Genomic DNA, 144,179 nt, shown 5'->3' with positions numbered 1-144,179 from the left:
GATAACTTCAAGAGGTTTGCCTAAAATGGTGTTTCTCAATGACTTATTTAGTGTCTTCAGTAGCAGGAAGTATCACCTTAGGGATACAAATATCATAATTTTATGGTTGAAAAATCAAACACCAGGATTTCCCAAAAAGACCTAACTTGGTACAAATGACTCAACATTTCAAAGCTGTCTCTTTTCCATCATTTGCTGATTTTCTTTTCAGTTGTCAAGCAGTGACTCAGTGATGTGTTATTTAAAACCACATACAAAGGCTGCAACAAACGTTAACAAACATGGGGCACTGAGTCCAGTTGGAGTGTGGTTTAGGAACTCATTTGCCATCATTTGGGTTCAGGCACTCAACCTTTTAGTTTGGGTTCTGGTGTCTTGATGTCTAGCAGAATGTGGGAGGTAGTTTTCAGTGAGAAATCTTTCCGTAATTTCTCAGTACACCTTTGATCCAATTATTGCCAATTATCTTAAAAAGAAGCAAACATTTGCCACTTCCATTCCTGATGATCTATCACTGAGAACTAAAAATGTGATTTAGGAGAAAGCAAGTGCACAAGAACTGATAGAATAAAGAACTTGATTGAGTCATCATTGAGCTGCGTAACCCTGGCTAAGCACAAGATTGTAAACAATATTATCTCACTCTGTGATCCATATCAAATATATTTTCTCTTTTAATTGTGTGAAAAAAATTGTGGTAGTTAAAAAATTTTACTAAACATTATAAGTCCAAATTTTGACCAAACTTACCCATTAGAAAGTCTATGCTGACTGGTATTTAGTCAGTAGAAACATTTTTATCCTATCGGCCAGTGTCCTTTCTGATGCTCCCTGATGCCAAATCTCTGTTCTGATTAGTTTCTGGTTTGGAGCCCTTTGTTTTCCTTCATGTTGTTTCTTTCCATGGTAAATATAAACTTAGTTCCAATAGAGGGGATCCCACTAATAGGTCAGTTTATCAGCATCATCTGGCAATTTATATAGTTAAAATGACCTCCACACACCTCACACTTCTGCCAAGTGCCAGAGTTTACAGTGGTGACGTGGGAATAGAGATAGCAGTGGCTTCTTTCCTGCTTGGAAACTTTACATATTGTTACTCCCCCCTCCCTTTCTTCCCCACTTGGTAGCTGTATGAATTCTATGGGGAAATGAAAAGCCAGTTTTCTTTGAAAATCAGATTGAGAAAATGTGTTCTAATGCACTAACAGCTCTTGCCTCTCCTTCTGAATGACTTCAGACCCTCCAATTCCCTACTGAGGTTTTGAGAAAGAGGCGACAGAAAATTGTACATCTGGTTTATCCTTGGAAGACTTGGCCATCACAGGCTCCATATGCACTAGTTCTATATATGAAAATAGATGAGATTCTGGTTGGTCAAGCTCAGCTGAGCTGTGAAGTGGTGAGACTGAGAAGATGTAGGGCTTGGTGTGCTGAGGGCTCAGTTGCCTGGTAAAGTGACTGAGAGATCGTGGTAGGAAGGCAGATGCAGAGCTGTGAAGAGGAAGGAAGATATGGCAGAGAAATGGTAGAACGATCTGACAATGTTCAAGTATTTGGATACTTAGCATGTAGAGGGGGAGTGAAGCCTTCTTGTTCAGTGTGGCTCCAGAAGGCAGAAGCAGGTCTTACAGGTGAATCTATACTCAATGAGCAGCATAGTGTAGCTAAAAGCACGGTCTCTGGAGTCAGACAGCCTGGGGTTACTTAGCATCTGTTTCGGCTTACTAGTCATGTGACTTTGACATTGGACAAGTTACTTAAACTATCTGGACTCCAGTGTCCTCATCTATCAATTGGGGTAATATTAGCATTCATCTCACAAAAATTATTCTAAAGATGAAGTCAGTTAGCATATACAAAACATTTAGAACAGTGCTGGGCACATAATAGGCATTCCAGTTTTATGGGACTTACAAGTGATCTTCTCAGAGAGGCAGCATGTACCACAATGTATGGAAGATGATTCTGATATATACTGCACTCTGAAAAGTTTATTTTCATTGCAGACATCAAACAGATACTGGCTGACAGCTTCAAGGAGATGGGAGGATGAAAGGATTTGTGCAAAGTACAGGAGATAGGATTACAGAGCTTTTAGAGTCCTTTCCACTTACTTCCACATGAGATGCTCTAGTCTGAGCCATGTGATCTTAGCTGGGCTTGGAATGCTGGCTTTCAGTGTGTCGTATGCTCAGAGTCATTTATCAGAAAGTCACCTGGAACTACTTCTCGCATGCATGGTCATAGTGGGATCCAGTCCCTGGATGCTTTATTCAACTACATTATGGAATGCCGACACTGGAATGGAAAACGGGAATGGCATTTTCCTTCAGTGCACACTCAAAGCAGAGTTTACTGGTATCCACTGGGTAATGAGAAACTCCACATTTTGGAAAGAAATCCATATTTAGAACAATAAAAAACAAAAGCTTTGAGCAGTGGCACAGGAAGGAACTGTGTGTCTCTTGGTGTTTGCTAGGAGGTATAAAGATGTGAAGTACCATGTATTTTGACACAACCAACTCACAGGCACAAACCCACACTGTCTGTGGGGCTCAGTCTCTCACATGCTTCTGCTGCCTGCAGATGGGAAAATGTTCGCATGACAGAGCAACAGGCCAGCTGTAGGTGCTGGGCTCCCTTGCCTCCAACCAAAGCCCTGGAGCCATGCAGTGGCCATATTCAAATGCATTTCATTCACTGTCTCAATACACTAAAATAACCACGTTATACTGAGTGTTGGGAATGGTATTTTTTTTTTATTTTTAATGCAAAACCAATGTCACAACATTGGAGAAAGTTTTCGGAACAGAAGAGAACACATCACATGAAACATTATTGCTATTATACAATTTTGATAATTTGCCTTTATTTTTTAATCTTTTTTCCATGCTTATATATGTATTTTACACAGTTGTAACCAGCCTTTTTACTTAACATTATAACAAGAATTTTTCCAAGTTTGATCTTAATCTTATCACCTAAATTTTTTTAAAAGCTGCTTAATACTATTTTATATGTATTCACTGCATTTTAAATTACTAATCATATACCGTTGGACCTTAAATAGCTATCAGTTTTGTACTGTGGTGATAGTCATCGTTTTAGCTCTTCCTGTGTTTTGCTTTTTTTTTTTTTTTTGGTCTCTTACTTACATTAAGTGGAATTCCTGGATTAAAGACTATGACTATTTTTATTACTCTCGACTTGTTTTGTAACGTAAATAAAAAGCAATGGTCTTCCAACGAAATACTGCAGATTGATCCTGTGTGTGTAGCTCTTCTTTCTCCTGGGATCCCACTAAAGTGGCCAAAGAAAAGAGAATAATACATGTTTGGAAGGTGGATACTGAACTGAGTGGGGTAAGTTGCAGCCTGCTGGATAAAATGTGTGGTGAGGCCCTGAAAGTTCATGCAGACAGAGAGGGGTCAGCTGAGCCAGAAAAAGCCGAACATTGAAAAAGAGAAAGAGGTCATCCCAGAACATGACTCAGCTTCTTGTGAATGTACCATAGTCTACTTAACCTTTCCCCAACATTGAATGTTTCGATGGTTGATTTTACGTGTCAACTTGACTGGATCACCGGGTGTGCAGATATTTAGCTAAACATTATTTCTGGGTATGTCTGTGAGGATGTTCCTGAAAGAGATTTCCATCTGAATCAGTAGACTGAGTGTGAAATAATGGAAAATATAAATACCAGTCCCTGTCCTGACACAGGGCTCCTAAAACACTTGCAAATTCCTAAGTGATAAGAGCGCTGGGAGCATTTATTGTTCTATTGAGGTGACGCTGGGTGGGCCCTTGGATGGCTTCTGGACGAGGGCTGGTCACCAGAAAGACAAAGCCATGATTAGAAGCTTGGAATTGCAGCCCCATTCTCCTCCCTCTTCCAGAGAGGGGAGAGAGGAGAAGGGCTGGAAACAAACTTCATAATTGATCACACTTATATGAGGAAGCCTCCATAGAATCCCAATTGTAGGGGATTTGAGCAGTTTCCAGGTTGCTAAACACTGGGAGGGTGACGCAGCCCCGCTCCTGCCCAGACTTCACGTTATGTGTCTCTTCATCTGTCCGTTCATCTGTACCCTTTATCATATCCTTCACTAAACTGGTAAACATAAGTAGTATTTCCCTGAGTTCTCTGGACTGCTCTAGCAAATTATTGACCCCAAGGAGGGGGTTTGGGGAACCTTTGATTTGTAGCCAATCTGTCAGAAGCACAGGTGACAACCTGAACTTGCAGTTGTCATCTGATGTGGGGTGGGAGCAGTCTTGTAGGAGCCCTTAAGCGGTGAGACCTAATGCTATCTTCAAATAGATAGTGTCAGAACAGAGTTAAATTGTGCAGCACCCAGCTGGTGTTGTGAGGAATGGCGTGGTGTGGGGGAAAACCCACACAGATTTGGTGACCAGAAGTGTTGTAAGTGATCTGTACGAGGAGTAGAAAGGAGAGACACAGGAGGAAGACTGAAGTTTTTTTCTGACTCAGGAGGAGGACTGGGTAGTTTTTCTAACTCACTGAGTGAAGCAGATTACCCTGCCCACTGTGGGTGGGCATCATCAAATCTGCTGAGGGCCGGAATAGAACAGAAAGACGGAGGAAGGGGGGATCTGCTCTCTTTGCTCTCTTTGACAGCTTGAAGTGGGACATTGGTCTTCTGCCCTGGGAATGGCACTAATACATCTGCCCTTTGGTTCTCAGAACTATACCACTGGCTCTCCTGGGTCTCCAGCTTGCAGACGGCAGATTGTGGGACTTCTCAGCCTCCATACTTGTGTAAGCCAATTCCTTATAATAAATGTCTTTATATATCATAAAGAACATAAAATATATAGCAAGAATAAATATAATGTATAAGGAGATTTATAGATTCTTTCTATGTATTATCTATCTATCTATCTAGCTAGCTAGCTATTATCTATCTATTTAAGCATCTATGAATCTGTTTCTTTTTTGGTATTATAAATGATGTTTTACTGACTACCATGTACATGCCAACTCCCTAGGATGGATTCTTGAGAGTGGATTGCTGGGTCATGAGGTTCAAGGGGTTTCTCAAGGTTCTTGATATACACTATCAAGAGGTCTTCAGAAGAGCCACCCTGCTCCCATTCCGGCATACTGAGAGGCTGGTACTTGAGTGGGCAGTGTTTCCCAGGAGCACACAGGCATCATCCAAACCCTGTCATTTTCCTTTTCTCTCCACTTTGGAGCCCTCAGTTCTGCCTGCCTATGGCATTTTTCTAGTGCCTTTTGTTTTTATCAAATCTCAGATAACACACCCTCTCTTCCCCAAATGCATTTCATCAGGGTACAAACCCAGTTCTCAAATACCTTAGCTATACAATTCAGGGAAAATCACTTAAATTCCTTAGAAACCAATTCCCTCATTTGCAAAGGGAAAGAATTTTATCATAGAGCCTCTCAGGTCCTCTCAATTATGACTTTCATATATTGAATAATTAAAAATAACCTACATGTTCAACAACAGAATTTGGTTAAATAAATTACTTCATATCCAGGTGATGGAAGACCAAGCAGTAATTTTTTTAATGTACTTGTATTACGTTGCGTGGGAATGACTCATGTTATCATGCTAAGTGTAAGCAGCATGACACTGTATGATTGCAAATTTAGACGTACTAATCTTTACATATAAAATTAGAAAGAAACATACCACAAGGCTAACAGCGGTTCTCCATATGATTGTATTATTGGTAATATATAGTTAGAAAAATGCATGTTTTTGATTGTGAAAATTAGATACTCATGTAGGATCAGCTTAAGATTCTTGACCCCTGTGCCACTTTTCTTGACCCCTCGTCAGGATTAGGGCCCTTTATCACGGCTCCCACCACATATAGAACAAGCCTTCATCACAGCAAACATTAGCCTGCATTGTAATTACCAGCCAACATGTCTGCTTCCTGAATTCAGAGCCTCCCGACAGGAGAGTCTGTCTTGTTTATTGATGTAACATGACGCCTGGCACTTAGAAAATGCCAGATACGTGTTGTCTCAATGCTTAATAAATCTGTCAGTGAAACAATTTCTGTTAGAACTATAGACCAATATAATCAGATTTCATTCTGAGGCTTGATATTGCCTACTACTTTTCAATTTCTATGGTAAGTAATATGAGCATCTCAGATAATGTTGTTTCCTAAATGCTTTGTCTACAACTGGGGTAAATTGCCACCAGGAGACTGGTGCTGCCTGAGTGTATGGGTAGGAAAATTCCTTTGAGAATTTTTGGAGGCATACAACAACCACACCTAGTGGCATCAATTATTTCTGCATATATCTATCTCCCATTGCTGGGATTCCTTGCTCACCATGCAACTTTTAAGTTATAATTTGGCTTCTTGCAGAAATGTCAAAACTGGAGTAAATGTGTCAGCTGGGATAGAGGACACGAGTCTCTCTAGCAGTTATGTTTCTCGTGGTAAATTAATCAATTGGCAAAATTTTGTTAGCTCAGCCTTTCTGAACTCAATTAACTTTAAAACACTGAGGAAATTGGATTTGGGGATCTGCAAAACTGAAGGTGAGATTTTGGAATCTGGTAATTTAAATGGAGTACTGCCACCCTGTGAAGCCTCCCAACATGCTTTATACTTATGACACCATCTATCTCACTTCTACCAACAATAGAGAATCAGAGGGCTCATTGTCAGCATGGCTGTAGAGAGACTATCCAAGATGGAAGCTAGGTTGCCTAGTAGGACGTGAGACGCAATTGAAGAACTTTGAACAAACCTTCAGGTTTCAGTACAAGCAAGGTTTTCATATGGATTAATTCTACTCGTGCCTAGGAGAAGAAGAGGTTAAACTGTGCAATGATCTATTACAGTTACACATTAGTGGACAAGGTATTAAATTATACCTACCCATTTACTCTCTAAATTGTTTTCTGTTTGTATTGAAACCAATCTACTTAATATCCATATTTAGCTATTTTGAATACTTTTTTCATTTTTATAGAAAAGTCTTTTTAAGAAGGCAGTACAAGCATCCCACTTTCTTTTCATGGTTCACTGTTTCTTCCATCCCTCCTCTTACAGTTGACGTGTTCTCCCCACTGCCAGAGTAACCTCAATGTGTCAGAGTATTATGAGATCTGCGTTTTAAACTAGTCTCTGTCATCAGCTGCTTTTCCTCAATCCATTGGATCCTCAAGCCTCTCTATGCAGCCCTTCCTAGCACTCAAGCAGAGATAGACCAAAAGGTATCTTCTTAGAAGAAAAATAGGATCATACCATCCCCGTGTGTTACCCATCTTCGTTGACTCTGTGAGTATTGCATAAAGTCCAAGCGCTTGAGCTGGTACAAAAGGACCTTCATAACCTCATACCATTCTCCACCACATAGCCCATGTCCTAGACACACTGAGATGCTCCAGTTCCTCAAATATGGCTTCATGCCTCATCCTGCTTCTGTGTCTTTGCACTCCCTATTACTTCTCCCTGATTCTGTTGAAATTTTGTTTGCATCCTTCAAAACCAAGATGATCCATCATGTCAGCAAAGCATGGATTCTTGTTCCCTCCTTTGGATTTTCACAGTCCTTTAAGCAAACCTATTCTCCAGCAATTATCCCTGGTATTATAAATATCTATTTGCACACACTCATCTCTTACTAGACTACGAACTTTTTTGAGAGCTGAGACCTGCCATTCATCTCTGTGGAGCCAGAGCTTCGCACAGCTTCTGACTCATCATAGATCCTTAATTCATGTTTATTGAATTTATTAATTAAGCCATAACCAAAGCATCACCATTCATTTAATTGCAAATGAAGTCCCAAAGATGAAATTAACAGCCTCATTTCTATCAGCTTTGCTGATAAAGTGATGAAAACTATGCAGTGCTTCTCCCAATGCCAGCCAGTGTCAAGCAAAGAAAAGCTTCCAAGGGCATTGGCCCTGCCCTTGAATGGCTTACAGTACAGTGGGAAAGATCTTTCAATTTGTGCACAAAACAAATTGAGGACAACATTAAGAATGTTTGAAAGCCATGTTGGTTGTAGGAGGTATCTGAACTGTCTGGGGCTCGAGACCAGAAGAAATGAGAGCAGATCCCCTCCCTCACAGCCCCCCTCCCCTAGCAGTATGGTGGAAGGCGGATCACTGACAATCCAGCGTGGGAGTGGGGAGGGGACTTTGCACTCAGCATGTTCAGAAAAGCTTTCTACATGAAGCTAGATCAAGGCGACTATTGAGGAAAATGTGGGTTTGGGATTGGTAAAGAAGAAGATTGGGAAAAAAGCATTCTGGAAAGGTGAAGTGACATGGGGAAATGCTAGATACAGGGGTTAAGAGGCAGGAACCACAATCGTTTAAAGGACGCTGTTGTGTTACATAGCTGGAGAGTAAATAAAAATAATTCTGTTCTTCTCTTTTGCTTTCCTATTTACACAATGTTTATGCATCCTGGAAATTGCCATTGGGTCCTTATGGCAATCCTATCTGGTGTGGTAAGTTCTTAGCGGCTGAGTCATCTTTGACTCCTTTCTACTATGCCCCATCCTAAGCTAAGGCAGACACCTTCCTCCGTGCTCCCAAGGACCTCTGAGCTTCCCTCTGACATGGCATGTTCACACGCTACAGTGTTCATTGGTTTATTCCTGGGGAAAGTAGGTGCCATTCTTATCTGTGCCCAGCACCTGAAACAAAATGGAAGCTCAGTAAAAGTGTGCTGCATTAGTGATTGAATGCATGATGTCATAGAGTGGATAGCAATCTTACTTGCCATTATTTTTGTCTGTATCGAATGTCTCATTCTCCACCTGAGTTCACAGGCTATTCACCAAGTCTCCACCAGTCAACCCAAAGATTCCAATGCATTTCAGAATCTCCAGCCCAACAAACATCAAATGGACAGAGTTGTCTAACTCCTCCAGGATCCATTCCTCCTCCAGGGTTGGAGTTACTAAAGACCGGATAATAAAGATAACAAAGCTTTGAGCCTGGCATGCATGCCTGCTAGAACACAGAAACAGATATGACCCAGCAGCCCCAGGCTCTGCTGATAACAAAAGCTTTCTGAGCAATGGCCCTTCAAAGCAACAAATCAAGACAGACAGCCTGCCAAAAACATGCCGACCTAGCCAACTCAGAATCCCTTACCTGCCGAGAAAGAGTCCTCCCAGGCCATCCATCACTTAGACAAGTCAGATTAGATGGTGAGAACATCAAAGAGGCAGAGCCATCCTTTGTGGCTCTAGGAAAGCTCGATGCTCCCCAGGAAACCTTGCCCCAAATACTCCCCTCCCCACTTCTCAAGAAGCCTGAGGAATAAGTACCCTTAACTGCCTGTCAGATTTCTATTCATTCTTCAAGATGCTGCTCCAATGCCACCTTCTCTGTGATGCCTTCACCCACCTCTGCATAGCACATTGTTAGGTCAAGAGTAGGTTTTGATATTGTCCTGGCAAAGGGCCTCTGCACCACCCAAATTATGATCTGATCCATCACATCGTCCCCAAAAGAGGTATACACAAGGAGAAGTTTTATGGAGAACAATGAACCCCTTTGCACTCAATCCCAATGCAGAGCACTCTAAAAGAGCAGAATTGGATTATAAAACTTACCTTGAACCCCTAAATAGGCTTCTGTCTCCTCCTAAAGCCAGAATGTAAATCCTGGGGTCTTAGCGCTTCTCAACATGGCAAGGATGAGTGCATTCAGGTGTGTGGGAGTGACGAGAAGCTTTGTCAGTTCTGGCCTGATGAGGCAGGTTCCCAGGGCACTCATTAATCTTACCACATGGGCGGGTGGAAGGAAATGAGAGGATTGATTGTTAGATTACTGCCTATCCTTTTGAATTCGGTGACCCCACTCATGTATAAAAATGGCTTGGTTAATGGTTTGGACTCTGGCCCTTCATATTAGCAAAGGGCAGGAGGCCCACCTCCCTTTCAAATGTGATTTTAACCCTTTACCCACTGACCATACATCCATGGAAACAGATTTTTGAAGTGGCTCTTTCACACTCAACATCTGTGTTCTGATTTGGATCCCAAGAGGCTGGTGAGTTTCATTTTCAGGCACCACTTAACAAGGCTCTGCGTGCATTTTCACAGGTGGCCAAAATCAGCAAGAGAAAGGATGCAGATGCTCCATTTTGCAGAATCAGAAATATTTAAATCCTTCTTCTATGGTGGACCTATGTGCCCTATACTTCAGGACTGTATCAGGGGAAATGTTTAGGACTTGAGAGGCTTGTAGAATTTCTCCAGGATGGAGTAGGGGCATCAGCTGGAGAGAAGGGGGAAGGCAGAGATGTGGACAACATAGTGGGATCATGGAGGGAGGAAAGAAGATAGGGCTGGGGAGATCAGAAAGGAAAGGGACCTCTGACATCCTGCCAATGAAGACTCTAGGGACTGAAATGAGACTCAATAGATAAGTATGTTTTGAACCATCTCTAGGTTCTGTGTGAGCTCGTGCTCATCTGATGGTGAAATGACTTCTAGTTTTGTCATACCCTGCACCTACACATCTGTTGGAACATTGCAGAGGCAGCTGAGAACTCTGGTTCTCTAGTAGCATTCTCCAGCTTTCTCAAAAATGGACACTGGTTTCAACTGTGGCATTTCAGACCCAAGTTGCCCTCTAATGTGATATCTTTCCTGAGGTTTGGCCCAGATCATCAGATTTTATATCAGCTCTTTCAAGAGCAGGGAAATTATTAGAACAAACATGGTACATTCACATGTTGGAACACTCTGCGTGGCAGCCTGTTCATCAATAACAGGTCCCCCTTCCCTTCTAGGCATAAGGAAACGTTGTTTTTTCCTGCCAACCTCAATGCTAGGTCTGGCCATGTGACTAACTTTGGCCTGTGAAATGTGAGCCAATGTGACTTCCACAAAGGTGAAAGCATTTAATTGCGAGTAGTCAACTTTCCATTTCTTTCTTCCACTTTCAGAGAAAACATGAAGTGCTATGTTAAGACACAAGCATAATAAGATAGTATGAAGTGATTATGTGGAGCAGAGCCCTCCCCAAACTAGTGGGGCTTGCAGCATGAAAAATAAACAGATTTTTGTTGGGTTAAGTCATCAAGAATTTGGTGCTTTTTAAATATACATTTATATATAAATTATAAATGTATATATACATATAAAATATATATTTATATATAAACAATATATATAATTTTTGAATAGTAAGATTACTTCATTCATCATTGTACTATTTTTCCACAATGAATGTAAGTTAGTCTAATAGAGACCAAAGTGCTATTTTTAACAAATAGTTGCTCTTGCTCTGTTTCTTTCCCCTGTACCTGCCTGAGTGGCTGTTTGATGGATGGGCTGACAGTTAGTGAAGGCATGATGTTTGCTCTTAATATTTCTCAAGCAGAGTTGTCGCATGCAGATGGTGTTCAGTGTGTTAAATGAATGAGTGATTTAGACAGAGACTCTCTCCCCCTTCCTGGTCACAGAAACTTAGAAAAGTGTCAGCTTAGACCAGGATCAGAGAAAGACTGGGAAGCCAAGAAGGAATGAGAATGATCTGGACATAGAAAGTCGATGAAGAAGTCCAGAGTAAAGAGCTTTCCAAGGACCCATCTGACACGGGTCCCTTGGAAACTTCCTTGCCCACCTTCTATCTATCCTTCAAGGATTATTCAGATGCCACTTCTTCTATGAAGGCTTCCTTGACTTCTCCAGTCTTCAGAGATTTTTTTTTCCTCTTCCAACTCCTGTAGCACTTAAAGTCTAGATGAGAGTGTTTTCAAACATGATTTCTTGTGGGGTTTTGGAGCCTTTCTGCCCTCTAGAAATGCCTCATTGATCATTTCAGAGGATGCAGTTATGTGCAATCTCCCCATCTTATCCTTGACAAAGCAGCTAAGATAATTTATCCTATTTTATGTGCATCAACACACAAAGAATACGTTCTGCTGCTATAACAAAAATTCTTTTGACAAGCTGCAGTATCTCCACAGATACTTTAGTTCAGAAGGAGTGGAGACCAAGTATCCATTGGGATACCTGGGTCTTCCGGCCTCAGTGAGGGAGAGGTTGACTATGTCCATTTGTGATCTGGGGCAGCTCAGCCATGGGTTGCCATAGAGACCGTCACGGGATACTCAATAGTATAGAAAACTGGACTGGACTGCTCCCGGTCACTCAGCCTAAAGCAGATATGTTGCTGGAGACAGTGCATTCTGCTCTTTTCTCTTCCAGTTAAGAGACTTCAGAAACTGCTGCTCTGAGGATCCATTGAAGAAGAACTTCTAAAACTTCTAGTACATTGTCTTGCTCCTTTGCCCTTTTCCAGGAAACAAAACAAAGCAAAGCAAAACAAAACCAGACCTCCGTTTTAGAAACCAAAGTCAAAGCAGATCTGCAGTGGGTGAGCTGCACAGAAAAGCCTTGCCCAGACTGGGGTTAGACAGGGCCCCATCTCTCTCCTGAAATATTTCTTTCTGGTCAGCTGATCATTTACCCAAACCTTCCCAGTCTCGGAGGCTGACCCCTGACCTAGCTGCCTTGCCCATAGTCAGAGCACTCTGTTAAAATGCTCTTGCTAATCCTAATGGAACCAAAGATGAGATGGCCTAGACACAAAGCTGAACACGTTAAATACTTCATCCTCATTTTATAGATGAGAAAATTGAAGTACAGAGAGTCAAATTAGAGGCCTAAGGTCATACAGCTCCTTGACTCCAAAGCTCATGCACTTGGCTACTCTGCTGTTCTGTCTTTTACGCTAAGCTGAAACTAACCTCCCCTGTAACTTCTACTCATTGGTCCTCACTCATTCTCTGGAGCAGTAGAGAACAAATCCCCTTCTGTTGCACAACCCTGTACCTTGGAGAGAACATGCATGATGTCTTTTCATGAACTGGAAGCACCATGGGCCATTGAGGGGTATGGTGACGCTCAGAAGGCCTCCCCTTGGTTCCTCTCCACTCCAGACTACACATCAAGGTGTTCCCTTAAAATGTATAGTAAGAGTTCCAGATCATAATTCTTAACATGCAAATGCATTTATCTCAGATTTTTTTCCAGAAGAAGGCAGACCACCCTTGATTGTTGCTCCTCTAGCCACCCACTTTAATAACTCAGCATTAGGCCAGCAGAGATGAAATGCTCTTTCATCACTACACTATCAGGCTATGCATTGTCTGGTACCCACTGAATGAAGAAAAACTATGAAGCTGTGCTCCGTCCCTTGGGCCTGGGAGAGGTGGCAGCAACAACAGGTCATCTGTCTTCGAGCAGCCGTAGGGAAGAAAATTTGGTAACAGACAATTTGGTGACCAACAGGATATACCTGTAGGTATCGACTAATTGGCAGGCATGCTTCAAACTCCCCAAAACCACCTATTTTTCTGCACCCACATAACCCACAGTCATAGAATGTGGTATTGGAAGGAATGATGGTGCTTTTTCTAATCCAACTTGATCATTTTACAGGTGAGAAAACTGACACCCAGAAATACAAGACCATGTTGTCAGTCAGTGGCAACACCAGGAATCAAATCCAGGTCTGTCTGGATCCAGAGTCCACCTTCTTCACCACATTATGAGGGATGCTGGTCATACTAGTCTCTAACATTGATCAGCACCCTGACGTTGGGAAATCTGTCAAATGGACGTAATACAAGTTCCATAGTGTTGTTGTGAGTGTTAAATGGGATACAATTTGTTATATGCCTAGCACAGCCAAGCTTGGCATGGACTCTCAATCAAAGGGAGCCAGTGTCACCAGCAGGAAGTAGGACTCACCTGTCTGTTTCATGTTTCCCTGATGAGGCCCTTTGTACTTTGTACATCTGCCTCCGTGGTGCTCATTGTCACAACAAGGGCAGGGATGGCATAGCATGATGCAGTAGCAAAAGCTCGACCCTCGCTGAGCTTGCAGTTTGATGGGAGGCATAGGAACAACACCTGTCTTATGCATCTTTTCAGTAGAATTGGACACGGCTGTGTGATTCCTCCTCCCTGAAATCCTTTAATCTCATGGTTCCCGAGATAACACCATCTCTCTGTTTACTTACAACATAACCATGAACTTTTTTGCTGACTCCTCCTTCTTTCCTAGATCTCTAAATGTTAGTGGACCTCAGGGCTCTTTCCTCTCATCCCCAAAAAGACCTTCATCATCACCATTTGCTAGTTTGCTGAGGCCAAAATGCTTGATGTCACTCTTGGCTCCTCCTTTTCCCTCACCTTCTCTATGCAATCCATCAGCAAGTTCTGTCAACTCTACCTCCAAGATATATCTATTCTGAATAGAGTTGTTAGTGGTGGAAGTGTTGAGAATGGATGGGATCAGGAATGAGTGTAGTACATGCTAAATGTTATGTCTGGGGGGTAAAAAAGGGAATTAGATGAAAAAAATTTTCCTCCATTCTTCAGAGGGATACAGGGAGCAGGGATTAACTGTACTCACTTTTGTTACAAGGACAATTCATGCCATTGCTGCTCTTGGGCTTCGTATTTCTTTAGGACTCCATCCTCTTGGGTGAAGGTCTCTGATTCCTTCTCTCCCTGCAGTGAGGTGGTGGTTTTTGCCTTACCATGTATTTGCTCCAAGGAAGATCTCAAACTGTTCTATGAAATCTGACAGGCGCAGGTGCAGGAGCATTTCCATGCCCTGCCTACCACAGTGGGATGTCCATGCTCCATCTTTCTTTCTCTCTTTCTCTCTTTCTTTCTTTCTTTCTTTCTTTCTTTCTTTCTTTCTTTCTTTCTTTCTTTCTTTCTTTCTTTCTTTCTTTCTTTCTTTCTTTCTTTCCTTCTCTCTCTCTCTCTCTCTCTCTCTCTCTCTCTCTCTCTCTCTCTCTCTAGATTCAGGTGTACATAACAATGTAATAGTTAGACATTTCAGCCCTCACAAAATGATAACCTCCCTCCCCCAATCTATTGCTCCTCTGGCATCATATACAGCTGTTACAATTCCATTGATTCTATTCCCTATGCTGTACTTCCTATCCCGTGACTATATATATATATATATATATATATTAAATTATAGTTGACATAAAATATTATTCAGCTTCAGCTTCAGGTGTACAGTGCAGTGGTCAAGCATATACACCATCCATGAAGTGGTCTCCTTAATGAGACATGTGCCCATCTGACACCCTGCGAAATATTTACAACATTATTGATTATATTCCCCAAACTGTCTTTCATTTTCCCGTGGCAATATTGTAGTTACCAATTTGTGCTGTCTAATCCCTTCCCCTTCTCCTTCATCCCCAACCTCTTCCATCTAGCAACCTTCAGTTTTTCCTCAATATCTCTGAGACTATTTCTGTTTACTTTGCTCATTTATTTAGTTCTTTACATTCCATATATAAGTGAGATCATAAGGTATTTCTCCGTCTGACTTATTTCACTTAGCATAACGTTCTCTAGGTCCATCCATATTGTTGCAAATGGTAAGATTTCATTCTTTATAGCTGAGTAATACTCCACTGTATAAATGTACCACAGTTTCTTAATCCAGTTGTCTACCGAAGGGCATTTCAGTTGTTCCCAAGTCTTATCTGTTGTAAATAGCGCTGTAATAAACATAGGGGTTCTATGCCCCATCTTGAGTTGGGGGTCTTAGAAATGTCTTGTGATGTTCAAAGGAGGGCTTTTCACATGGATTAAGTTGGATGGCAACCAAAAGTATATGTATCAGGCATAACAGATGTCACTTCTACAGGATTGTCATCAAGTGATCTGTTGGACACTACTAGGCATCAAAACGGGGAGCAGCAATCGAGTTTCTCCCTAGTGCTCATGCAAATGGAGACTGGGTAATCTGCAGGGGCTCACCCGACTCCCAGCTTGTTCCCAAGTCCTGGCAATATTCAGAGCCTTCTCTATGACACAGGTGAAGGTCAGGTGGCTCCTTACATTGACTGCAAATCTTCCACCCATCCTTTTCCCTCTGGTCTCATCTAGACTCTATCTTCTCTCTTTCCTTTCTTAGTCTGGTGTTGGGGGCAAGGTAGAGAGAAGTGACTTGCTTTGACCCAGTCAGTAGAAAAATCTATCACTGGAACTCCCACATTGCTCCTCTTCCTCCTAAGACCTCACGTTTCAAATCTCAAAAACAAGACAACCATTTTGTCAGTCTTCTCCGGAGGCAACTACGTAGAATGTCTAGCTGACTGAATGGTGGAGTTAAGTATGAGAAAAGACACACATCCAAAATAACACATCAGAATCTCCCTACCAAGATTGCTTAGTCATTGAGGAAGGTCCAAAACTGTGAGGAATGCTATACCTATACATGGAAGACCATTGGGGTTTATAAAGAGCCTCTATGAATAATCTCATTTAATCTTCACATCAATGCTGTGAATTAGTTCATATCTATATATCTATATCTATATCTATAGATATATGTGTATATATATACATATATACACATATATACATACATATATGTGTGTGTGTGTGTGTGTGTGTGTGTGTGTGTGTATATATATATATATATATATATATATATATATAGAGAGAGAGAGAGAGAGAGAGAGAGAGAGAGAAACTGCACAGAGCTAGGACTTAAATGCAGGTTTCCTGTTTAAGTTCATGCATTATTCAATCCCAGGTGAAAACCCTGGCATTGATGACTGCCAATTCTACTGACAGACGTCTAGTCTGGACCTTTGACTCAAATGATTCTTATCCAGCTGAGTTTCCCTCAGCCAACTTAAGGTGATTTCTCCCTTCTTCCCAAATCTGGACAATTCATGATGGGGGTCGTAGGCTTACTGCCCTCACTTACTGCCTTGAGTGAGTCCTAACCTGTTGCTCTTCCCCATTTCCTGAAGATAAATGTGATTGAAGCCTAGGCATGAAATAGGTCTTTAGAAAGTGGTGGGGAATGGCAGGCAGACTCACAGGTGACTTTGACAGACATGAACAACATGAAGAGAATGGAGCTGATTTTTTTCTTCTGATTTGTTTTTAATTACACATTTTCCGAGGGAGTGGAGGGAACCTGCATTGCTTCTAGGAGAATCTGAATGCCAACCCATTTGCCAGGAGCCCTTGAAGGACACTGGTGGCTTCCATCCTTCTTATCACGACTGAGAAGAGAAGGTGCTTCAGAAAAAGCTCTTTTTTTTTTTTTTTTTTTTTTAAACAAAATGGAATGGAGGGGCAGCTGGAGCTGACCTTCTCAGCTTTTTGTGGAGTGAGGCCACTTTTTATTTTTCTTGATTGCAGCATGGTAGAGTGTAGATGTAGGATGTAGGGAAGGGGGTGGGATGGGGTTGAAGCTTATATAATTTGGGGGCCTCTTCAGAAAAAGAGAAAAAAATGGAAGAAGAACAAATATTTATTTAGAATGAGAAATCAGTCAAAATAGACTTCAGGAGCCTTGGGAACTTAGCTACCTTTCTTTTAAAATCTCTGCAGACAATTTACAAAAAACAAACAAACAAAAAAACCAAACAGCTTAAATAAATAGAAAAGCTTTCTGAATACAAGATGATGTTTCCAGTTCTCCTAGAACACAATGCAATCCCCAGTGACTCCCCGCAATGCAGGGTCTCTGCAAGGGAGGGGGCCTCTGAAACAAGCTTCAAGGGAAATCTGCTGGGGGAGGAGGTGGGGAGAGGCATTCCTGGGAGCGACTGCCAATGCATTGCAGGGAAGAAGGCAGGTCAGTGGGGATTAATTACACTTCCTCCCACCTTGGGAACATCTCTGGGCTGTGGGAAGGAAGCTGTGGTGGAGGCTCCACCCACACTGATAACACATTGAACAGGTTGGGCATCTCTACTCGGGAGTATGGTGACCCATCTGTCAGGCCTAACCTGACTGAGGGCAATTTTCAAGGCCCTGGTACCTCTTCCAGATCAGAGCACCTTAAGCTTTCTCCTGCATGGATCCCTTTGGGAATATAAACTCTTTCCCCATTTTCCCAATGGGAACTTCCCTCCTAGTATATATCTTTTTTTTCCAGCCCACAGGGAACGGAGACTTCTTCTCCCTCTGCCCATCTTGAGTAAGACTGGGTAAGGGAACTTCATCTCTCTACCAACTCCACGTACAGGCTTCTCACAAAGGCAAGAGTAGTTGCTAATCTGACTGCCTCCCCCCCATTCTCTGGGTGTGTTTGATGACTACAAAGACAGGAAGCAAGATCAAGGCAGATTCCCTCCCCCACCCCCAGTCTTCCAACCCCTGTCCCTGTGGGTCAAGCATGAGGCCCCACCTGCTTTTCTGGGCTGGCTGGCCAGGCCCTGCATGTGTTTGTTCCAGTGTCTCCAGCAGCACCTGGGAGGGTGAGGCAGACTGGCCATCCTTGTTCATGTGGCCAGTGGGACAGGAGAGCTTGTTTTACCCCACAGACCCAGGCATTTCTATAAGACGAGGACATCCTGCTGGGGTCCCTGGGCTTGTGTGCCAGCTCATGTTATGAGAGAAGCTCTGCTTTGGGAAGCATCAGGTGCTGGCTCAGAGCTTCTAGTGTAGAGCCTGTTTTTCTGTATCGAGTTCCCTATGTGACTATTTTTTCTCGATTGTCTCTCCTTCAGTTGAGAAGCCAGAAGGAAGACAAAATGAGTGGCAGGATTCAAGGAGTGAAATGCCCTCTGTTCCTTAAACACTCATAAATGCACACATGCAATTTGCATATCACTCCAGGGGTGTCACAGATATTTCTAAGGAGATCCTCTAAAGCAGCGCTTCTCAACCACGAACAAGTCTGTAGACTTGTCCAAATGCAGACCCTGATTCAGGAAGTCTGTTGTGGCTTTGAGATCTGCATTTCCACAAAGCTTCCAAGTGCCGCTGGGACCAGTTACATCAGCATCACCTGGGAGCTTTTAAAAATGCTGCACCTCAGGCCCCACCCCACATCTATGGAAACAGAAACCTTGGCTACATTAGGTAGCGAATCACCCTCTCATTTCTTTTTCCTGCTCGTTCTTCCAGGGGTAGAGTATAGAAACAGTTACAGCTGGTCTGGGCAGGACTTGGTTAACTTAGAGGCTGGTCAAGTAGGAAAATCACTAATTTCCCCGAGGAGCCTCAGAGATGCCTCTGGCAGCTGGTCCCCCTCAGAGTCGTTGGAGGCTGCCAACAGGACCTTGTGCAATGTTTGTGGAAGGTAATGTGGCTGAATTAATGATGATGCAGGAGCCTTCACAGAGGTGATTCTTGACTCTTTTAATTGCACCATTTCTCAACCTTAATGCTGCCTCACTGCCATTTCTGAATTATAGATCCACACACATCCAGAGACACACATATCATAGATTAATTTTCCCGCTCAGACTGATAAACTACCCAATACGTAATTTATACTCATTTATCTTTGTGCTAATCTAGCCAAATTCTTTTCCTCCTACTCTGTCAACCAGAGTGCTTTGAGAAAATTAATTTTAGACTGCCTCCCTATATACGCTGTCCACGTAAGTCCTTTCTAAATTTACATGAGGAAATCAGGACTGATAACGTTCTAGACCCTTTTCCAACTTAATTTCTAAGTTCATCTTGATGAGGCTCTTTAACCACCAGGGAGGTTGAGTTACTGAAAGTTATATTTTGTTCCATCACAAACAAAACATGTTTTCATCAGACTGTCCTCTTCCACACCCCTACAAGCCCAGACTCTACACCCTGAGTTTTAAAGTAGAAATGCTGCTTTCTTCAGTCAGGCTATCTAGCTGTCTTCCTGGCTTTCCTAGTCTCACTTTCTCACACACTTCCCTGACTCCTGGGCTATAGACCCTAAAAGACCTGGGCTGTGTTACTTAGCCAGAGATGACTTTCTTCTCCTGCCTTCCTCCAGCCCAAGGAGAAAAGATCCACAGCTTTGATTCTGCCTCTGGTCCTATCTATTGGTCTTAAAACTCACCTTCCGGCATTTAGAAGGCAGCCTCAATATTGGTTAGTGTTTTGGTCATCTGTACTTCCAGTCTTCATGCTATCCCTCCCAACAAGCCCTGTCCTACTCTGGTTCAGGGCCTGGCAGGACCCAGGCTTCCATCAGAATCTAGACATGAGCTTTCTTCTCCAGCTGAGCCCCTTCCAGGGTCTTGGGCCTAACTCCTTATGACCCTCCCCAAGTGGAGCCAAATGGAGCCAAGGGACTTGGGGAATGCAAGGAGCCCTGTTTATGACAATTCAGTGACTAGGCCCAAGAGACCTACTATGGTAAACCAGAAAACTCTCTTAGTTTGGGACTGAGCGTATGGATGTGGGAAAGAGAGTGAGGGACCACCTCTCTTCCATAGACATCTCCGTTGAAAACTTAGGAATCAGCACAATATTCCATACTAAAACAAAGTTAAGAAATGGCCCAAATATAGGGCCGAAAGAGTTTTTGTTCTTTTTTTGCTAGATACAATCAAACATGATGACTTCCAGAACTGTGGCAAATCATCGGAGAACATCAACTGTTCGCTTAGGACTGTATCGGGGGAGACATGGGAGCAGGGAGGGCCGGGAAGGGGGAATTTCCAGTTGTTGGCTATGGTTAGTTTGCTCCCCTACAGAGCCTCAAATTCACTTCATGGTCATTTCGACACTGATTGCAAAACTCCCATAGAATCCTTCACCTCCCTGGCCATTTGCTTTGCTGAGCCCCTGCTATGAATAAACTGCACTGTCCTATTCCTCCACTCCTTACCTGCAGGGTCTTTCTAGAGAGAGTTATGAAACAGTCCTGATAGCCCCGCCCCTCCATCATCCCAGTTCTATTGATTTTCAATGGAGGCTTCACTGACATTCATCAAGGTTCCCCTTGACCATGCAGTGTGGGGGGGGGGAGGGTCTCACTCCCCACACTCCTCAAGCTTCTGACTTCATTCCCACCTGCACATTCTCAGCTGATTACCTTGCCTCCAAATTTACAAAGATGAAGTCATCTTGAGTAGGGCAGAGGGGGAAGGAGGGAGAATGCAAGTGGGAAAGAGTCAAGAAAGAATGTAGTGAGAAAATGAGACAGGCTGGTGGTGGCGGGGAGAGTTTGGCAGGATGGAGGTGGATAAGAATGACCTTCCCCATTTTCGGGCATGGAAAATGCTAAGTGCTCACAGAGGCTCATCAGCTACCTGACTCAGCCCTTGGAGCTTTCACCAGCCCCCTGCTAAATCCCTCCCCCTGCCTACATGCCTTCTGTGGCCCAAGGTTTTGGTTGGAAATGGAGGAGACTCCTCCAGTGGAAGCTGGGACTTGTACACATTTTCTTCATTAGTTTTTATTTATAGAAGGAGAAAATGGTATAAACTGCAACAAGGCCAGGGAAGTCTCTGAGGAGTTGCTGGTAGCTCACATGACACAGAGTCAAGCATTAAAGGTCTGGCTTCAGAGCTGAGTAAGCTCAAGGTGGTTGCTGAGCGCTCCTTTCAAAGGAGAAGAACGGATGCAAAAGTTTGAGGTGGTGCCTGGGAAAATCCTTTGCTTGGCTGTGCGTGAGATAATAGGATCCTTGAGGACAGTTGGAGGGGTGGAGATGGATAGTCCAAACCCCGAAGCATCATTCAAAGAAGGGTGGTGTTATTTGATTCAAACAGTGCTCTGGGCACAGAGAGTTCTGTGATCGAATAGAGATGCCTCCTGAATTCATTCCCATTTTCCATCAGCACTGACCTTTGCTTTTGGTCACAGCACATCCATTTTCCTCTCTTTTCTATTTTTTTTTTAATCAGTCAAACTCCACCCAGAGAAAGAGAAATCATGCTAAATATTTCAAACATCATAGAACTACTAGATGAAACATATTACAAAAACATTTGAAGGGCTGAAAGAGCCATCAAGAGGAAGGTGAGCTATCCCAGAGATAAGAAATGGCAGGAAGCTATATCGCCCCTACGTCTCAAGGAACCAAAGTTGGGAGTTTCTGGAGCCCAGGAGCACAGGGGTGGTGGCACTGCTGGGGGCTGCTGCTGCAAGTCACAGAACGTGGTGCACTGCAGAATACAGCAAGAGTTTACTGGAGGCCACAGCTGCCTGCCGCTGCAGCTGCTGAAACTAGAGCTGTCTCGGCAATCCACAGATGTTGGCAGCTCTGGCTATCACCCACTGCTACCCCTGCTGCGACAGAGTGGAGTATGAGAGGCCAGGAATGGCACTGAAGCCAAACAGGCAATGACCAGCACACTCCCTCAGGCCTTCTACATCTCAGTTTTGCCTTCTCCTTAACTTTCTTTCCCTTTTCTCTTCTTCTTCCCTCAGTGCATTCATTTGATCGGCATTTATTGAGCACCCTCCATATGCCAGGAAATATGCTAGGATTGGGAGATGAGGGGTGTGGACTCAGAGATATAAAGATAACAGCCTGTCCCCAAGGTGCTTAGAGATCAGAAGTAACCCCTTCCCCCTGCCTTTGTTTGTTTGTTTTTTTAGCAGATCAAGAATTGCTTCCCTCACTTGGATAGTTTTTGTTTGAAAACTGTAACGTAACCTCTGACTTATTTGCTGTCAGTAGACACCTGCTGAGAATTTATAATATACGTTGGACTCTACTATCAGTAGAAGTGGTGAGAGGGGAAAAAGTTACAGTATTTACCCCCTGAGAACTTCACAATCTATTTGGGAGCTGCTTACGCTGCATGACGTAGTGAACAGAATGTTGCAACACGTTGGTGGGATGACTTCCTAAAGGCTACATGTAGGACCTCCAAGGGTGCCAGGTCGGTGCCAGGGCAGGCTTCATGGGAAAGATGCGTGGCTTGGCTATAAGCAGTAGGAACACATGCCAACAAAGGAAGAGGCTGCAGACTTAGAGAAGTGTGCTTACAAATCACCCTTCTGCCTCTTGTCCCAAGGCTGCCACCCTCATCAATCTCTGTGCCGTGGAAACATCCAACATTAAGAGGCAGAAATGCAAACAGAGGTCTAGTTCCCCCTTTTCCACGCAGTCTTGGTCCAATGACCTTAGGTGTGTCATTTGACCACTGGGGGCCTCGGTGGCCTCATCTGTGACAAGGGAATACTGATTCTATTCTATTCTAGGGATCTGGAACAGATCAAATTTGTGCTGGCATCCCACCCTCAGATCCGAGACCCGATGACTCACCGGGACATGGGGTGGGTGGGGGGTTTGATTTACCTCATTTACCTGGAGGAAAGTGGAATTGTCATGAGGACCAGCAGGAAAGCCTGATCTGTGCTGCCTAGTCCACACTCTCACTCTATTTTCTTTTCTTTCCAATAGCCCCTGTCCTGGAACTGCTGGACAGTCAGAAAGACCCCCAGGTTCATTTTCTGGTTGACCAGTGTGCCCAGCTGTGCCAGCCAGCAGTGTGCAGGAAGGAAGTCCCGTTACTGAGCAGCTTTCCTCACAGCCTCTGTGAGGCAAACCTGCCCAGCGGACCTGCAGGGCAAAGGCTGACCTAGGGATGGCTCTTCTTTGTCCTCTTTCCCCCTTCCTCTGGTCCTTTGTCCCGAGCATAGCACTCTCCCCTTTATGCTGCTCCCACAGGCTGGTTTGTGCCCATGGACACGTCTAGACCCATTGGCTGTCCCTGTAATGAGTAGTGACAGCTCATCACATTACCAGCTTGCTTCTCTGGCAGGGAGGTTAAGGGCTGGTGAGGCTTATTAGCATGAGCCTGGAAGGGGACCAGGCATTCCTGTTCTCCCGCCTCGCAGAGCCATCCTCTCCTCCCCTGCCCCACTCTAGCAGTTCTCAGCTGTGCATCTCCTTCCACGGGTGTGTCACGAGCAGTTGCGAAGAGAGTCACAGTAAATTGCTGTTTGATGGTAGTGATGGGAAGAAAGCATGTGCATGATTTGCTTGTAGAAATGTATAATAAATTGAAGCAGTTCTTTCCGCTTGTTAGAATTACGAGATGCTTTCTTGAGGAGGAGAGAAAAAGGTGAAGCCTCGGGGAGCTGGGCTGAGACCCTGTGGGCTTATCTCTGGAAATGTGAGTGTGAATATCATCCACGACATCCGTTGCCAGTGAACGAGGATTGAAACAAGCACTGCTGACTCTCCTCCTGCTTCCTGACTGTGGGCTGGGACAGGCAGAGATCAAACCGGAATGTCGTCCTTTTAAGGAAATAAGGGGCAGAACACTTAAACCCTCCGGAACAGCATGTCTGGAACACGAATGCCATATAAATCACACAGGATCTTGTTCAAATGCACATTGTGATTCAGTAGGTCTGGAGTGGGGGCGTTGGGGGTTTCCAGACACTGCTGTAAAAAATGGGGAAATTTGGTGAGGCCTCTGGAATAAAACCATCCATGCCTTCTTTAAGTCTGGAAGTTGGATGTTTTCTCACATAATCTCTTTTCCTGGGGCTACTAAGCGGCTTCTATATGCAAATCCCCCAGGAGAAAGTCTATGCTGGACCCCAGTGACCATGACGGGCGGGTGGGTGGTTATGTATATGAATTCATGCATGCTATTTTGGAATGGCTGGCCTACACATGGAACATAGTTACGTCATGCTTCTCCAGAGTTAACTAAAATCCTAGATGAATCAAAATTTAAAGCTAGAGGGAGATGAATCAAAATTTACAGCTTGAGGGAATTGTACAAGATCTCCAATTCGATTCTCTTATTTTAAAGATGATGAAATGAAGGCCCAAATGTTTAAATTTCTGGCCTCGCACCTAACACAGGGCTTGACCCATTAATATTGGTTGACCCAATGGATGGAATGCCCAGTGTCATATCTAATAAAGTCCATCAGAAGAGGGCCCTTTGTTGTTGTTTTTCGACACTGCATTGGCAGTTGCAACCCCACGTCCCCAGGGCTGAGAGTCTAATGTGACCGAGGAGAATGGGCTGGTGTGGGCCTCAGGGAGTCAGATGGCACTTGGCTTTTTTAAGAGAAGCCAGAAACCTAGAGTTTTATGGGGAACCTGATTTTTAAGTATTGGTAACTAATTCAAATTTAAAATAGAATGCCACGTGGCTGAATAAGTTGCCCAGGCAGACACACCTGCTTGTTTTCAGCCTCTGATCTTCATGGATGTGAAACGTGATTTTAGTTCCCATGTCTGTTTGGATGTCACCATGCAGAGCCAAGGCTTGGGAAATACTTTTCCCTGTTAGCCTAGTCAGAAAGAGAGTTTCTTCCCTAAAGAAAGCAGGGAAACTTGCTGACAGTCAGGATATAGGCGATGGATCAGACTGTAGAAGCCTCTCTCCATGTAACCAACGTAAGATAAGATGCTAGAGAGATTTAACCCACGTAGGAATATGCTTGGAAATCACCTTCAGAATGGACATCGTTGTTATTTCAAGGCGGGTGACTGGGGATTTTTTCCGAGCTTAACTGCTCACTCAACAAGAAATCCACAAGTGGGTTCCCTTATCTACATACACAACGGGTTAGGAAATCCAAGCACGTTGTGATCACAGGACAGTTGGATCAGGTACAAACTGTAGTGTATCTATATGTTCAATTGAGATATTTTATAAGTGTTTTATCGAGGTGCACACAGGAAATATGCACATAATCCACACACAGGAAAGTGCACATAAGGATATCACAAAATGAATTTTCATGGACAGAACGTACCCGTATAACTAGTGCCCACATCAAGAAAGAACGTGACCAGCATTCCAGGAGGCCCTTCAGCCCCCCTTCCAGTTATTGATTCCGCCTCCCTCAATCCTACCAGGATGACCACTATCTTGTAGTGTATTATTGTTATATAGTACTCCATCGTGTGTACGCAACACTGTTTTACAATCGATGTACATTTGGGTAGTTTCCGTTGGGTGATTACAAATGGTGCTGTCATGAGATTTCTGATACATTTCTTTGGTAAACATATATACGCATTTCTTTGGGATAGATGTACCTAGAAATAGAATCGCTGGGTCATAGGCGATGCCTGTGTTAAGCTCTAGCAGATGCTGCCGGTTGTCCAAAATGATTGTATCGATTTCCATTCCCTCCAGCAGGATATGAGTGTTCTGGTTGTTCCAAATCCTTGCCAATAGTTGGTTGTTGAAAGACAAAGCTTAGCTTTAGTATGTCACATCTTGGTTTTCATTTTCATTTTCCTGATCACCAATAAAATCAAGCACTATTTGTGTGTTTAATGGCCATCTAGATATCCTTTTGTTGGCCATTAAAAAAAAACAAACGGTTACTTTTCACTCTCTTAATGAGGTCTTTTTCTCTACATAGAAATTCTTAACTTTAATGTTGACCACTTGATCATTTTTTATGTGTCTCTGCGGTTAGCTCTCTTGTGTCCTGTTTAAGAAATCTTTGTCTACTCAAGGTCGCAAAGACGTTTTCCTTGAAAAGCTTTTATTACGTTCTACCTTTCACATTTCAAATAAAGCTCGGGGTAAGCTCCTTTTCATCTTCTAAAGATAACTTTTCCCAGGCCCAGTGAATCTAAAGTGAAGCATGGCTGAGGGCAATACCCCATAATGATAGGAATAAGGATCTAAATCTTAGTCATAAGATTCTGACAGCCAGAATCTTCCAATTGCCAGCTGCTTGACATTAGGCAGTTGCTTAACCTCTCTGTGCCTCAGTTTCTTAGGGGTAGTAATTCTGCCTTCCTCATGGTTTTCTTGTGAGGACGACTTGTGTTAATCCATATTGAAAACTGACAACAGTACCGGTCACAAAATAAACACTCACGAAGGGTTAATTATTATTATTAGGCTCAATTTAAAAAGCTAAGTGGGGGTGGGTGGAATATGAGTGAAGAGGAATATGAGTGAGGACGAGTGGGAGATCCCTGTGTAGCAAACGGAAAGGACGGACAGGAAAGGATAGAAAGAGCCACTTGTCTCTGTTCAGCTCTTCAGTTCATGGATCATAGACTGTCAGACTGTAAACCCAGAAGATTCCAACTAGTTCACTCTGGGAACACAGAGTGACAAAGCCCAGACAGCCAGGAGGCACCTTGGGCACATTTATCCCCTTCCCTGGAGTTCGGGAGAGCAAGCCACAATCACACTAATAATTTTAAGCAACTGGATGATGATCTGCTAAACTAGTTAATATGAAGAGCTACTGTGGTTTGGGAGAAATCGGTTCTGCTGATCATCCAGCCACGCAGTTCCCCATCCCAGCTTCCAAGAACTAAATCCTCACTTGAGGGCTGAGGTGGGGTGGTTTTCCCAGAGATGGTCTGTGGGAGAGTGGGCACTTTAGCATGAGCCCAGGAAGCACAGGCTTGAGGACCAGCTCATTTAGTGTGTCAAAGAATTTCTCCAAAGAATTTCTAGAAATCTCTCTCTCTCTCTCTCTCTCTCTCTCTCTCTCTATATATATATATATATATATATATATATATATATATATATATCTTCTCTTCAGATAAATCCCTGGCACATTTAGAATAATAACATAGCCCTTAGTCTAGAACAGGGGATGGCAACATTTATTTGTGAAAATCCAGACAGCAAATATTTCATGGGCCCTATGATGTCTGTTGTAACTTCTCAGTTCTTCCATTGTATCATAAAAGCAGCCATAGACAATATGTAAACCAATGAGCATGACTGTGTTCCAATAATACTTTATTTATGGACTCTGAAATTTGAATTTCATGTAACATTCACATCACAAAATATTACTATTTTGGTTTTATTCCCCCAACCATTTAAAAATGTGAAAACCACTCTTAGCTCATGGGCCATACATAAATAGGCAGCATGTCTGACTGGCCCAGGAGAAGTGGCCTAAATTAGTCAAGGTCAGTGGTTTTCAAAGCGTGGTCCATGGACAAGCAACATCAGCATCACCTGGGAACCTCTCAGAAATGAGACTTCTCAGGTCCCACCCAGATCCACTGCATCAGAAACTGGGGGAGCCCTCCAGGTGATTCTGATACACATCCAAGTTTGAGAACCACGTCTAGAATTCAAGTTCTTCAGTGCACTTATTCTCAGCCAATTTCTCTGCCTTTTGTCTTTCTGTATCTTTTTGCATTAGGCAAACCAATCAGTTTGACACCCTAGCCTCCTTCTGAGAAGTCCTGTCCCCTAGCTGCCTGTGGAGACAAATGGCTGCAGAAAATTAGTGGCAGGGGTCCATGTTCTGTCCTACATCTGTCTGATTTGGTTAGTACTGGACACATGATCAAACATCTGGCCAGTGACCGATTTATCTGTCATCAAGGCTAATCAGGTTCATCTTTGTGAGGATTTTAACTGGATATGTCAGTAGCAAATCATTTATTGCTATGGGGAGCCAAAGTATAAAACGAAAACTGCAGAAAAAGAGGGCAATACACAGCTCTCAGGAAGCAGAAGAAGATGTGAGCAGGGTAGCTGCTATGAGTAAGCAGAAGCCAGGGGACCGCTGAAACTGAGGGTGATGGGTAATCAGGGGCCAGAGGCAGACGTGAGCTGAGTTACATTAACTGCCAGGCACTAGGGTAGATGTCAGAAAACATCTCCACTGAGAGGCCAGCAAGGACCCTTGGTCACTAAGCTGCTTTGGACCCTGAAACACCACTCTGCCTCCTAAGCCCGGGGAGCCCTGGGTCTCTGTAAGGTTCCTCGTTGCAAGCGAGCCCTGCCCACAAACAGGGGTGGATGTCTGTTCCTTGGCACCAAGAATAGCAAACACTCTCAATGTGCAGAACACCCCGACCTCACTGGCATGCCGAGGTTTGCCTGAACACGTGTGACTCTCTGTTCAGGCCGGTCTGCCCTCCCCTCTCTGCATGCACCGAAACCTTCCTCTTCAAGGTCTCACTTAGGGGGAATCTGCCCAGCTGTCTTCCTTGCCTCTCTCACTCTTCCTCCCCGTCTGGTTAATGCACCTTTCCCTCGGAGCCAGCACCCTGTTACTGGTAGCCCTCTGCATTTCATTCTTCCCTCCTTAAAGTTACCTATGGCAGGTCTGCTCAAGCAACCTGAAGACCGAGGCATCTTGCTGTCTCTGCCATTCCTAGCATAGGAATGGTCAAAGTTTAATCAGAGATGGAGATCACAGAAGGTCTGATCATTGCACTCTGGCACGACCTCCCACCCTCACCACCCACAGCCACTTTGCAGACCAGAAAAGCAAGGTCCAGACAGGTGACAAGATTTGACATTGGTCAAACAGCACTCTGGGACAGGAAAGATCAAACATCCCTGGTGGGTCCCCTTTCCAAGTCCCTGTCTCCTTCACACTTCTAAATCCCTTCTCCACACTTCAGCTGAGGGGACCTGAGATAATTTCAAGGGCTTTCAATGACCATTTGCAATTAACTGTAGGGGAAATATCACCAGTCAATTAGTGTTGGCCTGTTTCCAGGGCTGTCACCAACCTGCTCTGGAGCAATCAGACTTAATTATCTTGTTGTCTTTTTTCTTTTTTTATGTTAATCTCATTTGTGAGGGTTTCTGTAAACAACTAGGTAAGCAGAGACTTTTAATTCGAATGAAGCAAATTTGGATGAAGCAACTGCATTTTAGAAACAATTTGAAGGCTTAGAAAACCTCAGTTGAATCCTGCAGTTAATATAGGACCTGCATCTCCTAAAATCATGAGAATCATACTCCGAGGGAACAGACACCTGGATAGCCCCAGAGGGAAACGCACTTCGTTTGTTTGTTTGTTTACCAGCACAGAGTACAAAAGAGGAGTTGGAGGGGGACAATCAGTGTTTCGTTGGGGTTCAACCTCTTCAGACCCAACAATAGACTCACTGAATTAAACTAAGTAGCCATTTAGTAGCGGTAACTAATGGCTGCTTAGGGAGAAAGTAGGAGGCAGAACAGGATTTCATAAACTAGTCCCATGGAAAGTTAGCAGGAGCGAATGGTTCTTGTTTCTGCCTGCTCACCCATCCATTCTCCCTCTGGGAACAGGCATCCTTATTTTCTTTAGGATTCAGTGCTCTGCTATTTTCAGTCCTTGCCATTCCAGGGAGGTTGAGTCCTCAACACCCAGCTCTGGATATGTGTGACTGGTCAACTATATACTGCATTGTCTGGTCACAGCTGTTGGCTTGGGATGGAAAAATGATTGAGGCCAGGCTAAAGAGAGGCAATCATGGGACGTTTTCTGGTCTACAAGGCAAAAACAACTCTCTTTCAGCTGCTGGTGGGGGGTTGCACAGATGAGTGTCTGGTTCTATCAGTAGTTATGTCACCACTTCACAGGAAGAGTCAGCTTCATGAGAATGAAGGGAAAACAAAGAAAGGAAAGCAGAGGGGAGAGAGAGAGAGAGAGAGAGAGAGAGAGAGAGAGAGATTCCTGATGCCAGCAGTCGTGTAGACATCCTTGACTTTTTAGCTATTTGGACAATAATTTACTTTTTTCCTTCTTAATCCAATTGAAGTTGTGTGTGTCACTTACAACTCAGAGTCTTTACAAATATAGTATTAAAGGAAAACATTTTCCAGGTCAAAATTTGTGACTTAACTGTTTATTGCCAACCATACGCGAGCAGTAAAAGCCCAATTTCAATTGAAACCCCCTTGAGGGACTGAAGATAAATCAAGGTCGGATTCATCTTATGGAAGGAATAACTCGCATTTCAGCTTTGTTCCTCCCTGACTCTGGGGTACCTGTAAACTTTTTCTTCAGAATACTCAAGACTTTGAGCAATTAGCCCTAAGCTGCTTGCCTCTCGGGCACGTCTCTGATTCCAACTCCAGAGATGACTTGGCTGCATCTTGGCTACTTGGAGTCTGTAGCACCACTGCACCCATTTGGCAACAGTGCAAAGGGCACTGGGCCAGGATCCCTGCCATCTTGCCCTTATTCTGCCCAATAACTGCTATTGGATCTTAGGCAAGACACACTGCTCCCGTCTCTCTCGGTCTCCTCAATGCAAGGTGGCTCGGCTGTCTATAGCATGGGTCCCAAAGGCTCAGTCTGCGATGTCAGCATATAGCTGTGTGAGCCCCTTCCAACATCTGCCTCTGAATCTTTGTGTTGTTCTTGCTCAGCCGCAGCCTCTTCTCCCAGGGGTCTCACAGACCGGGCTCAGATGAGATCTCTAGTAGTTCTTCCCATTGCAGCTGAGTTCTGCAGAAGTCCTGGTTTCTCCCTCCCGAAGCCAGCATGACTTCAGAACTCTATACTTCACTGGGCCTGTGTAGTCGTTGCATTCTTACTCCTGCTACCCTCAGTCTTGGACATTGCTGAAGAGAAAATTCCATTTAGAGCTTTTGCTAGGACTGAGATTCTGGGTCCCAGGAGGCTCTTGGGAGATGGGAGCAAGGAGGGAGATTGCAGCTGGCACGTGCTCCCAGGCTCTGGGAAAGTGTACTGGGGAGGGACTGGATAGAAGGCTTTGTACCTGGTACCGTTGCTATTCATCGCACAATTGAAAAGTGAGTAAGAAAAGAAAGCCTCACTGTTAACTGAAAAGAAAACAAGAGAAGAACGAGTGACAGGGCACCTCCTTCTGGGCTGAGGCAGCCTGTCCTTTGGGAGGGGGGAACTGAATTTTAGGGCTTCACATGTGTCCTGCAGGGTCAAGAAAGATGTTTTGCCTTAGTGGGCTGGATTGTCAGGCATCTGTCAGCCCTGCTTTATTCAGCACAGCTGGCCATCCTGGCTCTGTGCCTGGTTCTGAGCATCTCCTGGGTCCTGTCCAGCAAATGATGGGATCGATAAACATTTAAATGTCATGCTTCCAGGAGCCATCCATCATAGTATATGTTGTTGCTCAATAAATGTCACCAGAGGGTAATAAAATCTCTCCTGCAGAGGACCCTCGGGCCACCGTTTCCTCCCTTGACCCTCCCGTTGGGATCATCACAGGACCTTTCCAGGCTCCATATTTAATAGCAAAGGATGAGAGGCTGCTTCTGAGTCTGAAGCACAGTGTAGTCTTTTTCCTGGAAAGCCAGGCACACCGGAGCTGGCTTCCTAACCCAGGTACCTTGTGGTCATCATTAGTGCTATTTGCCAAACATTTCTGGTTCTCTGCACTTCTGGAGCATGGTAGTATCACACTTCCTGACCCCCTGGGATTGGATGCAGCTAAATGACTAGTTCTGACCAATGGACTGTGAACAGAAGTGACATGTGTCACTTTTAGACTGGAGCATTTAATTGCTGACACGAGACCCTCTCTATATCTCTTTTCCTTCTGATATGAGGACCCAGAATGCTTGATATAGTGTCTTCTCCATCCGTCTGAGTTCCTGAGGGTCTCCAGTGAGCTGATCCCTCTACTATCTTCGGTGGACATGCAGCATGAGCAAGAAATACACTTTTACTGTCTGAACCTAATGAAATTCGAGGGGTGTTTTGTTACTGCAGCATAACCTAATCTATTATGACTGATACAGCTTCCAAACTGCTGAGATATTTGAGAGAAAGAGGAAGATACCAACCTAATCTTTGCTCTCACCTGCCCTGGACATCTAAAAGAACTGTATACACTTTGCAGCAGGAACAAAAGCTGCCTCTTTAGTCTTAGAGGGGCTGTTTTGGCAGCACTGGAGCGATTTCTGGTAAATCTCTGGGAGCGTGCTAGCACACACAGAGAAAGGAGACATCTTCCTGGGTTCATCAGTGTTCTCTTCCCAAGCACAGCACACTTGGAAGATTTTGCTCTGGAGGTGGAATGCACAGAGAAAGTTGTCGATGTTGTTTCAGGACCCAAGTGGAGGTGTGACTTCTGTTTCATTTGCTCATCTTGGAAACGTGTCTAGAATAGGTGTCAGGCTGGGGAAAGTGACATATGGTGGGGCTGTGCCTGTAGCGTGGGCCCAGAGAGTTTGAATGAGGACACAAGGTCGTCCACTGTTCCTCCAGAGAGCAGCTTCAGTCTCCAAGTCCCAGCCTCTGCTGGCATTGGGAGGCTGGGTCTGCACAAGCCTCAGGAGGGAAAAGGACATATGTGTCTGGGATGAGGGAGAGGCGGGGTATCACCCCATGTCTGAGTGAGAGAGTCTGCCTGGGACACTGCCTCCAAAATACAAGGGGAAGGAGAGTGTTGGCACACAACAAAGGCTGGGCCCTCTCCGGTTATGCCAACCCTGGTCCCTGGCAGGTTTGTCCTTTGTTGGGTAGAAGGCTGGCTCCCTCCTTCCAGCCTGGAGAGCATCAGGTGCTCATGGCTCAGCCCTGCCTTCCGATTACTCTCAAGTTGCACAGGATGGAAGAGGGGGATGAGTCACTGACTTTGACACTGCAGGATTTCAGAGCTGGTCTCAAAGAACATCCCTGCAAAGTGCCTTCACCACTAGTGTGGCACTCTCAAGCTACATTTCCAGCAGGGCTGCAGGCTGTGACTTTCAGAGTTCAATGTCAAAACTTAGAAGCGAAGGCAAGAAAAACAGCTTTGTCCTATTAGGGGATGGCATTGAGGTCAAGGATGGCAGCCATTCTTCTGGCAGGAGTTGTCATTTGCTGGTTGTTCAGAAGCAGGGTATCCCTGTTTAGGCACTTTCTACCTGTCTGTATCTGCTCACCTGCATCGTTCACAATCGATTTTGCAAAAGGAGTGGCTTCTGGATAGATGAGATGGCAAAAAAAAAAAAAAAAAAATGTGTTCCATTTTAAGCTAGATTAGCTCTGAGCATCCTGAAGGGCCAAGTGTTCTCTAGGGTCTCTCTCTCTCTCTCTCTCTCTCTCTCTCTCTCTCTCTCTCTCTGTCCACCTCCCACTAGCAGCAGCTACATCAGCAAGTCATCACGGACTGCCTCACCTATGCAGCAATAGGAGGCCTGGGTTTGCTCATGGCCCTGGATTCTGGGCCACTTGGAATTCTGAGCAGGCTCCTGAAAGTTAACTCTCACATCCTAGCAGTGTAGCTTTTCATTCTTTTCATGACAATACCTTTCATTTGCAGAACTCTTTATACTTTTCACATCTATTATTGCATTCACTTCTCACAGGCTTTTGAAAAACTGCAAAATGAGTTTCCATAGTGTATACACAGTATTTGCAGTTCTTTTTCCACCACCAGGAAAACCAAAGCCATTCACACAAACATTCAGTTAAGGACATCACGGCTTTTTGCAAACACAATAGTCATATTTTAATTTTTTTTTCCATCTCTTATTTCTCCCTCTGCTTTTCCATAATGCATTTTACCCTTTTAAATGTCCTCCTGATTGTATTACATACATTCCGACTTCAGGAATTCTGTGGTCTTAGGAACTATTTAAGCTGTCCTTATTCTTTGTTTTTATTTTGCCCTATTTCCTTTCAGCAAGGTGCTGTGAAGTCTTTTTCTTTTCTTAATTGCACCTTGCAATTTTTCTTCCCATCCTTCCCTCCCTCTAATACTTCTTGATTTGCTCCAAAACTCATATAACACGTTCAGATGGCCAATGTCTTCCTGTATACTCTTTGGGTTCCACAGGTGTTTCTTCCCTTAACCTTCTTATGACAGAACTAGTCATTCACTCATTCATTCAACCATTCAACAAATGTTTATTGAGCACATACTATGTGCTAGACACCATACCAGGTCCTGGAGATACAGCAGCAAATGAGGTATAGTCACTGCCCTCATGACCTTATATTTTTATAGGAGAGACTAACAAAAATTTAAATAATTGAAACTCATTATGTCAAAGAGTGGATACATGCTCTGAAGAAAAATAAAGCAGAGTAAGGTGATAAAGAGTGATGGGGTTGGGCATTTTTAAAAGGTAGTGAAGGAGGAAGTCAGGTTGCAGCAGAGATCTGAATGAAGCAGTGGAGGCAGCCTTGCCATACGGAAGGGAGAAGCAGCACAAATGAAGGCCCTAATGTGGAGGGTGTTTGGTGAGTTCAAGGAAGACCAAGGAGGTCAGTGTGGCTGAGCCTGGTGAGGGAGGGGGTGAGGGGTCGGAGGTGAAGCTGGAGAGGTGGGCTGACGGCCTTCTAGGTCATGGTCAGACGTTGGCGTTGATCTAAGTAGGACGAGGCCCACTGGAGAGTGAAGAGCAAGGAGTGACATCATCTGGTTCGTTTTAGATGGATCACCGATTTCTGAGGGAAGAATTGAGAGCATACAGAGAGGAATGGAAACGGAGAGTCCATTTCGGAGGCCATTGCAGAAGTCCAAGAAAGATGGACTTAATGGTCCATTGGACAAAATAGTACTGGTGGATATCTGGAGAGAAGTGATTGGATTCAAGGTATACCTTGATATAGTAATTGCTTGATAGTAATTGCTTATAAACTCCACTTAGAGGATGAGGATGCTTTTGATATCAGTACAAATGGGTGAACGATGTTACCATGAACTGAAGTGGGGCGGCTAATGGAGAAACAATGGATGGAAGATGGCAAGACATCAAGGATTCAGGCTTAACATTTTAGGTTTTTAATATAAATGTTTCAGGTTTTATATTAGGCTTAAAATAAAAATGGAGATGTGGAGGGAAAGCAAGTAGGGAGATATTGAGGTTGGAGATATGAACCAGGGGATTATCAAGGAATGTTGAAAGTCATAGGACTGGGTGGGATCACCAGGAAGTAAGGGAGGAGGGAGATGAAAAGTGGTCCAAGGACTTAGCTGTAGGTAACTACAAATTACAAAGGTTAAGAAGAAAGGGAGGAGCTAGCACAGAAGATTTAGAAGAAGCAGCTAGTGATATAGGAGGAAAATCAGCAAAATAATGGCTCTCAGAAGCCAAGTGAGGAAAATATTAATATTTCAAGAAGGGCGTGATTGATGGGGCCAACATGTTTGCACATTGTAACAAATCTCATCTGCATCATCAAGTTGGGGAGAGTCCACAGTGGAAATATTAGGAAGGAGAGCCAGCACAATTCTGCTTTCCTCTGGTGGCCTGAATGAGGACTTCACTGCCCTTAAAAGTAAGACAGAGAGCCTTGCACTCTGGCTGCCCTTTCTTTGTCAGACCATCTTTCAGGGCGCAAGAGGACAATGATGTAGTTAACAGGCTCCAGGCTTTGTTCCATACAAAAGTATTTGTAGCTTTCCAGAGAATGTGGTGCTGGCCTTCAAATCATCACAGCCTAAGTTTTGGCTGAACAGAATAAGGGTCTCTCTCTTTGGTTAGCTAGAGATTCCCATTCCCTTATGTTAACTAATGACAGGAGTTGGGAGATGTATTTCAGGAGCTGTCTGAGGGGTAGGATGTGCAGAGAAAGGGCAAAAATGTGACTCCTGAGGGTTCACTTCCTCAATTTGACTTGCCTACTTTGAACCTCTAAATGAAGACAGTATCACAGGAGAGGTGAATCATCTGGTGTTAGGTTCACACATATGAACCAAACATTCTTGTTTACCTCTGACTTGCACAGCATCCATCCCATGAGGCTAGCCAGAAACTCAGGAAACCGCATTATCCTTCACCCCTTACACTGCATCTAGCCCTAAGTCCTACCAGTTTTACTTCCCAAGTATCCCAGTAACACCTTTTCATCTCCATTGTCATTGCTGGGATCCAAGCCATCAGCACTCCTGGCTGGATCATAATTAGTCTTGTCACATCTACTCTGAGCCTTCCAACCTCTTCCCCACACTGCAAAGTAATCTATGCACCCCCCAGAAATGTGCAATAGCTTCCTATTGGTCTTGTGACGAAGACCAAACTCCACAGCATGCCCCACACTTCACTCTGACCTCAACTCAAGCATCATTCTCTCATGCTGACATTCTCTGACCACCTTGTCCATCATGGACCCCTTTGTTATCTGCTCTCATGGAACCATACTCCTTCCTTTCCTAGCACTTGCCTCTATTTGTAGTTATAAACTTAACACTGTTATGGTTTGATTGATGTCTATCCTCAACACTTGACATTAAGCCCCATGACTCTTTCGGTTTTGCTTTCCCTGTATCCTCAGCCTCATTTCAGTGGCTGCCACACGAAAAAATGAATGACAATGTGAAAGGAGCTGTGTAGAGCCAAGATAAGCTTATTCAGAGAGGAAGTAAAATATAAGCAGTTGTCACTTAGGACCCATTGCCTTTGGAGATCTGGATGTAATTGCCATGGATGCCAGTTAGTTTTGTTCTCCTTGCAAAGTGCTTCTGCAGGTCCTGGTCTCCTCTGTGTCCAATAACTTCATCTACAAATATCTCCATTTTCTCTGCATCGCCATCATCATAAATTTCAGCCCTTTTTTAGGTCTCTACAAAAATCCACTCACACCAGCCATGTTATATATTTCAATAAATATGGGGCTCATCTAGAGGAGTCACTTCACATAGCCCTAGTCACCTCACTTTCCCCCATTTCTGTTGTTCCCTCCAACCCTTTCTGGATTCTTTCCATGCTCCTCACCTCCGAAGAACTCCAAATTCCTTTCTTATATGGGGCACCTTCCCCTGTACAACAGCTAGTTCTTAGCCTTTCTCGGAACATTGCCCTGGTTGTGACTTTAATGAAAACACAGACCCTTATTAGAACCATCCGGGGAGTTTGAACAATGAAAGTAGGTCAGGCCTAATCGCTGGAGATTCTGGTTCAATTGACTTGGAATGTGCCTTCAGTGTTTGTAAGACTACCCAGGAGATTCTATTGGGTGGCCAGGTCTGAGATCCTCTGACGGAAACTCTTCTTTCTTAAGAGATGAGGAAATTGAGGTTCAGAGAGCAAATCTGCAGCTCAACCAAGACATCCTGTTACTCATAATTCTATTTTCAATTGTGTGAATGCTCAGTTTGTCCTTTTAAATCTCAGCATCTCCACTCTTGGATTCATTGCGTATGGCATCTTTGTATGTCTTCTTTCAGGAAGGATAGATGAATTATACTTTTTAAATCCTAGCATAAAAATGTTTTTCCATAACATTCTTACTTGGATGGCCACTTGGTGGTATTAATGTTTGAGTGGATAATTTTGAACTTAATCTGTTTCAGGTTAGAAAGGTAGCTAACCTGTTAGCTAGGTTAGAAAGGTAGCTAACCTGTTAAATTTATCTCATTTTACTCTTAAGTTCAAGATACATCTGTATCTAGTAGGAACTCTAATATTCATTGAAGCCTTTGATTTGTTGCTCAGGTCTTCAGTTTAAAGAAATGTTTCTTTTATTAAATCATTGGTATTTGTTTCTGCTGTATTTGTCATATTCTTTCCGTCAAATACACCACTAATCTGTATTTTGGATTTCTCTTTTCTGTTATCTATTTGTAGCATTGCCCCTTTCGTGATTCTATTTTGTCTTTTTCTCTTGATTTTGGGTGAGTTCCTCAAAACTGCCCTCTACATTGCTAGTATGATTTTGTTTACACTATCGATTCTTTTCTTTATTTTTATGCATTTTAAAAAAATCTCTTTTTACATATTTAATAGTAACATTCTCTGCTTATTTCATCTAGTCCCCTTTTTATAACTCCCTCTTTGTGGCTGCCTTTTGATCTCACTGTGTTGTCTTTTCTTTCAATATTGTTGACAATACAGGACAAATGTCTAAAATTTATGCCTGTTTCCTGCAGCAAACCTCTTTAAAAACCATTCTTCTATTGCTTCATAAGTATTATGCTATCCGTCTGTGATCCGTGTTTAGGATCTTTTCATGGGTCCTGTATTATTTTTTTCTATTTTTTCATCTTTAACAATAAAGCTTCTGTCTGTGACTGGAATTTGTTCACCAAACTAGATGAGTAGATTTTTCTGAAATTATCTCATCAAGGCCTTAAGCTTGAGGGTAGCTTGAGGACTGAAGAGAGACCTCAGTTATGGACAATGTCAGAAGGGCCGTTTCATAAATGGGCAGTGTCTTTTCTGGATAAAGCCACTGACTTGGGTACTTGGTTGTCAAAGGGTCCTGTTCCTGGCCCACCACATGTGGATGAGCCATATTGTTCTGTAGGACAGTGGGACATTTGCTGCACTCTGCAGCTGCCCATGCCTTGTTTTACCGTGTTGAAGTTGACCTTCAAATTCCCCGTTGTTCTTTCTGGCACTATTACCTTCTACAATAAGATGAAACTCCTCACCTGCCAAAACTCCCACTACTAGTCCTATATTTGACATACAGAAATCCCCAGTGTTTGTCAAATTTTCCTTTGTTGTGATACATAACATATAACTCACATATAACCCTTCGTATTAACACAATGCTTCATATAACCCTTCATGTTAACCCAATGCTCTTTCCTACGCCTGGACTGTATCACTATATCGTCTTTATCCTCCCAATTTCCACTTCTCCTTGAGCATCTAACCCATTGTTCCTCTTCCATGCCGAGCACTTTTGGATTTCTCCACCGAAAGTTATTTCTCCTCTGTGCCTTCTATGTACCTCTATTTCAGCATTTGGTAAATTGTGTTTTAATTGCTCATTCTTGTGTCTCCGCAGTTAGAGTTCTAAGTTGTCAAGGATATGTTTTATTAATTTCTGTTGTCCCTTCTATGTTCTTGGCATCTAACAGTGCAGTAAATGTTTATAAGCGAACTAATTGAGTGAGTAGACTTACATACCAAACAACAGCATTTTCAAACTTAAGGTGCTTTCTTTTTTTTTTCCTTCACTAAAACAAGTTGTATTTATTTTGATTACATAGTTATAGGATGAAAACAGTGCTGATCTCTTTCTTGTGCTGAAGGAGAAAATGTATTCATAGTGCCTGTTTTAGTTTGCTAGGGTCGCCATAATAAAACACCAGAGGTGGGGTGGCTTGAACAACAGAAACTGATTTTCTAAAAATTCTGGAGGATCGAAGTCCAAGATCAAGGTGTGAGCTATGTGGTTTTTCCTAAGGCTTAAGGTGTTTTCTTTATCATTGGCTTGAGAAAGAGCATGATTGTCTGCTTGGATGCAGAGTTTTAACTGAATGTTGGAATTGCAGTTGTTTTATGCACTCTTCTCTGCTGTGTATCTTGTCTGTGACAGTCCTGGCTTGTAAAACTATGGAACAGCCACAACTTCCAACACATTGTCTTCTGCTCCTCACAGGTACATGGTGTTTGCAACCATCCCCTCTAGTTCCCAAGTCATTCAAACACAAGCCTTGTTCTCTGTTAATTGGAACAAGCCTTTAACTTTAAAAAGAAGACAACACACCTTCTCGTGTTGCTATAAATCACACTACTTAGCGACGTACTTGTCTTTCTTTCCTGACAGAAATGGAGAATTGAATATGCTAAGCCCTCTCTGCTAGGTACACTTTCTTTTCAATATTTCAACCAAATGTCAAAAAGATAGGAGAATTTCTTTGCTTTAAGAAAATCTTGTCTAATGGTTTTGAAGTGAAGATTAAGGTGAGGCTTGCTGCTAGTTATATTTCAGTTTTCCCTAGAATTGAATGGTACACTCGGGAGCTATCAAACGATAGGGACTGTATGCATTTATATGTTTAGATATAGAAAGTACCTCCAATACACAAAAGAAGTTACTTCCTTTGTTTAAACCCATGGCTTTTTTCCTTCTTCTTTGTGGCTATATTGAGGTATAATTGTTGCCTGAAAACTGCACATATTAATAGTGTACAATTTAACAATTTTATACATACACACGGGGGTGCCAAAAAATATATACACATTTTAAAAGATGTTAACACTTTGGTCAAAGTTACTCAAGCAGTAGTTTGCCGTAATCAAAAGTGTCTGCTCGCAGATGGTAACCACTCTGAGCACCTCTTGTAATTGCAGAAGTCAAATGTGATTTGTATTCATTTTTTGTTATTAGTATATATTGAGTATTACAATTTTCATACAGTTTTTTCCTTTCTTAAAATGTGTATACATTTTTTGAGTACCTGCTGTATTTGTATAACCACTACTATGATCAAAATAATGTGCATAGATACGAGTATGTAGAAACCCCGTGGGTTTGTATGCCATCAGGATCAAGGGTTCTACATCCATAAGAGATAATAAATTTTGTCAATTTTTACCTGTTGTAGACATTGTTTATTTTGCCACTTGGCCTTTAAGCTCTTCTCAGGTTTCATCAGAACTGACAATATCAGAGCGATTTATGTTTCTTCTTGAAACCGATGCTAGTTAGTCTGTAGCCACCGACATTGTATGTGTGTTGGGGGAGAAGGATCTCATCCACTGTGGTCCTGTGCATCTTCTCATGGCATCACAGTTCTCTGAGCAGCCAAGTGTTCTTCCAAAACCCTTGGGGATCCCCTCTCCCACATTCTGACCACAAGTCCAATCCTGGGAATGTGAGTGTTTCTACTTCTTCTTCTATCCCACTGAATCATTCCCATGGCTTCATGACCTTTGGCACTTGCTGATGATCAATTCTGCCTTCCTCTCAACCATAGTTTCTTCACTGACTAGCCAGTGGTAAGAGTAGGGACGTCAGGTTCCAGCTAGCATGCTAACAAGTTTCTAGAGGTGATAATGCTTTCACATAAGCTTTCTCATGCTCTGACGAACACTAAGGTTGGAAGTGTTGTATGCTTGGAAAGCAAAGGAAAACAATGGTAGTTTGGATGATATTAGCTAATCATATCCGTTTAATCTGAGTGCAGAATTAAAAGCATCCTAACTCCGTAGGAAGTTGTCATTCAGATTCCCCACCTCAAAGTAATAATTCATTCCAGTTTTCCCAAAGAGAATATTGGGAGTTAAGTAAGAATCATAGGGTCTCTAAATTATTTTGCTGTCATTTGTTTAATGAATACAACAGAGTAATTTCTCCAAGGATTGTAAAAACAGTTTTACAAAAACTGTTTGAAACAAGCAGGTCATCCACTGGGGCTTGGAAATCTTTTTGCCATGTGTAAACTCTAATAGTTGTGATAATTATAATGTGGTTTACTCTGTGTTTTGTTCCTGTGGCCTATTCACTGCCTGGGCTGGCAAAAGTTGGAAGAGACAACAGGATTTAACAAAGTTCGGGAAGATCTAGGTGTATTTGAATATGAGGGTAGATGGAGAGAGGGGGGAAGAAGGAAGGGAGGGAGGGAGGTAAGCATTGTTTGGTTGATTATAGGATAGCAGGTGAAATTATAAAAGGATTGGGGATAGAGATTTAGAAAAGATGTAGAAAAGCTCTAATTCTAGTTTACAAGGATGAGAATCAATGAAACCAGACATGGTTATGTGTTTTTGTTTTGGTTATTACTGCTACATAATAAACTATCCAAAACTTAGTGTCATAAACAACTTATGCTCACATATTCTGTGGGTCCAGCCCTTACAAGAATGACTTGTCTTTGTCTCAAGATATCTGGGGACTCAGCTGGGAAGACTCAATGGCCAGGGGCTAGAAGCATCTGGAGTTGTCTTCATGTACATGTCTGGCAGTTGATACTGGCTACAAACTAGGATCTCAGTTGGGGCTATCACAACTGGAATACCTGCACAGGTATTTTACATGTAGCCTAGAGTTCCTCACAATGTGGAAGCCTCAGGGTAGTTGGACTTCCTGTATGGAACTCAGTTTCCACATGACTATGCCAGTGAACAAGGTGGAAGTTGCATTGATTTTTATGACAAAGTTTTGGTGGACACGGGACAACTCTGCTGTACTCTTTTGGTCAAAGCTGTCACATGCGTGTCAAGATCCAAGGGGAGGTGACACAGATCACCACTTCTTGATGGGAGGAGTATCAAAGAATTTTGGGGACATGTGTTTAAAACATCATGCTTTTGTAGTTCACCTCACCTATCGCACTCTAAGTTCCTGAAGGATTCCTGCCATGATCTTCTATTTCACTGCACTCCTGAGTAAATCTCAATTCAATAAGTAGGTGCTAAATAAGTAAATGAGGGAGCTAACATTATATAGACTGAATCTTCCAGGTAAAATAATGCTAAAATGTTGAGAGGAATTGAATTTGAAGGTGGCAAAGGGTATAGAAAAATACAATACATTCAGCAAGAGAGAAATAAAAGATCAAGAAGGACAGTGTAAAACACATTTATTTTTTTCTCATGGGAATATGAAACCCATGGAAATTGAGGCAGAGCCTGTCTTTTTCTTTTCTTTATCTAAACCTTCCATAGTGCCTGACATGTAGGAAGTACTCAGTAAGTATTTTTGGATTGATAAAAAACTTAACTTTAGTTTGAGTTTATGATAGCTGCCTTTGGATATCGAAACAATTTCTAATCATAGATTAGATAAAGATTTGATAAAGAATTTATTTGTGATGCTCCAAAGGAGGAGAATCGGAACCAATGGAGAAGTGTGTTAGGGTTCATTTTGGGAAAAGCTACCCTACCATAGAATGGACGGTGGACTCTCCCTTGCTATTTAAACATGAAAGAATCAGAGTCAAACTTGGTCTGAATCAGATTCAAAAGACAAATAAGGTAGAAAAGGTGGTGCTTCAATCCTAGTGAAGCAGAGCTTTAAAATAAACAATTCAATGTTTGAAGAAATCTAGGAGCCTTATCAATTTTGTCTCAACTTAGAAAATTTAAGGACTCAAACTATGGAAAATAAATCCTTTGTGGAAAATGTGCTAATAAAAATTACTCTTAATTTTGGTATTCTAATGGGTGGTTTCTTGTAAACCTTCTAAGGGTTTCGGGCCAGATTATAAAAGCGCGAGTAGCCATATTAGATGTTCACAGTCTCCACTGGAGACCCATGGGCACAGGTAGGGAGCCTACTAGCCTGGTGGTTCTTAGGCTATGACCCCTGGACCAGCAGTGTCAGCACCACAGGGGGATTTGGTAGAAATGAAAATTCTTGCACTCCTCCCCAGACTTAATGAATCAGAAACTCAAGGGTAGGGACCAGAAGTCTGTCCAGGTGATTCTGATGCAAGCTAAAGTTTGAGAACCATGGAATTAGACCACTTCTAATGCCTCTTCTATCTCTAAGATCCTGATTCATCAATACAAATTCCACATGGTCACAAGTTCCTTAAAGATAGACAGTATAGCTCATATTTTTCTCTTTTTTTGGTAACTTACAAGGAACTACGGTTCTGGCACATGTTATATTAACAAGAAGAAACCATCAATGTAATTCCAGATGTTGAACCATCTCAGATGACTTGAAATCCCATTTTCAAATTACAGAAACAGACATCCATTTTATTTTCTGCCCTTCTTGGGCCTTTCTTTAGGTTCAAGAATTAATCAGATAGAATCTTATTCAGTCCTCCAGAAGGGGATCTAGCAAAGATGGTGAAGCTGCAGTCCTTAGGAGATTCAGGCCCACACGAAGAGTTAGTACTCTTATCATTTGGGGATTGGATTTACATGTGACCAAATTATCTTTATTCAATTTTTGCATGCAGTCATGAGTCACTTAATGATGCAATCTGAGAAATGTGTCATTAGGTGATTTTGTCATTGTGAGAACATTGTAGAATGTACTTACACAAAGCTAGATGGAATAGCCTACTACACACCTGGGCTCTATGGTATGGCCTGTTGCTCCTGGGCTGTAAGCCTGTACAGCATGTCACTGTACTGAATACTGTAGGCAGTTGTAACACAATGGTAAATATCTGTATATCTGAACATATGTAAACATAGAAAAGGTACAGTAAAATATGGTATAAAAGATAAAGTGCACGTATGTGCGCTTACCTGAGCAAGCACACACTCACATTGGGGCGGGGTGCAGGGGGAGGGCTGTGAAGGGAGTCTCCATTGGAGAAAGAATAGACATTGGAGGTGAGGGAGGGAGGAAATGAGAGTGGGAAGGAAGAGAAGAGGAGAGAAAGGGAGAGCAGAGATCGAAAAAGACCCAGCTTGAGATGAGAAATAATAAAAGGGAGTGGGAGAGAAGAGGAAAGGAGGGTGGGAGGGAGAAAGGGTGAGAGAGAAAAAGACAGATAGATAGATAGATAGATAGATAGATAGATAGATAGATAGATAGACAGAAATGGAAGTAGGAAAAAGGCAAGATAACAAGAAACCGAGGGAAGAGAAGTATGTGCATTTGCATGTGTGTGCAGGGGTGGGTGTGGGCAGGCTCCCGGGCTCCCCTCCTCCTTGCCCTCTCTCCTCACTTCCTCACCAGCTCAGGGCATCAGCCTCAAGTGGACACAAGGTGAGAAGACAGCATGCTGAGTCTCCTCGTGTATTTAAACCACCCAGAAATAGCAGTAAATTCAACATCTTAGTAGGATCCAGCCTTTTCTTTCAACGCTGCACAATACTTTTCACTTATAATCCATTGTAATTTTACGGGACCACCATCAAATACTCGTATGTGGTCCGTAGTTGACTGAAACATCATTACGCACATGACTGTACTTCGTGGAAGGAATACATGTTGTGAAACTTTAAGTTCTTATTTAATTGCCGTATACCTGGATGGCAAATGCCAAGTTGGAAGATGTTACAAAGAGTCAGAAAAGTCTGTGGAGGTTATTTAGAGATGCTTCCTTTCACAGATGTACCAACCAAGGTTCAGCGAAGCAAAGTGTTTTGCCTAGGGTGTCACAGCTATTTTTAGTGGTACATCCAAGATAAGACCCCAAGAAGATTTTGCAGATTTTCGGACTTACAGATCAGAGCATTTACCCTGACCTTAGAAATTCCCATAACAGGATGAGTGAGGTACACCTCCATTTAAAAATCCTAAATAAAAGTAAATGTCAAGTTGTTTTTTAGAGTTTAGCAACATTGGTATATGCAAATTGCATGCCGTTATTCAGAAGATATGGCATGTCTGGATTAATCTTCTCTATTGTTACTTCAAGTAGAAATGACTAGTCATGTATTTTACTAACTGAAGCATATTGAACTGAAAATAAAATCACTGCCCCAGAGCTCTTTCTGACACTAATGTATGCATGTTTATCTTTGCCTTCACATTCTGCTAGACAGTTGTGTCTGTGAAGATGCTTCTAAAAGTGTTTTCAAAGGAGGAGAAAGCTATGCTTATAGTACTAGCTAGATTTGACTGGTGATTATTTAGTCATAGGTGGGATGGAAAGGGCCCATGATGATAGCCCATGCACTAAATTCTAGAGTGGCTGACTTGCCCAGTTGTAAAAGCCAGATTATAAAAGTATGAGTAGCAGTATTTGAATGTTCAATACTTGAGAGATCACATGGCACAAGGTGGGCAGGATGTGTGGACCAGGTTCCCTGGCACCAAGCAGGTACTCAAGAAAATGAAATGATTCCCTGACTCTGAAGCTCCTACCATTTATTTGAATTCATTCATTTAGTGAATTTTTGTTAGAAAAACTATATGACCTAATGAGTAAGAATACAAGTACTGGAGTCAGATTGAGTTCTACACTTACTTCTTCACTTCCTTTGAGGTCTCAGACAAATTCCTGATCTTCCCTGAGCCTCACTTTCCTCATCTGTAAAATGGGGTTTATCAGTCAGTTAGGGTTCAATCAGAGAAGCAGAACCATACTAAGAAATTATATATATATTTCAAGGATTTGGCCTTATTCAATTGTAGGAACTTGTTAAACAGTCTCTGCAAGGCTGTTGTCTTCCTGACTGATGCTGGTACTTGAAATATGCATGGGAGATGGATGTAAGGTAGAGAAAAGCAAGGACAAGTGGGAACCCATGCACACAAACAGGAGCCTGCCAGGACAAACCTGAACTCATGTCACTGCCTCTGACTTCAAAGAAGTGGGTGTCCTGCAAGAGAAGATGGTGCCCTTAATTATACAGCTAAACATACAGCAGACCCAGGAGATGGTGACATTGAAGGAGGATCCAGGGGATGGTGGAGCCGTTGCAGGTCCAATGGCTGTTCTGGGCCAACAAGGTGAATCTGCAGGGTGGTGACAGGTGTAGAAATGAAAAAACAAAATGGCAGCTGCATCACTTCTGCCCTCAGAGTTTAAAATGAAAACTATCCTAACCAGAAACACCACAAAGGGGGCTGGGGAATATAGTTCAGCCTGGCCAGATGGGCCCATCACAAAGTCACAACATGGGGCTAACAACAGGACCACTCCGTAGACTTGTTATGAGGATGTAATAAGTGTGAAGCCTGGGACAATACACTGATCATGACGATGGTGACAAGTGGTTTCCACTAAGAACAATAGTCTATTTTAGGTATCACAGATGCCAGAAATATATCCTCCACGCCTGTTCTTAAATTCCTTATATTCTAACAGAAGAAAGAACACATGCAGATGAGGTAGTATTATTTTAACAATTCTCCACTATTACAATGTCCCAGGAATTGGTGTCTTCTGAACGAGCCATTGTGGGGGGGCCTGCCCTTTAGGCATCGAAACCCTTTCTTACTTTAATGATTGTCAATGAACATCTTTGATAAATGCATTTTACATTTTCTGACACCTTATATAGCATGAAGGAACGATTTAAGCTTTCCTTTATGACTCAGAGCCATCCCTGGGAGTGTCAATTATTATATTGTTCTATTAATGGGACCAGTTGTATTTGGGGCAATTCAGGCTGACGTTAAATGGCCCATGATTGATATTTTTCTCTCTTGCTCTCAGCTGGCATTTCTCACTATTTTCACTTTTCTTGCCTATGGCAGTATCTCTCCCTTTTTCTAATTTGCTGCTTCCAATCTGCTATAGATTGAGAAAACAGATAACTAAGCCTGTTAAAAATGTGTGCCAAGCCAAGCAAAAGAAGCCCTGATGAGAACCTGAGCAAAGCTCATTTTGCTGCATTTGTCTTCGCTTTCTTAGGAGCCATGTAATTTCACTGCCCCCGTAAGTAGTGTTTCTTTCATTGTATAGGCTACTAAGTAAAGAACAACAGTGTATGTGTATACAAAATGGGGGCACTCCCAGCAAGTGAGGCCATGTGGTGCCTTTGCTCTCTGCGTGAACACAGGGTTTCACCAAAGCCCTAGTGAGAGAACCGGTAGGAAGATGGAGAGATCACACGGCATAAGGCAGGCAAGATGTGTAGGCTCACAAGAACCGTTCTGTGGCAGTTGGGACCATTGCTCCCTAGGTATAACAATTTAGTTTCAGTACAGTGTCACCTGGTTTATGACATGTATGTTAATCATTTGAGATTAATTTTCTGTTTTGTTCTTATGTAATTTCTAAATTTTATCATGTAAAAGACCTACGAACATGGAAATGTCATACATAGGTTTATGTAGTGTGTATACTTGCGATAAGCATCCATGTGTGTGGGGAAACATTTTCTTTTGACAAATAGAAATAACTTCCCACTAAGCCCAGTGCTATCTGTCACATTATTCTAATTTTAGTGTTCTGCTTGCATTAAGGAGAAATCTTTCAGTTTTGCCTGGGGCTACTTTATCCTTCAGTCTTTCCATCGGCAGCATTTGCTTTTTGCTTTGTGATACTATGTAGCATAGTAGCCAGAAAATGGGCTCTGGGGCCAGACAGCGTGGGTTTGAATCTTGGCTTTACCAAATTTCTAGTTGCAGGACCTTAAGCAAGTTAAACTCTCTGTGCCTCAGTTTCCTCATCCATTAAATAGAGTAAACAGCATAAGGTGTAAGAATTCGATAAAATGATACATGGAAAGTGTTAAAAACAGTGCCTGGCAAAAAAAATAAGTGCTTCTTAAATGTTGGCTATTTATATTCTGGCTTTTCTGTCACTTCAGAACCAATAAAATGATGCTGAAATAAAAGGAAAGGAAGAAGAGCCAAACCATGAAAGTTAATACTGGCATTATAAAAAGTATACTATAAATCAAATTTATTTAATTTTACGTGTTTTTAATTCATTTCAGAGGAGGATAGCCATCCCCATCAGTGTTTGGCAGAATGCCTGTGTTTGGGGATAAAGAAAATATAGGGTTTGTGTGAGTACATGTGTGTGATGCTTTTATGATTAAAAAATGAGTTCAGTCATCAATTCAACATCTTGTTCAAAGTGAAAGCCCATTTGCATGACAAACTACATAGCATCTACCAATTAGAGTCATGTTTGCATGGCAGAAAGTGGAGCCAAACACCAATGTCCCAACCACGGAGAAGAATGCATCTTATTTGTCTTTTTAGTTCTAGCATGCATTCTGGAACATAAAAAAGAACTCAACTGGCATCTAAAGAATGAATGAATGAATGAATGAATCAATGAATCAATGAATCAATGAATTGCTGCCTGCAGAAGGTGAGAATAAGTTTCAAAAGGTATATTAAGAAAGGACAACAAAAAGAGAGAAGATTGGTGGAAATCTGGATTATTCTCAAGCTGTATGTGTCAATTGGTCCAGCACTGTGGTTTCACTGTGGCCCTCCATGGTAACTGTAGGATCTGCGGTGGTAAAAATGGTCCTGTGACTGTGCATAAGTGGTGTGTATGTGTGTGTGTACATGTGAATGTGTGCACCTTTAAAGTAATGTGTTCTGGCTGTCTGGACCTCTTCCATTTGAGTCTAAAATCACAAAAGCAAAGATAACAGTCCTTCTTTACCTGTCAATCATACGAGAAAGAATCTGCTAATTGCCCCCTTCAAGCTCAGTCCGACCTTTCTCTAACTAAGGCTATTCCCCGGTCCTTTCATTGTGAAGGGGTGACAGGAGGTTCTGATTTTGCTCTTCTATATAACTACTCACTTCTTATCCTCATTAGTGTTGAAACATAAAAGAAAAGAAAGATCGCAGCAACTAAACCTTAGGAGGCCCTCACAAACTGCCTTAATTTGCCCTCGCATCTCCCTTACAAGTAGGATGTCAGGGTTTGCGCATCAGAAGCTGCTGCAGATTTTTGGCAAGAGCCACTGGTACCTGGTTCTTCCCTTGGGGACCCTCAGCAGCTCCTGTAAGCCTGGCTTCTGCTCCACGAAAGCCACAGAATATCCCAGACACCGGGTAAAGAGAGTTCTGAATGGACACGGGTCCTGGATATTTCTCACCTTCAAGGTCTGCCACTCTTCTGCACCATCAGCCTCTTTGGAGATTTGCTTGGATGGACAAAGCACAGATCACTTCTCACGGCAGTTGTTGCTTGGGTGCCTCAAGTGATGTAGATTCCTGGCCACCTCCTACCTCCTGCTCTTCAGGCCGATGGGAGCGATTGCTAATTTGCTCAGCAAGTCAGCCCAGGGAGCCGGCTGTGAACCTCGGTGCTGGTGCTGACATGGGCAGTCTCCCGGCATAAAGAGGGTAAAGTGAGAAGACCTGGGTTGGAATCCCAGCTCCAACTCTGTCTAGCTTCATGGTGTATTAATCATTTAATTTTTTTTCCTGCATATTATGATGTTTTGACATCTTAAAAAAACTTTCTGGCTGGGGAGAAGACAGCTCGGCAACTTTTAGAAAGAACATGCCTTTGATATGCAAACTAACCAATCCTGAGCCATAACTCCTCCATCTGGCCCTTCCACCCCAGGAGGCAATATTCCTCTGCCATAATCACCCCAGGACCAGGTGCCAAAGGGACCAGCCCTACAGCCAAAACCCTACTAAAATTATTCAAATGAGCCAGTTCTAAAATGTTCATTTTGCCCTGCCTTGCTTCACCCGCAATAAAGACAGTGGCCTACACCATCCACTTCTGTGTCATCACTCAGTCACCTTTATTAATAAAGACCCAGACACAAAATTCACGGCGGTGGACAAGTTACTTAACCTCTCTGAGCCTAACATCCTTATTGCAAGATGGAGCCACTCGTCTCTCCCTCCCGGGATTATTAGGAAGATCAAAAGACAGAACACATGTGATCCTCCTAACACAGTGCTTGGCAGGTGCAACACCTGTCCCAGAGCAGATACCTAACAAGTTTAGTTCAGTCCCTGACTCCCCAGTAACAATGCTTGCCATACTTTTTTCACACCATGGATCCCAGAGAAACGATGATGGTATAGCACACTGGGTAAAAGCCACACTCTTTAAGCCAGACGTTCCAACTGCCCCAGACTTCAGCTTACACCATATACCTGCGACCACCTGAGGTCCTAATGTGTGCACGACACACCTGCTGGGAAAATGGCAATTGTGTATCTTAACCCTGGGTTACAGCATGATGTTTGAGGCTGGGATGCCTACAGAGGACCTCAGCAAGCCCCTGCGGTGTTCTCAACATGGCATCCACGTCTAAACTGGGGGACCATGTTTGTGCGTGGTGTAGCCCCAAGCACATAGTTAGCACACCATAGGTATTAACTGTCATTATCTTTATTGTTACTCTAATTTGAACCAAGTTTGAGCAAGTGGTAAGAAAAATACAAAGCGGTTTATCTGTCCAATCACTTCCTTCAAAATGCCAAATTTCCTCTTTGGGTCCCTGGTTAACGCCTCCGTCAGATCTCTTAGTAGTTTCCAGGTCACTTTCTGATATCAGAGTTCAGTGTGACTTCAGTCTCATTCCAGTTAATGTTCACCTCCTCTTCTCTCAGAAATGGCCAGTTCTTAGCATGGGAAAGTACGTAGGTACACGTCTCTTTTCACTCCCTCCTTCTCCTCTGGTGTGTTGGGATTTGCACGTGAGGTTGGAGGAGGAGGAAGCATATTCTTGTCTGGTTTGGTTTTTAAGGTAGTTGATGCTGCAGCAGCTCCTTCTCGGCTATCTTGGTGGCTCCTGGTGTTCTCTCCTGTCGGGGATAGGAGACGAGGGGGTGGGGAATGGATGTGTAAGTTCTTTAAAAGAAGCCGTGAAGGGCTTGAGGGGAAGATACGTTCTGGCTGACCTCTTTGGGCTTCCCTTAGGTTGTGTTCCTTTGGGGACAAAAGTTCTTGCTGATCAGGGATGCCTTATGTCAAGTAGCTTTCCCAGGCAGGGTAACAATAAGATGGCTTAGGCTGGGACCCTGGGATACCATCACATTCTTGCCATGACAGACAGGGAGTGCTGGCCACTGACTGCCCTTTCCCCTCTCCACCATCCCCCATTTCACTCCAATTGACTGTCCCATCCCACCCCCACACCTTTTTCGCAGCAACGAAGAACATAAGCAGATGTCCAACTATAATGAGAGCTCCATCATTATACTATTTTCAGACAACTTAATCTCTGCCAATAGTTCCCTTGGAGCAATCCCTCTGCTGACTTAGGGTGAGGTGAAGCATGGCAGGTAGGAAATGCATAGCGTCCTCCTCAGTGGGCCACGGGCATCCCCAAGCTGCACTTGAGATTCCCTCTGGCCTCTTCATGGATCGTGATAAATGGGACCCGGTCCAACGCTTAAAATGTTCTGAGCACTAGCCTACTGGGAGGTTATCTTTAGAATATAAGAACCTATCATTCCCAGTCTTGGAACGTTACTTATAACTTTTAGGCAATAACAGTTGTCCTACTCACTGAGATTCCTCGTACCCATTTCAAAAGCTACAAGCGGGTCACGTGATGCCTGTGAGTCACATGGGGAGCACGCACAGGTGTCTGTCTTCTCCCTCTCCTGCTCCAAATCCTCCCACCCCTGGGCTTCTCACCATCTGACTCTTCCTCACTTTTCTCTGAAAGAAGTAAAAAGTGACACTCATGAAAGCCTTAAGTAAATAAAGGTTATAACCCAGAGGAGGAAACAAAAATAAAAGCAAGGGCAGAGCAGAGAGTAAATGGAAGCCACAATGCAGCAGAGAGCATAAGAAAGGAGGAGAGAGACAGGAAAAGAGAGATAGTCATGCAGGGAAATCATCATGAATTGTTCCAGAAGTGAAACCAAAGCTGACTAACCCCAACTTTGTAACATCATACTCTCTCCTCTGATATTATCCACCCAGATGATATATTAGTCAGCTCAGGCTAGACATTTTAATAATATTAAGACTGCCACTCCATGGACACGGGCTGTCTTCCCATTTGTCTGTGTCTTCTTTAATTTCTTGCATCAATGTTTCATAGTTTTAGTGTACAAGTCTTTTGCCTCCTTGGTTAGGTTTATTCCTCAGCATTTTATTTTGATGCGGTTATAAATGAGACTGTTTTCTTAATTCCCTTTTTGGAATTATGAGTGTATAAAAATGCAACTGATTTTTGTATGTTGAGTTTGTATCCTGCAACTTTATGGAATTTGTTTATTAGTGCTAATAGTTTTGTGTGCGTGTGGAATCTTTAGGGTTTTCTCCTCATGTCTTCCTCTTTGGCAATCAGTTTTTCCATTCCCTGTACCCCCAAGGGAGGAAGAATTGCTGATTCAATTGCTCCGAGTCTGAAACCAACTGAACTTGTTCTTTAGCTTTCTAACCATGTGTCCTCTTTTTCCTTCCTACAGTCTAATATTCACATAAGAGCTAGAGTAATCCTCCTAAAAGATAAATGAAATCAGCTCCCTCTCTGTCTTGCTTAATATTCTCCAATGGCTTCCCCGTGCTCTTAGAATAAACTCCAAAGTCCTGTCCATATTCATAACTGCCCTCTCAGCCCCAATGACCTGGTTTTAATCCCTCCTCCAACATCACTCATCGAACCCTTCTTATCACTCTCTGTCTCCAGCTCCACTGGCTATTCTGAGAATACACTAAGTCTTCCTTGCCTCAGGACCTTGCACGTGATATTTCTACTCTAATGTGTCTCCCCTGGCTCCTTACACAATGACCCCTTCTCTTTCACCAGACCTAGATCAAATATCTCCTTTGAAAGGCTTTCAAGTACAATCTAAGCTACTCCAGCACCCTTATCAGTTACTGAGCAGCCTAGTGTCAAGTTAATTTAAAAAAAAATCAATTTCCCCATTTTAATTATTTTCTTTTAGCTCACTTGATTGTAGTCTGTTTTTTCCCATAATAATGTAAGCTTAGCGAGGATAGCAACTTTTTCTGTCCTATTGTATCCCCAATGCCTAGAACAGTGCCTGACGTATATTAGGTGCCTTAGATAATAATTGATAAATGAATAAAAATGTTGGGCCAGAGTTACTACCAGGAAGAATCGCTACGAGTTAAAGGCTGAACATCCATGAGCTGACTCTTCTGGAGGCAAGCACACAAGGCAAGCAGACGGATAAAATCGCTCTTTCTTTAGGGCCTGCTTTGAAAAGTTAATCGCATTAAATTCAGGGAGGAAGGAAGAAAGAGGCTTATGCTGCATTTCCTATTCAGTTTCACCAAAAAGCCCTACAGTGGGCATACCAGGTGCTTGCCACCTATTACTACTGATTACTTTAATTGTTATTCTCCTGTTGTTCCTAACGTATAGGAACAACATACTGTATCCTCAGTGATATCTGGGCATTTGTGGGCCTTGGAAATAATAATGTCATATTAACAAAACCCTATCACGAATCAATAATGTAGTAATGCCTGATCTGGAGCCAGGTTGGTAAGGGCACAAAGATGAGTATTTGGGGCCAAAGCACTACTTGGGGAGATCAAAGCTCAGACCCAGTTCTCGGAGCCAACTATGGCCAGGCTTGGGCTGTGGCAGCCGGCACCAATAATGGGATTTAGCAAGACAGAGAAATGTTCGGGGCCACATGAGGAGAGTCTTGGGCCTCACACTGGCTGCTGGTTTGGGCCCAGGATAGAGAGATGTTTCATGTTGCAAAAGGAGGAGGTTTCAATATTCCTCAACCTCAGAGTACATGCCCGGGAGGCAGGTCTCTTACTAGAGGGAAGGGCAGGGAAGGCTTATGTCAAACTACAAGTTTTAGTAACAGAGTATGTGCTTGCAACTCCCTGTCCTACAATTAATTATCTCCAGTGGCGATGAGGGACTCATGTTTCTAAAGAGGGCAAGACAAGAGATGAAAGAAAGGGATATGTGTCCTATCATTGGACTATTGAGTTAAGTAAGGCTGGAAGAATTAGCAATCTTAGAAAAGACCGTGTCAGGGAAGAGTTTTGACATGAGACCTGGTGCTGTGATGGCTGCTAGGTAAACAGTGACGGGGAAAAAGCTACATGACCACGGCCTTGGGGAAGTTATCATTTATAAAGGGAGGTAGACATTAATCAAATAATTAGAAAAGCAATTTTAATGTTGACGAATGCTATGAAGAAGGAAATCTATAATTTGGAGATTTAGCTGTCAAGGAACTCAGAGAAGGTATTATTGAGCTAAGCTATGAAGAATTAATTTGAGTAAATTTGGAATTGGGAAGAGCACGTTAGGCAGAAGGAATAGCATATGCAAAGGGACTGTGGTAGCAGAAACCGAGAAATAGGATGGACTGAGAGGTATTTCAGAATTCAAGTGGCTATTAGGAGGGTGATTCAAGATGGAGAGAGACATGATATATTAGTTATGTATTATTCCATAAGTAATTACCCCAAAACTGAATGGCTTAAACCAACAAACATTTATCATCTCATAGTTTCTGTGGGTCAAGAATCCGAGCATTGCTTCGTTGGGTGCCTCGAACTTAGAGTCTTCCACAAGGCTGTGACTAAGATGTTGGCTGGAGCTGCAGTCATCTCAAGGATCCACTGGGGGAGAATCCACTTCCAGGTTCACTCATCATGACTATTGGCAGGCCTGAGGTTCTCACTGGCCATTGGCCAGAGATACCAGTTCCTTGCCATATGGATCTTTCCATAGAGCTATTCACAATATGGCAGCTGGCTTCCCTCAGAGGAAGGGAGGCAGGGAGGAAGGAAGGGAAAGAGGGAGGGAGGGATGGAGGGAGGGAGAGAGTGAGAGAGGAAGAGAGAGGAGAGGAGAAGAGAAGAGAGGAGAGGAGAGGAGAGGAGAGGAGAGAAGAGGAGAGGAGAGGAGAGGAGAGGAGAGGAGAGGAGAAAAGAAGAGAAAAGAAAAGAAAAGAAGAGAAAAGAAAAGCCAGAGCCTTTTTAAAATCTAATCTCAAAAGTGACATCCATCACTTTTGCCTCAGTCTATGTGCCAGAAGGGATTCTCTAAGCCCAGTGCACATTCTACGGGAGCAGACTCACAACAATGTGAGGAGGTGGGATCATAGAGAGCCATCTTGGAGACTACCTACAACACACTTGAAACATGAAAGGCCTTACAGAGATTAGACTCATTCAAACAACAATGGACAGCTTAATGGTAGTCTTAAGTAATAGGATGGCAAGATCAGATACATTTTTGAAGAAACAGACTGTTTTTACTGATCAAGACCAATTTAATCTTTTAAAATTTTACAGATATTTTACAATTTTGGTTTAGCTTTTCTCTTTAGTATAAATGTTTAAGAGAGATAGTAGGGCTTTTTTTTTATTCTTTTACTTCATTGTTATTTTATATGTTTATTGCTTTGTGTTCAGGAAACATGCTCTTGTTATTTCTACTCTTTAAAGAGATTTTTCCCTTTTTACTGTGACATATTTTTATATTATAGTCATCTTGTTTATTTTGTTGTTTGAGGTATCTCTATCACTATATGGTTTTAGCTCTATGTCATCTATCAAGCACAGAGAAAGGTGTATTAAAATCTCCCATTTGCCATACAAATACTGATGCTTTGCTGTTTAATATATAACAATTCATGAGGGATGTTTATTATAATATAATCTATACCCTTGTTATTATGAAGAATATTTCCTTGCCCAATATATTTTTTCACATTTATGTATGTATGTATGTACGTATGTATATATTTATACACCTGTTTGTTATATCATTGATTGTCCTATTTTCTTTTTTTTTAAGATTTTCTTTTTCTTATTCTTTTTACATTCTGCACATACTGACACAGAGGTAAAAGAAAATGACTGAAACTTAAGTATAAAAGAATTCTTTACAATTAAATCCACAATTTTGTACATTTATCTTACATGTCAGTGAAAAATCACCAACTATTATGAAACAGGACAAATTATACCGAAAATAACCAAAAATGCCATAAAAAAAATATCCAAGAATGAAAAGTATTGTACTCTTGGTGTCTTCACATCCTTCTCTTCTGTGTGCTTATGTACAACACATTATTTCCGCGGATAAATGCGTCCCCGTACTTATTCTTCAGTTGTCCATTTACGTATTCTTCCGTCTGCTCCAAGGCTATGCATTCACGTAACCATCCAGGCAAGCAAAGACCCCTCGATAATCCACTCCAGAATTTCATTTTACCACAACTGGTCGGCCAATGATTTGCTTTAAGAAGTCACTGGGGGTTTGCTTCCGCAGACCCCTTTTAACAATGCTGATCAGAAAGCTGCCGGCCTGGATCGGGAACCCCCACTCTAGGAGCCCCACAAACCCCGCCTCCGCCGACTGATTGTCCTATTTTCAATTCTTCAGAGAGGTTTTAGATAACTCTCTTGAGTTTTGCTTTTTGGTACAGTCTGCTAATTTTTAATAAAATAAAAGATTTTAAAAGGTGAGTTTATTTTATTTAAATTTATTGTTGAAACAAATTACTTTATCATCTTGTTTTTGTTTTTTTCTATCCTTTCTATTACTAATGCTTCAAAAAAATATATTTTACTCTGTAGAATTTTTTTCTTTATTTTGACTATCCTTCCCTTCTGGTAATTTGGAAGGTTATAAACACTTACATTTTGTTTTGTAATGGCTATCTCTAATATTTTCTTGAATTTTCACCTTTAAATAGTATCAAATGGTCCCCACCAGGTAAGATAAGTGATTTAGTATACCTTTATATATATCCCACTTTTCTTGTATCTCCTTGTACCCTGATTCTCCCACTACCTGATTGGATTTGGTGTATTATTTTTCATTTTTATTGTGATAAACTTGATAAAATAATATGTGTACAACACTATTATTTTATGTATCACCTCTGTATGCTTTCTTTTGACATCTCTCTCTAGCCTGCTCTGAAAGACGAGGCAGTCAGCCCACATACATGACCCCTACTTTCTTTCTATATCCCAAGTCATGACTTTGGTTAATTATATTATTATGCATTTTCAAAGGAAGCCCATGTTCCTGTTTCCCACAGATATTTAGCTTTAGCTTCATTGTACACTGAGGCATAAAACCAATCCTTTTACTCTGACAGTGGTCATCTCACGGTGAGGTGGACTTGGTCTTTCAGTTTTGCTATTTCTTTTAGGAAGTGCTCCAAGAACTTTACACCCTGATTTTTTTTTTTTTTAAGATGTGCAAATATTTCTGCGGCCTTTGTACCTGAATTTCAGTTACTCCCCGCCTATACACAGCATCCCAAGAACTCTGTAGACATTTTTCACAATTCTGTGCCTTTGAATGTTGCTGTATATAATCTTAGCATGTGCTTAATTTTGATTTAATCCTTGTATGTGATTGGATTGTGTGTGTGTGTGTGTGTGTGTGTGTGTGTGTGTATTGGGGTGTATATTAGGTCACTTATAAGATGACCCAAATAATCTCTTCCTCTTCATATTCAGGCTCTTGTGAAATCCCCAACTCTTGGGTGTGAGCTGTACCTACTGATTTTCTTTTAATAAATAAGATAAGGCAAAAGTGTTGGGATATCAGTCCCAATATTAAGTTACAAGAAGACTGTGGCTTCTGCCTTCCTCATCGTTTCTCGCTCTCTTGGTTATCCTGAGTCGGGTTGCCAGATTTCGTAAGTAAAAATACAGGATTCTCAGGTAAATTTGTATTTCAGATAAGCAACAAATAATCTTTTAGTATAAGTATGTCTCAGTCAATATTTGGGACACACTTACATTAAAAGATTGTTCATTGTTTATCTGAAATAAACAATTGGGCATCCTGAATTTTACCCAGCACCTCTAGCTCAGAGGGAAGCTAGCTCTCATACCCTGAGCTGCTTAATGAAAACAGGACACGGCAAGGATCTGAGGACGGCCTGCAGCCAACAGCCAGAGAAGAACTGAAGTGCTCAGTTTAACAGCTCTTGAGGAACCGAATTCAGCCAAGAATCACATGAGTGAGCTTGGCAGTGAATCCTCCCCTATTCAAGCCTTGAGATGCCTGCAGCTCTGACTGACTCTATGGTTACCGCCTTGTCACAGACCCTAAGCCAAAGGCACCAGCTAAGCCACTCTTGGATACCTGACCTACAGAAATTATACAATAATAGATGTTTGGTTTTTTAAGTGACTGAATTTTGGGGTAATGTGTCGGTGCATCAATAGTATTAAAGAGAAAACCACGGGCTCAAAATGGCATCACTCATTCTAAAAGCCAATGATGCCACACTTAGACTTAATATCTGATCTCATTTCGGTTTCAACCTCTCCCAGAAATATAATCTTAATCAACTCGTCTAGAATTTTCTGATCAAGCACAGTAAGGTAATCTGTCTCATCAGCTGTTTCTATCTACCCCATTTCATAGAAAGAAGAGACAATCTGCATGATAAAAATCCTTCCCATTCTCTCCCCACTCCCCCCAAAATAAAATGCCCAGTCCAAAAATAACCTTTCTTTTGTTAATAGATCCCTGGCACCACCTTTCTTTCTACAAAAACCTTCCTTTTTGTGCAACCCTTCAGAGCGCTTTTCTAGCTAGATACGATGCTGCTTGATTCATGAATCACTTAATGAAGCGAATTAGTTCTTCAAATTTACTCGGTTAAATTTTATTTTATAACAATAGAATACATGTATATGTAATAAACATACTACATGTAACCACTATACAGGGTGTCTAGCTAGAATTCTTTCTTAACTAGAATTCTTCACTGAATTCCCGTAACTTTATTAGGGTATTATTTTGTTGCTAGTAGTTATTCGTCAATCTCTTAGTCTCCATGGGAGAAATCTATAAATGCACCAAAGTTTTTGCAACTTGTTTTTGAATAGGTTCTCTGCTCTGTTTTATCATTTTTTTCTATTTCTTTTCAATTCTTTATAAATTCATTTTGCTTCATTTTCTCAATCCCATTTTCCGTATTCCTGTCAATTTCTGCATTATCTAGTTTTCTCTTTTATGATTTTGGTGTTACCATCATTGCTGAAATAGTTTAATTTTTGTTTCCGTTTATTTCTTGAGCTTTGCAACACACTTTTCATCCTCTTCTTTTGTTCTACTATTTATTTCTTGAGTCCTTGTATCTCTTTGAGCTTTTGTTCCATCTAGAACATTACATCTTTCATATAGGACTCTGGTCAGAATTTTTACGTGCTTTGTTCTATATTTCCAAAGTGTGTCCTTTGTTAGGTTCCCCTCCCCTCCCCCTACAGACACATTGGGTATTTTTTTCCTTCATGATTGTGGCTCTTCCTGGGATGGAGTTCATTCTTCCTGAATGAGCTCAGTATGACAGATAGTGAGAGAAAGGGGCTGCAGGGTTGAGCTGTGGTAGTGAACAGCCTGGAGTTTGGTCTGCTGTCTCTAAGCACTTTGTCACCTACATTTTCTCCTGCCATAGACAGACAGAGTCTCCCTGGTCATGGGAAACTCTGATTTTCAAAATTGTTTTTGGTGGGGGTGGCTTAACTTTTAATTTTTCTCCAGCAGGTCACAGTGGCAGCTTTAAGTATGCTTCCCACCTTTTGGTTTCTCTTCTGTGATGGCCTACTTTTTACAAAGGTGGCAGGTCTACATAATTTCACAGTCAGCCCCACTTCTCCACTATTCCATGGTATCAATTTTCAGGAAAACTCCCTCAGCTTCCTGTGTACCCCAAACTTAAGTTTCTAAACTAAGGTCTAGGTGCTATCTACTAGAGAATTCTGTGCTCTGCCTACACCATCCAAAAACCTCCCAGACAAGAGTCCTCTCTCAGCATCTGCCTTACCCTGAGGGATTTTAACTGTGTGCGTTAGTCCTTACTCATAAATTGTAATTTGAAGTTACGAGCATGTCTTAGTTTTATCAAATATGTTGTTTTCTTTTCTGTTCCTCATCCTCTTTGTTGTTTTCAGGTAGCTTCAAGGAGAAAAGAGGAACAGAGATTCTTTTTTTCTGATTAGGAGAAAAATACATAATTATTATTAAAAATTTTATGCAAAAATAGAGAGAGGGGAAAGGTGACATGCACAATAAATTTATGCCCATAATATACTATTTCCTTATGTATAAAATAACAATTTTTTTAACAAAATTCATTGTTAGTAAATATACACACAGATTAAAATTTATCTTGTACCTCCTTCTGTGTCAGCAGATCACTCTCTGTATGAATGGACACACACATGTATACTCACTTTGTTTTTCTGGAAATGGGAGCTTTGACTCAGTCGTCATTACTTGGGATCACGATAGTATAGGTAGGCCCTCAGGAAATATGCTCCCGGTACTGCATCTATTGACAAAGCCGTGTCTTTCTCTGGCCCACTCCTAAAAGTCAGGACAAGGATCTAGCTGTAGATTCTTCCCGTAGACACTGATGTTTGCAATACCTTTGTAATATCAAAGGATGGCCTGGCGCCTCTAATTTCCTGCTGAATTTTACACCACTCTGTTTTTCCCCTGGACTTCTTTCAAGGTACCTGGAGCCACCTTGCTATTTGCATAAAACCTATATTATGATGCTCTTCCTAGCACTTTTGTAGCATTCTTGGCACGTGTCTTTGCATGTCTTGGTCGGCCACTATGGACTGAAGCTATTTACCCCAAAGTGAAACAGTGGCAGAAAGAGAGATCAAGTGGAGTGAACAGACTGGTAAGAAACATGCAAGCTGAGAAAAGCCAGCATCCCCTTTTAGCACTTACTGGCTAAAACCCATGATAGAGCCCAGTTTACTCTTCTGGTTGAGAGGCCGTGGGAAAAATAATTCTGCATTACTTAGCATTTTTAATGGATACATATCTATGCCTTAAATATTACATAATTGTGAGATGGACATCACTTTTATAAATCAATGCTTTCCAAGGCAGTGCTGCGTCTGAGTCTAAGGGCAGGTATTCTAAAAATCCAATCCTGAGACAGAAACTTGGAGACTGGATAAGGAGGAAGTAATGCAAGGTGCACAAATGAGCAGGTTATCACTGTGGGCAACCAGGACCAGTTCCATTGGGAGCGTCTGGAAAACAACATGGAACATGCCCCAGAATCACCCCATAGAGATGCTAGGAAGCCAGGGTATTCATCCTCCAAACCCCTCTGTCATTCGCTGGGTGCTACTCCTGAAGGTAGAAACTCCCCACATTCTAACCTGCCCTGAGTGGGTTAAGAGAAATCTCATAGGTGGAGAATTACCAGTGCTTGCTGTTGAAAGCCATCGAAACAGTAAGTGCCAAGAGGTATGAGCAGGGAACCAAAAGTACCTGCTGGTGTTGGCCCCTGACACTGCTCAGATCCCCATGTTTATTGTGTCCTGACACTGTCTCTTCAAGAAAGATGTGATCATGATTTTTAAAAAATTACAACAAGAAGATTGGTAATACAGACTACAATCTCTGCTGCTGTGGTTGGTCCTGATCAAGCATCTCCTTCCTCTGCCTTTTATTCCAGATAAAAGGTAGCACCCTCAGTCTTAGCCAGCTTTTCATCCTTGAGGAGTCTGAGCCTCTGATTTACTGAACCCTTGTGAAACCTTCATTGCTGCCATGGCCCAACTCATGATCATCACGAGACATAAAAGCGTCAAGAGGTGCCCCAGTCAATCCACTGAGACCCAAACAATTCTTGATGCCCTCTACCACCTCACGATAATCACGATCAATTACCCCCCTGCCAGTATAGTAAATCCTTTCTTGGCCGGATAATTTACTGAAGTGAGGAGCCCACAACAGTCAGGTATCATCCATAGCTTTCGGTTCAGTGGAAAACTTTCTGGTGGAGGTATCCCCGCCGCACTAGTAACCAGTACCCCTAGCTCAGAAGAGCCTACAGTTGTGGGGACAGGAAGCACAATTTCCCCATCTGGGTCCCTGAGGAAAACCATTTCTACTCTCACCCCTTGGCTTCTTGACACAGTATATGTCACCTCTTATAGGACAGCACCCCAACTCCTCAGAGTATCACTATTAGGCTGGTACATAAGCTCAAACTTTAAGAGGCCATTGTAATCTACAAGATGAGCCACTTCTGGATGAAGCAGTATATGATAAGACAACTGGATCCTGTGATCATGAGACTATCGTCACAACTCCTTTGCCTTAAGGTCGGTCCCTTGGTCTTAGGTGACGTTATTCAGGATCCCATATTGGAAAATCAGACTCCATGAACCCTTAAATAGTGATGCTGACTGACAACCCATACCCAGAATATATACCAATCCTTATAAGGATTAATTGTTGCCCTTTCCAGAAAAGAATGGTTCTGGTGTAATCAACTGTTCACATCTAGTGGTTATTGGTCTCCTGAAACCCCAGGTTCCGTGTTGGGCTATGCTGCTCTTAGACCAGGAGGGTCAGCAGCAGCAATAACCTGTTCAGCCTTGGTGATCAGGAGCTCATGCTGTTGTGTCCATGAATATCCTGCACTATGGATGACGGGCTCATTTTGTAGGTACTGGGTGGCTGAGGACTGAGGCTGGCTGAGATTTACAAGTCAGCCCATCTACCTGGTTTGTCAGTGATTTGTCAGTGGTAGGTGCTTTCCAGTTATCATTGACAGGAGACACAAGGACCTGCATCCTTTGTGCCCTTTCCTATATGTCTATCCATGTGCTCCTACCCTTCTCTAGATTCCTTGTGTATGTTTTTCCAGCCCTCTTCACCCCAGGCCCCTGACAATCAGCCAGACATTTGCTACCACCAAGGAATCTGTATATTTCTTTATCTCAGGCCACTTCTATTTCCACACACAAGGTTGACGGCCTGGTATACTGTTCTAAGCTCTGCCCCCTGAGAAGAGGTCCCCTACATTATTTTAGAGCCACCCCTGTGTTAGCTTGAAGTATGGCAGCACTCTAATTTTTGTCTACACCAACTTGTTGAGCAAATCCCTTGATACAATACAATAAATACAATACAATACAATACAGTACAGTACAGTATAATACAATACAATACCATACAGTACAATACAATAACTACATACCAAAAGCCTACATTTATGTAGATCTGTTCTAATAAAAATACTAAAATGCCTAACAAAGTAGCTGCAGTTGTGTCGACCATTGGTTATATTTATATTTATATTTACCATCATCTTTTATGATCCATCTGGTTCCTGCAAGAGCCATACTAGTGAAGTAAATGGAGATATGGGAACCAACACCTCTGCAAACTTCCAGTCTTATAGTGTAGCACGAGTTTCTGCCATTTCAGTTGGGAAGTGTTATTGCTTCTAATTGATTATCTTGACTGGAATGGTCAACAATTTCAGGAGTTTCCATTTGGCCCTTTTACTCTCACGGTTTTGACTCTGCTGGTCAGGAACAAATGTGAGAATTCTTCCAGCTGCTAAGTATATTCAACCCAATTAAGCACTTAGAAACCATGAAAATTATCACAGTGTAGGTTGGCAGACTTACTGGCGTTTAAGAAATGGGTTTGGGCCAAAACTCCATTTATCACCTGGTTTTCACACACCCACTCGAAGGTTTCTGTGGTAGCAGTGTCAGCTCAAACGTTGCATCCAGCAGCCCTTGAAATATCTGGGTAGTCCCCTTCCTGCAGTGCACAGTGCAGTATATATCATGTGAGTGTTTCTTTCTACCGTGGAGGTCCCTTTGGAGAGGGACTGGGGGAACTGGTACTATATATATTCTTTCTAAGGTTTTGTAGGATTTTCTGCAAGAGGATTAACATATCTCCCAATCACAGGATTCTGGATCTGAGAATTGGCTCAGATCTGCAAAGCAGATGAGGGATTATTATATTTCAATGGGCAGCCAACTTCAGCATTCCAGTCGTTTGTTCTTGGTTTCTTTTGGTTATCAGTCAAGCAATATCCTTGTTGGCTCCCCAACTAGCTGACTCCAGCAATGCCATTGTCTATTAGTCTTTGCCACAGAGCCCTGCAGTTCTGGGCCTGCTATTTGCTATTTCAGCATTGCTGTCCGTTATGATCACTAAATCTACCTCGCCCCCTGATGGGTACAAGCCACCACCTTGCATCTGGAATTCAAGACTCGGTCTCATTCACTAGTACATTCCTCATTCCTTTAATGAAGGTATTCTCCCTTGGGCCCTCCCAGGGAACATAGCCAGCTGATGAGGTGTCTGGTCTTCCTTAAAAATCCATTCTAACTTGCTGGCCTCTGAGCCTATTGACATCTTCTCCAAAATTCTGCCAAGGCAATTCCAACATCTCTGCTTCATTTTCTAGAAAACGTTGTTCCCAAGCTTCAAGAAGAAACCATTCCAACAACATATTTTGCCCAGCTCCCAGTATCCTCACCAGGATGTTAAATCTATGGTCATTGGAGGGTATGCCTGTACCTATTAACTTTCTACTTGCAGCTTTATATTTCAGCTTCTTTGGTCCAATACCCTCCAGAGCCCAGCTGTACGCTCTCAAATAATTCCAGTACACATTAGCCATGCCCTGCAGCTCTCTCTTATAGAAAGCAATCAGTTTCTTCTCATAGTAGGAATAGCACTTCCCTGCTTGCGTCATGCTGAATCTTGACCCTCATTGTTGATCCTGAAACAATGAGAGAAAGCAAAGACAGATCTTGAGATCTCGAGGCAGATCTTACTCTTCTAAGGCATGTTTCTTAGGAGTCTTCTTTGCTAATCTCCAGGCGATAAGGTTGATCTCTAGCAAGAGGGAGAAAGCTAATCTATTGACCCATAGAGTTCAGAGGAATCTAGTGGTTCAAAGTTCTCAATAATCAGTGTCGGAGACATTCTGCGTTGTGCATTCAGCCTCTTTTATAATCCTGCCACTCTTACAAGGAAGCGTTAGGCCTGAGTTTTCAGCACAGTCTGCCTTCTGCCTGCAAGAGGTGACCGTCTCTTTAAATACTACCATGGATACTTTTTGACACGCTCACCATACCTTACATTAATAATTAGTTGACCTAAGTTTGTTATTGTCTTCCTGTAGAGTTTCTGTGGCAGTAAACAACACCCAACGTTATAATCCTTATAATTATTACTGCACCCATATCTTTCAAACACCAGAGCTATTGAATAAGCATGTCCATCCTCTCCCACCTATTAGTTTATCCAAATAAACTATAGGTGAGAATCTTGGTACATACGATTCTACAGTGTGATGAAGATTTTGACCACACACCCTTCACATCAGAAGTGGAAATAGGGTTTTTACTGTCAGATGGTTGGAGAGGGACCCAATTTTAGAAACCCATCCTGAGAGTCTGCTTCTTCGTATCACTTCTTTTACCAACCATCTTAGGCTGGGTTTTCCCCAGGAACAGGTCTTGAGACAAAAATTTGAGTGCAAGTGGTTCATTGGGGAGGTGATCCCGGAAAGCCTGTGAGGAGAGTGAGGAAGGAGAAAAGAGAGAGGGGAAAAGCCAGTATAGGTTATGTTAACGAGCAAATTGCTGCTATAAACTCTCAGACTAACTCCTAAACTTGTTTTCCCTTCAAAGAGCAAGGAACCTGTAGTATTTATCCTCTAACTCCCTTCTATCTCTAGATAATGGGTATTCCTGGTACTTTGGCTTTCCGTAAATGGGGCTGAAAAATGGCCCTTAGATCAGGGGTCTGCAAACTTCAGCCTACAAGTTATCTCCAGTCCACCTCTTATTTTTGTAAATAAAGTTATATTACATATTGCCTATGGTTGCCTTCCCACTTCAAGGGAAGAGTACTCCTGAGAGAGACTGTCAGTCCTGCACAGCCCAAAATATCTACTACCTGGCCCTTTACAGAAAAGAAATTTTTGCTGACTCTTACTTTAGATAGTCACGTGCTTGCAGATATATACCCAAACCATGAGTCATGACATGGAATGGGTGGGCAGAGTAGACATGTTCTACAATTTCCTTAAGTCCCCATTTTTGGGAGTTACTTACACTACTTCCCAATTTTCACTTTTGTAGAAACTCCTGCAGAAAACAGTCTTATATGTATATCTTTGCACACTTTTGTGCATATTTTTTCCAGTTCTCTTTTTTACAACTTTATTAGGGTATACTTGATATACAAAAATACTGCAGCTGTTTAATGTATACAATTTAATTAATTTGGACATATGTATAGATCCATGATACTATCACCACGATCGTGGTAATAAACATATCCATTACCGCCAAAAGTTTTCTTGTCTTATGGTTTGGTTTTTGTGTATGTGTGTGTGTGGTAAAAACACTTAACATCAGATCTACCTTTTGAAGGTGACTGTAGTGATATTCAGCAATGAGGTATGTAGCACTTTTGCTAGGATGAGTTCGCAAACTTAATTGTCTGACCTTGTATAGTCTGGATCATCAGCCCATTGTCTCACCATACCTGGTTGTACATTCAGGGGCCTTGTGCTATCCGTGACTTCTTTCACATTACAAGGGCAGAAGAGAGTAGTCATTTCTCCCCTAGACCATCTGACATGTTTTAATAACTTTGACCCTCGAAAGGAAAGGTTTGAAGGAGGTTCAGGCTCTACCACTTCTCTCCCAGAAAAGACTCTGCGTCAGAAGCAAAATGTACCTAACGTAAAGCCAGATCTCAGGTCCTAATTCAGTCAAAATGCACATATACATCCTTCCCCGGTAGGATAGGTGGGTGTAGGTTTGAATTTTGTGCAAGTAAACCTCATTCTCATGTTTTTAGAAGAACAACAAAGTCATCTGAGTAAAAAGGTGTCTTTGCTGCTCCTGTTGGGAGACTGCTTCTCACTTTGTCCCTGCTGCTTATGCTGGGTCCAGCACGTCCATCAGGGAAGCTGAGTGTTAACTCCCTTTTGAATGGAGGGTGTGTCCCCATCTGACACATGTGTCACTTCCTTCACCTGATGGTTGTCCTGGATGCTGCGCCACCTCATTCCCTCCTGCACCTTCTTCCCGATGCCCCAGCACCTCCCTAGTGGATGTTTGCTGCCTACAAGACAAGGAAGCACCTGATCCCAATATCTCCAAGTGGCTCTTCTTGCAGCTAACTAGTATTTTCTACCTTATCCGGGCAATCATTGCCTTCTACATCAGCAGAGTTGTATGAGAGACCTGATTTAGACTTCAAGGAAACAGGCCTCTATCCCGTCTCAACAGCAAATAAGAGAGAGGGGTATGGTACGTCATTTTCCTAAGTCTTTACCGGTTTCCTCCCAAGCACTTACATTTTGAAATTGGGTAGTGTCTCTTCTAATTATAAGAGCCTTTTCAGTGTTCAAAGGAGCTAAGTTGTATCATCATTCAAAGCCTGTTCTGATCCTTTCCAAGTCCCTCCAGGAAGCCTTGCTCTGTACTCTCCCTCCTCTGGACTCCCAGAATTCCTTCTGCATGGCTTTATCAAATTGTATTACATATATTCATGAACTTTTCTCTCTTTCCTCTACTAAGTGTTTAATTCCTTAAGAATAGAACTTTTTCTTATAATAATAATTTATAACCTTGGGGCTTAGGATTTGTCTGCAAAGAACAGATAACTCAATAAAAACGTGTTGATTAAAGAATACTGAGAGGATCGGGGAATAGATGGATGGATGGAGAGACTAGAAATCTTTCAGAGAAATAAGCAGTGCCAGTGTCCTGTGGGGACGGCCCCCTGCCCACGTCCACGACTGTCTCAGTCATGGAATTAAGCCAAGCTCACACACATGCTATTGTGTTTTTAAATATAATTTTTTACCACACGTATATTGCGGTATAATTTTAAACTATAGAGGGAAAATGTATAATGAATAGCATGTCTCTTTTCTATCCCTGTCTCCAAGTCCTCCATTTTCTCTCCAGAGAAAGAACCCCCTTTAACTCCTTTCTTAGGGATTTTCCTGAGCTGTTGTATGCACGGAGCAGCGTGTGTTCATTCCATAACCCTGTGCTCCTCTGCAGGAGCTTTCCTCAGATCCCTGAGATTCCCAGCATGATCAGATCCCTAGGAGTCTCAGCTTGGCCTTTGGCCAACGGAAGCCTCCTGAGGTGAGCAAGAGTGGGGCACCATCCTCCTTGGGCACACTGGGAAACTGCTCCTGGAGTGGCACCATACCAGGAGATGGAAGACAAAATCACCTACTGCTTCGATCAGGTGAATACACGGTCTGGATAGACAGCTCTGGAAGATGGAGATTGACATGGATATTCTAGACTACCCATCTCACCCTGCCCCCAGTATTATATCCCTTATTTTACCAGCCTTTGCTTTTCCTGTCTGAGACTATTTCATCAATGCAGTTCTGAGGTGAACCAACTAGACCTTATGTATGATTCCATCCTCCTCTCCCTACAAACACCACCCTCTCTTCACCCCAGAAGCCCTTCTGGGCAGATCCAAGGAGACCCTCACCCACACCATTCTTCTTTGTCGATTCTGGCATGGGATAGATGCCTGTTTGTCTGAGCTCGGGTACAATTTGCAAAAGGCTGTGATTTTGTAGGAGTTGCGACTGTGAGGCAGCCATTGTTTACTGGATTAGAGCCTTGGCATTCCTAATCACACCCAGCCTCAGGCTTCGGGAGCTCGAAGAAACCCTATTTACTAGCATTCCATGGGCCTCTGGGTGTTATTTCAGATGCAGAATAATTAGCAATATGCCCAAGAAGCAACAAAGCTTTGAATGGGATTTAGTGACAATTATTCAGCCAAACCATTGCTTACTATTATAGGGGCTTATTAGCACCAAATTGTTTCCATAGGAAGTGGCTTCAGCAATAAAAATAATGGCTGCAGCTTGCTGTGCAATCCCAGAGTCAGCAGAAAGGGGCCGGAATGTGTGCACGTTTCTTTTACATCCCCCAGAAACTCAGGAGACCCGCGGGGGTGTGTTGGCAGCGACAGGAACTGACTCAGGTGGCTCAGGGTAGAGAGCAGGCGGGGCTGCTCATGGCCAAATCACTCACTCCTTCCTCTCAATTCTTATTTATTCATGGAGGAGAGGATGTGAGAAGTAGGCTCCTCCATATACCTTTGCCCCACTCCCCTTTGGGGCAAACTGTAGGACACCAGGAACGAGCTGGCATCCCTTACCCCATCTCTCTTATACACCATCTCATTTACACACCAGAAATCTAAAACCTGAGGGCTGGAAGGCATTTCAGAGCAAAGGCCTGCATTTTATAGATCAACATGATCCATGCTCAGACGTGTTGTTTACCTTATACAAGGTCACACAGCAAGAGTGAGAAAATCTGGGTAGGCTAGTTATGTCCCTTTTCTGTACCTTTCCTGCAGCCTGCATCACATTTTATACTCGTGTCTACTACAGTTAGAATGCATAGTCAGGTTGGAAAGTCAGCTCTCAGGCTGTAAATGACACGAGTACTTCGTGATGGAATTCAGTGGAAGTACATGCAGAACAAGAGACTTAGAGGTATACACATTCCTCAATGAATTTGGCTCAGTTTCAACTATTTCCATCTTCTCCAATCTAGATATGATCATTTCTTATTTGAGCTGTTAGGCAGACTTTTGTTTTCATGTTCAATCCAAAACTATACATCTCTCAGTCTATGGACTTAGTCGGGAAACTGGGCCCTCGCTCAGCTTTCTAACTTACGAGACTCACCTTGGGAACAATGAAAAAGTGTTAAAATAAAAAGATTTATATAAATAAGAAGATTGAATAAGAAGATCAGATGTAATAGGGATAAATATAAATGTTCACATTGTGGTCTTTAAAAAATAATCAGTGCATGTGTAAGAAAGAATGCTATGTGACTGAATATTTGGGAGTTCTGGTGATAAGTACTATGCGAGTCAGTGTCTTAGTTTGCTTGGGCTGCTATAATAAAATACCATAGACTTGGTGGTTAAAAACAACAGGTATTTATTTTCTTCTCGCAGTTCTAGAGGCTGGAAGTCCAAGGTTAGGGTGTCAGCCTGGTCGGGTTCTGGTGAGGGCCCCCTCCTGGCTTGCCGATGGCTGCCTTCTCATTGTGTGTTACATGGCCTTTCCTCAGTGCTTTCACATGAGTCCAGGGAGAGGGTGAGGGAAAAAGAGAGGGAGAAGGAGAGGGAGAAAAAGGGAGAGGGAGAAGAGAAGGGAGAGGGAGAGAAGAAGGGAGAAGGAGAGGGGGAAAGAAAGGGAGGGAGAGGGAAAGAAGGAGGCAGGGAGAGAGCTCTTCCTATTCTTACAGGGGCGCTAATCCCATCATGAGGGTCCCACCTTCAGGACCTCATCGAAACCTAATTACCTCCCAAAGGCCCACCTTCTGATACCATTATGTTCTGGGTTAAGGCTTCCACATAGGAATTTTGGGAAGACTCAAATATTTAGTTTGTACCAGTCGGCATTGCCAAACAAAATATTTTTAAAAGACCAAATCTAAGCTTTTGTTAAATTCAAATAATATGGTATAGAAAAGAAAGGAAGTGATAGGCCACTCGAACTTTTATTTGGATTGTAGTAAATGGGTCCCTTACTTTACGAAAGTTTTGCTGAACTGATATTTGTGGTGAGGATCAGGCCCCAGAAAATGAGTTACCCAGATAAACTTATGAGGGCTATAAAGAATTTTAGAAGAAAAATAAAATCATTGTCTTGAGGAGGGAAAATTATAAATGAAAAAGTGAGTACTAAAGGAGAATTGAAATTGTATCCCATACTAGATTTTTATCTCCAGAGGAGCAGTAGTTTTAACTCTGGAATCTGTACCACACTAAACATCTGTTAGCATAAGCTCCAGGAGACTGATGCTGGAGGTTATCCATATAAAGCTACGGTGACTGACCTTGGATTTCAGATGTCATGGTCAGGCCAGGCCCTAAACCTCGATCAAGGAAAACCTAGATTGTCTCCCTGAAGCCAACAGGCAGGTTTCAATCAAGCAATGGTTTTAAAATATTGAGAGTCCTGAGACAGTTGCCATCTTGAATCAGGTCAAGTTCTATTTTTATTCATTTTGCGTTTGTCTTAACTTTCTTGGTTTGGTAAAGTTTAAGTAGAAATGAAAGCTTTTTCGTGTTTCAACAAATTGATCTAATAGAGAAAACTGAAATAGGAAAATACATGTGTTTTACTTGTAAGAGAGAATACAACTGACTAATTAATAAACTAAATGGGTACCATGAACCTTCGGTGGTTGCTACGAATATCACAGGTCTGGTGCCCAAGAGGGACAAATGGACTAGGGCACACCCATCAAATTCACCCCACTACTTCTCTCAAAGGACATTCACTTTATTCTAGGATAAAAGAATAAAATTATGGGAGAAATCCTGAATTCTACCCCTTACCAAGCTTAATATAATAGATTATAAGTTATAATTAAAACCAAAACCAAAAAACTTCCCATCAGCAATAAAAGGAAATTTGAAGTCATCATATTTGAAAAGTGTCAGTGAGAGAAAGAGAGAAAGGAGAGCCCAAGAATCTGTACAGCTTGATGCATTATGACAGGTTGAAACCTCCTCCACTCATGTCTCTTCCCCTAGAAATACACCTGAGGGAGGGGGTGAAAGGAAGGATATGTGAAATGATCCTACAAAATTCATGCATTGCCCCCCGACTTGGGGAGAGGTGGATTGAAAGCTATGCAGCCATCCCAGGATGTAGGTGCATAAGACAGGAAGGGAAAACTCCCACCACTATCTTGGTCCCATCAGAGACCGGAAAAAAATAAATAAATAACAGACAGGAAAAGTGGAATAATTATAATCACTAGGAGCTAATTACCCCAGGAATAAAAAGGGATTTAGAAAAACAGAAGACAAATGCATAAGAGAAAATACATAAGACAGGATTCTCCAAGAAAACTGGAGGATGAAAAAGAAGAAAAGACACCCACAGAGACTATAGAAATACTAACAACAGAAGATAAATCCTCTAAAACCAGATGACACACACACACATACCTGAAGACAAGAAAACAGAGATCACATAGGAAAACAGATGAAAAGGGAAGACTTTAAAGAAAGAAAATGTAACTAGATAAGATAGAATTTAGATCATGTAAATCTTTTATATAAATAAAAGCTAATGGTATAAATTTATCTATTAAAAGAAAAAAAAACATTTAGATTGTGGGGAATCCAAGCCCCCAACATCATGCAAGAGACTCATCTTTAAAAAAAAAAAAGTAAATTTTCAATAAAGACCTAATAGAAGTGAGGGAGTAAGCCATTTATGCATGTGGAGAAAGAGCAGGTGTACAGACTCTGAGGGAGGAGCCTACCAGATGTGTTCCAGAAATAGCCTGGAGTGTTGCTGGAGTGGACTAAATGAGGGAGAAAGTAGTAGGAGGCGAGCTCAGCGAGGTGATGGAGAGTTAAATCATCATACATCATAGTGAAGATTTTTGCTTTTAGTATGACCTGGCAAGTTTTTGGATGCTTTTACTGGAGGTATATTATGCTATGATTCAGTTTTCACAAAACCACATCAGCTGCTGCATCCAGAGTAGGCTTCGGGTGATAAGGAAGAAACCATGAACTAATAAGTGGACTCTTGAAATAAACCATTATGGTGGCTTCCACAAGGATGATGGTAGTGGGGGTGGTGAGAAACAGTCGGATACTAAATATATAGTGACATTAGCAGGATTTTCACAAGTGGAAGAGTTGGCCTTAGCTGATGAGTAGACAGCTCATCCATAATAACTGGAGAAAAGAGGTAAGTTCCGGGCATAGGGACCCGTAGGTATGTAGGGGTAATGTTGGTGAGAACATGTGGATGTTCTGTTCTCAGAATGCTGCTTTTCTCCCAGTGAAACGGGAAGAAAGATCACCAGCCAACAGTAGGATGAGTAAGAAGGTATTTGAGGTTTGAGACGAGAGGAAAATGTTTAAAATAGACATCTAAGAGAATGGGGAGAATGGATGGATTAGGAAAATATGGTATGGTGGCTGTTCAGCAATAAGGGCCCATTTAAGGCTCGTGATCATTAATCTAGAGTAAGACTAATCAATATGCTTGTGTGCCTTACTCAACCACATTCAGCTCGAAAGATGCAGGAAGGAAAGCAGTGTGGAGTTGAATTTAATTAGGGCTATGGATTAGCCAAGACAGTATGATGAAGTAAAGGAGTCAGGGAAAGGGAGAGACTATTATGATAAACTATGAACTTAAGCTGGGTAAGGATGACAGTAGAAATCAAGAGGGTAAGGAAAAATGAAAATAAATGGGGTAGATGGATTGATTGACAGTCTCCATGGAAAAAGGGTTTTCAAGTTGGGTATTAGAGAAAAGGATCTGGAAAGATAAGAGGCAATAGTTGTTGATGGAAAATTAGTTTATGGAGATACTATTTACACCCATCACACAGATAGAATCTAGACTCTAGGATAGTGTTAAGTGTTAGTGGGATATGAGCAAATAGGGATTTTCATGCTCTGCTAGTGCAAGTGCAGCAATTCTTCAAAGCAAAGTGGTAGCACTTAGTGAACTTAAGTAAGTTTATATCCCAAGATCCAGCATCCTGTCCATACCCATGAAACGCTTACCATCAGTCCATAGAGAGACTCATATGGCAGGAATCATTGCGAAGATTATTTATAGAAGCACAAGACTGGACGCAATATATACTGGGGGTGCCAAAAAAATGTATACACATGACTTGTATTCATCTTTTGTTATCAATGTATATTGAGTATTACAATTCTAATACAGTTTTTTTCCTTTCTTGAGATGTGTATACATTTTTCTTGGCACCTTCTGTATATATAAAACTAATTAGCTTAGGCAAGAAAAAAAGCTACTAATTAGTAATGAATAAGGTGAAATAATCTCATACACAGAGAATATTTTAAATAAAAATATAGCAAACCACTTTATTTTTTTTTATGCAAATAAATTAGATAAAAACCTGGATTAAATAAAGTAATTACCCAGAAAAATATAAATGGTCAAAACTAACTCTGGAAGATACAGAAATTCTGAATACATTCATAACATTGGAAGAAACTGAGAACAACAGCAACGAATACCCACAAATGTCTGAGGACGTTTTCACAGCCATCATTCTAATCTTCAAGAAACATATAATTCCAATACTACCATGTTTCCCCAAAAATAAGACCTAGCCGGACCATCAGCTCTAATGCGTCTTTTGGAGCAAAATTTAATATAAGACCCGGTCTTATTTTAATATAATATAAGATTGGGTGTAATATAATATAATATAATACTGGGTCTTATATTAATTTTTGCTCCAAAAGATGCATTAGAGCTGACGGTCCAGCTAGGTTTTATTTTCGGGGAAACATGGTATTTATTCTTATCTAAATATTAGCACTTAAAGAGAAAATTTTAAGTACATACACTTAGTACGTATACTTTAATGTGTATGCAAAAATCACAATAACTCTAATACCAATATCACAAACAAAATTTTGTTCCAAAATGAGATAAAAATAGCACAAAGAAAAGACCAATCTTACTTATGATTAGCAATGGAGAAAGTCTTCTTCAATAAAATATTACCAAAGTAAATTAGCAAAATGTCAAATGAATGGTGCACCATTACAGGGTCATTTATTTTTTGATGAGTATAAATATTGTACTATGGGTTGAATTGCGTCCCCTCAAAAGATGTTCAAATCCTAACTCCAGTGCCTGTGAATGTGACCTTATTTGAAAATAGAGTGTTTGCAAATGGTCAGGTTAAATATGGTCACTAGGGTGGGTCCTAATCTAATATAACTGGTGTCCATATAAAAAGGGGAAATTTGGACGGACAGATACCACACAGGGAGAATACCATGTGAAGATAAAGACAGAGACTGGGGTGATGCACCTACAAACCGAGAAACACCAAAGATTGCTAGCAAACCACAGAAGCTGGAAGAGAGGCAGGGACAGATTCTCCCTCATTGCTCTCATATGATTAAAAGAGAAAAACCACATGATAGTCCCAGTAGATGTTCAAAGTCATTTGAAAAACTCAACAGTAATTCTTGACAAAATATTAAAAACAAAGCCTTAAGAAAATTATGTAATAAACACCAGAATAATGCTCACTAAAGTCAGGAACAAAAGAAGATATTCCCAGAACCAATATGATTTAACACTCTTTTAGAAATACTAATCGATGCAATTAGACAAGAGAATAAAATCAGAAGACGCAAAATTGTCACTATTTCCAGATATGATTGTATATCTTGTAGAAGCAAAAGTGTCAACTAACAAAATTATAAGAGGAAATTTCAATATGCTCTCTGATGAATTTACAAGGAATGGAGGACTCTTTTCTAAATACAAGAAGTAGAATAAACTGCCTGAGAATAATGAGGGCTGGTAAAGTGGGTAACAGTACACCAGAATTCAGACATATCAAGTTTTGGCAATTGGGCCCCCACCAAAACCTTCTTCTCTCACTTGCTCACCCTATAGCAACCTGCTCACCTCAAGCCTTTCCCACTGTGGATTCCTTGTCTGCCTTCCAATTCAATGGCTTAACCCAGCGGAAAATAGAGCAATATAAGTAACAGAAATAAACAGCTCTTTAGAAAACTCAACCCAGTGTCACATTTACTAAATTTACGATTAAAAACAAACAAAAAAAAAACAACAGAAAACAAAACAAAACAAAAAAAGGCACTAAAGAGAAAGACTAAGATGAACAAATAGAACAATTGATGACAGACATGAAATAACTTTAAAAAAAGAAAGAAAAACAGAAAAAAAAAACCTTTAAAAAATGAAGCTCCACTTAGTAACTTCATAATGATTTGGGAAGACATTATAATCACAGAAAAGCAAAAACATGTTATAAAAAAGGTAGTAATTTTAAAAATATGAAAGTTCTTGCAAAGTAAACATATGATGGTTAAAAATTAAAAAATTTAATAAAGGGCTAGAAGGAAGTTTTAAAAATATTGCCCAGATCACAAAGCAGGAAATCCAAGACATACAGAATCTGAGTGAAAGGTTAGGAGCACAGAGGATAAAGAGGATTCAAGAGGCACACCTTCCAAGTAGAGTCCCAGAAGGAGAGCACAGTGTAGAGAAAATGGAGGGATCAATAAATCAGTAATAAATAGAAGTAAAAACATTTCTAAGACTGAAGAGAGATATGTTTGGAAATTCTAAAAGGCCTTCCTAGTGCAGATTAAAATAAATGAAGAAAGAGCCACACTGATACATATAGTGTGAAGTTCCAGAAAGATCCACACCAACAGAGATCATACAAAATTCCAGAAAACCAAGGGTAAAGAGATAATCCTCAAAGACTTCCAAAAAAAAAAAAAAAAAAAAAAAAAAAAAAAAGACCAAAATTAGCCAGTCAACAGACTTCTTATTAGCAACACTCAGAAGGCAAAGTTCTGGGGGAAAATTATTTTGAAACTAAATTCTATGATCAATTATACCATCAGACAAATAGAGATGGAAAAGGAAAAGATTTTCTGATTTGCAAAAATTTAACATTTGCTTCCTATAATTCCTTTCTGAGGAGGCTGAATATTTACTCTAGAAAAACATGAGTAGAAGCCAAGAAAGAAGATGTAAGTAAAAAAAAAAAAATGGAGAATGCTAAAGAAAAGAAATTCCAGGATGACAGCTGTGCTGCAGGCCAAACTGAAACATAAACACACACAAACTTCAAGAAGACTGTCTTCATGAAAGAAAATGGAAATTAATCAAGCCATAGAATGATTAAGTGGCTGGATGATTATAACAACATGGTAAAGAAAGTATATATTTATTTTCTCAGTAAGAGAAAAGAAAGTCGATTAGAGACTCCAGGCAAAGCAAACATATACAAAAAATCATAATCCAGATATAAAGTAAAATAAAAGGAAGCATACCATGTTTCCCCCAAAATAAGACCGGATCTTATATTAATTTTTGTTCCAAAAGATGCATTAGGGCATATTTTCAGGGGATGTCTTATTTTTTCACGTACAACAATCTATATTTATTCAAATACAGTCATGTCATCTTCTTCTGGAACATCGTCATAACGTACTAAATGCATCACAATCTTAACTGGGGTTTATTTTCGGGGTAGGCCTTATTTTCAGGGAAACATAGTAGTTTTAAGCTCTTGATGAAATATAAGAAAAGATAATCCACCTGATCTTGAAATAAGTCTGTACTGAGTGCTACAAGATTTATGACATTGAGCCTGTGTACAATCTATCAGGGTTCAATCAGAGAAACAAAACCAGTAAAAGATTTATATTAAGAGATTTATTGCAAGAGTTATGCAAATGTTGGGGGGGGGGACTGGTCAGGTAAGTCCAAAATCCAAAGGGCAGGCCATCAGGAAGGGCAGCTGGAACTCTTGGTTGTGAACTGAAGCTTCGTTCACAGGTAGAATTTCTTCATCAGGGAAGCCTCATCTCTGCTCTCAAGGCCTTTCAATTGATTGATTCAGGCCCATCCAGACTATCTAGGGCAATCTGTACTTAAAGTCAACTGATTATGGACTTTAATCACATCTACAACATACCTTCATTGCAACACCCAAATTTATGTTTGGTTGAGTAGCTGAGGGCTGTAACCTAACCACATTGACGCATCAAACTATCATAGCGTGTAAAGAAGGAATCATAATCCCAGACCTCTATTTGGCTCTGCAATAAACAAGACTTGCACAGTCATAATATTTGCAAATGTATTTGGTTATTTTCCAACTTTCAGAATAAAGTTTTAGACAAACAATTTAGACAATCAATATTTTTACAGGATATAATGTAAATGTCATCAACATTGTCATGTCAAGATATGGATAGAGACAGAAGAACATCAAGATGTTTGGAGAACGATGGTTATTGTAGCTGACGGGAGGAACTACAAACAACCTAATCAATAGTTAGGGCTGGTTAAATAAATCATGGAATATCCACACCATGAAATACTATGTTGTGCATAGGTTAAAACTATGATGAAGCTCTTTCTCATCTGATACAACAATTCCAAATTCTACTATTAAGTGAAAAAGCAAAGTACAGATCAATGTATTTAGTGAGCAAAATGTATGTGTGTATATATGTATGTGTGTATATATATACACACATACATACGTTTACATATACATATAATTTTTATAGACTATACATATGAGGTATGACAATTAAGTTCATGAACTTGTTGCAACAATGTTGCTAACCTTTTTCCATATCTGAGGGATTATTCATTATGAATTTGTACCAACTGGACAAACAATTAACCAAGTTCACTATTTGGAAGTGCTGAAAAGGCTGCCTAAAAAAGTAGATGAAAACGACCTAAACTTTTCACCAATTCATGGCTCTTGCATCACGACAATGCACCAGCTCACACGGCACTGTCTGTGAGGGAGTTTTAGCCAGTAAATAAATAACTGTATTGGAACACCCTCCCTACTCACCTGATTTGGCCCCCAATGACTTCTTTCTTTACCCAAAGATAAAAGAAATATTGAAAAGAAGACATGTTTATGATATTCAGGACATCAAGGGTAATACGATGACAGCTCTGATGGCCATTCCAGAAAAAGAGTTCCAAAATGCTTTGAAGGGTTGTCTAGGCGCTGGCATCAGTGCATAGCTTCCCAAGGGGAGTACTTCGAAGGTGACTGTGGTGATATTCAGCAATGAGGTATGGAGCACTTTTCCTAGGATGAGTTCATGAACTTAATTGTCAGACCTCATATACTAAGTATACACACACAGAGTCAGGCACCACGTAACAATGTTTCAGTCAACCACAGACCTCACTAAGATTATAATGGAATACCTAGTGACACTGTAGCCATTGTAACATTTTGCCTCAAGGTATTACTTACCTATTTGTGGTGAGGTTGGTGTAAACAAACCAACTATTCTGCCCATCATATAAAAGTATAGCACATACAATTACATACAGTACATAATAATAATGATAAGAAATGACTATGTTACTGGTTTATGCATTTACTATACTACATTCTTTTTATTTTTTCTTTTTATTTTTTAATCTCAGTAATATATTTTTTTATTAGTTTCAGGTGCACAAAACAAAGTAATACTTAGACGTTTATCATTTATATCCCTCACACTGTGTCAACCCCCCGCCCCCATCCACTATCCCTCTGACATCGCACACAGCCATTACATTTCCACTGTCTCTATTCCTAATGCTGTACTCCGCCTCTTGTAAGTGTATATATATATATATATATATATATATATATATATATATAATGTATTTATATGCATTATATATATAGAATGTATTTATATGCATTATATATATATATATATATATATATATATATATATATATATATATACATACATAAACTTGTAGGGAATGTAATCAATAATATTGTAAAAACTTTGTAGGGTATCTGATGGACACTTGTCTCGTTAAGGAGACCACCTCAGGGAAGATGTTTCAGCCTGATCACTGCACTGTACACCTGAAGCTGAAGTTATACTATACTTTTTATCACTATTTTAGAGCATACTCTTTCTACTTGATAAACAATAGTTCACTGTAAAACAGTGTGCCATGTTATGCTGGCAGCAGTCTTGTACTTCTCATGTTTACTGCGTCTCTGCATTGCATCATGTTCTCTTGCTCTTGATTTAATCTCATGTTGTTCAGTGATGTGCTGTACAGGTTTGTAGCCTAAGAACAATAGGCTATCCCTATAGCCTAGGTGTGTACCATCTAGGCTTGTGTAAGTGCACCCTATGATGTTCAAACAATGACAATATCATCCAACAATACATTTCTCAGAATGTATCTCCATCGTTAAGCAGCACATGACTGTACATACACACAGGTGTGAATGTATGTTTATACATGTGTGAATGTATATAAATTTTTTAGAAAGATACCCAGGAAAGGAAACTTTTATTTGTAGTTTGACACTTTTATAGAAAGAAACTGGGAGGGAGATGGAGGAAGAGAAACTTTTATTTTCCAATTTTTGTACCGCATTGATTTTTTTTTACAATGTACATTTATTATTATTTTAGGTTTCCAGTGTTATCTGGGTGGTAGGATTAAGAGCTACTTGAATATTGTTTTTATTTCCCATGTTGAAAAAAGAAACTGCATAGCTTAATAAATATTACATAAAATGTTTACTTAACATATGGTAGGTAGTAAGCCAGACATGGTCATGAAAAGGTAAATAAGGTGGTGATACATGTATCCAAACAGAATAGTACAAAATCTTGTGTAATGATAGAAATAGCAAGGGTGAGATGGGAGCACCAAAGCACCAGACTGTGCAAAGTACTAATTATGTTCCTGGAGCGTGCCAACCGTTCCTGTCTTGGGTGGTCAGAGGAGAAGCTGAGAGCATGCGATGGAGGGGGAGAAGGGGAAAGAGTCAGGTGACTGGACTCTGAGGTTTGCTACAAAATAACAACCAAACACTTACTTCACAGGTTGCATACAGATGAAAATGAAATCGTATCTATAAAAAGCCTGGTACATAGTGACATTCAAATCTGCGTGCTTTCTCCTTCCTCTGACTCATACCAGAAGCTGGGAAATTGTACCAGGTAAAGGTTTCCCTTTTTTCTAAGTTAAAACCAAGAAAAATCCGGAGGTAAGTGACTTGCCCAAAAAGCCTGGCTAATTAGAGGTAGAGGTGAGGCGAGAGCACAGATCTCCTATCACTACGGTGGATGCTCCTTAGATGGTACCCACAGTACCATTTCATCATCTCCAGCTTTCCATGTGTCATGACAGGGGCAGTAACAGGTGGTATGGAGAACAGATGGGTCACAGAGACCCAAAGCACGTGCTATGTCAGGCTTCTTGAAAAAAATAAAAAAGGCCAGGCTCCAGGTCTGCAATGAGCAGTCACCTCTGTGACTCAAGAACCTTTGCCGTTTACCTGTCTCTTCCACCCCTCAACCCCGTCTTCAGCACCAACTAGTCAGCGGTGAGCAGAGGCTTCTGGGAAGCTTTTTATGAATGTGTATTATCCTTACCCCGTGTTCATAAAACCAAGTGTGTTTAAATTGTGTGTGTGTTTTAACGAGTAAAAATTTTTATTGGGGGGCACTTGAGCAATAAGGAGCTGGGAAGGGGGTCCTTAGGTGCTCAGGGTGTAATAGAGATGAAGGGGGAAAGTCCATTTCTCCCTTTGGCCCCTCTTATCCACACACAGGAAGAGAGGTGTGAGCTTCAACAGCCAAGACATCTTAAGAGCTCTTAAATTCTTAAGGAATTCTGAGGGTAGGAGCTAATGAGATAATTGGCGCTGCACTTCTGAAGGGCAGCCCCAGATACACTGCACCTAGGAGCCAGCTGGGTATCACATAAACTAAATTGACAAAGGGAGCTCTTCAAACACTTCTTGCTAATGAGCTAAATTACAGATTGCCCTGTAGAGAGGAGTTCCAAATGAATGCTAGTTAATGTTGTGCTTTATGATTGCTCTGTATATATATATAAAAAAGCTAGGGTTAAATTTTAGCTGTGCCCGTTATTAAACCGAAACACTGTCCTTTTTATTAAAAAGTGAGGTGGCTCTTAATAAGAAAGTTGCCAGTTCATTTCCCACATGGGGGGGTGGGCTGCGCCCCCCACAACCAGATTGAAAATGGCAACTGGACTTGGAGCTGAGCTGCGCCCTCCACAACTAGATTGAAGGACAACTATTTGGAGCTGATGGGCCCTGGAGAAACACACTGTCCCCCAATATTCCCCAATAAAATGTATTAAAAAAAAAGTGAGTGAACATTGTGTGATATTCCTGCTCTCTACAGTTCTTTAAGCCTAAAGAAAATTTCAGTCCTGGACTGGGCTGCCACCGGCCTTCATCTGATGGAATCCTTGGGGACCATACAGGTACACCCACAGGTCAAAGAACAGTGGAGAATTTTGCTTCTTCAGTTACATCTTCCCAGAGTTCTTTGGTCCAGGAGATCTCTGATCCTTGGAACCCAGATTATTCCTTAATCAGCCAGGGACATGTCTTTGGTGATGAATGTTTCTTTTGTTGTAGACAAAAATTGCCTTAAGCAGGTTAACTTCTTAATGCACTTCAAGAGACCAATGCTGTATCACAATAGGTTCAGGAAAGATTTATCATCAATAATATTACTACTGCTTACTGCTATGCAGGTATTATCTCATTGCACCCTCTTAACACTCTAGAGTAAGTGCTGTTATTATTCTCATTTTGCAAATAAAGAAATTTCGGCTTGTAAACAATGCTCTCGTACTACCAACATGAATAGTATATTAGCCATCGATTGTTCCATAAAAAATTATCCCACAGCTTGGAGGCTTAAAATGATAGACAAGTATCATTTCACACAATTCCTAGGTCAGAAATTCACACGCAGCTTAGTGGGTACTTTTAGCTCAGGCCCTCTCAAGAGGTTACAATCAAGACATCAGCAGGGGCTGCATCATCGGAAGGCTTAACCAGGGCTGGAGGCCCTGCTTCCAAGATGACTGATTCATGTGGCTGATGAGCTGGTGCTGGCTTTTGTAAGGAAGTCTCAGTTTTTCACCATGTGGGCCTTGCTAGGGGATGCTCTAATGTTTTGGCAACACTACAGCTGACTTTCTCCAGAGTGAGTAATCCAAGAGCGAGACCAAGGTGGAAAATTCAGTATCTTTGTATTCTATTTCCAGAAGTCACACACTGGCACTTCTGCCATGTTCTGTTGGACACCAAAGCTTACCCTGATACAGTGGAGGAAACTCCTAAACAAGGGCATGACTACAAGAGGGGGGCGGGGGGTCACTGGAGGACATCTCAGAGACTGGCAGGATTTGGATTTTAGCCTGGGTCGACTCTCTGCCTATCTGTACTCTTGGCCACCTTATGATATTAATCCCCTAATAAAAATTCTCCCTGAAGTGTTTAAGGTATTTGGATAGTCATGAAAGAGTAACAATGATAAAATAAGAAAAACTACAATTGACTGAATGCCTACTACATCCCCGGCATTACACTAAGTTATCTGCATCGCTTCCCTATCAGACTTAATGATGAGACTCAGAGAAGTTCAACGATTTGCCCAGAGTCTCAGAAGTGAAATCAAAACTGTCTTTATGAATGTGAAGTCTATGTGAGGTGAATCAGCAAATACAAATGAGCTGCTTATGTGCAGGGGAGAAAGAAGCCAATGTAGCAGGAGTCTGTGATTGAGAGAAGACTGGCAGCAGAAACCAGAGCTGAGGTTGAAAATTGTCTGGATACAGACAACGGAATATCCTCGGCTGGAATGTTAAACTTGAGACTAAAACCTAGGAAACAGATAAAGTGAAAGAATTCTCAGGGCACCAATTATACACTGCAGTTAGTCAAATATCTTATTGACTTCACAGTCTAGTTCTGTTCAGCTGAGTGGATTTATTCAGAGACATCCATTTTAAAGACCAAGAGATAAAAGAGAAAAAGAGATAGAGAAAACTTGGTTTCTGAACATCTCGCTAGACTAGATAAATCCATTTGAGCAAATAGAAAACTCCTTAAAGCCAAATATATGTTTCACCTTAAATGAGATTCTTTCATTCATCATTATCCACGGTGTAACTAATACACAACTTTACAAATTCAATCCATGAACTAATCATAGAGTGTCAGTGAGCATCTGCTCAGCACTGTGCTGACTGACAGGGATTATTTAATAGTACAATCCATGTCCTAGAGAAGCTGAGGCTTATTTGGAGAGAAAAGACTTAGGCGGGGAAACTTCTGCAAGCAACTCTACATGGTGGTTATTTGAAAGGTCAATTATTTATAGACAGTAAGCTTAGATGGAGGACAAAGGGCTGTCATCTGTGAAGGCACAGGGAGTCGGGGAAGGATGGGTGGAGGAGAAGAGATCTGAGTACTGCTTTGATGGTGGTCAGGTTTGGATTGGTCTCCTCATGCACTCGTTTGGGTTTCTGTAAAAGCAAAGCCTGAGACAAAGACTTGGGTGCAAGCAATTTATTTGGGAATTAACCCCAAGACAAAAGAGTAAGGAAGAGTATAAAAAACGGTATTAAAATTGTAATAATATATACCGATCACAAAAGATGAATACAAGTCACGTTTGACTTCTGCAATTACAACAGGTGCTCAACTGTTACCATCAGCATCCAGACACTTCTGATTATGGCGAACGACTGCTTGAGCAACGCTGACCAAAGTGTCCACTTGTAGACATATTTTTGGCACCCCTGGTGTGTGTGTATTATATATATATATATCATATAAAGTACATATTAACATATATATTAATATTAAGAGTGAGACAGGGAAGGAGGAACCCATAAAGCTGTACTACCACTGTAAGGGAGCTGAGCTGCCTGGGGACCTTGGAGAAGTATACAGAATACCTCCTAGAATTTTCTATCTGAAGGACAGGAGGCTGGGGCATTAATTCATGGGCTATCATTTCTCATGATTTGAAGGTTAACCCCAAGGGCATTAACCTCCCTTCCCTTCCTGACTGTGCCAGGATGTGAGCGGAGCGGACTTTTGTGGCTTTGGAGGAAACCTCAAGTCAGGAAAATAAGGAAGTGCCATCGCATGCCCTTGAGATGGCAGCGAGGCTGGAATTGTCCACCACAGCCATGGCTGAAATCAGAGGTGGGTGGAGCAGATGTGTTGGAAAGTACAAAACCCTTCTGCTACCATCCGGAAAGTAAAAGTTACCTACCCTGTACCCTCCACTTGTCGTCAGCCAGAAATGTGTCCCATAGCCACCCCTCGTTGGAAGGGCACCTGGGGAGTGAGCAGCTTTAGAGGGGTGGTGTCTCAGTAAGGGTACAGCCTGTAAGGAAGAATGGGAATGGATATTAGGCAGGTAACTAGCATAGTCTGCTCAGTGTTTTGTCTAACAGAGTAACCACAATCTCCCCCGCCCCATGTAGAGCTAACCCCCTTTCTCCTAAATATCCATGAGTCATGCAGTGTGGGGACACTTATGTTAGGAGCCACCAGCCAAACTGTTTACCAGCAACTGGTCAACATTTCAATCTGGTGATTTTGATTCCCTGGTGACCCATGGGGTGTGGAGAAGAGGTGGCAGCCATGTAATCCACCATTGAAGCAATTGCTATCTGTGATTCTCTTCCACAAATTTAGCTGTAGAATGTTTGAGATGAGCAGAAGAGAAAGGATGGGCCATCATGTTGGCAAACCAGGGAGAGAGGCGTGCGCAACAGTGCAGATCGTGGTGGTCACTTTTGCCTCTTGACTGCTTGACATGTGGTAATGTTCCTGGGTTGAACTGCTCCAGGAAAGCAAGTCTATAAGACTCCTGACACACGTGGAAAACAGAAGACAAACATGACTGCTCTCTTTTTTTTCTCGTTCTTTTCTGGCTTTCCTCTGAGGAGGAATTATCAAGACACTTGCAACTTGACTTACTCCTTCCAGAAACCTCCATAACAGGAAAAATGTGCAAAATGGGAAATTCAGTCCTGTTTCTTACCTATTTCCTCCCGTTCTGGTCTCTGTGGGGAAACAATCCTGTGGAGGCTGTTACCACTGGTGGCCATGGTAACAGAGTAATTGACATACAGTCTGAAAGTCATAAACTTAATGAAACTGTAGTTTTTATTGCGCTTCCCCCTCATCTCTGATTAAATCAGATCTGCGTAATGTGAAGATATTAAATTTCCATGTTTCTCATTTTCTCTCCCCTGCCAATAGGAAGAAAGCTCTGTTGGGTGAGGGAACCCTGCCAGTGGGCTGGGAACATCGTGGCTCTGGATTTTGCTGAAAAATGCTTTTTAATCATTGGTGCTAGCCCACAACGCAAAGCAAACTTTTGAGAAAGGGTTGGATTCTGGCTCCATGGGTATAGAGCTGCTTTCCTCTGACAGGTAGAGACTTTGTGAAGTTTTTGGAGGAGTGGCAGAGGAGGAAAGAAACGTCAGTGAGGGACAGTGCATCAAAGAGTCACCAAAATTCAAGAACTAGTTCCAGAGCCCTGGTCTGGGCCACGCCTGGTGTGAGATCTGATAGATAAGAATGGGTTCTTTTGCTAATCCCTTTAGGGTGGGCTGACAGAACAAACCTGGTAGACGAATTCCATTAGAAGGCGCTGGCTCCCCTTCCCGGAACAGGCAAGGGAAGGTATAAAAGTAAGAGCTTTGGCCTCAGTCACTGGGCACCCCATTCGGGACCCCCTCCCACTCGGGAGCTGCATTTCTTTGCTTTTTAATAGACTATCCTCTTTTATTGCTCCTCACCTCTCCTTGGTCTGTGCTTCCATTCTTCGGTTTCATGAGACACGATCCCAGCTCACTCACTCACTTATTCACAGAAAAAAAAAAATCCCCTACATCATTTGGGGACTCACAAAAATATTCCTACATCATTATCACATTTAAATGACACAAATCACTTCCGAAGGCAGTGCTGATTGGAAGGAAACAGCTGAAATGCACCCCTTTTCCGTCAAGGATGAGCCACGTTGAAGCCAATTGCAGGCAGGTGGTTCTGGGGGCTGAGGAGAGCTTGGAATCCAGGGCATGGCAGAGCGTTGGTGGAAGGGAGAGATCTATGGGGCCCTGTTTGGTTTCTTCCTTCCCCAATCACCATAATGCTTGCCTGGGAACTTGGAAGATCACAAAGCTCAGTGACAATGTCCTGTTTCAAATTGCTAGAGAAATGTCAGAAAAATAACTGAGTCCTGTGGTGATTATTGTGGCCCATTCTGACTTTGGGTTTCTAAGACCAGCCCTTCAGAGGTGGGTTTTTCACTTCTGCCAAAGTACCATGCACAAGTGAGTATAGTACCTATGACAATCTTCATAGTTAGGTGCTTTTTCTAAGTGACTTACATGTATTTTTGACCTTTGTAATCCTCACAACAACCCTATGAAGTAAGGCTTATTATTACCCCCATTTGACATTTCAGATGTAAGGAAATCGAGGCTTAGAGATTAACAAGCTGCCTGTAGGTCTTGCAGTAGATAAATGGGAACTAATCATTAGGCTTCAGAGCTCATGTTCTTCACCACATGCAACCTCAGGTCACAGTAGCCTGAAATACTTCTCTGGCCTGTCACAGATATGGACAACTAAGGAAAAATAGAGAGACAACATATAGGATGTGAACTGATCTGTTTTCTATTTTCTCAATACAATTCTCAGATGTAATGAAAATAATATGTCAAGTATTGGCCAACTATAACTTTATTTTATTTTTTTTTAACATATCAGGAAAAATAAAACCCAGGGGGCAAAAATACAAAGATGGAGGTATGATGTAAGACCTTCCTTAATAATTTTTAGTGTGATTTTTTTTTTCTTTTCTTTTCTAATCTTGGATTTTCTTACTGTGGTTCCATACCTAACTGGTTTGAGCTCTGTCTAGAAGACGGATACCTTGGGACATTTGAAGCTCTCCAGTTTGGGTGTAGCATTTCATAGATTGGGAGTAACTTCGGGATCAGATCTTATAGCTAGTGTTTACTAAACTTACCTTGTCTTACCAGTAAGAATTATTTGGGGTGCTAGCTAAAAATACTGATTTCAGGCCGCACTCTAGGTGTACCGAATCAAGATCTTCAAGAAAAGAAAAGCCTAACTCAGTGGTCCTTGGTCAAAACTGCACAGTGAGATCCTTATTCGATTGTCCTAGAATGGGACTGAAGCACAAGTATGTCTTTAAGCTCCTGGCGATGACAGTGAGCAGCCAGGGTTAGTAATAGGCTTAACCTCTCTGCATTGATCAGTGGCTATTGATAGCCTCCATCAATAGCCATCCCCTGGGTGGTGGCCTTGTTCCCACAGGTGCTTGCCACACTTTTTCTATTTCCAGAAAGAAGAACCTATAGACCGGGGATAAAACAGTTGCCTTTAGTCCTTGCATCGATAATTAGAAATTTATTGGATCAGTATCAAAACTCTTCCTTCCCTGGCAAGACAAGTGAGGGCCACGTGACAGAACAAGGCAGAGAGTGCAGAGGCCAGGCATAAAACCACAGCAACGTGAGAAAAAAATGCAGGTCTTAACCTGGGAGATCAATTTCAAAGTGGGAGGCGTAGGGTATAAGGACAGGCCCCAGGAACCATTACCGAAAGTCTGAGCTGAGCCTCAGAGCCGGGGTCTACACGTATAGGGAGCCAGTGGAGGCCCACAATGCTGTGGGGCAGTCTGGCTGCAGGGAGCAAAGAGCCAGTGATGGGTGACCAGGGCTCACGTCCAGGAAATTCAGACCCTCTCAGTGGGATCACTATCCGTGACTCCATCACAGGGCAAAAGGCGGGGCCTGGGGGATGAAGCAGAAGTGAAGCAGATGGGCTTTAAAGAAATGAAATAATGATAGGGATTCCTCAGTTCCTTTTCTCGAAGCACAGGGTTGATTCCAAAATCTAAGGAGTAGAAGAAAATACTTTCACAAAAGATCACAGGATAGAGAAGATTGTTTGGAAGTTTAGAGATCCCCCCAAAACACAGGCAAACGGACTTTTCCATTGTCTGCTTTGAATCTCAAGGTGCTGTTCCCTCCCTGTCAAAGGCTACTCACCCAATCTTCCTTTCTGTTTGACCTTGAGAGGTGTAAAGAAAAAAGTCTCCTCGATGTCCTCTTAACTCACAGAATACTCTCAATACTTCCGTTCACCGAATGCATGTGAGTTTTTCGCACATCAAGCAATTCTCCAATTTTCTGACACCAGTTTAACTCAATTCAGAAGCGATCTACCTGAACTTAGCACAGACCCCACAGGTAAAGGGCTCAGTGCCAAAAGGCTACCTCCATTTCAGACACCAGTCCTAAATCAAGGTTGTCACCTCTACTTCTGACCAACCAGCTATAAATCTGAGGTTCCCACAACCCTTTCCTAAGGTATGATCGTTTGCTAAAATGGCTCACAGAACTCAAGAAAACAGTTTACTTACTAGATTACTGGTTTATTTCAAAGGATATAAGTCAGGAAGAGCCAGATGGAAGAGATGCATAGAGCAAGGTATGGGGAAAGGGACACAAAGCTTCCATGCCTTCTCTGGGAATGCCAGTCTCCCCAGTCCACACTTTCACCCACCTGTGAGCTCTCTGAAGCCCTTCATCTTGGAGTTTTATAGAGTCTTCCTTATATCAGAATGATTCGTTAAATCATTGGCTATTGGTGATTGAACTCAATCTTCAGTCCCCCGTCTCTCCCAGAAGGTCAGGCTAAGGGAGGAGAAGGGAGCTGAAAGTTCCAACCCTCTACTCATGTGTTAGGTTCCCCTGGCAACCAGCCCCCACCTTTCGGAGCTTCCCAAAAGTCACCTCATTAACCGAAACTCAGGTATGGCTGAAAGAGAGTTGTTATGAACAACTAAAGACACCTTTACGGCTTTTATCACTTAGGAAACACCAAGGGTTTTAGGAGCTGTGTGCCAGGAACTCTGGATGAAGACCTAAATATATATTTTTTATGATAGATCACAATATCATAGGAAGCCATGTGTGGGAAAGGTGTCCCCAGCCTGCGTGCATCCCGTGTGTGTCATGCATGTGTGCAAATACCCTCGTGTCCCACACCTTCCCTTATTCTGATCTCCTGCACCCTGTTTGGTCTAGATCACAGGCCTAACTTAACCCAGTCTGCCTGCACGAGGTCCAGGTCCAGCTCACTCAGATCCATCTGGCAGCTGTCGGTGAGCAGGCACCAGCTGAGCACAGCATTCTCAATGCCGATGTCTTTGTTTCTCCAAGTGCCGTTCACATGGCTCTGTTTTCTGACATGAGCCTCCAGCATCAGTGTAAAAGACACTACATAGCCTGTGCTTGTCCCTCACCATAAAGACTAAGGAGGTGCTTTTTCCATGTAACAAAGCAAAGCCATTTGGGGAGAAATGAGCTTCCTGAAGGGTATTCAAGAAAACCAGTGAGACAGGCAATGCAATCCCCTGAGCCCTCGACACACCCAGAATCTGCCTATTTGCATTTACTTCCGTTTGTTCCATGTGATACATCTCACTGAGTACCTTCTGGCCTCCGCCAAGTGCTGAAAGGGCCTCTCTCCAGGAAGCCCCAGCACACACTCACAGAGCCAGATGAGGATTCCAGTATGTGTTCAGGCCCTAATGAAGTCTCCTTGTGCAGAACTGAGCAGAAGTACAGATTGTATGTGGGAGTAGATGTTCTCTCCGTGTCTGCTCTAAATGTTGTTTCTGAGTTAATCATTCCAAGAGAGGAAAATGAATGGGGATTGCCTGAACACATTTGAGCTGAAACAAATTAGTTAACAGGGAATCATGGGACTCTGAAGGAAGGCTTTTTCTTTTGCTCTTTTCATCCCTAACTGAAATCTATGTGTAAGTTAGTAGGCTAGTCAACCACAGTTTGTTGACAGAACTCTTTTCCATCCTTGCCCCATACTCTGCACCTACAGGATGATCCCCTTATGGACCCCACTGTCTGAGCTCAGGAAACATCTCCTCCTGTGGTCCCAGCCCCTAAGGTAGCAGCGACTTACCACTGTTGCTAATCTTGGCTTCCCGGCTCTTCCATCACCTGCGTAACTAATTCTCTGAATTATCTCTCACTGCCAGGTGTGTGCTAGACTTATTGGGGGATCACTTTGTAAATTATATAAATGTCTAACCACAGTGCTATACACCTGAACCTAATATAAAATAATATTGAATGTCAACTATAATTGAAAAATAGAAGAAAAATTACACTAAAAAAATTAAAGACTTCTAGTTCTTCCTTTTTCTTTGCTGGTAAAGTTCTTAAATAATAACTAACACCTTTATAGCATTAGTAAATGCTTTTGATTATTAATTCATTTAATCCTCATAACTTTTTCCATTAAATGAGTACTATCATTATCCCCATTTTACAGATGTGGAAACTAAGTGATAGAGTGGTCACAGTAAAATTAGTGGTGGAGCAAGGATTTAAGATGGAATCCAAAGTCCTTACTTTGAACCAAAAATAAAAACACAACATATAAAACACACACATGTACAAATAAACAAAACTATCTTTTTTTTTTTAATTTTTATTGGGGAATCTTGGGGAACAGTGTGTTTTTCCAGGATCCATCAGCTCCAAGTCAAGTCGTTGTGTTGTGTTTTTTTTCAATCTACTTGTGGAGGTCGCAGTTCACTGGCCCATGTGGGCATCAAACTGGTGACATTGGTGTTATGAGCACTGCGCTCTAACCAACTGAGCCAACCCGCCATTCCCCAAACTATCTTGATTCACAGAATTTTTTAAGCAAATGTATATTAGGCTAACAGTTCTCAAAGTGCGGCTCCTGGACCAACAGCATTAGTATCCCCTGAAAACTTGTTAGAGGGCTGGCCTGGTGGCTCAGGCGGTTAGAGCTCCGTGCTCCTAACTCCGAAGGCTGCCAGTTCGATTCCCACATGAGCCAGTGGGCTCTCAACCACAAGGTTGCCGGTTCAAACACAAGGTTGCCAGTTCAACTCCTCGAATCCCGCAAGGGATGGTGGGCTGCGCCCCCTGCAACTAGCAACAGCAACTGGACCTGGAGCTGAGCTGTGCCCTCCACAACTAAGATTGAAAGGACAACTTGACTTGGAAAAAAAGTCCTGGAAGTACACACTGTTCCCAAATAAAGTCCTGTTCCCCTTCCCCAATAAAATCTTTAAAAAAAAAAAAAAACTTGTTAGAAATGTAAATCTTAGGCTCCACCCCTGATCTATGAAACCAGAAATGGGGAGAGTGAGAGGGAGAAAATACTCTTTTAAAACACTATCCAGGTGATTCTGATGTTTAATGACGTTTGGGAACCACTGCTTCAGAGCGTGGTTCCATCCTTGGATGCTGAGATCCTAGGACAGTTCTTGGGCCACTGTGGTTCTCTCCCCAGAAATCAAGCAGTAGCTTATTTGCCTCCCTTTCATCTCTCTTGCTTCCATCACCTCCTGTTCCAACTGGTGTGGCTGCTTCAAGTGGTTGTGCGTATCCTTTCATCTTGGGCAAAACACTGTGACAGGCAGAATAGTGTTCCACCAATCCTCCTCACATCCTAATCCTGGGGACCTGTGAATATGTTATGTTACCTGGCCAGGGGGAATTAAGGTTGCTGATCAGAGGACCTGAAAATAAAAAGATTATCCGGGGTTATCCTGGATAACCAAATGTAATTGTAAGGGGAATCCTTATAAGGGGAAGACAGAGGAAGATGAATCAGAGAAAAAATGTCTGGTTTTGAAGATGGAGGAAAGAGACACGAGCCAAGGATTTCAAGCGGTCTCTAGAAGTTGGAAAAGACAAGAAAATGAATTTTCCTTTAAAGCCTTTAATAAAACACAGCCCTGCCGACCCCTTGATTTTAGGCCAGTGAAGTCCATTTTGAACTTCTGACCTCCAGAACTGTAAAGTAACAAGTTTGTATTGTTTTAATCTATTGCATTCTTAGTAACTTGTTATAGCAGTCGCTGTAAACTAATGCCCACCCCATAAAAGGCATTACAGGGTATAATTGACACTCACAGCTCTAGTCTGAACCACCCTTTTCAGCTCATTTCTCATGTCTCTTCCTCTCCCAATCTTATCCTAGTTTTTTATACTTCCAAATCTGAGTCAATTTTCCACCCCTCCTCTTTGCCTAAAGGCTGTCACTGTGTCCTCTGGAACTTCTACTCTACAACTAGTTATCTTCACTCTAACTTCCATCTTCTCTGGAAACATTCCTTACCTGGACACCATCTGAAAGCCCTCCAGTCTCTGAAGGCAGAGTCACAACCCAAAGACCTCAGGGCCAGGAAGTAGTTTTTGGAGGAAACAATTCATCATTGATACCTCCAGACCATCTACCTCTCTCCTTCCTGCAAAATCTCTTTCTTATTTAAAACTCACGTTCCTTAGCTCTGTCGGTTTTTCTCTTCTCCTTCCTGCCATCTATTAGCAGGCCAGTCACTCCCCATCATTCACCGAAAATGTTAAGTCTTACAGTTTTTATGTCTACCATTTCCCTTGTCAACATTCTTGATTATAGGAACATCTATGCCAATGACTCAAATAGCACCCTGGCCTCTCAGTTTCTTGATTTATCACCCCCAACGATGTTTTCAACACTCCATCATCTACTCTCTTCCGAGGTCACACCTATTCCTTGTCACACCCCCCCCAACCAAATCTCATTCAAAACTAAATTTACAAGTTTGACCCTATGAACACCACTTCTAGGTCTTTCACTCTAGTATCCTCCAAGGTTACAATCCTTTGATTTCTTTGTGACTTTCAAACCTCATCCTCTCTTTCCTAATTGCCTGGCTACAAATCCATGGCTCATTAGTTGAATCACCTTCTTGCAAATATTCTCAGTCTCTTGACCCCCCATCTCACTGTCTTGCTCACCTGGTAAACTCCAACCCTCACTGAACCCACATATCTGCTTTTCCCATGCTGTCACATGAGCAACTGAGATTTGTGTAGAAAATCACGGATTTAAAAATCGCAGCTGTTATCTCCATGTGAGCTCTTCATTCTGCCTGACGCATCTGTTACCCTTCATTATCAGATTCCCCCCTCCACACCCTGAGATGGCTATTGCATAGAGTTTCCTTTTTGCTCATAACTCCCTCACTCTTCTCTCCCACATTCTCAGTTGGTGATGTCCCCTCACACTCGCTGAAGAAAATGTCAGCCATCAGACAAAAATGCTCTCAAATTCTTGTCATAAAATCTGCAAGTCTTCATTTATTTTTATCCACTTTATCATTTTCCCCTCCTTTTTTAATGAAGAGGCAATTTCACCATTAGGCCAGACTAAATCCTTCCATTACTGTCCTGAGTGTCATTCCCTTTTGCTTACCCAGATAATTTGCTGCTTTGGTTTACTTTTTTTTTTCCTCATCATAAGTCTTTCTGGAAGAAACTCCATAGCTTCACATGCTTCTATTAGGAATGAAGAGAGGTTGAAACTCAATTATCTAAATTTTCATTTTCAGAAATTATATAAAAACTAGGAAAGTTGACTGAAAATAAGTAGAGAGAAATAATTTGGAGATGAGCAGAAATCAATGAAATTGAAGACAATTAACAAAGCCAAGAAAAAGTCAGTTCTTTTGACCAAACAATTAATGAAACAGACCCCAAGCAAGACTGATGAAGGAAAAAAGGGAGAAAACACAAATGATCAATAACAGAAATGAAAGAGGGATTATCTTTTCAGATCGTATAATTATCCAAATGATTAAAAGGAGATATTATGAATAACTTTATGTCAACAAAATTGACAATGTAGATGAAATGGGCCAGTTCCCTGAAAAACTAAAAGTTCCAAAGCTGACAAAAGAATAGCCTTGTATCTACCAAAAAATTAAACTGATTATCAAAAACCTCACCACAAAGAAAACTTCGAGCCCAAGTGGTTTCAGTGGGAAATTCCATCAGATGTTCAAGGACGATTTGGTATTATTTACACAACCCATTTCAGAAAGTAAAGGAGGAAAGAACTACTGATAGAGGCAACAAAGGGGCAAATAGAGTCAGACACACAAAAAAGTATGATTTTATTATTCTATTTAAATGAAGTTCTAGAATAAATAAAACTAATTTATTGAGTAAACTTCAAAACAGTGGTTTACTCTACTAACGTGAGAGATTAACTGGAAGGGGAAACTAGAGAACTTTCTGGAATAATAGGAATAGTTTACATGAATGTCAAAATTACACATCATGCATTTCAAAATGAGTAAATTTAATGAATAAACATTCAAGAAAGGCGGAGAGTAGGTGGAGCTAGAGATGGAACAGACTGGCAGCTGTGGAATGTTGAAGTTGGGTGATGGGTGAATGACGGGTTATTACCTTATTCTGTTTGTGTGATAAGTGATTTAAATTCTCCATGATAAAGATATTAAAAGTAGAATAATCTTGAGGTTTGATTTATAAAATGAGATATTATTACACAAATGAGATATTTGTATGCCACACTATTTCAAACCTGCATACTTCATATTTGTACAAAAAATGAAGTACATTTGTATTTCCTTCCAGCCTCATTTTTTAAATTGTTCTAACTGGAACTGAGTATGCCAGTTTGTACCCAGCTTTCCTACTCAACATTATACCGTAAGCATCTATGCACAGTTTTACACCCTATGTGATTAGCCACTTTAATGGCTACCCCTCTGGTTTCTTAATGTTGAAACTCAAATTTTATCTTATTATTTACCTACATGGAATGTTAGAGCTACTCAGAACAATATATCTTGAGTGCATCCATCAGGAATACACTCTATTTATGTTCTGTGTGCCCACCTACACTAAATAAGATTTAAGGTAGCCTGAAAAGACATAAAATGCAACAGGATATGATAAATTTAAAACAGAATACAAAAATAAATAAGGTTAAAAATAGAGTTGAATCAAGCATATATTTTTTTTTATTCCCTTCTCTTTTCTTTGGGTTTTTTTTAATTGTCCTTTTACTGACTTCTTTTGTTTTTTAATTAAAGTTTATTGAGGTGACCATTGTTAGTAAAGTTACATAGATTTCAGGTGTACAGTTCTGTATCACATCATCTTTAAATCACATTGTGTGTTCACCACCCAGAGTCAGTTCTCCTTCCATTGCCATATATTTGGTCCCCTTTACCCTTATCTACCACCCCTTTCATCCTCTGGTAACCAGTAAACTATTGTTTGTGTCTATGAGTTTCGAATCAAGCATATTTAAGGAAGAAAAATCAGACACCCATCTTCGCTAAGGTAAGTCTCAACAAAACATACCCAGAACATTTACCTTTGAGCAATGATGTTTAGTGTGTGTATTGGTTGGGGTGGGGATGGAGAAATCTGAAAGATTAACCAGATGGTGCACAAAAGGGGGACCAGACAAAGAAGCCTCTTATAAAAAAATATGTATTTTTGAGCCAGTAAAAAGGTTAGGGAGTATCTACATAACAGATAACTTTAGAATAGTTGAGTGACTTCAAAAGTAGTTTAAAAAAGCTTTTAATCTTAGAATAACTGAGAGGCAGGAGAGAGGAATGGGTTCAAACCCAATTTCCACAGCTTCCAGCCAGTTATCTTGAAAAAAAAAATGACTTCATCTCTTTGATTCTTTATATCCTCCTTTGTAAAACTGAGGGCAATAAACACCCACCCTTATAGTATTGTTGTGAAGATTTACAGATTCAACAAATAGTGATTGAGACACAGTGGTGGCAGGTACTGTCCCAGTCCTACAGGAAGGGATGGCAGTTAAGTCTCTATCCTTAGAAATTTACCTTCAAGTGGGGGTGAAAACAAAGGACCAGGAAACTAAGAAGGAATGTGATTTCGGACAGTAACACTTCAGAAAATAATGCCAAATTCAAAGGTATGTGTGTGCACTTAATATGATGTCGATCAGGAATTCCTCTTAGAAAAGGTCCTATTTTCAAAGGAATCTGAGAGATAAATAGAAAGGTAACAGGGAAGAACCATCTAAGCAAATAGAACATCAACACCGAGACTTGCGTCTTAAGACACAGCAAGAATCCAGTGTGGATGGAGTAGAGGGAGCAAGGGTGCCAGTGGAAAGAGACAAGGTTGGAGATGTAGAAAGGACCAGAGTTCATGGCACCGTGGGACGCGGCCTGGACTTCATTCCATGGGGGAAGGAGGCCTTGGAGGAGTTGAGCAGTGGAGTTCCATGATCTGATGGATGTTTTGAAGATACTGTGAGGAGGATGGATTATTAGTTTGTTGTGCAATCCATCAATATTACGCTAATAAGTTTATAATTTAAGGAGAATGGAGGTTTGTTTATTTTGAAAATAGAATTAACTATACTCTGATTTCAGTCAGAAGGGGCCATATTTGAAAGCTAATCAAGGTTAACAAGTCTGCAAAAATTGAAGTTTATTATTTTGTGAGGTCCTTAAATAGCTTCATTTGCAAAAAGTATCGTTTGTTTTAGTCACCGTAGATATCAAAACAACACTACAGGGCCATTCCCACCCCCCAGACAGAAAGTAGCCTAGTATATACAAAGTTTAAAACACTTTATTTAGTTTATAGTTCCTGGAGAAGGGAGGGTCCTAGGCACTTCTATCAAAGACTTTCTTTATTGTCAGTTTAATAGCTCTTTTTCCACACATTTCGGCTCTGCTACATGAGCCCAAATTTTACTGGGGTTGTAATATACCAAGCGAGGACAATGAATCATGAATGAAGTCAGCTTTTTTTTTTTTTATAAAAAGCTATTCCTTTGCTAACAAAAGAAGAGGGCCATTGGAGTAAAGGGTCTGGATTGGTTTGTTTCTCCCACCCTTCCTCTCATTTCTCCCAGCCCATGCCTCCTGCTTTTGAAAACCGTCATGATGCTTATAGCTGCATTAACCATCTTACGACCATAAAAATGACAAACCACCATGCTGGGGTTGGCAGAGCAGAAAGACGGAAAGAGCCTAGGCCTTGTCCAGATGGTTGAGTAGCTTAACCGGTCCTGGGCTTCCCAACTGCAGACTCTGTGCTCTGTGAGATAACCAAATGTCTTTATGCATCAGCCTCTACATACTGGGCACGCTGTTACTGCAGCCAAAAGCACTCCTAAACCACAGAGCCCCTTTAGCTTTACCTACCAGATCCATGCCTCAGCTAGAACTGCAATACAAAATTTGACCTCACCAGTTCAAACAGCTAGACTCAGTTCTTTCACTAGGCTGTTTGTTATTTATTTTATTTTTTCAACAATAAAGTTATGTCAAGTTCTGTATTTGATATACGCATTTGTTAAGATATTTCCTGTATAAATTGCAGCATATTTGTCACATAGGGAGCCATCATTCCATTCTTTAGAGACCCTAAGGAAAGTATCATCAGACTTGCTACTTAGTGTAACAATCAGTTCCCAGTAAATAATCAGATCTTCCATGCAATGACTAGATACATAAAGTTTAAGTGGTCATGACATGAGACCATGTATCCAGCCATACCAAATTTGCATTGGCGGAGGAACATATACGTAGAGATAAGTTACGTCCAGCTTTTAAAGAATTAAATCAAAACAGACCAAACAAGAAAAAATATATCATACCCACCATGAAAACCCCCAAGACTGACAAAGATAAGGCTTGCCAATTTGTAGTAACTCTTTGCAAAAGTTCCACGATTCATTTTCTGACAGCTGGCACAATAAAGATTTAAAACTCTGAATAGAAGGGAGGAGGTGGTTTCCATCTGTGGACATTACCTGATCCCGCTGATTTCAACTGCCAAGACTAACCCCATGGGGCGTGTATTTTTCATTTTTGATTAAAAATATAGTTTATTATAGGATATTTCTACCAAGAGAAGAGAGCAGAAAATAATGTAACATATAGCCATGTACCCACTGCTGATATTTGACAAATGTTCGCATTTTTCATTTGTTTTAGATTTTTAAAAATAAAACTTGACAGAAACTCTAAAGCATCTATAAGTAACCCACACAATCCTGTCTCTTTATTGTTTTAATTTGTATTTCACGGTGCATGTCTTCAAAATTAGACCACCTGCACATCTTGAACTTTATGCATATTCAGAAAGCTGCTATGTTGAAGTCTGTCTTCAAAACATACTTTGGTGAGTACAGTTAGGCAGTGATGCTGCTTGCCCTATACAATCCCCTCGCCTCCTTTCTAATGCTTGAAAATTCACATTTTTCATTACTGCCCAAACCATTAAAACGACACCTTTCTTACCTTTGTCTCAGCAACCTTCCAATTAACTGTGGATCTTGCAAGTTTCAAGTGATGTATCAAATTCCTGGAAACAGTGCCTGAGGCAACCCTCTAAGCTAGTTAAGATTCTGGTCACCAATTTCAATGTCTGTGTAGAAGTTTCCCATGCCACCAAGCAATGCTTTGCTACACCAGCTGGGTTTCCTACAATTCAACCCAATTCTGACACTATCTACCTGGAGAGAGCATCAAGTCATTGCTCAGTCCTACAAGACTGCCCTCTTTCGATGCCAGTCACAAGTCCAGGTTGTCACCAGTGCTTCTGACCAACCAGCTATAGATTGGAGGTTCCAATGACCCTCCTCCTCTGGTTCAATTAATTTGCTAGAGGGGCCCACAGAGCTCAGAAACATTTTACTTACTACATCACTAGTTTATTACATGAGGACATAACTGAGGTATAGCCAGATGAAAGAGATGCACAAAGGTATGGGGAACAGGCTCAGAGCTTCCATGCTCTCTCTGGGCCTGCCACTCTCCCCAAATCTCCACATATTCACCAACCTGGACATTCTCCAAACCTCTTTTGGGTTTTTATGGAGGCTTCTTACACAGCCATGATTGATTAAACCCTCTAGTTTTTGGTTGGTTCCCCTGGCAACCAACACCATACATAAGTTACCTAGGAGTTTTCCAAAAGTCACCATATTAACATAACAAAAGCACCTTTATCACTGTTGTCACTTAGGAATCTAAGGGTTTCAGGAGCTCCATGCTGGGAACTGGGTTGAAGACCAAATATACTGGGGGTGCCAAAAAAATGTATACAAGTGGACACTTTGGTCAACGTTGCTCAAGCAGTAGTTCGCCATAATCAGAAGGGTCTGGATGCTGATGGTAACCACTTTGAGCACCTCTTGTAATTGCAGAAGTCAAACGTGACTTGCATTCATCTTTTGTTATCGATATATATTATTACAATTTAATTTTTTTTCCTTTTTTAAAGTGTGTATACATTTTAAATATATATATATTATAATATATAAATTTATTATATATAGATATATAGTTTTATAAATATATATACATTTTAAATCACAATATCGCTCTAATGATCTAGACTATTACACTAGTCTTCTGGGTAGAACTTGGTTCGAAAGGACAATGTAGGAAACTGCTTCTCGCCCTCAGGATGCCGCTCAGCAGAACATTCTACCGAGCTTGCCTCGTCCTGTATCACTCAAGAAAGGGGACCTGGGTGGGAGATGATGTCAGGATTAACTTAGGTGCTTGAAGGCTCAGGCCATGGATGGCCTGTCTACATCCCACAGTTCTACCTCCTGAGGCTCTTTCCACCACATCTTTCCTCCTTCCGGAGTCCTCATGCTTTGACATGTGTTCAACAGAAGTGGGTAACAAAACAGAGCCCTGTGACATGTCACTAGAGACTTCTATTATGATATCACTCCATGAACTAACAGTGCATTTGATTACGTCAATCAGCACCAAAATAATATAACCAAGTCTATGCTACAAAGTTTGCTAAGGTAATACATTTGATCTTTTAGTTTCTTGATTTTCCAGAGCAGGAATCCTAGTCAATGGAAAATGTGGTTTGTCTCACAAAATTCTAAAGTGATCCTATTCTGATTCCCAGTAATCTTCAATTTCTTTAACAAAAGCTCACGACTAATTTTAATGTAATGACTACATTACATTTTAATTTATTATGGGATTTCGTCAGGGCGCAAATCTATTTTGAAGAATTCAGTTTTTTTAAAAAAAAAAATCAGGTTAGTATTTGTCCATTCTCAGCATTCTGTCACCTTACCCATGCTTCATAATTTTTCAGAAAAAGTATTGATTCTTCAGTAACATTTGTGCAACCTTTTGGTTTTCAAGGCTGTAGTTTGTAAGTCTTGAGTCCCTTGGGTTCCTTGAGACTGGAGCGGAGTCTTCTAACTAGCTTCCTTCCTCTCTGGGGCTTTTTAGCTGTCTCATATTCATGGTTAGTCTAGCCTTCTTGATTTGAAGATAATTTTTCTAATGGAGAATAAAGGATAAAAATACAACAAAATAGAAGCTGAATAGCCCTTTCCTTGTCATCTGTTAAGATAATAGCATTCATTCCCCCAGTAGTCTAATTAAATGTAATTAAAACAAACTTTGAATTCATTTGAATGACTTTCATATTTTTGGCTATATGTTTTCATTTTTCAGCTCTTTTTAAATATAGGCTTAGATTTGTCCCAGAAATTGGACTGAGAAAAATAAAAAATATGTTAGTAAGGGAGTGGAAGAAATTACTCATAAATTTTAAGGCAAATAATTTTTTCTGGACTGATGTTTATAATATGTATCAAGCCAAAGCAAATGGTTTCACGATGAGAAATTCAGTCAACAATAGAATGTTTTCCCCCTTACATTCTGCATATTGGAGGGTTGAATAATTCTGGTAGGCACATAGGGCAAACTGTCTAGATTTATCAGTTGGCTGTAGATTTCCCTCAATTAGTGAATTCTCCCAAGAAATCCCAGAGACATTTAATTCACCTGCTGGCTTTTTACCATCCTGAGTAAACTTTTAAGGATGAGTACATGGGTCATGTACTCTCTAAGTAGGTGAATATTTACTCTTTACATGGCAATGGTAGTTTTATAGGAAAGGGTGTTTTTGAGTCACCTCAAGTTTCTCTAGTTCTTATTATTTCCCCACATTTAACATTGAAGAAAAATCTGAGGTTGGCTCAATTTCTTTTTTGTAAGTGATCTGTTCATTCACCTAGTTGATGCTAAGAGTCTTCTTTTCCTTGAAATAACGTCATCACTGTACTATGACTAGTTGTTTGTTTCTTTTTGTTAATTTTCCCTAAGAATTGGTGAATTCTTTTGATGGAGAATTCAGATATTTCCTAGATTCTAGGAATTTTTCTTTTCACATATCTTTGTAAATGTTTGTGTTCCTTTTGTTTTGTTCTCTTCTTCAGGGATGCTGATTACCTATATTGTTGAATCTCTACTGTCTACCCTTCATCTGTCATTTCATTTCTGGTTGTGTCCATTTCTTTGTTCTCGTTCTCTGAATTATGTGTGATTTTATCAAAACTATCCACATCACATAATTCAATTTTCAGAGCTCTGGTTATTTTCCTTATTATTTATAATTCCTGTTATAAACTCTAAAATGAAATTATTTCAATTTTACCTTTTTCTTTAAGTCGTCCATATCACTTTTCTTTTCAACCTATTATCTTATCTTATGTTCATTGAGCCCACTTTAGAAAAAATTCTGGGTAGCCATAATCTAAACTTTTTTTGGCTCTTCAGTCTAAGTGTTTCAGTGATTCCTCATTTGTTGTTTTCATAGCTCTTAGTTCCTTCTTTAATGTTTTACGTATTAAAGTAGATCAGACGTTATTGTTTGCTCTGCTGTTTACTGTTCCTTCAATTTATTCGGATCAATCCAGACAAATCATTTCACTACATTGAATAAGTGGATGCCCCTGTGGACCACTTTTTATTTACCTGGGTTTTGTTGGTCTAGATCACCAGCTCAGCTGAGAGAAGTGGGGAAGGGAGCTGAGGGCAGGGCAATCCCATCAGGAGAATTGACTTGTGTATTTTATTTTCTTTGTGTTCATTGAAAGTATAGCACGAAAGACAAGCTTTCTCCATAAGGTTTTCTATTTGGATGAGCTCCCTTATGTGGATACCACGTGGCTTTGTCTCCTTTCTGCCTCTTGGAGGTGGGTGGCATTGTCCCTCTGCTTCTGAAAATACTATCTCAATTTGGAGTGATAGTTACATTAGCTAAGAGCTCTGTGTCTATGGCCTTTCTCACTAGTTCAAGGTGAAGAAATGGCTGTCAATAAAGTAAACCTCAAAGATCTCCTTGTTTGTTTTTCTTCAGATCTCTCCTACCAGAATAAAGGATATTTCCCTGTTTCTTTTCCTCCCACCCATCGCCCACATCCACCAAAGAAAGACTGAGTCCCGTCAAAGAAAATCTATACAATGACCCACTGAGATGGTCTGAGAATGCTCTCCCACGACCTCTCCAGGCCTTCTAAGTCAGGGATATCAGTTGGATTTGTCAGAATTTCCTTATCTATTTCTCCTAAGGCTGCACAGCCTTCTCTGGCAGGGAAGTTATCTGTGATTCTTAGTAGGCTTCTTGAGTTTGGTGGAACCTGCTCTTTATCCAAAAGTAACCTCATACTGTTGGTTGATTGGTGCCAAACGTGGTTGATGCCACGCCCTTGTTTCTGTTCTGAAATGAGTTTTAGAGTTTTCCCCTTATTGGAACTTCATTTTGGTCAATTTCTGGGACCGAAGTTTAGTTGCTCATTTTCAATTCATTCATTCACGCTCTAAATATTTCCTGAGTGCTTAATATGTCCCAATCACAGTGAACTGGAGCTTATGTTGTCTTCAGCTGTCATCTTTCAGCTTCAAATCCTACCCTTTGTGATTTTAGTCTAGGACTCCACAAACCAATGCAGCAGGTACCAGTGTGTACCCTGCTAGGCTCTGTCAAGGGCGGGTGCTAAAGGGAGCCTGGAGCATGGAGAGAAAACCAGCTTCCTTCTGTTTGCTGTTCTTCCTATCAGCATCACCACAAAAGTGGTCTTTACCCTGTGAGTGGCAGTTAGTTCAGTTTCCAGTTCTTTCCCCACATTTCCAAAACCAGCCTTATCACATCCCCACCCCACCCCCCACCAGCCAGCCTATGCACCCATGGCTCTGGATTCCCATTCCGTTGGGTCCCTCTTCCAAGTTGCTAAACACCGGCATCAGCCAGGCAAACATCCTCTCCTCAGAGACCTGGGTCGCAGCTCTGTCGGGCCCCTCCCACAGGCCTTGAGGTTCTAGTACCTCAACCTGTTCCTTTCATCTCTCAAACACTATGGATGGTAGCTGCATATTGTGTTGCCGTACCTGTGTCACCTTAGTGTGCCCTCTTTGCTTTTTCAGTTCTTCGGTACCTATTTACCCAATGCCTTGTATTAAATTCCTCATCAAAATCACTGATGTTGAGTTTGTTTTCCTGACTAGACCATGACTAATACAAAGATAAAGGAAGCCCTCACAGAACCTGTCTGTATCAGTCTAGCAAAAGACACAGGTAAATCAATCCACAAATACAAGATGACAAATGCTTTGGTAAAATAAATACAGAGTGCAATAGAGCTACAGAACAGGGGAAACTAACCTACAGTTTAGGGGTGCTATGAACTACTTCACAGGTGAAGTAGCATCTAGCTGAGATCGAAAGGTAGGTAAGAGTTAGTTAGGGAATGGAGGAGGAAGAAAGAATGTCCTGGGTACATTCCCAAGGCAAGAGAGAATGTGGAATGTTTGAGTCCCATGGGTAAGAAAAACACGGAATAGTTGAAACCTAGAGGTAAGAGAGCATATTTCGTGATTGAACTTTTTTTATCGTGATGCTAAAACATACTTTGTGAGGCTGAGAGTGGCAAGAGATACATCTGGAAAGTTAAATAGATTTCAGATCAGGAAAAACCTTATTGTGAGCCATTTTAAGTAGTTTGATGGCAATTTGGAGCCACTGAAGAGTATTATGCAAAGAAATGATCAAATTTGCATTTTGGGAAAATGGATTAGAAAGAGAGATGAGTGGAGTCAGGGAGACTAGATAGGAGGTTGTTCCATTTATTGAAGGAAGACATGTTGGTGGCCTATGGATAGAAGATGTGGGGATAAAGAAAAGAAGGTAGGGTTGAGAGACACATTGAAGTTAGAAAAAAATAGAACTTAGGTGTTGTTTGGATGAGGTAGGTCAGGCAGAGAGAGGAATCAGGAATTCATTCATTCAATACATATTTATTAAGAAATAACTGTAGGAAGATATCAATGAACAGATGACACTCAGATTTTTGGCTTGAAGAACTTAGTGGATGATATGCTTCTACTGTGTTTCCCAGAAAATAAGACCGGTCTTATATTAAGTTTTGCTCCAAAAGACACACTAGGGCTTATGTTCAGGGGATGTCATCCTGAAAAATCATGCTAGGGCTTATTTTCCGGTTAAGTCTTATTTTCGGGGAAACATGGTATTTACTGAGTGAAAAGTATGTTTGACGTCAGATGAGACCCTCTTGTGTCATTTGTTCCTACTTCTATGAATTCCATAGCCTGTGAGACTCTGGAGTACCTCCCCACCATTTGTGCTAATTTTTAGGGATGTCTCCTCTACTATTCCCAAGGTTTTTCAACCTTGAATGCTGTCTCTGCTCTTCACCTCTTCACCATGTTGTCGAAGATAAGTATTTTCATACTTCTTTTAATAGCTGTAAAATAGCAACTCTCTCAAAATCTTTGCTGGGCAAGGAAGACATTACTGAAGATCATGTAGAGGAGAGTTTATATCACTCACCCCACAACAACCAGCTTTAAAATCCCTGTTAGGTAGTTTAGTCTTTACAAAATCTTGCATAGATAACACCAACATTAAAGTAAACTTTATCACTCCTATTTTGCATTTACTCACCCTTTCTCCCCCCGCCTCCCCACAGTGCTCATCTTCCTAGATTCCACACCCACCCCATACAGCAAAAACAACTTTATTCTTTCCTCTATCAAAATAAATTAAGCTTTGTTTCCAGGTTCTACCCCAACACCAGCATACCAAACTCAACTCCCTGATGGTGAACAACAACAAAAAAGGAGCCTCCAGAAAGAAGGAGCTATCCTCCTTAGAAAGCACCTGCAGTGATAAATACCATTTCCTTCATCATTACAGAAGAACCCAAGAGGAGCAGTGCTATCGTGAGGACAATGATGAGTTTGATGGGCATGTAGGAAAACCAAGTGATGACATCAGTGTACAGTCAGGTGTGAGATCTGAAGCTCAGGAGAGAGATCTCGGCTGGCAAGATAGACATAGAAGTCATTATTATCAAAATGGCAACTGGAGACTTTATACACCAATTTTCCATAATATGTCCCACCCCTAACTTCCCTCTTTTAAGTCTTATTTGGTAGAGATGAGATGATTTTTTACCATTGGTCCTCTTCCTCCAAGACACAGAAATAGACCTGTCTTGCAGCCAGAGGTGACCACGTGACTGAGTCTGCTAAATGATGTACAAGCTAAAGTGATGAGTGCCACTCCCAAACCTGGTCCTGGAAATCCCTGAAGCCCAGTTCTCAATGTTTTTGTGCACTTCTGTCAGCTTGAGGCAGACAACCACGTAACCTTGGAAGCCACATGCTGAAGATGGTAGAGTCACAACATGGAAGGAATCTGGGTACCATTGCATCCATTCTGCCAATTAGAGTCACCCACATTGGACTTTATGTGAGTGCAAAATAAACTTGTATTGTGTTAAACCACAGAAATTCCGTGGTTTATCTGACAGAGAACCTAAAGTTACCTTAACTTTTTGACCATATGAGCTGGATTACATTTTTCGTTATAGCTAACTGTTTCTGGAACTGAGAAAAAGACCTAGTTCAGATAAATTTCAATGGGTATGAAAGGGGCTAGATGGAGGAGGGGAAACACTACATTAACAAAACTTAGTAGGAGAATAGCAAGGACACAGAAGAACACTGGATCTCAATAATTTATCCATGCCACATGTTTCATGAGCATTACGTGCAAAAAAAAAAAAAAAAACATGCTACACTCTATGGCAAATATAAAATAAAACATCAAAATATATCACACACTCAATTAAAATTCAGTTGGAAAGACATAAATCTAAACAATGAATTAAAATAAATTATTGGTGTGTGTGTGTGTTGTGTGTGTGTCATTGCATACATTTATCAAAGTATGATTGTCAACTAATTCCTGAATGTTAAGTAGAATTTTATGATCTGAGCTAATATTACTTTTTCTACAGCCTGCTTCTTCAGATAATTGAAACCCCTATATTTTATTTCTTTCTAAAAATTCATTTCACCTTCCAGAATTGCTAGCTATTAAAAATAAATCAAATAGACATTAAATGTATATGTATGATATTTATTATCTTATAATTAAGATATTTAAATATCTCTTAGGGACATAGGCAATATCATACCACAGATCCATAATTTATACCATCTCTATATTGATTGGGGATAAAAATGGGCAAAAAAGGGAAAATATATTGATATCGAGCAGCTAAATTTAACTGGTAAGAAAAGTGTCATGGGCAAAAGATTAAAGTCTGAGGCTTTACCCAAGTCAAGTGCAATGGTGGCCTTATAGAAAGTCTGAGGGGCTTCAAAGCAAAGGTAATATCACTGCAAAGTACACAGAGGCAGTGAAGACCCCTTGTACAACTAGGCCTTGAACAAGCCCTTTAAGGTAGTTTGGGTAAGGTCTTTCAGATGGGGAGCTGAACACTGCCTGAAGAAATAATCCCGAGGAAGGCATGGTGTTATTGGTCTAATCTGGAGCTCACCAGATAGGCAAACTATGTCTATCCAAATGTTATCTCCTGTCCTTATTCCAAGCTCCATTACCCTTATCTGTGGGCTTCTAAGGCAAGGTATTACTGGCTTCCACCTGAGAGAATACAGCATCCTGGAAAGAGTAATTTATGATGGGGAAGAATGTGTGTTCTTGTGGTGTCTTTACAGCTTCTCTGTCAGATGACTGGAGATAAATGATGCGAGGACTCGGATGCTTAGTATGCAAAGTGTGCTTGCTTATCTTCCCAAACCTGGGAGCCTGCACCTGATGATTCATTACGAAACCTTGCAGCTCTGTGGTCTCTAATTCAGTGATACAGAATTTGGACAGTTCCTCGCCGGCCTCCTGAGACGGTACCTCTGCTATTAAATATCCATGGAGGTCTCCACTCTATTAAAGATGGTCAGTGGCCAAGTCTCCTAAAGAGTGGCTGCCCTTGCACTCAGATAATGAATACTTTTATTGACCACACAGATGTTATAAATAAATAAATAAGAAGAAATTTTGATATTTTTAACAATTGCTATAAAAATTTGCCTTACAGAGATATTATGCCTTGCTGGGGAAATGCTTGTGATGGGAATAAATGCTGACCCTATTGAGACTATTGGGCGAAGGTGCCCATCAGCCTGTGGTAGATACTGTGGTGCTCCGCCCAGATCCACTCTTCAAAGCCAACATATCCATCCCCAAGCTGCTAGGAACATCGTCTGTTAATCTAACTGAGAAGGACTTTGGCTGGATGGACCTGCTTTGCCCAAGATTACACCCCCGCCCAGGGGACACTCCACAGTCAGTGACTGGCTGATGAGAGAATACAAAGCTCCAGTCCCTTGCACAATTGGAGACAAACAAGAAGGAGCACCCCAACTCCAGAGCTCCCCGTGGGATCTTCTGAGGCCCCAGTTGCAAACACAGTGTGAGCCTGCTTCTCCTTTTGTCCAATCCTGTTTTCTCACTTTTTAATATCTTCTAAGAGTACTCCCTAAAAAACATGCATGCAACTCTGTCTCAGTGTCTGTATCTAAGACAAGGTTTACTTCAGAAGGAGAGGGAAGTCACTCTGCTTTATGAAGGGAAATTGTGAGCCTCTGGGGGGAAATTGAGAGGAAGGAGTTATGGAGAAGAAAGAAGAGTGAGTGAGGGGGCAGAATGTGGGCATGATGGAATGTTACTGCTCTCTGAAACTCCCCAAGCTTTTAGTTAATTCTCTAAAAATCATAAAATGTTAAGGCTGATTAGATTTCTTGTGGAAACTAATAAAGAGCCTGATTTCTGCATCCTGTTGACACAGGAATAAAACAGACGGCTTGCTCGGTTGCTCAGACAGGGGGCACCCCCCGATGGGATTTGAGTTTCATTTTGGAATACCGTTCTGAATAGTTCAGATTAAGATACAACGTCCCACTTCATCTCAAATTAAATCCCCACCCTAGAATAGACCAGAACTGCATCCCTACCATGGATATTAAACTTTTAGATACATGGTAGAATAAAATAGACATGACTTGTGGGATTGAGACCTTTACCTCACATTCCAAACGGAAGTTATGAAGAATATTCCAGGCCAGCCCTTTCAGCCATGGAAAAGGTGCAGAACAGCTGGGGAATCACAAAGTGCTCATGGGTGTATCGCTAAAGGATTAAGACGAACCCTTGTAGGTGAGTGCCTACAAGAAAGCACGTGGATCCTAACACGAGTCAGAGTGCTAACCCATAGTTTCCATGTTGCTGAAGTTCAACGTGAGGGGAAGTCCTGTAAACTATGCAGATGACAGACACGATTTACTAAAACTGTGTGAATGTCAGAGTCTCAGCAGGAAACAGAACTTACTGCAGATGGTTCAAATGAAGATAAATACATGAAGAGACCACTTACAGAGGGGTAGTCTGGATTCAGGGACAAACAAGAGATGAGGAGTTACTCAGAGACCAGCAACAGAAGGAGCTGTGCCCACTGAAGCAACATAGGGAGGAAAGATGGAGCCCCATAAGAATTGGCGCAGTGTGGGAAGGGCCACCCAGGGGGAGCTACACTCATGGAAGAAAGCCAAGATGAAGTGCTGGTGCTAGCACAAAGAGGGAGAGATATATACCGACCTCTCTCTTTTCTGCCTTCCAAATTCCTGCCATTACTTCCCATCAGTTGAACTCAATCAGAAACCATCTGGAAAGAGAGCCTGGGGTGATGCAGGACACAGCATAGAAAAGTGGAGAATGGATCTGTTGGAGGTTGGGGGAGAGGAGTTGGCAGATGGAGAATAATCACACAGGGCTGCTATCTGGTATGAAGTTTGGCTTTTAAGAAGGAGAAGGAAAAAAAAAACAAAACCTCAGGAGTCTCGAGTGTGTGGGTGTGGGACAGATTATTCCAGCAGGCACATGCTAAGAGAGATTGCTAGGAGAGGTTGGCTGGAGATCACAGCCCAGAAGGAGGTCTATGCAAGGTCCTTGGTCTGACCCTGCAGAAGAATGGGATTAAAGGGTGCTCCTGGAGGAGGTGTCATAGTGGGTTTGTCGCCAGGCTTCTGATATCACATGTGACTTGTCTGCATCTAGCTTTCTGTGATTTCCAAGTTGGTCCACTGCTCTGCTTGGCTGGATCATAAAGGATTCTCCTGGAAGGCGTCTACCCCTGGCTCACTGCCTTCATGACTACGGTTGAGTAAAGTTGGTGAAAGCAGGGTTTACTCTCAGTAGGCTTGTAAAAGTTGACTTTCTTGCCATGTCACGCTGCAAAGTGCTCTGAATAGGTTATGTCCCTCATGGAGTCACACGGGCCTGTCCATACTGCCAGAGCCTAAGGGGAAGTAGAAGCTCATTTATCTGCAGAGAGTGAACCTTAGTAGCCTGAGAAAGTTCTCAGGTTTTGAAGAGATGACTAAAGCTATAATCCTCCATCTTCTGTCAATCTCTCCAAGGAAAAACAATGTGCTACTCTTGGGAGGTTAGATGTCTTTCTGCTCTTTTGAATCCCGGGATATAAAGTCATTTCTACCACTTTAACATATCTCTTTCGGTCCATATTGCCACCTTTCTCTCTTCCCTGAATTACTACAGTGGCCTTGTCACTGGTGTTGATGTCGCTGGTATGCCTTTCTACCTCCTTCTCCATACTGCAACTGGAGAAATTTTTCGCAAATGCAAGTTTCATTAAATCAGCTCCTTGCTTAAAATCCCTTTAATGGTTTCCCATTGAAAATTCTTATAGATGCTTTACCGTCTGGCCACTACCTCCCCTCATTCTGATCATTCTCCAACATTAGGTCCTCCACCCATCTCTCACACACACACACACACACACACACACACACTACCAACCACCACACGCCATTTATCTCTATGTCTCAGCTCTACTGGATATCCCACATTCTTTTTTTAAGGTATATGGCCTCTTGCAGTTTCTGACTTGGGGTATCAAGATGCAGAGACTCATTTCAGTCCCCTGGGTTTCCTTTTATAAACATCCTGGTAGAAAACAGCCTGAAATGTTTGCTACAAATGAAGTGTGTGATCTTTTCATTTGTTTCTTTCTTTCTTTTAATCATCCTAAAAGGAGTCTCATAAGTCATGCTTACGATTTACAGAGGATGCATAATAATGAAGTCAGTCTCCCGATTTAGCAATACTCCTGGGATTTCTCCATCTCCCCCTGCAGGGCGCAGATGCTGTACCTGAGAACAGATCAAGGTACAGGCTTGGAAACCAGGCCTGTCCTGTTGATGACCTCACATAGGAAGGTCAGAGCAAAGTAATGTGTTCAGGGAAATTTCTTAAGTATTAGCAGAGAAAGGAGGTCAGAATGTCAGGACACTGGGTTTAGACTGGCATTTTATTTGATTGTTATTGAATATGTAATCAGAAGGTAAAAGTTCCTCACTAAACAAAGAGAGCAAAATCTTTTGTTGACATATAACAAGGGCTACTGTTTCATAGAAGAAATTATTTGAGATCCTCAAAAAAAAAAACGTGTTATTTTTGAAAAGATAATATGAAATCCTCGTGGTCAGGCATTGTTCTAGGTGCTAGGGAGTGGAGAAGTAACAAAAAAGACAATGCCTGTGCTGTTATGGGATGGATTGGGAGAAAATAAATAGACAAATAATTATACAATGTTTGGTCAATTAATGATAAGAGCTGGGATGAAAAATAAAGCAGAAGTAAAATGACAGTGTGATGAGACAGGATACCTATGTATAACCCAAAGTAGATTATAGTCCTAAATTTAAGAGCTAAGGCTATAAAAGCCTTAGAAGAAGCATCTTTGAGGAACTGAAGTTTGTTCAGAGACCTGATTGAAGTGACAGAGGAGGCTGCACAAATATGTAGGGAAATAGCATTCCAGGAAAGGAAACAGCAAGTTCCAAGGCCCTGATATGTTCGGGGAATGACAAGGAGGCCACTGTGGCCATGTGCCACGAACAGGAGTGGTAGGAGGCAAGTTCAGAGAAGTAGCCAGAGCTGAGATCCTATGGGCCCTAAGGGCCATGGTGGGGACGTTGGGTGCTGTGGGGTCAAGGGAAACCACAGGACTGAGGGCAAGGAGTGGCATGGTTGGCTAATGTTTTTAAAATATTGCATTGGCTTCTGTGTGTGGAGAATTGACAGCGGGGAGAAGAGAACAGCAGCAGATGCACCAATGAGGAGGCTAGTACAGGTCTGTGTGAGAATGTAACATAGCTTGGACTAAGACCTCAATGGTGCAGAATACGCATAAGAAGAGAAGTCGTTGGACTCAGAATGTATTTTGAAGGTAGGTTAGTAGGATTTCCTTTTGAATGGGATGAGGGTATGAGAGAAAGAAATGAGTGAAGGTTAATCCAAGATATGATTCCTCAACAAATGGGTAAATGATGTTGTCATGTATTGAGAGGGGGACACAATAGGATCTGCAGAATTGGGATGAAAATTAAGGATATGCTTTGGATATTTCTTAATTATACAAATAGCACATATTCAGAAGCCTATAGGTATGAACGCAGAAATGTTGATTGGGCAATTGTATCATCAAATCTGGAATTTGGGGTGAAGATTGGGACTGGAGGTTTTAGATCAGATAAATTTGAGGTATGTATCATAATTAAAATTATGGGTTTTAATTTTCTTAAGATGTTTAAGGTGTAAGGATAGAGAAAAGAGGAGGTCTGAAGTGTTAGATCAGGAAGAAGAGAGTACAGCAAAAGAGAAAAAGGTAGGAAGACATACATATGTAGCCATGTGGAGTTCTGAAAGCCACATGAAAAAATTTTTTAAGGAAGGAGTCAAAAACAATGTTTTTAAAAATTATATCCATCAAGATGGCTATTATATTAAAAAGTAGAAAATAAATGTTGGTGAGTGTATAGAGAAATTGGAACACTTGTACACTACTGACAGGAATGGAAAATGGTACAGCTGCTATGGAAAACAGTAAGGTGGCTCCTTAAAAAATTAAAAATAGAATTACCATATGATCCAGCAATTTTACTTCTGGGTATATACTTCAAAGAATTGAAAGCAGGGACTAAGATATTTGTACACCTATGTTCACAGCAATATTATTCACAGTAGCCAAAAGGTGGAAACAACCCAAGTGTCCACGAGCAGATGATGGATAAATAAAGTGTGGTATATACACACAATGGGATATTATTCAACCATAACATAGAAGGAAAAGCTGACACATGCTATACATATATATGAACTCTGAAGACATCATGCTAAATGAAGTAAGCCAATCACAAAAGGACAAATACTACATGGTTTCACTCATATGAGGTACCTAGAATAGTCAAATTTATAGAGTTAGGAAATAGAATGCTGGTTGCCAGGGGCTGGAGGGAAGGGGAAATGGAGAATTGTTGTTTTTAATGGCTATAGAGTTTCAGTTTGGGAAGATGAAAACAGTTCTGGAGATGGATGGTGGTGATGGTTACACAATGTGAATGCACTTACTGCCACTGACCTACATTAAAAAAATAAAATACACAAAAACTACAGTAAAAAAATGTACACTCAAAATTTTAGCCAAAATTTTCTGCTATGTGTATTTTAGCACAACGTTTTTTTAAAGTATTTTTTCAACAAATGTGCTAGAACAATTGAATATCAATATTTTTTAAAGAATAAACTTAGATCCTTATCACACATAATAAACAAAAATCAACTCAAAGTAAATTATAGTCCTAAATTTAAGAGCTATGGCTATAAAAGCCTTAGAAGAAAAGATAGGAGCAAATCTTATGACATTGCATGAAGCAAAGGTTTCTTAAATATGACATCCAAAGAATAATCTACAAGATAAAAAATTAATAAATTGGACTTCATCAAACATTAAAAACTTCTTATCTGAAAAGATACTGCTTAGAAAGTTTTTTTAAAAAAAATCACAGAATTAGAGAAAATATTGGCAAATTGAATATTTGGAAAAGAATTTATATCCAGATTATAATAAGCTCCTACAACACAATAATAAGAAGACAAACAACACAATTAAAGACGGTCAAGAATAGACCATTCATCCAAAAAGATATATGTATGGTGAATAAACATATGGAAAGGTGTCCAATGCAATTTAGTCATTAGAGAAATACAAATTAAAACTACAATGAGATATAATGAACATCTACAAGAATCGCTACAATCCAAGACTGACATAGCAAGTGTTGGGGAGGCTTTGGAGAAACTGAAACTCTAATGCACTGCTGAGGGCAATGTATGACACAACCACTTACAAAACAGTTGGGCGGTTTCTTAAAAATTAAATTTAAACTTCACAAAAGCTCTATCAGTTCCACTCCTAACTATCTACCCAAAAGAAACAAAAAGTGCCGTCCATACAAAGACTTGTAGACATATGTCCATAGGAGCATTATTCAAATTAGCCAGAAAGTGGAAACAATCCAAATGCCCACCCTTTGGTAAATGGAGAAACACAATGTGATGTATTCACACACTGAAATACTATTTAGCAATTAAAAGGAACAAACTGCTGATACGGGTTACAACATGGTTGAACCTCAAAAGCATTATGGTAAGTGAACAACGTCAGATACAAAAAACAAAACAACAAAAACAGAACACCCACATATTGAATTATTCCGTTTATATGACATATTCAGAAAAGGCAAATCTACACAGTATGAAGATCAATGACTACCTGTGCTGAGGTGGGAGTGGGGATTGACTGCAAATGGGCACGGGGGACCTTTTTCAGGTGATAGAAAGGTTCTGCATCTGCATTATGGTAATGGTTGCACAACTCTATGCATTTACTAAAAGTTGCTGACTTACACACTTACCACAGGCATATTTTATGGTAGGTAAAGTATTCTCCAATAAAACTCCTAAATCTGTTTTTAAAAGATTTTTAAAAAGGAGAGAATACTGTGTATGAGATGCTACTGAGAGACATGATAAGAAGAAGACTGACAAAAGGACACGTAGGACATTAGTGCCTTGGTAAGAACAGTTTTACCTTCCCTTCCATCCGTTAACTTTAATAAATTAACTTATTAACTTATCTCTTTCCTAATTATAGAAGTAGCACATATTCATATTAGACAACTTAGAAAGTACAGATAATTTGAACAGAAAGAAAGAAAAAGAAAACACACATAATCCAGAGACAACCACTGTTAACATTTTGGCAGATAGAATGGAGGTTAATGACATATATATATATATATATATATATATATATATATATATATATATATATTTTATCTGCATGTTGTAAACATCACTCAATACCAACAAATATATTTCTTTTTTATCTTTTAATCTTTATTGCGTGTTATTCTACATACTATAGAACAAATATATTTCTATAACATTGCTCTTGATGGTTCATTGGCATCAATTGCATATATATAATTAATATATCATTGATGTCTTCTGTTTGTGGTAATTTACTTTAAAATCCTTCAGTATGACCAGTGTAGTGTGTGTGCGTGTGTGTGTGTGTGTGTGTGTGTATGTGTGTGTGTGTGTGTGTATGAACAAACTGAACAAACTAATATGAACCATCATTTTGGGCTTGGTCAATTAGCATATGAAATGTCCTAATATAAAGCAACAAATTCAGCTTGACCAATCAAGGTAAAGAATGTTAAAATAAGTTTTGATTAAGGAGACTTGATCAGTAGTATTAAAGGTGTGTGGCTGATTAGGAGTGGTTAACAGGACCCAACATCCTGTGTGACGATGGTATAAAATAAGCGTGTCCAGATGTTTATGCTTCCATTATGGCAGACCCTACTGCCTTGAATCCTAGTCCACGGACAGCCTTAAGGCCAAAGTTGCCCCACTGCATGCCGGGTAGGAGGGCTGGTAAAGGTATTGTGTTGGTAGGAGGACTTACAGGTGTGAAAAAATACCACCATGGAAAGGTTATAGGACGATTTGCATGTCCTCGCTAATGATATCTGTACATTTGGTGGAATTTGATCTAAGATTTGATTTCATGACTACATCAGCACTTAGTAGTGAGGTTGCAAGAATCAAGACAGAGAATATAATTTCCTGCTTTTCACTCCTGTAGGCTACCAAATATATACAAACATACATATACACAAACTCATAAAACAACTAAGTTTGCTTGAGTTGGTTTATTACAGTCCACACATACAATCCTGCTGCACCAACTTGCATCTCAGATACTGTATCTCAGATAACTTGGTGTCCAAAAATGCAACTCAATAATGCTCTGACCCAAATTATCAGGAAGTCCAGTTTCACCTTCCCTTACTCATCCATCCATATTCTATTTAAAGTTCCCTTCTGCCACTAGGACAAACAATCCCCAACATATGTAATTCACATCTAAAGAGCTAGTCTGGCTCACTCTTGCCTCTTTGCTGGAGCAGGACATTAGATGGTGCCTTGTTCATCTTGGGCAGCTTCACGACCACTGACCTGGGTTTGTGAGCATGGCATCAGCTAAAACTACAGAGCAGGTCACACACATGCCCTCACCCCAGGGTTGTCTTCAAAGGCCCTGATTACCTTGGTTGTCACAGAAAAAACTAGAGTATAGGATTTCTGTCCACTGACCTTTGAAGTCTGAAGAAATGGGCTTGGGCAGAACCTCCCGTAACTACCAGTCCTGCTGGAGCACGTCTCTTCCAAATGTTGTGAACTGGTCTAAAACAAGTTAGTCACGCACAAATATTTGGTTAACCTAGGTAGCTCTTGGTGGCCTCCAATAGTTGGAGGTAGATGAGAGGTGGCCAACCTTCCACAACCTTGCCCACCAGGGTATAATGAAAGAAGGTCTCCAACCAAAATCACATAATAGATGTTTATTAGACAAAAAGATTTCTTAACAGGAAGGCATAAAGGCAGTTCATATAACATATCAGGTAAGCTCTGTGAAGTCCTGCTCTCTGCTAACCTTGCATGACAGGCTCACTTGAGGCAAACACAATTCAGAGGTGGAATTCAGTTAGCTTAATAGCTGGCATCAGGCAACCAGAGTCCTCTGAAATTATGGCTATTCACAGATTATTTCAGACACATGCCTTTAAAGGGTACATTCTAAAGTTGTTATTAGCTGTTTACATACTATTTATTCAAATTTAGGATGGCTCTCTAAACTATTTTAGTCAAGTCAAAAAGGTACAGACTTTCAGTTTATAAGATAAATAAGTCTGGGGGGTATAATGTACAGCATGATGACAATAATTAACATACTGTACTGTATGTTTGAAAGTTGCTAACAGAGTAAACATAAAAGTCCTCATCACAAGAAAAACATGTGTATCTATGTGAGGTGATGTATGTTAACTAAGCTTATTGTTGTGATCATTTTGCCATATGTCCATATATCAAATCATTATGTTGTATACCTTAAATTTATACAATGTTAAATATCAATTATATCTCAATAGAACTGGAAACAAATTTTAAAGAAAACTTATATTCACACAAAACCTGTAAGAAACGATATTTTAGCCAATTCACATTTCTTGAACACCATTAGTTCACCAATGAAAATCTGTTTTTAGCATTTGTCATATAATTATTTTTACCAAAGATGTTGATCAGAAATAAAGATAACTGAAGCACTTCCAACAGATAGAACGCTCTGGCAGGTGGAGTTTCTGACTGGAATGCTAGATCACTACTCCTGAAGTGTGAATTCTTGGTCAAAGCAAATAAGTACACCTAAGGTAAAATCAAGCATACACATACCTATGGTGAAGTATACCCTATTTCATGAATCTGAGACACCAAAAATCTTCAGACACACTATTATTTTATGCATTTCTGACCAAATGTATGTGTGTATGTGTGTGTATGTGTATTCAATTATAATTTTAACACTCCATTGACTGTAAGATACATCGCTGTGTCAGAAATCTTTTAAAAAAGATTTTTTTATTAAAAATATAGCTAACATATATTAGTTTTAATATTATATTAAATATAATATATTATTATTAGGGCTACACCATAGTTATTCAACATTTATATACCTAAAGAAGTGATCACCATAATAAATCCAGCAACCATCTGACACTGTACTATGCTATCACAATATTATTGACTATATTCCCCATGCTGTACATTACATCCCCATGACTTATTTTCTTTATACCTGGAAATTTAGACCTATTATCTCCCTTCACCTTTCCCCCCATTTTAATTTTTCAATTACAGTTGACATTCAATATTATTTTATATTAATTTCAGGTGTACAACATAGTGGCTAAACATTTATCTAATTTAAGAAGTGATCCCCCTGACTAGTCTAGTGCCCACCTGGCACTATACATAGTTATTACCTTATCATTGACTATATTCCCTGTGCTTTACTTTACATCATCATGACGATTTTGTAACTGCCAAATTGTACTTTTTAATTTCTTCACCTTTTCCACTCTGCCCCCAAACCATCTCCCAACTATCACCCCAACAAATCTAGTACCCATCTGACACCATACATAGTTATTATATTATTGACTATATCCCTTATGCTATACCTTACATCACCATGACTACTTTGTAAAAATCAATTTGTGCTTCTTAATCCCTTCCCCTTTTTTCACCCACACCCCAAACGCCCTCCCATCTGGCAACCATCAAAATGTTTTCTGTAGCTATGAGTTTGTTTCTGTTTTGTTTGTTAATTTTATTCTTAGATTCCACATATAAGTGAAATCACATTGCATCTGTCTTTCTGTGTCTGATATATTCCACTCAGCATAACACCCTCCAGGTCTATTCATGCTGTCACAGATAGCAAGAACCTATTCCCTTCCCTAGCCAAGCAATATTTCATTGTATATATGTACTACCTCCTCTTTACCCATTCTTCCAACTGCAGACACCCAGGTTCCTGCCAAATCTTGGCCATTGTAAACAACGCTGCAATGAACATATGGATGGATGTACATGTCCCCTAGGAATACCATGTTTCCCCAAAAATAAGACTTAGCTGGACAATCAGCTCTAATGTGTCTTTTGGAGCAAAAATTAATACAAGACCCAGTATTATATTATATTATATTATATTATATTATATTATATTAAAGACCCGGTCTTATTATACTATATTAATTCTTGCTCCAAAAGACACATTAGAGCTGATGGCCTGGCTAGGTCTTATTTTCAGGGAAACACGGTAGCATTTTGGATTTCTTTGGATAAATACCCTGACGTGGGATTACTGGGTCCTTCATTGTCTCTTCATATAGCCTTCACTTTGAAATCTATTTTGTCTGGTATAAATATTGTTATTCCATCTTTTTTTGTTTGTTTCCATTTTCATGAGATATCTTTTTCCATCTCTTTATTTTCTGTCTGTGTGTTGTGTGTCTTTAATCTAAAGTGAGTCTCTTATAGGCAGTATATGTAACAGTTTCATTTTTTTATCCATTCGGCCCTCCTGTCCTTTGATTGGAGCATTTAATCCATTTACATTGAAAGTAATTGTTGACAGATAAGTAGCTATTGCCATTTAGTTTTTTAATTTTTTAAAAATTTTTATCTATAAAGAAGTCCCTTTAATATTCCTTGTAATATTGGTTTGGTGGTGATGAATTTCTTTAACTTTTTCTTGTCTGGGAAGCTCTTTACCTGTCCTTCCATTTTAAATGATGGCTTTGCTGGGTAGAGTAATCTTGGTTGTAGGTCCTTGCTTTTCATCACGTTGAATATTTCCTACCAATCCCTTCTGGCCCACAAAGTTTCTGTTGAGTAATTAGCTGATAGTCTTATGGGAACTCCCTTAAGTTACTACTGTGTTTCCCCGAAAATAAGACCTAGCCAGACAATTAGCTCTAATGCATCTTTTGGAACAAAAATTAATATAAGACCCTGTTTTATATTATATTATGTTAGATAAGACCAGGTCTTATATTATAGTAAAATAAGACCAGGGCTTATATAAATTTTTGCTCCAAAAGACGCATTAAAGTTGATTGTGCGGCTAGTCTTATTTTCAGGGAAACATGGTAGTTGCCTTTCTCTTGCTGCTTTTAGGATTCTCTCTTCGTTTTTAAGTTTGCTATTTTAACTATAATGTGTCTAGGTGTTGGACTGCTTGGGTGCATCTTTTTTGGGACTCTCTGCCCTTCCTGAACTTGTATGTCTATTTCCTTCACCAGGTTAGGAAAGTTTTCAGTCATTATTTCTTCAAATAGGTTCTCAATCCCCTGCTCTCTTCTTTTTCTGGTACCCTGTAATACGAATGTTGTTATACTTGATATTGTCCAAGAGGTCTCTTAAACTATCCTTATTGTTATTATTATTATTTGGATTTTTTTTTCTCTTTTGATTGAGTGTTTTCTGTTACCTTGTCTTCCAAATCACTGATTCGATCCTCTGCTTCATCCTGTCTGCTGGTGATATCTTCTAGTGCATTCTTCATTTCACTTACTGCATTCCTCACTTCTGACTGGTTCTTTTTTATGGTTTCTATGTCCTTTTTTATGCTTGGTATCTCTTTGTTGAAGTTTTCATTAAGTTCCTTGAGCATCCTAATAACCATTGTTTTGAACTCTGTCTCTGGTAGGTTGAATTCTGTTTCTGGTAGGTTGCCTCCATTTCAATTAGTTCTTTTTCTGGATGTTTCTCCTCTTCTTTCATTTGAGATGATTTATTTGTTTCTTCATTTTGGCTGCATCTCTGTGTTTGTTCCTATGTATTAGGTAGATCTGCTATGTCCCCACTGTTGGCTGGGTGGCCTTATGTAGTAGGAGTCCAGTGGGGCCCAGTGGCACAGTCTCCCAGGTCACCTGAGCCAGGTGCTCCAGGAGTTTCCCTTGTGTGGGTTGTGTATACTGTCCTGTTATAGTTGAACCTTGATTGCTATTGGCATGTCAATAGGTGGCATTGACCCTCAGGCTGACTAGCTGTGGGTTTTTGCCACATCCACAGCTTATGAACTGCTGTGCTGGGGCTTACCCCACTGAGTGGGATTCACCCTAATGGGCTCTGGTACCTGTTGAGACAACCCTTTTTGTGTGCCACTTGTGGGGCTAATTGGGTAGTGCTCTCCTGTTGTCTGAAGTCAGACTCCAAGTATGTTGATTCTGGGGCTTTTTGGGAGGGGCACCAGTGCAGGCCCATGTCAGGCACTGCCTGTGACTGGCCGAGGGCTACCTGATAGGAGCTACAAAGTGATCTGCAGTTGTTCGCTGCCTGTACTAAACCTGGAAGCACATGGGAGAGGCCATACTGTGAACCTAGGATGTCTGCCACCAGTACCAGGCCTAGGGTATCTCTGCAAAAAGCCAGGACACCCAGAGGCTTGCTGCCACCTGCCAGCTTTCTTAAGGTTCAGCCACTGATAAAGCCTTATGCAGTAGGGGAATTGAGAGAGGCAGGGCCTCAGGGAGTCACTACAGTGGGAAGAGTTGTGGTTACCAAGTTAGTGTAGACTCTGGTTTGATGAGTCTATAATGCGAAGCCTGGAGTGACTCAGCAAAAGTCTCAGAGCACACTGAGGCCAGTTGCCACCCACCTGGGGCCTGTGGACTTTGATAGACTTCCAAGAAAGAGTGCAGTATGGGAGAGGTTGGCTGTTCACGGAGAAAGTGCTCCAGTGGTGCATGAGTTGGGTGGAGCAGTGTTCCAGCTGAGTCAGCAGGGCAGAGCAGTGGAGCTCATTAGACAAATCAGATTCAGATTTGACCTGTGGGGGTGAGCTCAACATAGGAAAGATGGCACCCACTTGCCAGCTGCATGGGAGAAGGACTACTCACCATGAAAATGCTGCCTGTCCTCCAGTTCTCCCCCTGAAGCCACACTCCTCATATTGCTCCCGTATGTCTCTGAGGCTGCCCAAGTCACCATCTCTCTGCTGGAGCCCAAGGTGAGTGCCTGAGAGCAAGTGAGTCTGTGAGTGGACTGTTTAAAAGGACGTCTAGGTTTCCTGAAGCCTCTTGTTCTACCTGGATGGTTGGAATCCCCACTGTTTTTCACAGCCAGATGTTGTGAAGGCTCCTCTTCCTGTCACCAGTACTCCAGGCTGGGGAGCCTGGTGTGGGGGGCTAGTGTCCCTTGCTTCTCCAAGGGGAACCTCCATGACTGAGATATCCTGCAATTGCCATAGGGAGGTTTGGGGCCCATTCAGCATCTCCACCCCTCCTACCAGTCTCAATGTGGCTTCTTCTTTATATTTTAGTTATAGAACTTCTGTTTGGCTAGACTTCAGATGGTTCTCCTGGGTGATTGTTCTTTAGTTGAAGTTTTAATGTGTTCATGGAAGGACGCAGACACAGTGTTTAATCTACTCTGCTGTCTTGCTTCTTTTCAGTGTCAGAAATTGTTAAATGTGAAACAAAGATGTGTGTCTTAGAGTTGAGGATGTAGTTAAAACTAAATTATAAATATCGTAACAGAAGGCTACAGTGGTCTTTGTGTTAGGTTGCATCCATACATGTCATTTCCCTCAAGGATGTAGAGAAGGTCTTCTCCCCATTTTTTTCTAGTCCTTCAAGCAAAATTCAGCCCCTTGGTCCACTTTTCCTATCCTTAAAGGAATTTCTCCCTGAGGGACTCAATTTCATCAGGCTTGTTTTAATAACTGAACTTCTAAAGGAGTGTTTCTCAAAGTATGGGTTGTAGAAACTCTTGAATCAGAATAAATTGCGTTGCTTGTTAAAAACACAGATGCCCTGACTCCACTGGGGCCAACTTAATCAGAATTCCTGGAGCTGGTACCAGAAATCTTCATTTTAACAAGTCCCTCTAGGCAATTCCAACGCATATCAGGTTTAAGGACAACTACCTTAAAAGATAAAACATGGCTTCTCCAATAAAAATGCTCTTTTATATGAAAAAGAAAGAATATTACAGATTAGTCAGCAGTTTGAACATGTACCACACCCTGTAAGACGGAGATTATAAGGTGAGGCAGAGACTGGTGAGATACTCACCAAACTCATCTCTCCCTTCTGTCAACAAGTTAAATTACATTTCCCAGCCTTGCAAGCAGTGGTGGAAGGACATACTATTGAGTTCTGGCCAGTGAAATGTGGGTTGAAAGGATATTGGCCCTAAATCTCCTGCGAGATCTTCCACTTTTATTCTCTTTGTTCTTTGGTCATCAGGACACCAAAGATCTAGCTGCATTCTTAAAGTAAAGAGATAATGGTACAATCAAATGGAGAGAGGATTTTGCATAGTTGGGAAGAGAGAAAGGCCTGTTCACTAAGAGCTTTACCTTATGAAAAACAAGGGGTTTTACCAAAATGTTCCCAAAATGGGGGTTCCCAAAATGGGGAAGCCATTGGGGCTATGCTTAGTCCTACCCTGTCTAGTCTGCCAGTGGATGCTTCTGTCCCTACATATGACCCATTCAGGAAATGTACTTGCTCAAGAGACTTTCATGATAAATCAAACCAGGAAAATTATTATCAGGCAGACAACATCTCAGAGAAGGAAATGGCAACCATAGAATCAGTTCAAAGAGCTAAAAATGGTAAAAATTTAAGAGAGAATAGAACACCTCACACAAAATAAAGTTTTGGGGAAAGAATCTTAAGATAATTGTACAAGGACTTTCTCTGGTAGAGAGCTTATGTTCGTCTGTTTGACTGGTTAATTACACTTAGTTTGTAGACTAATATTGCATTATTCTGATTTGTTGGTGCCAATGACCCAATAACACAACAGTTGATAAGTATTTTTGAACATCTCTCCTGGATGGAGGGAGAGGATATGCAGAAAGAAGGCAGAGTATTTGGAAGGCCTTTTCAGAGCTGGGAGCATTCCGGAGGCAATGGAATAGCTGGCTGGAGGAGGAGCCCCACGAGAAGCATCAGACAGCATTGGAGGGCTTTATGAAGGCTTCACTATGGACAGCTACCTTGTTCAGTAGTGTGGGATTCGCCAACCTTCTCATCTCACGTACTAGCCCCCTCCAACCCCCATGGTGGAAGAATCCAGTATGCAGTTCCAGCTACCAAATGCATGCAGGGTAATCAGCTAAGAGGGTTGAAGTATGGAGGATCTTTTGCCTTTCAAAATAGTGCAGCCATTTAAATCACCAGATGAAACCAAATGGCTTCATTCTGGTTATTCCTTGGAATTCCTAGAAAGTAGACTATAGTAGTTGTGTACAAAAAACCAGGGAATGAGGACTCTTTGGGACAAGCCTCTGTAGTCAAACTCTCTGCCAAGAACTGGCAACAATAACTAAAAGACAGAAATCATTAGTTTCTTTCTATTTCCAGATCATTTGCCAGTTTTCGCAACACGATTTGTTGAATAATCTACCCTTTATTTACCATTCTGAAATGCCAACTTCATCATGAAACACATTCTCACATGGTCTTGGATCTATTACTGAGGCTTCTATTTTGTTTCTCTTTCTTCTCTGTGAAGTACAGAGTTTAAAACATATCTTTTAAAGCAAACTAATTAATTGCATTACTCAGATCTTCAACCTTCCCATTTTTGCCTATTGACCTGTCAAAGAATTAAGGAAGTATAATAACTTCCTCATCACCATGCTAATTCTGTCAATTTCTCTGTGAATATCAAATATCTTGCTTTCACATATTTTGATGCAATATTATTCCTCAGATAAAAGTTTGTGTCAGTTATATGTTCACTATGAATTGTAAGTTTTATCAGAAAATGAGGCTTCCCGTTTTAAAATCACGCAGAAAAGGTAGTTTAGTTTCATTTCTTTTCACAATCACTTCAAAACAAAGAGAAACTAAAAATCTATCTTTGATGAAACCAGAAGAATTCTACAACCCTGCACAATATTACTTATGTGAAATGGGAGGGTGAGTGAATGACTGCTAAATGAGAGCGATGAGAGAAAGGCCCATCCCACTTGTACTAAAGGAGGAATCTGATGAGAAGCCGATCATACTACCTGGTCAAGCACTGGAAAGCCTTAGGAACTGGAGAAAGCAAACACCAAAGAAATCAGAGAAGAGAAAGGGCTAACAACCAGAGGGTTATTTGAAAGCCTTTAGAGGAAGCAATTAGACCCAACATCCCCTATCCCAGCCACAACTATCCTACATAGGCAGGCAAATATCCTCAATATAAAGCAACAGACAAATACTTATTAAAAATGGAACCTGAGAGCCTTTAAACTCAGATATATTAAGCACAGAGTAGGGCTGGGGTGGAATGGAAGACTGAAGACAGCAGAATTTGGCAAAGGTCTTGTCATGCGGGGTGTCAGGCAGGGTCTCTGGTCCCGCTCCCCACACAAGAACGCAGGATATGGCGAGGCCAAAAAGGAACACCCACGGAGCCATAGGCAGGGGAGTCACACCACTACACTCTCGCTAGCAGCTGGGTTGGAGACACAGGAACCAGGAGCAACACGATTCTCAACCCTCACTGTGCTGCTTGCAGACTCAGCCACCATCTTCTTGCTAGCTCCCCCTTTTTTCTGCTAGCCTAGCCACGGCAGTTATATTCATGGCCAATGGCTCACTGGTTACAGCTGACGGCCAGCTAGCCACAGCTGCTGGCCATTTGATCACAGTTGATGGCCATTTACTACCTGAGCCAGCACCTTTCTATGTGAGGCCGAGAGCCTGGAAACTGCTTTTTGGGGCTCTGTCCCCACAGGTCTGTATACTGAATGATGAGAACATCTATCAGCCACAGAATTTGGGGAGCTAGGGTAGAGAAACTAAATCCTTCTGCACAGAGCCAAAGAAAAGACCTACCTACATGGATGTTTGGGTTCGTAAAGGAAAAGTTAGGTGGCTACTTGTTTACCATACACAAAGTCAATAACTTCCATCTATGTAGCTTTGAATTGGTATTTAATGCTTTAATCTTAAATATGAACAGCTGAGAATCACAAGACCTCTGAAGAAAGCTTCTGATATGAAAGAGAGGAATTAAAACACAAAGGAAATCAGTAGAAGTAAAAACAATGCAGGACATTTTTTAAAATTTTAATTAATGTCCTCAGAGATAATAAAATACAGTGTGTCTGTGAAACAAGCATAGAATGCTGTTTACAAAGAGGGAGGTGGGCAGAAAGTAGAGAATCAGAAACAGCCTTTGTAAATTAAAAATGTGATAACCATAATGAAAAGTTTAATAAAGAATCTGGAAAACAAAGCTGAAAAGTCTTCAAGAAATTAGAACAAAATGATAAATAGACAAGATGAAGAAATCCAACTCCTAATTTTATTATAGTTTCTGAAAACAAAAATCAAGAAAATGCAGGAGAAGATATTACCAAAGGAGCAATATAATTTACCTTCCCAGAACTGGAGGATAATAAGTTCTAGATTACTTCTTACTATATGTCTAGCACAATGGATAGTAACATACTCACATCAATACGCACAATAGTTAAATTTCAGAATACTGGGATAAAGAGAGGGTCCTAAAGATATCCAAGGTGTGGTGAGAAAAAGGTCACAAAGGATCAATAATTAGAATAGCATTGGACTTCAAAAAGCAGGAACTAGAAAGCAATGAGGTAAAGACTTCAAAAATTCAAGAGAAAACTGTTCCAACCTAGAATCTTAGATTGGCACCATTTTCAATTAAGTGATAGAGTAGAAAAGCAAAAGTTTAAAAATTAACTGATAGCACACATCTTTTTTCCTTTTTTATTCCTTCCAGACATCATCTAAAAGATGTGTCCCAGAAAATTACGTGGGAATTCAAGAAAAAGAAAAAGAGGACTCAGAAAAGTGGGGAAGGGGGGTGACGGGAATTCCCAGGATGGTGACAAAGATATGTTTCATGCTGACAGGCTGATAGCTAGCCTAGAGAGCCAACAGTTTAGACTAGAGCCAAAGGATGGAGGGCTTGAGCAGTGATGTCTCCTGAAAAAGGTTGTTAAAGTGATGGATTATCTAACATATTTAAACACCCAGAAATTATATTGAAAGATATCTTGCAGAGCTTTCGGTATCTACAGGAAAAATTAGCCACAAATTCAAGAAAATAAAAAAGGAAAGAAAGAAAAATAATGAGGCAAGCTCTGGCTCCAGGCAAAACAAAACAAACAAAATGTACAAGAAAGAAAATACTTATAACACATTACTGATTAAGCAAGTAGCACTATCCACATAGTGATAATAATAAAAACACCCATGACAGAGAGAGACATTTTGCCAGTTTCTACAGACCTTCCTTATATCAAAGGCTCAATTGTGCTCAGGCAGCAATATGTCTGTTTAACAATTCTTGCCCTACTAGGTGGTCTTGCAGTTAGATGTGGCCACGTGACACAGTGCCTACTAATGAGACATACGAATTCACCCTAGAAAAAGTGCTGCATACCTTATTGTTGAGTATCACTGTAGTCACCTTTGAAGCACTCCCCTTGGGAAGCTATGCACCGACGCCAGCACCTAGTCCACCCTTCAAAATGTGGAACTCTTTTTCTGGAATGGCCATCAGAGCTGTCATCATATTACCCTTGATGTCCTGAATGTCATACAAATGTTTTCCTTTCAATAGTTCCTTTATCTTTGGGTAAAGAAAGAAGTCATTGGGGGCCAGATCAGATGAGTAGGGAGGATGTTCCAATACAGTTATTTGTTTACTGGCTAAAAATTCCCTCACAGACAATGCTGTGTGAGCTGGTTCATTGTCATGATGCAAGAGCCATGAATTATTGACAAAAAGTTCAGGTTGTCTAACTTTTGTGAGTCATTCTAGAAAATTAATCAAATCCAAGTAGGGGGCCATAAACCTCTGATTTACAGCCAGTCAGTCAGAAGTATAGGTAACAGCCTTTTGAGCACTTCCAAATAGTAAACTTGCTTAACTGTTTGTCCAGTTGGTACAAATTTATAATGAGTAATCTCTCTGATATCAAAAAAAGATTAGCAATATCATTGCAACAAGTTCACAAACTTAGTTGTCAGACCTCATAAGCTAAGAGTTCGTGGAAATTTTTTTATTTTCCTTTCTCTTTCTCTCTTCCTTTTTTTCCTTCCTGAAACACGGATACAATGTCAGAGGCACAGAAGCTATCTTGTCATCATGAGGTCAAAGCATACGAGCAAAAGTAGAACAAAAAATAAGAGTCTGAATCCCCAGTGATACCGTAAAACTACTACATCAGCTCTGGACAGCCTTAAAGTCACTGTTCAGAGTGTTTTTTGTTATTTACAGCCAAACGTATTCCTAACTGACACAATACTGGGTGTAGACATATTCCCATATTGTGATATAACTACATCAAAAGAATAAGAAGAGTCGGGTGGCTGGTTAGCTCAGTTAGTTAGAACATGGTGCTGGTAGCACAAGGTTGCTGGTTTGATGCCTACCTGGGCCACTGTGAGCTGTGCCCTCTTTAAAAATAATAATAATAAGAGCAGCAACAAAAAGTTATTTGCTGATATTATAAAAAAAACAATATGACTGATCAAGTGAGGTCAGTTTACGTCCATTAATTTTAACTTGGAACTGCATATAAGAAACACCTAAAAGAATTGAAAAAAATGTTGCCTTTTGAATGTTGGATGGGGGTAAAGGATAAGTAACTGATATGTTTGCTGTATCTTTTCCTATGTTCTGACCACCGAATTCCCATATGGTGGGAGGAGGTTCCCCCCACTCATCTAACAAACAATTTTCCAGTGCTGGCTGCGTGGCTTATACAATCCAACTCAATTCTGACACTATCTATTCACAGATATCATCATATTCCACAGGTTAAGGGTTCTACGAGACTGCATCACCCCACAATCCCACTTCAGATGCCAGCTGCAAGTCCAGGCTATTACCTGTACCTCTGACTGACTGGCTATAAATCAGAGGTTTACAGCTCTCTACTTCGGTTTCATTAATTTGCTAGAGCAACTCACAGAATTTAGAGAAACATTTTACTCACTAGATTAGCAGTTTATTATGAAAGGATGCAACTCAGGAACAGCCAGATGGAAGAGATGTACAGGGAATGGGTGCAGACCTTCCATGCTCTCTCTGGGCAAACTTTCCTCCCAGCACCTCCATATGTTCACCAACCAGAAGCATTCTGAACCTGGTCCTTTTGGGTTTTTCTGGAGGTGTCATTACATAGGCATGATTAATTAAATCATTGACCACTGGCAACTGAGCCAAATTTGAGCCCTCCCCGCCTCCGGGAGGCCAGGAGAGTAGAGCTGACAGTTCCAACCCTCTAATTACGTGGTTGGCTCCTCTAGCAACCAGCTCTCATCCTTAGGTTAGGTCTAAAAGTCATCTCATTGTAGCTCTCATCACTTAGGAACTTCCAAGGGATTTAGGAGCTCTGTGCCAGAAATAGGGACAAAGGCAAAATACATAGTTTTTACTATAAATCACAAGAATTTAAAAAAATTAGACTATGCACATGTTTAACTTTTTGATGCAAAAATTAAAATTAATTTGAAAGTACAACAAAAACCCTTTTGTTTCATGTACGGTCTTTGACCTTGAAACTTTGCTTTGTCTAATATGGTAACTTCTGTGTTCAGTATTTTTCCTTTTTTAATATTTCAGCAATGCCTTTGTCCATACACTTATCTAAGTCTGTTTCAATCACTTACACTTAGGTGTGTAAATTGTACACAGCACATAGTCAGGTTTGGCATTTTGACCCCATCTGTCTATCTTTTAAGAGAATCTTGATCCATTTGTTTCTATTGCTACAACTCCTATGTTTGATCTTTCTTTTGTCATCTTTTTCTATGCTTGTCACCCTTTTGTGTTTTCTTTGCTTTCTGACTTTTGATAAATGGATTTAGTGTTTTGAGAGACATGCTCCATTTTTGCTTTACTGATTCTTATCTTTGAGCTTTTCCAAAAATTCTTTTCAAAAGGCATTTCTTAAACTATTTCCCTAATCATCCGCATAAGGATTGAAATATCAATCATCCAATTTTTATGTTTAAAACAAGTACATAGAATTTTCCTCTCTTCTTTTATGCTTTTCTATCTTTTCTTCTTCTCCCCTATGAGCTACATTGACCTTCCTGTCACAGCTTATTTTTGAGATTTTTACATTCGATCAACTCATTCATAATTTTATTCAGGTAACAAACCTTGTTCCATATATTGTACTAGATAACAGGCTTAGAGAAAGGAGCATAATTCTTGCACTCTTGACTTGCAGGCTAATAGGGAAACACTTACAGGCCAGGGCAAGTGGTACCGCAGTTATGCCCTCATTATGGGGGAAGACCTATGAGAGGCATGAAACCTGGACTGGTTTCTACAGAAAGACTTCCTGGTGGAGGTGACATTTGAGCTGTACATTAAAGTATGATGTTGATTATTCAGTCCAATGAGTGGGGAGAGATCTTTCTAGGGCAGAGGAAATACCATATGTAAAGACAAGGAAGTGAAAAGATGCCTTGGGTTTTGATAACTAAAAATAGCTTAGTGTTGGCTGTGAGTGTGTCTCAGCGTATGCGAGGAAGAGAGGGAATTCCGAGGCCTCATAGCCATGCCTTGCAAAATTGAGAAAATCAAGAACTTCCTGCTCACAGCCAGGAGGCAGGATGCCAAATCTGTCAAGATCAGGAAAAATGGTAATGTGAAGTTTAAAGTTCGATGCAACAGATACCTTGACACCTTGGTCATCACAGACAAGAAGACAGAGAAACTGAAGCAGTCCCTGCCTGAGGTTTGGCAGTGAAGAAGCTGAAATGAACCAGATGTGCTGACCTGAACTGTATTGCAATTTTAAAAATTCCAAACAAATAAGTGAAAATACCTTAGTGTTGCACAAACTCGGTGGCTGGAGTGAAAAGAAAATGTCAGATAGGTGCAGCAAGAGATCATCTCACGAGGTCACAGATGGTCTTGAACGTCACCCTCAAGAAGGGTGCTACCAAAGAACCTGAAGCAGGACACAGTGGGATGGGGGATGGTTTGGAATAAGGATGGAAGGTGGCAGGCCTTTTATGAGGACATTTATAATAAGGGTGATTAAAATGAAGAGAAAGTGATGGAACAGGAGAAATGAGTAGACTAATCAGGAGACTTCAAGATGGTGTTCTTAGAGGGACAGCAAGGAGGTTATGTCTCCACGTGCCACTCGGTGGTCTAGTTTTTCTCCAGCTTCGTAACAAAGCTCCACTGCAAATGGAATAGAATTTCCAGTTTATATCATGAAGACATATCAACTCTGAGATCTCCTGGCCACAGTTCAACGGTTTGAATGAGCTGTCTTTTGTGGAGGAGGGGATTCAGGCAGAAGATGGGAGAAGGTCAAATTCACTTCAAGCCCAATTTAATGAGACCTGTGAGGTTACAGAGAAACTGGAGAAGCCTGCTTTCGCCTGCCTTAAATTCTCACCTATCCCCCGTAAAGTCTTTCATCCTTTAAAAAGAGAATTTAATAAGGTACGGCAATGTGAGAAGCTGCAAGCAAAAACATGGTTTCTTAGTTCATCTCAGGCTTCTGCCGAGTAGAGTGATGTGTCTCTGTGGGTGGTGGTAGACTAGCACAGGAGTAAAGGAGAGTGGGAGTCCTTAATTTGGTATTCCTAATACGGGTGGATCTCACCTTTTGCTTGTTATTGTCCAGTCCTTGGGTGTTCTGTTCTGTTTTTTTAATTCCTTTTTCTCTTTGAATTTCAGTTTGGGAAGTTTCTATTGACATCTTTAAGTTCTTTCATTCTTTCCTCAGCTGAGTCCGGTTTATCGATAATTCCATCACAGGCATTTTTCATTTTTGTTGTGGTGTTTTTGATCGCGGACATTTCCTTTTGATTCTTTCTTAGCGTTTCCCTCTCTCTGCTTACATTACTCATCTGTTCCTGGCATGTTGTCCACTTTCTCCATTAGCGCCCTAAGCATATTAATCACAGTTGTTTTAAATTCCCGGTCTGATCATCTAACATCTCTGCCATATTTGAGTTTGGTTCCAATGTTTTCTCTGTCTCTTTAATCTATGGGTTTTTTCTTTTTTTCTTTTTCTTTTTTTTTTTTTTTGTCTTTTAGGATGCCTTGTCATTTTTTGTTGCAAGTTGGACATAATGTACTAGATAAAAAGAACATGGTCCTGGTTACCTGCAGGGTTTCCATCTTCTAAGTTCAGCTCCAATAAATTGTGATTCTCTGTGTGCCTGTCTGTCTTTTCCATTTGGGGGGCAGCAATTTTATCTGTTTATAGATGTCCCATGACATCAGTTTTCTGATGGATCAAGAGTTCCTGATTTTCAGTTCGTTCATCTTTCTTCTTGCTGTGTAAATGGGAGAGATGGCTTCCAAGCTCCTTACCTGTTGGCCTAGAAACCCAAAGAAGTCTTTAATTTGGAATTGTGTTCATCAGAGGTTTATAAACAATATTAAGAAAGCTTGTTTTAGAATTTTAGAAATAAGAGCTTTTAACCACTCGTTTTGATTGCTTACTTGGTGAATGTCAGGAAATAACTAGGCTTTTGCCTTCAAATGAGGATATTTAGCAAGACTCAGGACTTTTCTTATAGACACACAAAACTTTAGAGGACTCTCTAAACCATTATATAGATAAGCACACTGAGGTTCAGAGAGGTAAAGCGATTTTCTTACAATCACACAGCCAATGACAGACCTGGGGCTTGAGTCCATATCTCCTGACAGTTAGTTAAGTGTTCTTTCCATGGCCCATATGTCTCCCTGGTCTAGTCTCCTGAATACAATGGGGGTCTTTTAACCTTCATTCATAGAAATGAGAGTCACAACAACAAAGAATATGGACGAGGGGTGTGTGTGGCCTTATTGAAGGGAAGGAGGTGAAGAGGAAATACTAGGATGATGCAGCACCAGAAAGCAACATCCCAAGTGGAGTAAGATGTATTTTGAAAAGGAAAAGGGACTTGGTGGCTGTAGGAATGTGAGACTCACCTTCCTTAGTCCCTGGAGCTTGGCACCCTGCCCCACTCCGACAGTTGTGTGCACACTGATGCCCTCTAGTGGTTTGAAGAAAGTGATCCTTTCCTCAAAACTGGCTACAGTGGAAACTTCAAGCTTGAGGTCCTGGAAGGGAAAGAAAAATGTCCCTCCTCCATCTCTCTCGTTGGTTCAGAGATTTGTATAGCCGAACTTTTTTTCTTTTTTACCCTTTAACTTCTTTTTATTAAACAATCCAAAGACATTTAAAAACATGAGTAAAGGACAGCATTACTCCATATGGAGAACCATATGTATCCAAGTATGAGAATGGGGGAATAGAAGTCGTAGAAACACACGCAAAACACACCAGGATGTGCGTACACACATACACACACCTGGGATAGATGGAAGCTTTGTGGGCCCTAAAGGTTATAAAATTTGAGAAACTCCCTTTGATGAAAAATATAAAAGTAGAAATACAAAATTAAGTATAGAGGCTTGGAAGATTTCCATTCATCAGCTTCATGGTGAATGATCCTCGCCCATGCCCACCCCCCTACGCATATACACAGAGGAAATGAAGGTAGAAAGCAGACCTAGTTTTATCTTTTATCATTAGTCCTAAAATCCTACACAAAGTCAGACAATTAAGTTCGCGAACTTTCCACCGTGCTATGTACTGAAAATGGTTCACCTCAGTGAAGTCACCTTGGAAAGCTGTACACTTATTCTTATGACATTATCCTTAATTAAAATGTATCCAGAATTGTTCTTGAAATTGCCTTCAGAGCCTGTGGTATAGGCCTTGGAACATCATTAATGACAATTTTTATCATTTAAGTTCAGATTCCTTTTTTTTTTTTTTTTTTTGGCAATAGCCAAAATCACAGAGCAAATTCTGGTAAGTACTAAGATAGACAATCAAGCTGGACGATACTGTCAAGAGTCACGAGTCTTTTTAAAAGCTTTCAAACTCTTTTGCCCTTCCATTGTTTCTACATTATCCTGTGAAGAAGTTTTCCTGAAATGCAACTCCAAAATGTTTTTAACCATGAAAGAATCACTGGACTAGCTGTATATGCATGGTGGCCATGAGGATGTGTCTTGCAGTCCTCCAACCACAAGGACCAGGGGCCCAGCTGTGGAGCTACAAAATCTATTTATTTGTTCACAAGAAGGCCAGGCCTCCCATGACTGTTCCTACCTCAGAAATGTATGCATCGGGGACAGAAAGACAGATTCATTCATAGCAGGAACTCCTCTGTGGGGCAACTTTGGCTCAAAGACATCCCGAGACTTTGTTGGCCTTTTTTAGACTATGTGGCAGTCTAGGGTGTTTCCATCAAACCTTCTCTTTTTCTGTCGTTTGCTCAAGGTCAAACTTGTATCACAGTCTGACTTTTTCTGCTTCCCTGGCCTCCTCCTTATTTCTTTTCCGCATAGGCATTCTTCCTAAAAAGACTTGCACAGTTAATCCCCTCTTGGTTTCTGCTCCTTGAAGGGCCAGACCTAGCTTTCCAGACCACTGCAAAGTGCAGCATCCTCTTTGTTTCCTCTAGTATCTATGTAACTGTAATAAAGAGTCTGGTTCCATCATTTATGTGTGACTACTGGCAGTTTTTAAGCTTCACTCTTCCCTCTACCCTGTGTACCCGACATCTGGGAAAACTAATAAGAAAGCCTGGGTGTTCCTTCATTGGCACCAGCAGGAGATTCAAATCCCACTAGCTCCTGCCCCTTCATGGAAGCTCTCACGCCATTCCCTAACCACCATTAAAACACAGGCCAGGCTCCTTTCTCTCTCTCTCAAGTCACTTTGCACCTGATTAGGAGGCCTGCCCTGCTCTCCCCAGAGACCCCAGTAATAAGTAAGAAATATTTCCATACCCTTTTGGTGAATATGTGGCATCATAGTTTTGACATCTGAACCAAATTTTGGGAGGGGGTGTTTATCTATCTTTGAAGGGTGGTCCCAATAGTGACAAAGTGTTGTCAGTTGCCAAATATTGGAATTGGCTACTTAGGTCCATGACTAAGAACAGGCGTTGCTAAGTGCCTCACATCTCACTTGAGAGGATCACAGCTCTGTGGTCAGCCCCCTTCCTTCAGGGCATGTAGAATGATGCCACTCAGTAACGTTAGCACTGCCCACCCACTCTTCACACACAACTGTAATATAAAAGGAAGGCTGAGAGGAAGAGGAGGTGGCATTTTGAAGAAGTGTGGTGCTGGTGAAAAGTAGCTCTTGCCTTCTCTCTCCGAAGCTAAGAGAGGGCTACCACGGGAATCAATCATGAAGTAGAAATTGCCTGAACTTCCTCTCCCTCCACTAAGTTGGGCACAGAGGATCATTTTCTCTGAAAGTTGACAAGTGAATGGATTGGCAAAATGCCTATTGCTAGGATATGTCAGAGGTGATAGAAGAGAGAAGGTATGACTGAGATAGAGTATGCCACTGGGGGAGCCAGTACTTGTCACCATTTCATGTGGCAAAGATGTATGTTTCCTGAGCAGGCACGAGAGGAGATAGCTCCAGACAGCTTGACGCTACTTCAGCCAACAAGGCTGCTAGCGGAGTGTGGGGGTCCCATAAACAAGATGCTGTGAGCAGACAGCCTAGAGATAATGCAACTGAGAGACAAATGCCGAGAAACGTTGCAGGGATTGGGTCTTCTAAGGCTCTCTAAACATTAAAAAATGTCCTCTGTGAAACAACCAGCATTCTTTCAGAAACTTGACATAGTGAGATCCAATGGCTACTGGCTACTCAGTGTTAGAGTAGAAGCAGCAGCCAACAGAAAGCAGCCACTTGCCCTCTGGGCAGCTAATAAGGAGCTATGTCACCCCTTCCTACTCTAGGGCCCCAACATTGGTGTGGTATGTGCCATCCTCTGAATTCCAAGCCACTAGCCTCAAGTCTAGCACTCCTGGTCGGGGGGGTGGGGGGGGGTAACAGCTGGGGGATGGACAGAGTACTTCAAAATGGTTACAGAATTAGCAATTTAAAATAAACAACACTGAATCTAAGAGAAAGGAAGAAAGACTGATCTAACCACCAAAAGTGACGACAGAGTTATAGAATTCAGCTGCAACATCATGAAGGGAATCCACTGTCACAGGGGGGAGAAAAGTTAACTATAACCCAAGAAACTGGAAAAACAAAAAAACTTTATGTTTCTATTCCAGTGAGTTCATATCCTTCTCTAAATCCGCTACATCTAATTTTTAAAAATACAAAACGTCTTTAAAGGAAATAATGAAACATCACCTATAATTTGGTGCCTGCTGTATTACACACAATTAATTGCTTTCATCTATTCAGACAATGTTAATTTAATCTATAGGTGATGTCCATCATTTCCAACCTCTGTGATGTGCTCACGTTGTTTCCTCTACCATCAGTCCTCCTACCACTCCAGCTCCTATCTCTCAATTTTAAATCTTCCATCATTAGAAAGACAAAGCTATCCTTTTTCTTTTCCATCAGAGAGTCTGGGGAAGAGAATGGCCCTTGGCTAAGAATTTAATCTAGCTCTTTCAAGAAGTAATTACAAACCCTTCTTAGGTCTTTGTGCAGGCATGAGAGCAGTTCTTAAGAGGCATAAAGCTGGAAAATGGGCCCACTTCTTATTTCCAACAGGCTCTAGGGAGTACAGTTTGAAAGGGTGGGAGCATCTACACTGTTCAAAGGTAAATTACATAAGGCGTTAATCACAAATAGAGAGGAGGCTTTGAAAACTACAGGGACATTCGAAAAATATTTCTCTTCCACCTTATGGGTTTAGACTTTAATATCCCTGATAATTAATACTCATCCTTGGGAAAGGTGTACGTGTGTGTGCTGGAGGGGGAATTAGAAAGAAATCCCACAGGTCTCCAACGAGTAATCAATAGAAAGAGGATTGTCTGCCACTCACTGTGGAATAGAAACCCCTGGGGGGCTGGAATAGGAGTGTCCACATCAGCTGTGGACTGCTGGGTGAGACATGGGATGCCAAAGGCCACCATAAACTCTCCCTGGGATATTGCCTTAAAGTGGAAGCGTGCAGAGCTGGCGGAGTGTTCTGCTGGAAGAAAGGAGGTAGTTACTGGGTTGAGATCAGCCCCTGTCTGAAGACAGACAGTCTTCCTGACACGTAAGTAAGAGTCATAGGAAGGAGAGTAGAATGGAGGGTTCATAGTGAGGGCAGACAATAAAACAAGACAGCACGGTGGCTGGGGCGTGCGGTGAGGGCATTCCTTATGTGAACTTAACGTTGTGAGTGTTTTCCCTTGCACTACGGTGAAAGTCATATCAGCATGTTAAACATCTGTGCTCCTCTGTTGTGATGTCTTTTGGTTACTACAATCTTAGGTAACACTTTATATATATATATATATATATATATATATATATATATATATATATATATATGAAGATGGACAATTATGTTCGCAAACTCGTCCTAGAAAAAGTGCTACATACCTCGCTGCTGAATATCACTATGGTCACCTTCGAAGTACTCCCCTTGGGAAGCTATGTAATGATGCCAGCGCCTAGTCCACCTTTCAAAACAATTTTGGAACTCTTCTGGAATGGCCATCAGAGCTGTCATCATATTAGCCTTGATTTCCTGAATGTCATTAAAATGTCTTCCTTTCAATATTTCGTTTATCTTTGGGTAAAGAAAGAAGTCGTTAGGGGCCAGATCAGGTGAGTAGGGAGGGTGTTCCAATACAGTTATTTGTTTACTGGAGAGAAACTCCCTCACAGACAGTGCAGTGTGAGCTGGTGCATAATCGCGATGCAAGAGCCATGAATTGTTGGCGAAAAGTTGAGGTCATCTGTCTTTTTCATGCAGCCTTTTCAGCACTTCCAAATAGTACACTTGGTTAACTGTTTGTCCAGTTGGTACAAATTCATAATAATCCCTCTGATATCTAAAAAGGTTAGCAACATCATCGAAACAAGTATGCAAACTTAATTGTCAGACCTCGTATATTGAGTATTACAATTTTAATACAGTTTTCCTCCCTTAAAATGTACATACATTTTTTTGGCACACCATATAAACCCATAGATAGATAGATAGATACATATATATCTGATCGTATATATGTATACATATATATACATATATGTGTGTGTGTGTGTGTGTGTGTGTGTGTGTGTGTTTATGTGTGTGTTGAAAGACAAAGGAACAGACAAATGAGGGGCAGCAAGGCCTGCCTAATTCCGCCTTCTGTGAGCAGCCGTGCGGAGGCAGGAACTGCTTCCCAGCAAAGTGTTCAGAGAAGAGATGGAGCTGAGAGCCGTGGGCAGGAGAGCAGGATGGTGAGGATAGGAAAGCCTGTAAACTAAACCCTCCTTGCTCCCAGTATGTATGAGAAGAAAGTGACCTTTCAAAGTGGGAAAAGGCTGACGTGTGGTTACTCTCTTCTCTCCTCAAGGTCGTCTTCTCAAATGCTGCATCCTTTACTGAGCCTTCCCTGAGCTCATCCAAGATAGAATCCCTCCTGCCTCCAAAGGCTGAGAGCCCTTGATTTGGGTCTCCATTATGGCACTTACCAATTTCCACTTCAAATGACAGTTATTTATAAAGTAATTCCTTGCCCAGATACCTTTGGTTGGTCTTTATTTCCCTCATGCCCAACACGTTTTTCACTCTTCTCCATCCTGCTTTCTGCAGTAGGACTCCGAGCTGCGTGCAGAACACCAACAGACACCTACTCTCTCTAGTTCTGATGTCCCATGGGGTGCTTTTACAGTAGGTGGGAGGGAGGTTGGACTATTTAGTCCCCTGGTTTTTTTCTGTCATCCCAGGATGGCTGCATCTCGCAACTGAAAGTCTCTCCTCTCAGAGTGGCTGACACTAGGAGACTCCACGCCCTTCCAGGTTCCAGCATTCACACTTTAGTTCTGTAGGGCTTAGGGAGGATAACACCTTGGCTGCTGCCAGCTCAGCTAACCACACGATTCCTTATATGTTCCCATATTCATTCCTTTGTAAATAATTCTTCAGTTTATCTTATTCTGTGCATACCAAATGTTTCCTGTTGGGACCCTGCCTGATAAACTCCCTGACTAAATAAATTGAAAGCACACCAAAAAGCGTTTGAATTATTTGAATTATGCTTATACCTGAACCATAGTTAAAATAGAGCCTTGCATATTATAGGTGCCCAATAAACATTTGCTCAATTAATAATACCTCTAGAACAGAGTTTCTCAACCTCTGTACTATAACTATTTGTCCTGTGCACTATAGGATGTTTGGCAGCATTTCTGGCCTCTGTTTATTAGACACCTACAGGACCCAACCCTAGCTGTAGCCAACACAAATATCTGCAGACATTGTCAAATGCCCCCTGGGAGGCAAAATCACTCCCAGTTAAGATTTACTGTCCTAGACATCTGCTATTCTTGTCATTTCAGCATTCATGTTACAAAAAAACAATATCATTACTTCATAATGACAGTCCATAATATACGTGTATGTATGTACACACACACACACACACACATACAGACACACACACACGCATGAATGTGAGAATCCATAAACATGAAACACTCAAAGTCACACAGTGTAACATATATAAATATATGTGAATATATGGAAATGTATTTGAAAGGAATTTTCAAAGTTAGGAAATCAAAGATAAATGTCCTTATTTGTAAAATCAAAATTTTTATTATCAAGTGAAAAAAAAATCACCCACACATGTGAGATAACATTAAATGAGGTTTCTTTGACCTTTACAGAGATTCATATGCTTAGATCTTCAAAAGATCATAGGCGTAAGTGTAAATGTAGAAGTGCTCAACTTGGTACCTCACATAGAGACTGATCCAAAGAAACAAGGTTCTTCAAGGTACAATGGTGAGGACACAGGTATATAATGAACATTCCTCCCTCCACACTCAGATATTCATTGAAATGACCAATGGCTTCCGAGCACAGAGAAACATTAGGATGTCTTTTATTTGTCTGCCTGCAAGAGAAGTGTGTTTGGGGTCTCCAAAGTCAGAAAGCCACTACCTTGGTCTTGGTATGTTGTCTCAGGTTTTGTTCATCTTCTTCCTTCTTTTGTATCTTTGCTTCTTCTGCAGGTCTTTTCCCCTCTCTCACCAATGGATACAATCAGTACCACCATGTTCCAAAAATCCAGGGGATACCCTTCCCTTTCTTGTAGAGCTGTCCTATGCTGGAACACTGTCTCTTACTAACAGATCAGTACAGTGCTACCCCATCCCCCTGCCAGAGCTGCTGAAGGTATTTTGGTACTGTTTGGAGAAGTATTTCAAAGTCCTAGGTGGGTCATAGGTGATGGAGGAAATTTTCCCAGAGTTTTGGTGCACGGCACTGAGGCACAATCTCGCTCTTAAGATTCAAACAAGCATTTTAAAATGAAGTCACCAATTCAAACAGGGCTGTGCATAGAGTAAGCATCAATGTAGGATACCACTGATACCAGCCACGATGGAAGCTAACAAAAGAAAGGTAAGAAATCAGTAAGAAGCAGCCATGGGTAGAGGCAAGCACAAGAATCTGCGATGGCTTTTTATGTAGCTCCCAAAGCAGCCAGCAACAATTATTTTAAAGGGACAACCGTGTAAAATCAGCCACAATAGTCACGAACAACTTGATTGAATTTCCACCAGTCACCTGCACCAAAGTAAGACTTTGATTTGAAACTGAGGCAGGTGTAGATCATCCATTTTACAGAGAAAGGTAATGGCAACAGGTTTCTAAACATGGGAAAGATAATGGGTTCTTCTCACTGTTTCTTACCCATAATTGTTCCTAGAAATTTAACCTAAAACCTGTTCCACCAGCCTTTCCAAAGATTTCCAGAGTTACTAAATACCCTTCAAAAAGTTGCTTTCTGCTTAAGGTAGCTAGAGAAGATGGTATGGTCTACAACTACAAATGGAGTAATCCTTGGATTTTAATTCAAGCTGTGTGTGTGTGTGTGTGTGTGTGTGTGTGTGTGTGTGTGTCCCCTGAAATAATACACTCTACGCTAACATGTATTTGAATGAGACACGATTGGTGTTGCGGCTGTCATTCTCTGGCCAGTCCCCATTGGGAAACAGGGATGGCTAACTTTATCATCTTTTATTGGAGAAAGGATACAGTAAGAGGTGAAAAACTTGAAATAATTTGGGAGTTTTTCATTTCGGTACGCAATCAGTATCATACAGTCTATGACAATACAATATTGTAGCAATATAGACTGACTGAAAAAAATATTGATTTCCATTAACCTACATTGTATGCAACTGAATTTTTAGTTACCACCTTATTGTTCATGATAAGAAGTTACATATATGATACATTTGTATACATACATATGTGTATTCTATAATATACACATACATATATACATTTGCAATAATAAGAAAGTTGAGATTTTATGACACCTCCTGATAACAAAAATTATATTACAAAAGTTTCATTTCAAAATTCAATCTGTCAGGAAACTGACTTGCAAAGGAAGGATTCCATTAGGAAGTTTCTGGCCAGAAGGCAAGTAAAGACAGATCTCAGGCAATTTAGTCTAGAGTTTGTGGTCACTTTTCACTGTGGATAATTTCTGATTCCCCAGGGGGTGGCTGAGAAGAGTTAGTGGGTTAAAAATTAAAGTCTAGGGTCCACTAGGCTAGGCTCTTATGTCCTCTCTCACTTTGGGTTGGGACTTCAAAGTACAAAGTACAGTACCCTGGAGACCATAGTGAACCAGAAGTAGACAAGACCTTCCAAGGAATAAAGTACATCTTCAGGTTATCTGTATCTCTGGTAATTCCCTATCATTCATGCTACCAAGTTCCTGGCAGTTGCAAATGTAAATTATTTCTACAAAGAATATTTCCAATACAATACCTGCCATACAAGAAAAACAGCATAAGAGGAAAAAAACAATACGAACAAAACTCAACAAAAACAACAAAATAAAATAGACTCACATGGCTCTAGATTTTTTTAGTTATTAGGCACAGACTTTAAAATAAACACGCTTATTACGTTCATGATAATAAAACACACAACTGAGAATTTTGACAAAGAATTAAAAACTATGAAATGAGAGAACCAAGTGAAAACTCTAGAGTAAAAATAAAAAGTGACATTAAGAATTCAACAGTTAGATGAACAGTAGAATAGGCACAACCAAACAGAATGACTGAGATAAAACATAGATCAGAGGACAATAGCCAGAATAAATCTTGGAGGACAAAAGGTACAAATACAAAATAAAGGATAAGATAAATATAAATAGAGTGAGGAAAGGAGCTCAAGAAGGAGAGGAAAGAGAGAATGATGAAGCAGTATTTAGAGAAATAAAGTGGCAATGATGGCTAAAATTTGAAAGACTGACTTAACCACGTAGGTAAGCAACTATGTTTGACACTGTCTGCTAACATTGAAGATTTGCATTCCCTATAATTCAGCAATTCCATTTCTAACTATATACTTAACAAGAATGGGTAGACATGTACATTGGAATCATGTACAGGAATGTTCATAACAGCACTGTTTGTAATCTCCCCAAGCTGGAAACAGCCCAACATGCATCAACAGTAAGAATGGATAAATAACTGTGGTATATCCACCCTTTGAGATATAGAGCAATGAAATGAAGACCGCATGACTCTTACAATGAAAACACACATAGAGCTATATGAAAACACACTGTTGAATGAAAGAAGGCAGACACAACAACAACAAAATACATGTTGTATAATTCATTTACATAGACTTTAATACATGGCCAATAATGTAGTATTTCAATATGCATGTGTGATGCTTTATACTATATCACACACACACACACACACACACACACACACACACACAGTGAAACCCATAAAAATCAGGAGAGTGATAACCTTTAGAAGGTGGGATGATTGGGCTTGGGCATGAGTTGGGCTCTAGGGAGCTACTGATGCTCTACTTTCTGACCTGGGTATTGGTTTGATGGGTCTTTGGGGATCTGCTTTGTGCTACGTTTTTGGGCTGTCCATCTTCCCTTTTCACACATATTTTCCTGTGTGATATATTTCACAATTAAAAAAAAAAGGTTTATAAAAACAATTGCTTCAATGCAAACAATGAAGTGGTTAGGGGCTAGAGAGGTTCAGACTGACAATCAAACAGAATTTATTTTTCTTATGGCAGTTTTAATAAAAGTATCTCCATAATTATAAATCTATTTTTATTGCAAGCTGAAAAGAATAAATTGGTGGATAAAAACGGACCAAAACATATGAAATGCCTCAGTGTTTGCTCTTTGGTCTACACACCCAGGGTTCTCTCGTGAGCACCACTATTTTTGCCTTTGATCTTTGCAACTTTGCTTGCAATCCAGTTCACCCCCCTTTTCCAAGGGACTGAGGAGAAGTTGGGGGGCTGCACTTTCAGGCTGAGTCCTTCCCCTCACACCCTAAAGAAAGTGCCACCTCACTCAAAAGGTGGTCTGTTGAGTGAGGATTCACTTGCGCTCACTCCAGCAACTAGGAGCTGCTCTCACAGGCTTACGTTCCAGAAGGAAAACGCAGAAACAAGAGTGTGTAGAATGTCAGAGAATGATAAACACTATCAAGGAAAAGGAAGTCCTAAGAAGCCACCCAACAGAGCAGGAGCTTCCCCCATTCTGCTCCCGTCATAGGTTCTCCAAGTACACAAGGCATCGTAACATTCAATATGTACCAGGTCTGACAATAGCATTCGCGAACTTGTTGCAACAATATTGCTAAACTTTTTTGACATCAGAAGGATTGTTCATTATGAATTTGCACAAACTGGACAAACAGTTAACTAAGTTTACTATTTGGAAGTGCTGAAAAGGCTGTATGAAAAAGTTAGACAAAAACGACCTGCACTTTTCTCCACCAATTCATGGCTCTTGCATCACGACAAAGCACCAGCTCACACAGCACTGTCTGTGAGGGAGTTTGTAGCCAGTAAACAAATAACTGTACTGGAACACCCTCCCTGATCTGGCCCCCAATGACTTCTTTCTTTACCCAAAATAAAGGAAATATTGAAAGGAAGACATTTTTATGACATTCAGGACATCAAGTGTAATATGATGAGAACTCTGATGGCCATTCCAGAAAAAGAGTTCCAACATTGCTTTGAAGGGTGGACTAGGCGCTGGCGTCAGTGCATAGCTTTGAAGGTGACCATAGTAATATTCAGCAATGAGGCATGTAGCACTTTTTTTAGGATGAGTTTGTTTAGGATGAGTTTAGGATGAGTTAATTATCAGAGCTCCTATACTTGTAGGAGGAAAGGAGGGAGGGAGAGAGTGAGGAAGGAAGGAAAGATAGGGAGGGAGAAAGAACTTCCTGATGGAGGTTATTTTGCATGCAATTCCCATAAGGAAACCTATGACATAGAACAGTTTCCTATGTTACTCTATACATACATTCACACTGTGTTGATGCAATAATAATATGGTTTCTGTTATGAAATTTCCCGTTTCCATTTAAATTGTGTCAGGAACATCTTTCCATGTAAACAAACACAGATGCACATCATCTTTGGAAATCTTGCATCCCAATATCTGCCTACATTAATCTCCAACCTGTCTTTGTTTGGTGTCAGTGTGTCCCTACCAGAGAGGGATGGTCAGCACCTCTGCTGCTCTGAGGTTTTGCCCAATCCTGACTCTTTACTTAATTCCCTTGCCCATTTCCTGCTCACTGTCCAGCTGATCTGGACGTGGGCATGGTGCTGCTTGTCACAGCATCCACTTCTGGAGTAGCCCCCAGAAGTGGTCCTGCTTCCTGAAACTCTGTTTCCTGGTCGACCTACCA

The 144,179-nt window shown here is 41.1% G+C and overlaps 1 protein-coding gene across 1 annotated transcript; it reads left to right on the top strand.

The window, feature by feature from the left end:
• The first annotated feature begins 130,001 nt into the window (after positions 1-130,001).
• LOC117013984 (60S ribosomal protein L38-like) lies at positions 130,002-130,193 on the top strand. Its single transcript, XM_033091647.1, has one exon. The coding sequence runs from the start codon at positions 130,002-130,004 to the stop codon at positions 130,191-130,193; it is 192 nt and encodes a 63-aa protein (XP_032947538.1).
• The last annotated feature ends 13,986 nt before the right edge of the window (positions 130,194-144,179 follow it).

This window comes from Rhinolophus ferrumequinum, chromosome 21, assembly GCF_004115265.2.
Source record: "Rhinolophus ferrumequinum isolate MPI-CBG mRhiFer1 chromosome 21, mRhiFer1_v1.p, whole genome shotgun sequence".
NCBI lineage: Eukaryota > Metazoa > Chordata > Mammalia > Chiroptera > Rhinolophidae > Rhinolophus > Rhinolophus ferrumequinum.
Note: the sequence above shows the minus strand (reverse complement) of the source record. Positions and strands in the feature narration are given on the sequence as shown.

Excerpts from the sequence above, each read along its gene's own strand:
- LOC117013984 (XM_033091647.1), top strand. The coding sequence starts at position 130,002 with ATGCCTTGCAAAATTGAGAAAATCAAGAACTTCCTGCTCACAGCCAGG.